This window comes from Xyrauchen texanus, chromosome 29, assembly GCF_025860055.1.
Source record: "Xyrauchen texanus isolate HMW12.3.18 chromosome 29, RBS_HiC_50CHRs, whole genome shotgun sequence".
Classification (NCBI taxonomy): Eukaryota; Metazoa; Chordata; class Actinopteri; order Cypriniformes; family Catostomidae; genus Xyrauchen; species Xyrauchen texanus.
Genome location: NC_068304.1, coordinates 31321227 through 31443122, shown reverse-complemented (window position 1 = coordinate 31443122; position 121896 = coordinate 31321227). Strand labels below are relative to the sequence as shown.

General features: G+C 38.0%; 1 protein-coding gene and 1 pseudogene across 4 annotated transcripts; one reads left to right on the top strand and one right to left on the bottom strand.

Annotated features, from left to right (window-relative positions):
* Nucleotides 1–355: 355 nt before the first annotated feature.
* Nucleotides 356–62435, bottom strand: LOC127622900 (latent-transforming growth factor beta-binding protein 4-like). 4 transcript variants are annotated; one of them, XM_052097051.1, is made up of 36 exons: nucleotides 61741–62435; nucleotides 46507–46728; nucleotides 41035–41309; nucleotides 38898–39000; nucleotides 37370–37438; nucleotides 34814–34936; nucleotides 31767–31931; nucleotides 29354–29728; nucleotides 29162–29269; nucleotides 22493–22621; nucleotides 21757–21882; nucleotides 21135–21254; nucleotides 20845–20964; nucleotides 20623–20742; nucleotides 18608–18727; nucleotides 18384–18503; nucleotides 18140–18259; nucleotides 17931–18050; nucleotides 17644–17763; nucleotides 17070–17189; nucleotides 16855–16974; nucleotides 12816–12941; nucleotides 12146–12271; nucleotides 11371–11493; nucleotides 11073–11204; nucleotides 10450–10575; nucleotides 10152–10295; nucleotides 8316–8567; nucleotides 8010–8081; nucleotides 7767–7895; nucleotides 7259–7402; nucleotides 6740–6892; nucleotides 6126–6399; nucleotides 5321–5571; nucleotides 4282–4431; nucleotides 356–998 (listed from the first exon to the last, which is right to left on the bottom strand). In XM_052097051.1, exons 1-36 carry the CDS (start codon nucleotides 62003–62005, stop codon nucleotides 862–864), a joined length of 5499 nt encoding a protein of 1832 aa, XP_051953011.1. In that variant the 5' UTR covers nucleotides 62006–62435; the 3' UTR covers nucleotides 356–861. The 4 variants fall into 4 exon arrangements, with proteins under 4 accessions (XP_051953011.1, XP_051953012.1, XP_051953014.1 ...); XM_052097052.1 differs by lacking the exon at nucleotides 34814–34936; XM_052097054.1 differs by lacking the exon at nucleotides 12816–12941 and having other exon boundaries at nucleotides 61741–62434.
* Nucleotides 62436–117970: 55535 nt separating this feature from the next.
* Nucleotides 117971–118091, top strand: LOC127623428 (uncharacterized; annotated as a pseudogene).
* The last annotated feature ends 3805 nt before the right edge of the window (nucleotides 118092–121896 follow it).

The following is a 121896-nucleotide window of genomic DNA, read 5'->3' as shown; positions in this document are numbered from 1 at the left end:
TCAGAAATTTCTTTCTGTGTCTTACCATCTTGCTTGAGGGTGTCAGTGATGGCCTTCTGGACAGCAGTCAGGTCGGCAGTCTTATCCATGATTGCGGTTTTGAGTAATGAAACAGGCTGGGAGTTTTTAAAAGCCTCAGGAATCTTTTGCAGGTGTTTAGAGTTAATTAGTTGATTCAGATGATTAGGTTAATAGCTCGTTTAGAGACCCTTTTCATGATATGCTAATTTTTTGAGATAGGAATTTTGGGTTTTCATGAGCTGTATGCCAAAATCATCAGTATTAAAACAATAAAAGACCTGAAATATTTCAGTTGGTGTGCAATGAATCTAAAATATATGAAAGTTTAATTTTTATCATTACATTATGGAAAATAATGACCTTTATCACAATATGCTAATTTTTTGAGAAGGACCTGTATATAGTATACACGGAATTGCCTTCATTGATATGGGTATATAAATATGAAATTTGAGTAAACATTATAGTATTTTTAAGAGCTTTTGGTTTATTTGGTTGCATGAGTCCAACAAACATCAAGATATTCATTCAAAGTCAGGTCATTTACATTTAACATCTAACTTCTATTGAGTACAAAAGTACTGAGCTCTCGAGTCTTTCCTGTGTGTTTCGTGTAAATCTGCACTACTAGACTTTTAGATATACACACAAATGTTGTAAATAAAGTAATAAAATAAACAATTTACAGCAATGTGGACGAAAAAGAGGGAAAAGGTAATATTATAATACTACAGACCTGATGTGAAAAAACAAACAAACTAGCATTGTCTGACAGAAGGTTCACAGTCCAGCTTTGTACGCATTGATGTCAGAGTGAATTCCATGACAGTCTGTGAGTAATTAAGCAGGAATGCAGTGGTTGGGTCTTCGGGACATGATGAACCCTCTGAGACACACACACCTGTACGAGCCTTCTGTGTTCACACACCTACCATTAATACAGTCTAGTGTGTCTTCCTCCTCACACTCATCAACATCTACAGGGATACAATAACAAATGGAAGCATACATTATAATGTTATAGCTGCATCAGCACCCCCTAGTGGCAATGCAGAATACAGCACCTAACACAGTACATACGCCCTTCGGTGAACAGCAGTCAATATTGGCTGCACTACTAAAAAAATAAAAGAACATTTAAGCTAAGTCTATTTAGAAAGGGGAAAAAAGAAGACAAGCCTGCTAATAAATAGGAAGATGGTGGGAGAGAGGCAGTTGGCCCTATTTTAGAGCATGTGAGGACAAGCACCATCTCCTATCAGGCATTATTGCATCAACTCAAATGTTAAAAACCTTCAACTATTGTTCGAATGGTAGAGCATTACATCAGCAGTGTTAAAGACCTGGGTTCAAATCTAATGTTGAAACTAGAAAGTAATCGCGTTTGCGTAATAAATGACGACTGCATTTCTGAGGTAGCATTTTTGCCTCTAACTTTACATTTTAACTTCAAAATATTAAGCCCCGTACAGCTGAAAACAACTCACAACTCGTATTTAGTGCCCATATGCCAAACAACAGTTACCGCTTTGGACACTGTTGGCAGTGTTTTACATTTCATAGAGCACAGACTGATTTTAGCTATAGAAAAGCCAATGGACTGTTTCGATTTTACTGTGAGATCGGTCTGGTCAGTGAAATTGCATACTCTCAGAGTATGGGGTTGGAATTGTTTCTAATTAACATACAAATGGAAAGAGATTCACAAATAAAAAAAATGGTTCAGAAATAAATTTAATGAGATCCACAAATAAATGTTTCGCAAATATGAAATTAATTCACAAATAAAAAGAATGAGATTTACAAGTATATGTTAGGAGACTCTCAAAAATAAAGTGAATTTGTAAATAAATAAAATTAGATTTGCAAATAAAAAAATAATTTACAAAAATATTTTTTAACTCACAAACACAACCCTGTCCAGCATTCATTTGTGGATCGCTTGCTGTGCATTTGTGGACGGCAGCTCACATTTGTGAATTCTGAAACACTTCCTGTGTGAGAGCTGTGGGCAATATACAAATTGTTGGACTCCACCCATCATCTACTCAAGCCAATCAGATAACGGCTACATTACTCGGACCAATCGTAGCACGTTCTATCTTCAACCAATCACACTTCGTTTTACTATCAGGGAAAGACCAGAGTCACAGTGCTCTCATGAGCATGGAATCAAGCACTTACAGATATGCTCCAAGGCCACAAACTTTTAAAGAAATGGACGCCATCAGAGTAATACTGTGACTTCAGGTTCGCATCATTTTCTCTCAGTTATAAACATGTGTAGTGTCTTGTTAAATGTCGACAGCTAAAAATGGCCCATTTGTAGAGTGTTCTGATCATTAACTTTATAGAAAACCTGGCTGACTGTATGAGTATGCCATTTTAATTTGAACCAAATTTACTGTATTGACTGAAACTCCTAGTTACATAATGGAAAATATATGTATGTGTCATCAAAACCTTTACTCTTAATGTTACATGGCAGATCCAAACAGATACACAACTAGACACTACAAAAGATCAGTTATACAGCCTTTATAAAACATGAAAGATATTAGATGATCTTAGGAGCACAAACCATAAATGAATACCCTAGTGTACAAGATCTGCTATGCCAATAATTTGGTTTCACATTATGTTAACATAATTGTAATTTGTAAGCAAAAAAATCATGCCTTTTAGCCAACAGAATTGCTTTAAAGTGTAAAAAGGTCTTTAAAGCCTACTAATCTCAAGGTATTTGATTTGAAGGTAACGACTGTTTTTCTTCTGTGGGAGGAACTCAAAAGCGGATGTCAGGAATAATGGTGGGGACTGACAGCCTCCAGACTTTTCTCCCCAATTTGGAATGCCCAATTCCCAATGTGCTCTAAGTCCACGTGGTAGTGACTCACCTCAGTCCGGGAGGCGGAGGATGAATCTCGGTTACCTCCGCATCTGAGAACGTCAATCCACACATCATATCACATGGCTTGTTGAGCACATTACCGTGGAGACATAGTGTGTGTGGAGGCTTCACGCTATTCACCAAGGTATCCACACACAAATCACCACGTGCCCCACTGAGAGCGAGAACCACATTATAGCGACAACAAGGACGTTACCCCATGTGACTCTACCCTCCCTAGCAACCGGGCCAATTTGGTTGCTAAGGAGACCTGGCTGGAGTCACTCAGCACGCCCTGGATTCGAACTTGTGACTCCAGGGGTGGCAGTTAGCGTCTTTACTTGCTGTTAACCTTTATTTCTAATGTCTCAAATAAAGGGGGGGTCACACTAGGGTCACGCCAATTTTATTTTGGACAATGCAACGGACCAGGATATAATGTCATGCAGGAGGGCTTCTGGTGTAAGTAAATAATAAAAAAAAAATGTATATAAAAATTACAAAACATATTGTTTACTCACATTCCTGGAACAATAAAACATGCAGCTTTAAAATATGTATTCTTTATATTGAGCCAAGATGTCAGCGTGTGACACTTCAATCTTCAATTGGTCACGCATCCTCTCGTTGTACAGCTTTGCGGTTCAAAGTTCACCAAACTTTAAACTTTTTATACGCAGCATAGTATGAAATTCTTTCGCATGAATGAGATTGCATTTCCGGTCTCCCGCGTTTGGATGTTTCAATGGTAGTGAATGGAGTGCAAAGTGTCGTGTGACCACCTCTTAAAAATAATAGTTCAGAAGAAACATGATAAGTGTGAGTGAGAAACAGATCCATCCTTGAGTCCTTTTTTACTACCAATTTCCACTTTTGCTTCTACTTTTACATTCTTCTTCTTTTGCTTTTGGCAATTCTTCATGCATGTCGCCACCTTCTGGTCAGGGAGGAGAATTGATAGTGAAAGGACTAAAATATTGATCTGTTTCTTGATAGATTTAGCTACTGGAGTTGTATGGATTACTTTTATGCTGCTTTATGTCCTTTTTGGAGCTTCAAAAGTTTGGTACCAATTCACTTGCATTGTGAGGACCTTCAGAGCTGAAATATGTTCTTCAAAACATTTGTTTGTGTTCAGCAGAAGAAAGAACGTCATACACATCTGGGAAGGCATGAGGGTGGGTAAGGATGAGAGAATTTACATTTTTGGGTGAACTATTCCTTTTTGATGTCCCAAATATCTTTGTTACATTGTACATTTAGTCTTTTTTTTTCCTTTCTTGAGGTGCAAATTCTTTGGAAATCCAAATGTACACATATCGGTTATGACAATTCATCCCATTAAAACAAAAACAATAAACAAGTCTTACCTATGCAAGTCATAGTGGTGATGTCAAGCTGATAACCATCATAACAGTCACAGGTGTAACCTTCCTCGACGCGGATACAGTGGCCATTCTCACAACCCTGTAGGATGCCACACTCCTCTGAACTCAGACTTCCATATGGTTCATACCTCCCTGAAACACACAAAATGAAACAGACATTATCACAATCAAGCTTTCATTGTCTAGACTTAAAGGGTTAGTTCACCCAAAAATAAACATTCTCTCATCATTTACTCACCCTAATGCCATCCCAGATGTGTATTTCTTTCTTCTGCACAACACAAATTATGATTTTTAGAAGAATATTTCAGCTCTGTAGGTCCATACAATGCAAGTGAATGGGTACCACAAATTTGATGCTCCAAAAAGCATATAAAGGCAGCATAAAAGTAATCCATATGACTCCAGTGTTTTAATCCATATCTTCAGGAGTGATATGATAGGTGTGGGTGAGAAACAGATCAATATTTAAGTCCTTTTTCCTACAAATTCTTCTCTCTTCCCAGTAGAGGGCGATGTGCATGAAGAATGTGAATCACCAAAAACACAAACAGAGCAGGGAGGAGAATTTATAGTAAAAAAATATTACATTTATTAAATAATTAAATTTTGATCTGTTTCTCACACACACACACGCACATGCAAGCACACACACGCGCACGCACACACACACGCGCACACACACACACGCACACACACGTGCACACCTATCATATTGCTTCAGAAGACATGGATTTAACCACTGGATTTATATGGATTACTTTTATGCTGACTTATGTGATTTTTTAAACTTCAAAATGTGGCACCCATGCACTTGCATTGTAAATTTGGCACCCATTCACTAGCATTGTATAGGCCAAAAGAGCTGAGAAATTCTTCAAAAAACCCTCATTTGAGTTCAGCAGATGAAAGAAAGTCATACACATCTGGGATGGCATGAGGGTAAGTAAATGATGAGAGAATTTTTATTTTGGGGTGAACTTTTCCTTAAATATTGTGTGTTACCCAGCTTTGAACTCACGCTCATAGACTCTCCGAGGACCCTCTCCTCTATTGGGAAATATTGGGACTGGTGCCGGGGCTCTCCATGTGTCCTCCTCCTCCTCACCTTCGCTGTAGGGGGAGTTATCAGGGAGGGGGGCCAAGCTTAGTGGGAGTCCATCTGGACGGGCTGGCAGGGGTCGTGCCTCAAATGCTCGTTCACTGCGAGGATCCGAAATACCGAAGGGAGGACCGGGGGCGGTTTCGTAATCATCCTCCTCATAATAACGACTTCAAGTGGAAACACATTTCACTGGTTAGTATGATTATTCACAGTCTGATCACAGACTAGGTAATTAATATTGTTCCAATGTGAAAATCTGACCAAAATTTTATTGGCTCAGAATTTCAAAACCTAGTGAGCCGACTACCTAGACAGCATTTAAGATATAATAGGCACATTCTTAGCAAAAAGGCTCTAAGGTGCCGTTCACGCTGAATGTGTTTTGGTCAATTCGCTCTGTTTTTTGAATGCTTTCCTCTGTAAACCTGCGCTTTGATGTCTTTTGATATACACAAAACTAACAAACTATTTTACCCAATACAGTATTTGTATGTGCAATGGTATTAGTTATTAAAGTAACGAAATAACGTAAAATTGGAAACAATTGTGAGTCGTGTCTCTTGTGTACATAGACAGCAGTCTATGTGGGCAGTACATAAGAAGGGAGCTCACTAGGTTTAGGAACAGAGCACTCTATGTTATTTTTCTGCCACTTGTCTCATAACTAACTTTAATAATGATATAAAGAATTAGTCCATTAAGCAATTGTACTTATGTGTACCCTGTGGCTGGCTGTCTGTAGGGGGAGTCTGGGAGTCCATATGAAGTGGGTGGTCTGGCTCTCAGCCCAGACCTCCGTCCACCTGCCCCCACATTGCTGTAGTCATCGTAGTCAGTAGGGGGGTACTCTGGGCGTCCAGGCAGTGGTTCGGGATACTCAGGGGGGCCGTAAGGTGGGCGGTATCCTCCTCTTCCAGGTCCAGGGCCGAAGCGCTCATAATACAGAGGGGAGTAAGGAGGAGGACCCAGCTCAATACACAGAGACTCATAGGCCTCTAATCAGGAGTAAACAACACATTAATGACATCATGACAGAGATAAAACCTGCTGGATAATCTACAGTACCTTAAGATGGTAGCGTGTTTCTAGATAGTCTAAGCACATGGCTACAGTCACCAAAAACTGTATGACCAGTTGGTATTTGTTGTGTTGCTGGTCCAAGATGGTGTATCAAACTTTACCAGCTTTTACCAGCTAATGACCAGCTAAAAACAAGCCATTGTGTCCAGTACATATACTGTACCACAGCTACAAACTTAAGATGGATTTTCCAACAGGGAAGATTGATCAGAGGAAAATAACAGATAGAATAATTGCGTATATCGTTGTGTGTACCTTCGTCTCTGCGAGGGCAGAGGGCACATTTTAAACTCCAAGCCTCTCCATACAAACAGCAGCACTCAGTGAAAGTCAACCGAGCTCCTAATAAAGGACTCTGACACACCAGACTAGCTGTGACATGTCGCCAACATAAATTTAAGTTCTCATCTGAGAAAAAGACAAAACAAAAATCAAAGATGACAAGCACATCAATAAACTACAATACACTGTTAGGAACAAAAATGTCCTGTAACCCTGCTGAAAAAACAAGGGAGCAAAGGGACATCCTATAGCTTAGGCAGACATGGGACATTTGTAATCAATACTTATATTATAATTAATAATGTTATTTTAACATGGCTGTCTGTGAATGGATGATGCTGGCCATTTCAGCTTTACAGAATATATATATAAATAAATACAAATAATGCAAAATACAGTTTCATGGCCTGTACATTTTCTCAATTTACTTGCTATTGACATGAATGGCAAAAAGTCAATTTTGGCACCTGTGTGTTTTCCTGCATCTCTTACCTTCTGTGAGGCCACTTGTGTTGATGCATTTGTGCTGTGTGTCATCCAACACTAGAGGGGGCTCACATGTGCAGTAATATGTGCCCAGTGTGTTAACACATGTACCACCAGGACAGACATTCTCATTGTCACATTCATTATTATCTACAAAAAGAGAAAAAGAGACAAAAACAAAATAACTTGCAACAGATTCCAATAATGTTAACAATTAATTCAACGATTAAATCAAAGTTAAAGATATGACACTCTAATAAGCATAAAATACATAGAAATATTGGGTGACCTAGTCTAATTTATAGTCATTTTAATTGAATTGAACTACTTATCAATATACTTGATATTTACAAATCATCATTTCAATCAACTTTAAAAAAATATATATTTATATATCAAAAATGTCTAAAACTAACTATAAGTGTTTCAACATAAGCCTTTAAATTGAACAGCTTTTTGAGCTTTAACTTGTAGTGTATATGATAATAAGTTGTATGATGTTTTGAAGACGGACCGATGCACTCCAGCAGCTCTATGTCATAGAAGAATCCGCTGGGGCAGTAACAGGCATATCCAGGAATGTTGTTGACACACACTCCACCCTTACACACCTCTGGATCAAACAGCTTACACTCATCCACATCTGTTTGGAAGTCAACCACGCTCAGATTAGAAAGAACAAACACTGAAAGAGATTTATGGGACGTTTTTATGAGCTTAAACAGTGTCAGTGTATTTGTCAAATCAAATTTTTCACCCTTGTAGCTGAATGCTCCTGTTTCTGCGGTAACATAGCCCCTTCCATTGGGACACAATGATTGGAATTCCACTAAAAAGAGAGAGTTATTGATTAAATGAGCTGATGACAATGCAAAACTCACACACATTTGACATGGTGCAAAAACATCCAAAAAAATAAAATAGCAAAAACTCTATAAGCATTTCTTATGTGTGTCAATGTGTATGTTTACACTCTTAGCTATAGTTTATGGAAAAAAAAATTTGTTTTATAAAAATGCAACAATATAAGTCTATGTCCCCGTGTGTGTGTGTTTGTTTTCACCTGTTCTGGACTCAGGGCAGATGTCATACTGGCAGAGGTGGCCCCAGCCTTGTCCAATAGTACAGCAGCATTCCTGCAGAGTGGTGTTCTGTTTCAATATCTTGCATGAGTATGGCTGAGAGATGCCGTAGTAACACTCTCTCAGTTCTCCAGGCCGAGACTGTGGCAAAGAGCTAGATCCTGACCCAGAGGACCCACTGGAACCATGTCCACCAGAGGAAGACGAGGATCCACCAGACTGAACCAGCTGACCTGTGATAAATCCATGCACATCAATCCTGAAGTACAAAATCTCACATAATAAAACTGTAACAAAGTCCACATTTCCATAAACATATCCTTTTTTTTTAATGTGGTACATAAGCATAATGTACATTTAAGAAATTAAAACCTCCTCCACAGTCTAAAAAGAACATTAATTAAAACTAAGGTGCAAAAACATGTGGTTCTTAAATCCTTGGATTTCTGTTGTCTGAAACCTTAAAAGACACATTGAAGAAATAGTTCCTCAGAAATGAAATTCATCATTTACTTACCCTCATGCCATCCCAGATGTGCATGACTTTCTTTCTTCTGCTAAATATACAGTAAATTAATATTTCTAGAAGAATATCTCGGCTCTGCAGGTCCACACAATGCAAAAGAACATGTCTAAAACTTTGAAGCTCCAAAAAGCACATAAAGTCAGCATAAAAGTAATCCAATTATTTCCTGGAGACACAGTGTGCTGGATCTTTTGCTATATATTTTCATCACATGTTTCACCTGCTTGCTTACTGGTGTTTTGAATCCAGCTTTGCAAAGAAAGCAGCCTCTCTCCACTCTTTCTCTTTCTGTCTCATCCTGTTTTAAGATCCGTGCATCTTATGTTGCTTGTTGACCGCGGAGACATAGCGAGTGTGGAGGCTTAATGCTATTCTCCGCAGCACCCACGCACAACTCACCACGCACCCCACCGAGAGCGGACCACATTATAGCGACCACAAAGAGGTTACGCACAGAGTGTTTTACTATTCATCGTGTCTTGATCGCTTTGACGTTGTGGATAAAAAGCATCTGCAATGTGAACATTTGAAAATATATTTCTTTCTCCAGAAAAGCACCTCAGCCCGGAGGGCAAAGGGGAAGTGGCTTGGGCCACTGAGCCACTCCCCTGTGCATGTTTCTGCATATGACTCCAGTGGTTAAATCCATGTCTTCAGAAGCGATATGAGAGGTTTCGGTGAGAAACAGAAACATTTCTAAGTCTTTTATATGTAATATATATATATATATATATATATATATATATATATATATATATATATATATATATATATACACTTTCAAACAGCCCTCCTAAGCGCTCTTCTTTTGCTTTTGGCGATTCGCATTATTCCTGCATATCGCCACCTACTGGGCAGGGAGGAAAATTATTGTAAAAAGCACTTAAATATTGATCTGTTTCTCACCCATAGATCAATATGAGAAGCTACCATACACTTCTCAAGACATGGATTTAACCACTGGAGTTATCTGTATAACTTTTACTATTACTTTTGCCTTTATGTGCTTTTTAAGTTTCAAAGTTTGGATCCCATTGACTTGCATTGTTTGGAGGTACAGAGCTGAGATATCCTCCTAAAATCATAATTTGTGTTCAATAGAAGAACGTCATACATAATAAGTGAGAGAATTTTCATTTTTGGGTGAACTACTGTATTCCTTAAACTGCTCCTATTCAGTTACAAAAAATAATTCTTACAAACTAACCATACAAACACTAGAGGGCAGCAGTGAAACTGATCAGACTTGTGTCTGTGTGATTGTGTGTGATTGTTTGTGTCTGTGAATTACCTGAGCTCGCTCTGTTCACACACTGCCCAGAGTGCGGCTCAAATTCCTCCTGCCCATTCTCACACTCGCACATAAAAGATCCCTCTACATTCCAGCAGCGCGCAGATCTACACACCCCCTGCATCCTCTCACACTCGTTTATGTCTTCATAGAACAAGGCCGAGAGTGACATACAAGAGAGAGATTGAAGAGAGAGATTTTTTAAATTTTTTATAAGAATACATTTTGCATGTGGGCAACTGTCCTGCAGACATTGATAGAGTTTAACAGTGTGCATGTGTGTGTTAGCGTGGCTCACCCACACACGCCTGCCCATCGCCTGTGGACTCATAGCCCTGGTCACAGATACACTGATATGTGCCAATCAGATTCTGACAGAAGGTGTGGGGTCCACACACTGTCTCATTGGCACACTCGTTGATGTCTGATAAAGAGAGAGAGAGAGAGAGAGAGAGAGAGAGAGAGAATTCATTTTCATTCTGCACATTTATACAGAGCATGTATGCATCTACACACTATATATTTACAAAGCATGAGCTGTTACCCTCTGGTAGACAGTAAAGGTTGCTTATGTGCAGGTATGACCATTTTAAGAAAAACTTGTATGCCTACTTAAATTACTTATAAAAAGACGCAGATGTAAAATAGATATATTTTGGGAGACACATCCATTTCCTGAAGGATTTTGATTTTAGGTATTTGGTGGGTCTGTATACAGTACTGTTGTAAGGCATTAAATTAGGTATATTTAATGTCTTTGTATTGAGTTGTATATTTTTCATGATTTTATTGTGAGATTGTTTTGCATGTACTATTACTTACATGTGAATTACATTTAATTTAGCACGGCTGCTTCTTGGTAAACCACAGATTAAGTATGTTCTTTCTATTGGTACTTGATTTATGCACTCAACAGCTTACCCATACACTCTCCTGTGGCAGTGATGTGGTATCCAGGCTCACAGGATGCCACACAGTGGAAAGATCCAATGGTGTTCTCACAGCGCTGGGATCCACACACTGCCCCCTCTGAGTCCTCACACTCATTCACATCTGCAGAAAAAAAGAAGAGCTTGAATTAAGTACCACCCCACACATGCACTGAACCTGCAACTGCATTTTGATTTTGTTCATTCACTGCTTCCGTTGATTTGGCACCTGATTCATTATGCTTTTTTAGCATATTTGTGATTGACAGTGGATGTGTTTAAGTTTATACCTAGACAGGCTGTTTTCTCTGGATTGGTAGTAAAGCCGGTTTGGCAGTGGCACAGGAATGAACCCTTTGTGTTGGCGCAGCGGCCACTCTGGCAAACTCCCTCGCGTGCGCACTCATCAACATCTGGTAACAAACCAGCATGACATCATCCCAAGCACAATTCATCAGTGAAACATTTGTATTCCTGACAATATGCTGTCTGCTGTAATGCTGGAGGATTCAAATCATCAGGTATGATGCAGATTGACATGAATGCAATAAAACTTGAACATGAAACATGAAACACTAATTTCTTGTATCATAGGAGACTTTTTTTCCAGTGAATAACAACTTATATTTTGGTCTGTTCATCACACAAATCTATAGTAACTGTATGCTTGCATCGTAAGGAAAAGAGCAGCATGAACATTCTTTGAAATTTGTTCGAATTTGTTCGACAGGAAACAGAAAGTCACAGGGGTTTGGAAAAACATGACTGCGCATAAATGATAGCAGACTTTTGCCTTTAACCCCATGGCTTTAAACCCTTTAAACAATGAAAATGTATACAATTCATTATTATCGTGCATCTTGATTTTTATCTAAATGGGTTTGTGACTTATTGAAAAGAAAAATGTCCAAGTTGGCTTCAGGCTTTTGAATAATTTGCTTTTGCAAATAGAATAATTTTATCCAAGAAGAAAAAAAACACTTCACATTTGAGAAATCTTTTGCAACAAAACTCCCTTTTGACTACTGAGAAATTCAGAGAAACTTTAACCATGTAGTCTCATACCTTGGCAGGACGTCCCGTTAACGCTGCTCTTGAAGCCTTGGGCGCAAACACACATATAGGAGCCGTCTGTGTTCACACACTCGCCGCTTGGAAAACAGAAATCCCCTTCCAGACACTCATTAACGTCTGAGCCAGAATGATGACAGAATGGTAAAGTGGGAGAAATTTGTTAAAAAGCAAACTCAGAGTCAGATAATGCATTCAAATAGGAAAATAACACATTATATGATACTCTAAGCAGCCTGATAAGGCTTATGTTGTAGGTTTAAACCTGGAGCAATTCAAATGTAGTAAATTAATGGTTTCTCACTTGCAGGACATTCAGAAACTCATGTACATATACAAATACATTTGAGAAATGCTGTGTATTATTACATACTGTAGATGCTGAGTACACTTAATTAGACCTCATGGATTATGGAGTCTTGTAACACAACTCTCTGGAATACTCAATTCTGATTGGTCAAAGCTAAGCAGATCATTTCAACTTAATTAAAAAAAATTTTATTTTTTTCTTGGTAAGTAGTCATGTTATAAGTGAAATAATGTATAGTAAATTAAGTCTTTATTCCAAAATAAAGCCCCTTAATGTGATACCAGTCTCCCCTGCTCTGCTTTATTTTGACATAATGGCCGACTGTAAAACATATTTGTTTTTACTGTCTCTGACCTCGGCACAGGCCACGGGCACTGACTGCCCGGTATCCTGGTAAGCAGTCACAGCGATAAGAGCCATCCGTATTCACACACACACTCTGTGACCCACATATCTGAGTGCTAAGACATTCATCAATGTCTGAAGAGAGAAGAAACAAGAAGCGCTGTGACAATGTCTTTCCATTAGAACACTGTTCAACAGAGGTAGAAAGCTCAACATTGGGAAGTAAGTGATCTAAAAGTGATAGCTCAACCAAAAATGAAAATTCTGTAATCATTGACTCACACTCATGTTGTTCCAAACCCATATGACTTTCGTTCTTCCGTGGAACACAAAAATAGATGATTTTGCTATGTTTACACCACTCCATCAAACAGACTTTCAAAAACAATCCATAACTGGATACTTTGGAAATCAATGATGTTAGGAAACTGAAAACATGACTGTCTTTCTTTTGCTAAACACAAATAAAGATCTTAGAAGAATATCTCAGCTCTGTAGGTCCATACACAGCAAGTCAACAAGGTCCAAAACTTTGAAGCTTAAAAAGCACATAAAGGCAGCATAAAAGTATTCCATATGACTCAAGTGTTTAAATCCATGTCTTCAGAAGAGATATGATAGGTGTGATTGAGAAACAGATAAATGTTCCTTTTAAGTCCATTTTTATACTTTAAATCACTCCTCCTAAGCATTATTCTATCTTGAGAGTTCTTCTTTTATATATGGTGATTCACATTCTTCACACATATCGCCACCTACTGGGCAGGGAGGATAATTCTTTTGTAAAACGTACTTAAATGTTGATATACTTCTCACCCACACCTATCATATCGCTTCTGAAGACAAGGATTTAACCACTGGAGCCGTATGGATTAATTTTATGCTGCCTTTATGTGCTTTTTGGATCTTTAAAGTTTTGGACCATGATGACTTGCATTGTATTGAGCTACAGAGCGGAGATATTCTTCTAAAAATCTTCACTTGCATTTAGCAGAAGAAATAAATTCATTCCCTTGATTGAGGGTGAGCAAACGAGAGAATTTTTATTTTTGAGTGAACTACCATACATACATACACATATAATCCCATATAGGTATTGCACTTTTTGCTTGGGAATAGCAGACATAAATTGTCCATACTATCAGACAGATATCACTGAAATAGGTGTCCGGAGAATTCACAGCCATCTCCGTTACACCTCCAATCATATAAACATTATTGTAAAATAGATATGTAACAAGAGCTTACCTATAAGTGTTTATATAACTATCGCTGTCTTTGAAAGGTTTTGAGACTCTGCACTCCCACTGACCCCTTTTATTTGCTTTCTCACTCTCTCTCATTGTCTGCGTGATGCAAACATAAACTTTAGATGGAAATATATAATTGCACCCAAATGTGGCTGAGATTTGAGCCCTGCCATCTGCAGGCCATATGCCCCCTTCACACTCCACTCTTTATTGATAGAGGGGGGAAGGAAGAGAGAGAGATGAGGAGAGATAGAGAGATAAAGAGTCTATCCCTGGAGGTATGAGGCTCCGTTGTACTGACACACATTAGATGCTTTTCATTTGCCAAAGCCAACTTTCTTCTTTATATTCTTTATTCCGTCGCAAGAGGGTCTGAGCTAGCAAAGCAGCTGTTTATACTCAAAGAACTTCAACAAGACTTGAACACCGCAAAAATCGTTTACTTAATCAGTTGATGCAAGTTTTTGTCCTGTTCTCTGGTAGAAAAGATACATCGAAATATCCTTAAAAGGATAGTTCAGCCTAATATAACAATTCTGTCATAATTTACTCACTCTCATGTTGTTCCAAACCCATATGACATTATTTCTTCTGTGGAACGCAAAAGGAGATGTTTGGCAGAATGTCTGAGCTGTTCACTTCCGTACAATGTAAGCAGATGGCAGTCAGAGGCTGACCAGCTCTGGAAAAAAAGCTCCTTAAAGCACCATAAAAGTAGTCCTTATGACTCGTGTAATATATTCTGAGACTTTTGAACCCATATACTAGTTTTGTGTGTGTAAAAGACAAACAATTAGCCTGAAAATCTTGCTTGACAGCCATTGTCACTATTCACTTCCATTGTATGGAAAATAGCAGCTTGGACATTGTACAGTAAATAATTCCTTTGTGTTCCACAGAAGAAAGTCATACAAGTTTGGAACAACATGAAGGTATATAAATGATGAAAGAATCTTCATTTTTATGGTGAACTATCCCTTTAAAACAAGATACTTTTACTTGAAAAAAGTAAACAAACAACCAAACAAAAACAAATAACAAAATTGGCAGAATATGACAATATATCTTGGATTACATGTATTTTACATTATGTTTATGTTTATCTTTCTTTGTCCTTTAACCCAAAATGCTAATTTTTATCTTGTTTTAAGTATAAACCTCCCTAAATGTTCTTAGATTTATGCTTCAAACCTGAAAAACTTGTTGCTGACAGTTATTAAAAAAATAAATAATAATAATCTGAAACAAATCTAAATCCATCCATCTATCCATCTTCAACTGCTTATACGAAGTCGGGTCGAAGGGGCAGCTGCTCCAGCAGGGGGCCCCAAACTTCCATATCCCGAGCCACATTAACCAGCTCTGACTGGGGGACTCTGAGGCGTTCCCAGGCCAGTGTGGAGATGTAATCTCTCCACCTAATCCTGGGTCTTCCCCGAGGCCTCCTCCCAGCTGGACGTGCCTGAAACACCTCCCTAGGGAGGCAGCCAGGGGGCATCCTTACCAGATGCCCAAACCACCTCAACTGACTCCTTTCAACGCAAAGGAGCAGCGGCTCTACTCCGAGCTCCTCACGGATGACTGAGCTCCTCACCCTATCTCTAAGGGAGAAGCCCGCCACCCTTCTGAGGAAACCCATTTCGGCCGCTTGTACTCGTGACCTAGTTCTTTCGGTCATGACCCAGCCTTCATGACCATAGGTGAGGGTAGGAACAAAAATTGACCGGTAGATCGAGAGCTTTGCCTTCCGGCTCAGCTCTCTTTTCGTGACAACGGTGCGATAGAGCGAGTGCAATACCGCCCCCGCTGCCCCGATTCTCCGGCCAACCTCCCGCTCCATTGTCCCCTCACTCGTGAACAAGACCCCCAGGTACTTGAACTCCTTCACTTGGGGCAATACCTCCTTCCCTACCTGGAGTACGCACTCCATCGGTTTCCTGCTGAGAACCATGGCCTCAGATTTAGAGGTGCTAATCCTCATCCCAGCCGCTTCACACTCGACTGCCAAGCGATCCAGTGAGAGCTGAAGGTCATGGACCGATGATGACATGAAGACAACATCATCTGCAAAAAGCAGCGATGAGATCCCCAGCCCACCGAACCGCACACCTTCCCCACCCCGACTACGCCTCGATATCCTGTCCATGAATATCACAAACAGGATTGGTGACAAATCTAAATATTACATGCAATTATGCCTTTCAAGTAAATATATCTTATTTTAAGGATGTTTAGACAATAATACTGATTAAGAAAATGCTTTTTTGCAATGACACTTTTGAACAATTTAATATATGGTTGCACGAAATAGTATTTAATTCAGCAATAATGTATGTATGAGAGACATGCTATATTGTATCTATAATCATGGCTGAAGAGTATTGTTAGGCACAACGCAAAGCAGAGTATATTCACAATATGGCACAGCCTCCAGTGCCTTAGTGCCTTTTATTAAATACGTACCACATAATAAAAAATCAAGAACATAAAAGCCATGCATCTGATAGAAAACTTTGTCCCTGAAAGTAAACAGTAAACAGAATGTTGCTATACTACAATAATAACAGCCAGCTATGGATGCTGCATAGTGATACAAATAGAAGCTCGGTGAAGAGGTCATACCTGTGCTTTATCGTGAATAAAACACAGCTATTGACCAATCATCATCAAAGGCTGTAACTATCCATTTTAAGTATTAAAATGTATTAAAAGTGAATCAGTGGTTTTTATGGGCTGAATCAGATGTCTGAAATGCCAGTGGTTGCGGTCTGTGTTTTGTGATTAAAGGCTCATCTAACCTGTGCAGCGTCCATTCTGCATGCTGTGGCCATCTCTGCAGGGAACACACTCGTACGAGCCCGGAGAATTCATGCACTGCTGACCGGGACACTGCAGTGGGTCCAAACATTCATCAATGTCTAATAAAGACAGATGTAAAATAAAATATGTAAAGCTTGTGTTAGTGCAGTTAAATAAGCTGAAAGACATCATAAAATAATGAGTGATCTCTTACCTGAGCAAATGCCATCCTGTAGCTGGAAGCCTGCAGCACACACGCATCTAAAACTGCCTGGCGTGTTCTTGCATTGGCCATTAGTGCACAGTGTGGGATTTTTGCTACATTCATCTTTGTCTGAAAAGTGAGACAAACCCATCTGACTCACAATTTATTTTGAGGGGTTTTGGAAGGGTTATTTGGCAGATGCTGATAACTGATAGCTTTAACGGCTTAATGTAATGTGACAACTGCAGGGACAACTGTAAGTAATTCATTTGTACATTTTTGGAGAGTATAGACAGTGGCTCTGTCACTGTTCAAGGCTCAAAACATTACTCTTTGTATTTTTATGTGCAAACCGTTACCGAGTTAGTAACATTAACTCGACCAAAAGTGAGAGTGGGGCTGGATTTTCTGTTTGACCAACCAATGAAAGATGGGGGGAGGGTTTGGGAAGCCCATTTGGAAATAATATATTTTTGAAATTCCATTTGCTGCCACTAGTAGCGCAAAAATGACACACTTCTAACAGACATAGAAAACCTAAACTCTTCTACTCAAAACCATGTAGATGAACAGGAAGTGATACCTTGACAATAGCCATTAAGAACCTCAAAGCCCGGCTGGCAGGAGACACATTTGAAGGAACCGGCCGAGTTAACGCACAGTTTTCCTGGGCACTGAAGTCCATTCTCACACTCGTTCACATCTAAAACAGAGAAAGAAACATCGTAATTGAATAAATGACACATCTTCAAATTACCTTTGAGGGCAAAATCTAAACAACGCCATTGAAATGTTGAGTTTTGTGTTGAACATTGAAATGTTGAGAAAGTTTGATGTACTACAAACAGGGTTATGTGATGCAGCACGTACCTTTGCAGATATTTCCATCCAGTTTGAATCCAGACCAACACACACAGCTGTAACTACCCAAGGTATTCTCACAGTGTCCATTAGCACACAGTGCAGGAGTCTGACGACACTCATTGATATCTAAGACAATAAAATGAGACACATTCATAATAAGTTTTCCATGCTGGAAAATACTTCTCAAAATTTCAGAACAGCAGTTTTGTAGTTACCTGAGCATGCTCCATTTTTAATGCTAAATCCAGGCCTGCAGGAAACACACCTATAAGATCCCTGAGAGTTCACACACTCCTGACCAATACACTGAGATGGATCTTCACACTCGTTCACATCTGAAACATGCGACCACACACGCAAACAAACACACATAAACATGAGTTACCTTAAAATCAGACCAGACACAGAAACACACTCTCATTACACAGATCACAACTAGTTTTGTATGAAATTCAATACCTGCGCAGGTGTTACCCTGCAGCCTGTATCCCGTTCTGCATTCACACCTAAAACTGCCAGGTGTGTTCTCACATCGACCGTTTGAACAAGGAGGAGATGTCTGGTGACATTCATCAATATCTGAACAGAAAATGCATCTTGCTATCATGTAATCTATGCATTTCAGAGTCATAATTTCTCTTGCTGATGGTTTGTAAGCTTTTAAATAGTCATTGCTTCTGTACCTGAGCATCTTCCATTGACAAGACGAAAGCCAAGTCTGCATGACTCACACCTGTACGAGCCTTGAGAGTTCACACACTCCTGAAAAGGACACTGCGATAGGTCCTGACACTCATCTACATCTGCAATATACACATCCAGCCATCAGCATACAGTTTTAAGTTTTCCAATGAAAAGTAGATATTTGTCAATATTTGGTCATGCCATTGTCATTAATTTTAGTCCATTTTAGACATATACTGTAAATGAAGGTAAAAAAAGAACAGTTATATTTACGATTATGTGCAAAAAGACAAAACATTAACCCAATATTCAAACTTAATTTTTTTTTTATTTAAGCATGTATCAAACACATAAAATATAAACAAACTTTAAAAAATATATATAATTTTTTTTTATTTTCTCCTCTTTTCTCCTCAATTTGTAATGCCCAATTCCCAATGAGCTCTAAGTCCTCAATGTGGCATGGTGACTCGCCTCAATCCGAGTGGTGGGGACGAATCTCCACCTCCACCTCTGAGACCGTCAATCAGCGCATCTTATCACGTGGCTTGTTGAGCACGTTAACGCAGAGACCTAGCACGTGTGGAGTCTTCACGCTATTCTCCACGGCATCCACGCACCCCACTGAGAGCAAGAACCACATTATAGCGACCACAAGGAGGTTAACTCAACGAGAGTCTACCCACCCCAGCAACCGGGCCAATTGGTTTCATAGGAAGCCTGACTGGAGTCACTCAGCACGTCCTGGAAACATTTCTGTTTTTAATAGGGCTGTCGATTTAACACATTAATTCAGTGCGATTCATTTGACTAAAAATAACGCGGTAAAAAAATTTGCGCCATTAATGCCCCCGGACCGTAATATGGAAGATTCCTAAGAAATGCAAGCTTGTAGTACCATCTGTTTACTCCAGAGGGCAGTAAGTGAAACTTCAGCTGCATGGCAATGCGCAGTTTATATAATGAAGAAAAACACCCTTGAGCAGCAGAACAACACAAACAGGCGTTACGTTCTTGCGTTCAAAACACTTGATGGAGCGCAAATCCGAACTAAGGGATTTCAAGATGTGTTCTAAGTATTAAACTATATTTAACTTGACACAGTGACCTAAATATTTTATGTTTATGTGCAACGCATCCAAGACGCTACACAAGTGTTCATTGACGGGTCCTTAAACAAGTCCTCATAATAAATCTCAAACTGATTGACAAATTCACTTGCGAATTGGATTGCTGTGAACTGTATGCCAATGATTGGCTTATGTTCAATAATATGGTAGTAAACAATACATTGTATTTCTTAAGCCGCTTTTTGTATTGCCTTATCAATGATTAACTCTTCTGCCACAAGAATGTAATTCATTTTAATTATCGGATATTTTATTTTTATATATATATATATATATATATATATATATATATATATATATATATATATATATATATATATATAGTATATATATATATATATATATATATATATATATATATATATATATATATATATATATAATAAGTGATTAATTAATTGGGACACCATGTAATTAATTTGATTAAAAAATTGTAGCCCTAGTTTTTAATCATTAGTTATTTTGAGAACTGGGCATCTGGGCAAGAAAAGTACAAGCGGCATAAAAGTACTGCTCCTATCTACTTGTATGGGGAAAAAGGGAAAACTCCAAAACAATAGGTCAAGATTATGATCAAAGAACATATTTCAAATAAACAATAAAATCTGATAACAATGGTATCATTAATTGTGCTTCGTTGGCTCTGATCATGCTGAAAAACTCAATGATGATGTGCATGCGCTTTCTTGAGTTGACTGACTGACAATGTCTATATCTAAAAGGAGATTGGCCCTTTTACCTGCAAGGCGGGACTTCTTTTTCTACAGGCACCATATTGGGTGTTCAAATTTCTTCCATTCTCTTCCAAATTTCAGTCTCGGGCTAAAAAGTCTCTGATAAAAGTAACCAGACAGACACACTCTTTGCAACTCTTTTCATCTTACCCACACAGGTGTTTGCCTGGAATCTGTATCCGGTTCGACACGTACATCTGTAGCTGCCTGGTGTGTTCTCACAGCTACCCTCTGAACAGGGGGATGGGGTCCGACGGCATTCATCAATATCTGAAAAAGAAAAAGACATTCTTTACTTTGGAACAGTTGCTTTTATAATACTTAAAAGAATATTTACCTTCAATCGATTGATATTGCTGTGCTGTCTATTACCTGAGCATTGTCCATTGAGTAGGTCAAAGCCAGGCTTACAGGAAACACACCTATATGACCCCTGAGAGTTCACACACTCCTGGCCCGGGCACCGAAGAGGGTCAACACACTCATCTTTGTCTAAACATAAAAAAATACCATATAAAATTAATCTGAATTAATTCTTATAAATTCAAATTTTCAAAGGAGATAGAAAACGCATTATTTTCCAAATCAGGTTCTATAATGTAATGTAAAAGGCAAAGACAAATTTAAGCAAGCATTGTGCGTGAACTTTTTTAATCAATTACCTATACAGGTGTTCTCCTCAAGCTTGAATCCAATTCTGCACACACACCTGAAGCTGCCACGTGTGTTCTCACAGCCGCCGTTAATACAGGGATTGGGCACCTGACGGCACTCATCAACATCTGTAAAACCAATTATATTGATCAACAGTGAGGCACTTACAATGGAAGTGAATGTGGCCAATTTTTAGAGGGTTTAAAGGAAGAAATATGAAGCTTATCATTTTATAAAAGCACTTCAATTAATTACACTTTTAGAACTCATGTATTATTTGAGGTTTGAAGTTTAAAATTTTATTAAATTGTAATATTTACAGTCATTTTAGGGTTTGTTGACATTACAACGTCATGGTAAAAAAGTTGTAAAATTGGCTATAACTTAAATCAGAAATGTAAGTAAGTGATTTTATCACACTAAAATCATGTTAACACAGATATTCCTTTAATTTAAAGGGAAAACAAGTACATTTTTTGTACCCCACTGGCAAATAGTTCACTATATTTTATAAAAAATGACTTAAAATCTTATGTGACTGCTTAAAAGTAAACACATCTTGTTTTAAGGATGTTTAAAAAAAAAGAAAACACACACTGGAGTGTATTGAAAGAATAGAATGTGTCTAACCAATACACTGTGTCCGCTGCAAGTTGGTCTGGTATCCTGATGGGCAAACACAGTGGAAACTGCCTGCTGTATTCTCACACTTTCCCACAGAGCACGGTCTGGGTGTTAACTGGCACTCGTTTATGTCTGAGTGTATGAGAAAGAGAGAGAGAGAGGGAGAGAGAGATGACATGGTTTGATCATTGCTTTTCACCAAACAGATATTGTGGTACTTCTAATATTGCTGTCTCCTGTTTGATACATTGCTTGTGCTTTTCCACATATGTAAGTCATTTTGAATAAAGGCATCTGCTAAATGATTAAGTGCAAATGTACTGTAAACGTAACTGAACATGAATCACTACTGTGTTGTGCACAATCACCATAACCCTCATTGGCTTTTTTATTTGCCAATGTATGTAAAGTATCTGAACTAGCTGACCTATCAGTTAAGCCTCTCCCTGACCTTTAACCTTTAAAAGCTTTGGAAGCACCAAAGAGAGAAAAATGAGTTCTTTCACAGTGGCAAATATTGGCGAGTCATGGAGAGCGGAAACACTTTGGAAAAAGGCCCTGAAACCCTTAAGCATGTTTTATGAATTTCTATATTTCTTCATGAGATATTTATAAAAGCAGCAAATTTTTATATAACTTTCAAACTTAAGTTGGAAGCATGCAATGTAGTTTAAAAAGGTCAAGACTTTAAGTTGTTTATTTCTAATGTTTGTAGTCATGGGGCAACACATGAGTGTCATACCTAGGCAGTGGCGTTGCTGAGTATTGTGTATATATCCAGTGTTGCACACACAGGTAAATCGCCCACTTAGCAGGTCAATACAGCGCCCCGGCCCACACACCTGAGGACTTGATTCACACACTCCTGCATCTGGGTGAACACACACACACACACACACACACACACACACACACACACACACACACACACACTTTAAAATAACAGCACTGATTTGTAAAATAAAGTAAATTAGTAAAAAATAGAACAATAAAAAGATGACAAAATAGTTTTTATCACATTATAATAGCTTTCATTACTTTCTTTAATATGTCATTAACAAAAAATACATAATATAATGCAGAGCAGATCATAAGTTATTCAAATAGAAATGTCTTCATAATTCATATTCATATCTGAATGTACAACCCCAATTCCGAAAAATTTTAATAAAAGCCAAAAAGTAGTGATTTGTAAATTCTATTAACCCTGTTCTATATTGAAAGCACATTTTACCTTGTAAATTTACTTTTTAAAATTAAATTTTTTAATATACACTCATTTCAAATCAGATGACTGCAACACGCTCCAAAACATTTTAACAGTCGAGTGTTAACCACTGTGTTACATTACCATTTCTTCTAAAAACACTTATTAAGCATTTGGGCACTGAAGACAAGCAAGCAGAATTCCAAGCATTCATCCATTATGGAGGTCTTCAGTTGCACCATTGTACGGAGTCTTCGTTGCCATAGTGTGCGCTTCATAATCTGCCACACATTCTCAATTGGAGATGGTCTGGACTACTGGCAGGCCAATATAGCACCCACACTCTCTGTTTACAAAGCCATGCACCTGTATTCTGGGCAGTATGTGGTTTGAATTTGTTTGAATCCTGCTGGAAAATGCAGGAACATCACTGGAAAAGATGGCGTTTGGATGGCAGTATGCATCTGTCCAAAATGTGTAAAACATTTCTTATATAGTGGTAAACACATGCAGTCATCATTACATTCACAATTATATTAAAGGTAAAACATCAAATAATGTGATGTTGTAGTGCATTTAATGTAGCACATTGAATAACATTTACAAATCACTTTGTTTTTCTAATAATTTTCCATACTGTCCCAATTCTTTCGGAATTGGGATTGTACAGGTGAAACTCGAAAAATTAGAATATCGTGCAAAAGTTCATTAATTTCAGTAATTCAACTTAAAAGGTAAAACTAATATATTATATAGACTCATTACAAGCAAAGTAAGATATTTCAAGCCTTTATTTGATATAATTTTGATGATTATGGCTTACAGCTTATGAAAACCCCAAATTCAGAATCTCAGAAAATTACAATATGTAAGGTATGGCGGAGGATCAGTGGCCTTAACAGATTCCCGAACAAACAAGAACTTACTGTTAAAAACCCCCCTAATTACTGAAATAGCGCCAACCAGCCTCCACAAGCACAATAAATGTATTGACAAAGAGACAATGAACTATTGACAGAGAACCGCATGTGACATCCGCATGCTCACCACGTGCTTATCGTGTGGACAGGAAGGGGGAAACTTTGAACGTAAAAATGTGTGTGTGTGTGTGTGTTTTTCAGTTAAACACACAACTGCATATTGCTAATGAAATACGTGTAATCCCTGTATGTTGTGTATTTCTGAGGTATATCAAACTCGTTAGAACTGTTTCGTTGTGTGTTTTAAACTCTGAGGCCTCATATTTAATAGCCTCAGTGTATATTCCCTTATTAAGTGTACCAAATATACTTTTCTTGGTATCAAATTAAACCTTACAATTTGGCCTAGCTAAATTCGAATATAAGATCTTCGTAGAATGATATTACGTTATGTTTTGCCATCTTTTGAGTCATTCAGCCCAAAATCTCTTACCGTCATAAACCCAGCCAGAAACATGCAAATGAGCCGTGACGGAACAAAGGAATCATTCTCCTGCCCAGAGTAATGGAGGCCTTTACGACCTCCAAAGGAATGTTCAGAGAAGTGCTGACCCTCCCTTCATTCTCTTACTGAGAAAGAGAAATGAACCCTGTTAATCCTATATATATATTCTATATATCCATGTGATAAATATTGACATGTATCTAATGTGCCATCTCACATTTTCCCTTAAATGTGCTTGATCTATGTTTTCTTGCAAACTAATGGGTTAATGTTTCAGACTTTGCATACTATGGTTAACCAAAATCATATGTGTGGCATATTTGGTCTCTATAACTTGGTATTTTGAAGATTGAAATGACTGTGTACATGATATGTCGATAACAACAGCATATTAGTATTACCAGTATGTTTCCTATTTTCTTTCTTGCACATGCAATGGGCAATTTTACAACAAAGAGCAATAAACCAAATTCCCGCCTAGAACTCAAACCCTTCTTATTGGTCGAGCCAATGAGAGGTGGGACCTGTTTCCCGAGGGTATAAAATTGCTGCGCCCACTTCCTCTATTCTCTCTCTTATCTCTTCGCTCTGTTATGCTCCTCCGGCTTCCTGCCTTTCTGGTCCTCTGAGCCTCGTGCTCTCTCACTCTCTCGCTGAATGATGCCAAACTAAAGGCCCCAAGGACTCCCAAGCATGTGCCAGGCTACGGCCTCGACTGCCCATTTACCAAGATCCTCTGACTCTCACTGGTTCTCTCTCATCAAGACAACATCATCAAAGATCAACTAGAGCCTCAACAAATTGCATCAGGACAGTTTAATTCAAATGGGACATGCAAGTATCAAACTTAGTCTCATTATTTGATACATTAAGTATCCTTAACCCCTTTCTAAAAAGGGCGTGTCAGAACTAATATGATGGTTTGCTCAGGCTGTTGATCTGCTGAACTTCAAACAATGCTATAACTTCTTGCCTTCCTGTATTCTGCTTCAGCCCTCTTTCCCTTGGTAAACTGTATGAATGTATGTATATGTATGTTAGAGTAGTTTAAATGTTTAGTCTAGTTAATAAAGTCTTGTTCATGTCACATGTAAAGTTGTCTGTGTCTCAAGCTCATATCTAAAGTCACTAATCATAGATTTTGACTACTTGCTCTTAATACTTAGTAAGAAAGACATTTCCCTGCCCCGGAAATGTACCTTTCTATTAATTAATTAATTAATAACCAATATTGAGTGTTCACGGGATGAACCGAGTATTTGGTTGTAATGTTAATGTAGCTACATCAAGTTAACCCGATTAACTGATCCAAATATTCATAATCGATTATAACAAGTTATGATTGATTATTAATATTTCATAGAGCTGATTCGCTACCTAATGGTGGAAGAATATAGAGCTGATTCGCTATAAATATTACATGAAATCAATTAAAAAAAAGGATTTTAAATACAGAAATGTCGGCCCTCTGAAAAGTACAATCATGCATATGTACTCAGTACTTGGTTTGGGCCCCTTTTGCATTAATTACTGCCTCAATGCGGCGTGGCATGGATGCTATCAGCCTGTGGCACTGCTGAGATGTTATGGAAGACCAAGATGCTTCAATAGCGGCCTTCAGCTCTTCTGCATTGTTTGGTCTCATGTCTCTCATCTTTCTCTTGGCAATGCCCCATAGATTCTCTATGGGGTTCAGGTCAGACGAGTTTGCTGGCCAATCAAGCACAGTAATACCATGGTCATTGAACCAGGTTTTGGTACTTTTGGCAGTGTGGGCAGGTGCCAAGTCCTGCTGGAAAATGAAGTCAGCATCTCCATAAAGCTTGTCTGCTGAAGGAAGCATGAAGTGCTCTAAAATGTCCAGGTAGACGGCTGCGTTGACTCTGGACTTAATAAAGTACAGTGGACCAACACCAGCCGATGACATGGCTCCCCAAACCAACACAGACTGTGGAAACTTCACACTGGACTTCAAGCATCTTGGATTGTGTGCCTCTCCATTCTTCCTCCAGACTCTGGGACCTTGGTTTCCAAATGAGATGCAAAATTTGCTCTCATCAGAAAAGAGGACTTTGGACCACTGAGCAACAGACCAGTTCTTTTTTTCTTTAGCCCAGTTAAGACGTTTGACATTTCCAGGACCCGTCTGTGTGTGGTGGCTCTTGATGCAGTAACTCCAGCCTCAGTCCACTCCTTGTGAAGCTCCCCCACACATTTGAATGGCCTTTTCCTGACAATCCTCTCCAGGCTACGGTCATCCCTGCTGCTTGTGCACCTTTTTCTTCCACACTTTTCCCTTCCATTTAACTTTCTATTAATGTGCTTTGATACAGCACTTTGAGAACATCCAACTTCTTTTGCAATTACCTTTTTAGGCTTTCCCTTCTTGTGGAGGGTGTCAATGATGGTTTTCTGCACAACTGTCAGGTCAGCAGTCTTCCCCATGATTGTGAATTCAACTGAACCAGACTGAGAGACCATTTAAAGGCTCAGGAACCCTTTGCAGGTGTTTTGGATTAAATAGCTGATTAGAGTGTGACACTTTGAGCCTACAATACTGAACCTTTTCACAATATTCTAATTTTCTGAGATTCTGAATTTGGGGTTTTCATAAGCTGTAAGCCATAATCATCAAAATTCAAATAAAGGCTTGAAATATCTTACTTTGCTTGTAATGAGTCTATATAATATATTAGTTTCACCTTTTAAGTTGAATTACTGAAATTAATGAACTTTTGCACGATATTCAAATTTTTCGAGTTTCACCTGTACATGAACTAATGATCAGCTAGGTTTGGCGGAGAGAAAATGTGCCCTGTCACTTTAAGGATCCGCCACCAATCCCAAACCTGAGAGTATAAAATGGCTCCTCACTTGAGTGCACAGAAGTGTGAGACATGTGTGGGTTGAACAGTGTTAGTGCTTGGAGAATGTTTGCCCAGTGTATGTGTGATATGAGGAGCACCACTGGTGTGATAAAAGAACAAAGAGGACAACAAAAAGGAACTAACTAGTGCTTAACATTGTTTGCCTGGATACAAATAATGAACCAAACCATTCAACCATTGACTCAATGTTTAAAACAAAGTGGTGTGAGTTGCTGAGGATTGCTGGCCTGCTGAGGTGCTCCATAGCAGAGTTAAGTTGGCTACAAGTGTCTGAAGTGTCAGGTGATTACCTAGGTTTGCAGACCTACTCAGTACCCTCATTTGGGACTCTCCCACTGCGTCCTAGAAGCCTCAAACTACACCAATGTACATGTGAACTCTCCTAGCCAGCACCCTCTCATTCCTATACCCCCCAAAGTCTAAAAATTCCCTCTTTGCACCCACATGCTTACACACACGCATACATTTATTTGGGGATACTTAATTATTGTTGTTTATTGTTTATTTTGATTTATTGTGTCATTCGTCCTTTTGCATTTGTGTGAGATCTGTGTAACAGGTGGCTTAGAGCTATCCAGGGTCAAATTACACTTGGTGACAGGCCTAAACCTGTCTGGCATCTGTATTTATTTGATCAATTATTATTAATTAATTGATTATTTATTTAACATTATTCTGGGGGCCGCCCCCTTTACATAGGGATTGTGCAATATCCATGACATAATATGTCCGTGACTTATCAATGACATGAACTATATGACATGTTATACAATAGGTTAAATATTTATCAAATTGTTACCAATATATACTGTATTTTTTGGGGAATCTTTTCTTTAGTAAAATTACTCAATATCAGATCAGTTTGTGGTTTATCAAATCAGATTAGCTCAACTAAATCTCAGAGGTACACTGGGTTCTTAACTTGAATGACACTTATTCATCCCTCTCCAAACCAAATTGATAGAACAATCCATCATGGAAATAATGAGAAGATTACAGTATTTCCAGCACTACATTTTTCAAGGTTGATATAAATTTGGCATCACTTCAGTTTTAGAAATCAAAGAGGTCGGTTGTGTTTATGAGCAGGCCAGTGAAGGTTCTGGGTGTGCTCACATTCTCTTGAATAATTGAGTCAGTTTTCATGATATTCCAATAAAAGACATTTACATTTACATTTATGCATTTGGCAGATGCTTTTATCCAAAGCGACTTACAGAGCAATTATTACAGGGACAATCCCCCCAGAGCAACCTGGAGTTAAGTGACTTGCTCAAGGACACAATGGTGGTGGCTGTGGGGAACAAACCTGCGACCTTCTGATTAACAGTTATGCGCTTTACCCACTACGCCACCACCACTCCGTAAAAGACAGATTAAGCAGAATAGGGAAGAGCGGCACCACAATTAAATTCCATTCTATTGCATAAATGAAACAGCTTTACAAAGAGCTGATTTATGTTGTCAAAATGTTAAAAAAAATTGAACTAACCTAAACCATTATCCCTAAACAAGAGGTTCTCAAATGTATTTGGTCACGCCCCCCTTTGAAACAACAAAAACTTTCACGCACGTATTTTTGCTGAATATGTGAAAGTGATTTGAGAACGGGTCAGCCACCCACGCGCCCACCCAGCTCCATGGGGCATGCCCCACACTTTGAGAACCACACTGAACACAATGGCACTTCCCATGTAAAAAATACATGCAAGTCAAGCATAATGCTCACATTTCCATTCAGCTGACCATGAGGAAAATGTAATGCAAAAGAACTTCACGGCTTTCCATAAAAAGTGATTGTACTTTTTTATAGTGAATAAAGCAATATTGTAACACGTTGCTGAGAAAAATAATATCCCTCAACACTGGATGTCTAGGATGAATGGCTTACCTTGCCTAGGTAGAAGTGGGCGGGGCATAGCTGGAACTGGAAGTGGTCTGGCGGGAGATATTGGCTGTCTGTTAACAAAGGGCCGGCTAGTCTGCGTCCGGACAACAGCTGTAAATAATTCGGTTAAAATGATATATAATATTTCGATAAATAAATACCTTGTTGAGTTTTGATAAAAATACTGTCACTTACGTGTTATCACTCTTGTTGGCTGGCTGGCTGCTGTAGTGGCGTTCCCAGGACGGACACTGGAAGGCTGCTGAGGTCTAGCATTAGTGGTTTGAGACCCGCTACCAGTTGACAGGTTTGGTTTCGGTTGAGTTATAAAGACTGAACCAGACAGTGAGCTTGTATTTGGTTGCTGTGGTCTTGTAGGTTGTTGGATTCTGGTTGTAGAGTGTGTTCTGGAGCTGTCAGGACCTGTGTCTAGTATTGATGTGCGGCCGTTTTCAGAGACCAGAATCGGCCAACCAGTGCCAAGTGTCTCGGCCGGTCTCTGGTTAAACTTGAGAGCCGATGCCGAGTAATGATAACCCGGTCCAGCAGGACAGATCTCTTTAAAGGCAGCTGTGGACAGAAAGTTCAGTGCAGTCAAAACCTAATAAGTACAATTACTCAATTTAACATTTTAGTCTCGAAGTCAAGCCAGAAACCTAAAGGATTAGAGTTGTCCACCCCAAAAAATGTATATGTGTCAATATTTACTCACCCTCATGTCTTTCCAAGCCTGTATGCTGCTTTTTTCTCAGTGGAACAAAAAAGCAGCCTTTTGCCTTCATTGGCAGTTCATGGTGACCACCATAAATGTAGTCCATATGAAGCATACACAATATTCCACTACATTCGGAAGGCAAAAGTTCACTTTGTGATGTTTAACAGATTGAAATTTAAGTCTTCATTCACTTTCAAATCAAATAATTCATGCAACTTGGTGTGTAGCTCTCAAATCAAGGTTGGGTTGTGACCAAATGTCATGTCAAACCAGTTCTTTATTTGATTTGAGAGCTACATTCTGATTTGCATGAATAATTTGATTTGAGAGTGAATACAGACTTGAGAATCAGTCTGTTCATCACACAAAGATATTGCATGGCTTCAGAAGACTTGGAATATAGTGCATGAGTCGCACAGTATGTAGGGAAGCACAATTCATTGAATAAATAATCAAGTTTACAATTACATCTGTTACAACAGTGGAATATTAACCAATCACTGACACCATTATTGGTTTCTGTGTATAATTGATCAAAAATGTGAATAACAGTTTTGTTTTCGTGATGCTAGAGGGCCATACATAAAGAATATGGGAACGTTCACAACAAACCCATTTTGCGTTCATCTGCACTGTTTTTCAATTGTTCTTCTATGTAAACATGCACTTAATGGACATTTTTGACCGCCGTGCCATGTCTCGTTGTGTGTTCAGCATCTCACATGAGTGTCGCAATTTTTTAGACATGGGTCAGGTTAAACAGGGTGTCTCGAGACACCCGCGTAATATTTTCTTTTTGTTGCGCTGTTTTAACTTGGTTTTGCGCAAAAATGCCCTTGGTCTGAATTGCATCCAAATAGCATGCGTTAGTGTTAGCCACCAGGAGGTCGTTCATCACTTGAGCACCAGGATTCCCTGCTCAGTTAATGGCTTAAATGAAAAAGCACATCACACTTGCTTGAACAATTTGTTCTGTCACCGAAGCGGGCTCTTGTGTTCTCTTCAACAGACTGATGAGATTCTTCTTTTACTGAAGAACTGACAAGACACCAAGCTGATCTGAACGCTTTCATCACACTCACCTGAATATCATTGCAAACACTGATTGTAATCCATAGTAATTCTGTCACAAAGCGTTTTTCCTGCACTTTTCTCCTACACTAAAAGATTAATGAAATCAGAATACGGAGGCGCAACAGTCTGTTTAAATTTAACGTAATTTCTTTACTCACTGAAATCTGCATATGGATATGCGTGTTCGGCACACCTTGAGGGGAAAGTACACAATCACACACTTTCACATGGTAAAGTTACTCCATGAATCACATTCTAATTCACTAATTCAGTTTGTAAGTTTTTCACCCCTCCACCATGCTCAATCGGTAAAATAGTCAGAATTGCCATTCCTTGACATCTCGACTAATTTTGTAGTGCTTTTATCAACTTTTTTGAGCTTGACAGACTGGGTACTAATATACTGCCATAGTATAGAAAGCAGAGAGAAAATTTCTCCTTTTGTGTTTTACAGAAAAAAATAACAGCATACATTTTTGGAACGACATGAAGGAAAGTAAAAAAATTATTTCATAAAATACAACAGACATTTTACACATCAAATTCAGACTCCTTTGATATTCCTCTAGATATTTTTTTATATTGCTGATCATTTGGGTGGGATGGGTACTTGAGCAACAGTTGGAATCCTTTTGTTAGAACCAATTCATGTTGTTTCAATATTCTGTCCTAAAACAATGTCCTCAATGCTATCATCCATCGTTACCAATTCGTTGCCTGTACATTTGCATTAAAAACGTTCATTTCAAAATACTTAAGAAAGGACATATTTATTCCTTGAATGTTGGATATGTAGATTTGTGTGAAACAGTCTCTTACCTGAGCCAAAGTAAGGACATAACTCACACTTCTTCCCCCAGGCTTTGCCAACTCGACTGCAGCAGCAGATTTGTTTGGTGATGTTTCTCAGGATGGGCAGTGAGCAGGAGCCCTGGTTGGTAATACGGAAACACTGGTCCTTCTCTTCCGAGATCACCTTCTGTGCTATGAGGGGAAAATGACAACAGAATGATATTATGGCTCACTGAGGATGATGAACACATAGGGAACAAAAATTGTGCTTTAGATTGAACTTTCATATGGAACTTTTGAAACAGACAACACAAATCTAAACATGCAAAGGAACATACATGCTGATCCAAAGACATTCAATTAACAGACAAAAAAGCCGTTTTTAATAGAGATTAGGTGTTTTAAAAATTTCTTAAAAATGTCTTTTAAAAGAATGTTCCAGATTTAATACCAGCTATATCAACAGTATTTATGGCATGCTCTCGATTACAACATAGAACATTTTTAAATTGTTATATGTGTGTGTGTGTGTGTGTGTGTGTATATATATATATATATATATATATATATATATATATATATATATATATATATATATATATATATCCAAAACAAAATAAAGTAATGCATGTTTTCAGTAATGCACTTACAATGGAAGTCTACTGTATGTGGCAAGGCATTATAGAGGGTTTAGAGTAGAAAAAACTGTTAAGCTTGAATTTGTGTAAAAGCACTTCATTTATACATTTTCATTTATCCATACCAAATGTGTTAAATTTAAATGGATCGTTCACCCAGAAATGAAAATTCTCTCATTTACTCACCCTTATGCCATCCCAGATGTGTTTGACTTTGTTTCTTTTGCAGAACACAAATTATTTTTAGAAGAATGTTTTAGCTCTATAGGTCCATGCAATGCAAGTGAATGGGTGCCAACATTTTAACACACCAAAAAGCACACAAAGGTATAATAAAAGTAATCCATATGGCTCCAGAGGTAAAATCCATATCTTCAGAAGTGATACGATAGATGTGGGTGAGAATAGATCAATGTTTAATTCCTTTTTTGCTAGAAATTCTTCTCCTTTTTCCTGTAGGGGGCAGTATGCATGAATAATGTGAATCACCAAAAACACAAGAGGAAGAATGCGAAAGTGATCTGTTTCTCATCCACACCTATTATTTTGCTTCTGAAGACGTTGAATTAACCACTGGAGTTCTATAAATTACTTTTATGCTGACTTTTGTGTTTTTTAGAGCTTAACATTATGGCACCCATTCACTTGCATTGTATGGACCAAAAGAGCAGAGAAATTCTTCTAAAAATTTGAGTTCAGCAGATGAAAGTAAGTCATACACATCTGGGATGGCATAAGGGTGAGAAAATGATGAGATAATATACATTTTTGGGTGAAATATTATCCTTGTGTGTACCGTGCTAAAGATACATGTTTGAGCGGTTTTACATAGTCCTGACATGAGTTGAAAAAATTTATATTTGCCAATGCATCTGATATTCTAGTGTGTATTTTAACATTTATCCCACTGTACTGTCTTGCCCCAATTTCTCCCAATGTAAGTCAATCACTGTAAACTGTTGTTTGTAGTACAAATTGGGGACTAGTCAAAATTACTGTTTTGTGGTATTAGACATTAATGCTGTCAATAGGGTTTAACGTGTACTTTTAACAAATAAGTACAGCCTTCTAAAAACAACAGACCCTAACTGGCAAGGTTTGTCTGTGAAACTACAACTAAAGTTGTCAATGAACAAAGTAGTATAAGAGAAATAAATATGTATGTTACTCATTCTACTTAGACATAATTCCTTACACTTTTGCCATTTTGATTGGTTTAGCAGCACAAACAAGGTTTAAAGTACAGCCAGGCATACAATAATCAGCCACACAGCCTCTAGACATGACAGATAGATCAGCTTGAGCAAATCACTGCAGTAATATGCACAAACTGATGTATATGTAGTAAATATACTGTATACAGTACACATAGGTACACTTACCTGAAGGCTGACTGACACACATATACATGCCTTCAGAGAAGCTTTAAACATTCAGACAAGGAGAAAATTGGATTAAAATAGAATCACAGAGTTTCCCTAATGCAAAAAACACAGAGATAGGCAGCCCCCAATCGTTGGAAAAACACCAGAAAACACTGTATGGCCAGTCGCCAATGACACAGAGGCAGGCTTATGCATTGAGTCAGGACAGAGGTCAAAGATCAGAGGTCAAGGCATAGATCCACCCTACAGGCATCTCTGAAGCAAAGCCAAGTGCATAGTAATGGCCACTGGAATAGACAGAACTTCAGCACTGCACAGCCAAAACCTTCAGTTCGTTCTTCTTTTTTTTTCGAAGTGGGGATCTCAAACTCAAGATATGTTTAAGTATCTGATTTTTTTGGCATGCCACTGCAAAAATGTACATTATACGGCCAAAAGTATATGAAGACCCCATTCTATTTAATGAGTTTGGCTATTTCAGCTAATTCCATTCCAAACAGGTGCATAACATCAAGCATACCGTCATACAATCTTCCTAGTCAAACATATTCAATAAAATGGGGCCATTTTTCTAGACTTACAATGGTCCTGTGCACAAAGCGAGGTCCATTAAGACATGCTATACTGCACAAAATCCGATCCTGAACCCCACTAACCAACTTTAGGATCAATTATACTGCAGACAGAGAGCTAGGCCCCATCAACCAACAGCTTCCGCTGGACCTCACTAATGCTTTTGTGTCTGAATGGGAGCAAATCACCACACCCATGTTCGAATGTCTAGTTGAAGGTATTCCCAGAAGCGTAGAAGCTGTGCAAATAGAGGCCTCATTTGCTATTAATGGCCATGATTTGGAAAATAAATGCTTAAGAAGCATATATGGGTGTGGTGTTATGGTGTCAACACACATTTGGCCATATAGTGCGTCAGATTACCACGAAGTCTGTGTGTGACTGAGGGCTGTTGCTGTGTGGCACGGCTGCCCTGCCATATTCCTGCCACCGGTCTTCTCTCAGGTGAACACTTAGCGTCCGACAGCACCATACTTACAGATGCAGATTCCATGAGAGGCGTCCAATAAGTAGCCCTCTTTGCAGATACAACTGTAGCTCCCCCGGGTGTTAACACAATTGCCATTCTCACAGAAACCCGGCTGCAAACATTCGTTAATATCTACACCAGAGGAGGAAACACGGTTGTCACAACTCGACAACACAGGAAACATATTGGTGTCTCCATGTTGGGAGGTATTTCTTTGTGAATATGTATGATAGACCATGTTAGCCATTGAACAGTTTCACTCTCATGGTGACTAAGGGGTAAGGTTATTTAAACTGTGTAACTACAAATGTAACTACAAATGAAACAAAATTCAGTTATTTCAAAAGTAAGCACAATGCAATAACATGTACAGTATGTACATAATAAGACAATTTTATCAAATGCAGTCTGAAAAATGTAAAGGATCAGGTGATGTCATTATTTGACCGTCTTAATAAATAGATTTTATAGTATGTTTATCAAACCATCTGGCGTGTAGCTGTGATCAGGATGGAGACTGGAAACAATGCTAGATTCTCCCTGGGGGAGTGGTCTCTGGACAAAGATTCCCTTTCAAAGATATTGACATATTGTAAAAGGTTGAGTTCTGCAGTCATAATTACAAACATCTGAAACTGTTTGATGTAAATAGCTTCATTATTGAATGTTTAAGAAATAGTTTTGTTCTGATGGAAATTAAGCATTGCTTGATAGAAGTTGGAAATGGTTCTCAATACTTTAGTCAAAATGAAAACTGAAGCATAACCTATCTGTTTCTCTGGTCTCAGAGAGTGGCCATTGAACCGTGATGGTTTAAAATTGTCATATGAATCTTGTATGTTGGTATATTCTACAGTACTGAATGATTGTCATATCCATGTACCAAGGAATTTACATAGTCCAAGGTGCTTCAAGTAATAATATTGTAGTATCATAGCACATTTAGAAAAACAACAATGATGTTAATATGGAACATAATTCCATGGCAATTTTGTTAGTGGGGAGAAAGACAGACTCGTGACCCCTTCTGTAAGAGCACTTTTAGGCGATATTGAACCAGCCTAAGGTGGCTTGCTTGACTTAACCTTCCTATACTGTTCGGCCATTTCTGATAAGGATTTTACTGTTGTTAAGTTCATCAATGTGATAATACATTTGCTTATTTGCATATGCAAATTAATGTTGAAAATGAGAAATGTAAAAATAAGATAACAAATAAGATCTAAAAGACATAAAATCCCAAAAGATGTGCATAATTTTATTGCTTTTACTTCAGGGATGAATTATATATATATATATATATATATATATATATATATATATATATATATATATATATATTTTTTTTTTTTTTTTTTAAGTTACACCTGTAATATTTCAGGTCAAAAATGATCACAAACAGTAAAGTGGCCTTACTAATTGGTTTAAGGTGGTCACTTTTAGCCAGTCCTTGCTTGTATTCAGCTGACAGATGCCCAAAACCGTTCTAAAACCAGACCATCCTGACCATCAGACACTAACCTGGTAGCCAGCTAAGACTGGCACACCACATTAGTCTGGCTTAAGCTGTTTTATTCAGCAGGTTAAAAACATGTAGGTTTGAACCCTGCATCTTCTAACACCACTGCTATCTTCAGGAGGATTGTCCCTATAACTGTAAGTACTGTACTGTAAGTACTGTAAGTAGTTTTTGTTCAATATAGTACTATAAGTTGCTTTTGATAAATGTGTCAGCTAAAAACTACTTACTTATCTACAAAGCAATAGGCAGCAAGAGCCCTGCATCTTTAATTCATTATTGAAGGTTACATTTATATAGCACTTTTCTGACACTACACTCAAAGGGCTTTACACAGTGAATAGGGAACTCTCCTCAACCAACACCAGTGTGCAGCATCCACCTGGATGACGTGGCGGCAGCCATAGTGCGCCAGTACGCTCACCACACCACACACCAGCTATTGGTGGAGAGTTGAGAGTGGAGTAATATAGCCAATTTATGGGTGGGGATTATTAGGAACATATGATTGATAATGGCCAATGGGGAAATTTGGCCAGGACACCAGGGTTACACACCTACACTTTACAAGAAGCGTCCTGGGATTTTAAATGACCACGTAGAGTCAGGACCTTAGTTTAATGTCTCATCTGAAGGATGGTGCCTTTTTACAGTATAGTGTCCCAATCACTTTACTGGGGCATTAGAACCCACACAGACCTTTTATGGACTCCATAATACCTCTTCCAGCAGCCACCTTAGTTTTTCCAGGAGGTCTCCCATCTGTGTACTGACCAGGCACAACCCTGCTTAGCTTCAGTTGGCAACCGGTCTTGAGCTACAGGAAAATATGGCTGCTGGCAAGGTCTTCTTGGTACAGACTCTGCATACTGTCCATTTAAACAATGCAGTCCATCTCAATACATTCAGCACCAGAGGGCAGTGCATCTGCTCCAGTACAAAATCAAACTTGTAGGTACATTTCAACCATCAAATGTGTCAAGGATGAAAGTCCCTGGATGAAAGAAGCAAGAGTGAAAAACGATCCAGGTGTAGAGGAATCTTACCCATACACTGTGTCCCATTGACCACCTCAAAGCCTTTCGGGCAGCTCTCCTGACCATTAACTGTGTTTCCTGTGAAGAGAGCGGCACACTGAGATGTAAAAATCACACGCCATGTACAAGCTATGTAAACATGACAGAAGGCCCAGCTAGCAACTACAGCGGTTGTGTATGTGAAGCAACTATTGTGGTGGTAGTTTGAAGCTGACAGCTTGAAGCAACAACACATGAGCAAAAATTGACAATGGATCATTTAAAAAAAAGAAACCGAGAAGAGTCTGGAAGCAAAAAGGCAAAGAGACCAAGCCTGTAAAAAACACAAAATATCATCGGCTTGGGATTTTCATAGGTGGTGACAACTCTGAGAAAGATTTTAAATTGACCAAGAGATGGATAAAATTAAGAGACTGGTCTTGACCGTTTTATTGGATCCTCTCTTAGCGCGGTAGTCGTTAGATAGCGTTAGCCACACAAATGGGGCATTTTATTATGATTTTGGTATTGCAGTGCTTTCAATTTCATTTGAGGAAGGACAATGGGAAAAATAAAATGACAATGGCAATCTATAAACCAGTTACTACCTTGGTCTAGTCGCCTGCTAGCTAAGTTATCATTTCCACCATTTGCACTGTTTCCACTGTTCGCCTTCATCTGATATGACTAGCAATCGTTATGTCTAATGTCATCGTTGTAATGCAGTTTATTTAAAAAAAACTGTTTTCAACAAGTCAAAACAACAGCGGTTGATGTGCTACTTACCTGCTATTAAGACAAATTGTTTTGGATATCTGTCTTTTTCTTCCTTTCGATATTTTTTATTTATTTTTTTGGTTGAGGGTAGAGGGTGAGTTTCCACTAAAACTACATTGGGACTAGTTGGTTTAAAGTAATTGCAAAATGGCTTAGAAAGTGAAGTCAGTTCTGCGAAAAGTTCTAGTATCATTCTTTGCCACTTGGTTTGAAGGTTTAATATCTAATGCTATGAATACATACATATTGAGTGCAGCTTAAGTGTCCAAATGCTTCTTGTGGCCACTGTATCGAAAGCTACATGGATAATGTCATTTTTTATCCGTTTAATAATAGATGGTAGTGTTAATACCAGAAACTAATAAAGGCATAAAAGGGGAAGTTGTAGCATTAATCAAGTTCAGGAATGAAAATATGTTGTAATGTTTAGCCAGAAGTGTGGCCGGGGGTAATGGCGGCACATTGACTTACGATAATATGGTAACAAGACTTGCAGTACATGAGTAGTCTGCCAAAGAACTATGAAAAGGCTGTATTTATCTCATGAAGTCATTGAGTGACGGCTGTATTTTCTGTTTTACAAGACAGATGCATGTTGATGTAGCCAGCTGAACTGATATCAACTGATAACTGGATTTCTGCTAGCGCTCTGTTCTGTTTACTGTGGTCTCAGATAAAACTAATCACTCAGATGATTTATTTTATGTTCCAAATATCTGAGGCCTATCTGACAGTAGTAACGACTGGCTCTGGGTTAAGACCGAGCTGAAACAGGACTGACCTGAGCCCGGTAGGCAGAGCGTGCACTCGTTGATACCCCAGGCCATTCCCACACCTCTGCAGCACGTCTCCTTACTCCGCAGACCAGGTAAAGGAGATCTGCACTGTGGAATGGAGCAGACAAAACACGTTCATTCATTCATTTAGTAATTGAGCTGGGATCACTAGGCTAAAGACAAATATTCTACAAACATTCCAACAGATTACAACTGTCAGCATAGTACTGTGAGTGGTGATAAACATTATTTTTATTCTTACAGTAAAGGGGAAACTTTTTTGAAGGGTTCTGTGTACTACTACTATACAGAGCGGTAACCTGCAATTGTTACCTTAAAAAGCTAAAGCTAACATTTCGGTAGCACTTTATTTTACAGTACTGTTCTACATTTGCATACTATACAGTAGAATTACACCAACTGCAGTAATTATTATGTACTAACCCTACACCTAACCCCAACCATAACAATAACCCATATTAAGTACATGTTGTTACCTAATATTAAGCAGTACTTTCTTGGATAAGTACACTAAGTATACTGAAAGTACACATACTGTTAAATAAAGTGCAACCAACATTTCTATCTAATCTAACCATTTAAACGTGTTTTGTTGGTGTAATCTAATGTAGTCAGGTTAATTCAGTTATGTTAAATAATATATTTGACTTGAATAAAACAAGTTAATTTAGATGTTATCACATGTAGCACATTTATTTATTTATTTTTGTGTAAATTGTACTACAAAGCCAACATAAAAACAGTATGATAGTTTCAAAGTACTGCTGTTTGCTTTGGTTTTGGTTTGGATTTGGAAATTACTGCAACTGTCACACTCTGTTTTCTCTGAATCTGAGCATAGTTTTTCCTGTCTATCATAGGACAAATCATAATCTACTAGACCCAACTTTGTTCAAACCTCCACTTTGACAAAATATATAGTTAATGCGTTTTGCCTTTGCACAACAGTATAAAGCATGTAGATATATTCTAATTTTCACAATGCAAAGCTCCCTCCCTCCAGCTGAATAAAAAGACCAATCAGACTGATTATTATATACTGTAATTTGATGTCAGAACTGTCAGCACATTAACTTATGACTGCTCACATTTACACAGCAACTAGACTGATCAAACTGTGAATTTGGCGACTAAAATGGCAAAAATTCTGCTGCTGAAATCGGTCAGGGCTAACTGAAATTCAAACCACTGCCCCCAGTGGCCGAAGCTGGAAGTGTTGTAGAGGTGAGATGTCCACAGTGGAAAGCGAGTTGTATTTTTAGTTGTAAAAATAACAATACAGTCAATAGGAATGCATATATTACAAATCCTACTCCCTAATTTGCCCCAATCCTAAACCTAACCATCAGGAGTAGAAATGTAATTTTAGAGAGTAAAAGCAACCTCCTAATCATGCTCATCATTGTTTATATTAACACAAACAAAACCAGTGTCTCAGAGGTTGCTTGTGCAAAACGCTATCAGTAGCACCACAGGGAAATGTGAAAATGCTTGAATTAATGCCAAAATGAAAGGGGATTATGCTTGTCGGCAAAAAGGGGTCGAAGTCAGGATACATGAACATTCAGTATACAGCATCTTGGTGGGGACATTGTTAGTAACGTAAGATACAAAGAGGCTAGTTAAACAGTATGCAAATGACTCTAATTAAGTTAATCTTAAGAAATGTATATATAAGGTCCCGTAGCAAAAACACCAAAAAAGGTTCAGAGAGAGGGTGGAAAATGGTCATGTAAAATTAAATTATAACATTTTAGTGAAAAAAGAAAACCTTCTTATAATGTAAGAAGACTTACACTATAAGTGGACTTTGAGAGAGGAAAGAATGAAATGCTACGTATGCTAAGTGAAGAATGTTCCCTTTAAAATGACTGATAAGGAATTTGCAGTTCAGAAAAATCACATGGCAGACTTCTAAGAGTAACAATATTATATCATAGAGTCATAGAGACATGTCATACTAAATTTCTCAAACATAATCCAGGCTTAGCCCGGGGTGGGTTCTGTTCCAGCAGAATCTGAACCTGAAGCCAGACTGCACTATTACGAAAATGAAAGCTGTAAAGGATGAAAACAAAGAATAGTGAAAAGATTGTGTGTCTAGGTGAGTTTAAAGCTAACCTGTCCATTGCGGACTTCTCTGAAACAGTATCTGAAGCTGGACGACTCAGTGTAGACAGAATCTCCACGTATGGTCTGGGCTTGTATTCGTGGGGGCGGAGCCTCTGCCCTTTCTCCTGGCAGCTGGCGAGGACGGACACCAGAAAGCCCCGCTGACCAGGTGACCATTTCGGAGTGCTCGTGCACAGTGGGGCTGTAACCCACCTTCAGCACCTGGTGGATTTTTACGCTGGCTTCAGCAGGGTGCTGGACTCTTATCTTCACCATAGGAGAACCTGAAGAACAGAGAGACTGAATCAGCACACATTAGTCTCGCCATATATTTGACTATCGGCGTGAAGTCTGGTACACATGGAAGCTTATTGTGGCCAAGAACCACCTCCTTAGACACAAAGAGGCAGATTGATTGACATGTAAAACAACCAAACACAGTTCAGTAATTTTATGTGATGCTTAGAGTTGCATATATCTGAAATCGCACAATCCCTGAAACTCAGTAAAACATCAGCAGAATCTGAGGTGTGTTTACTGAGTGATGGCTGTCGGATAGTGCTTGTAGTGTTAAATGCCACAGTTAGACGGTAAGGCGTTTATCTGTAAAACGTTATCTGTGTCTCTGGCAGGGCTCTGTGGAGACAAGCGAGGGAATGTCTCCTTAAAATAGTTTAGATAAGAAAAACATTGGCAGTATATAAATAAAGCAAAACAAATATTAAAATCAAATAGTGTGTAAACCACTATTTTTATTGAACATTGGAGACTATTATGTCACTGTCATGTTTAAATGTGTTTTGTTCATGTCTTTTATTTTTTGGTTTAGTTCCTGTTTTATAGTCATGTGTTCGTGTCATATGATTTCCTGTTCCCTCATGTGTTTTTGTCATGTGTTTCCCCAGTTCATGTGTCTTGTTTTCATTGGTTCATTGTTTGAGTATTATGTTTATTAGTCTTGTCTTTTCATTGGTTCGTGTTTTAGTAGTCTTGTTATTAGTTTAGTCTTGTTATTGGTTGCCATTGTCATGTGTTTGCTCATGTCCTTGTATTTAAGCCCATTGTCTTTTGACTTGACTTGAACAACATTACACCAAACAATACCTGACATGTCAAGTCAAGTCAAGTCCAGTCCAGTCCATGTTTTGGTTTCACGTTTGGATTTCACATACTGGAATATTGCCAGCCAACGTTACAGTCACATTAATAAAAAAACATGCAATATGATAAATCATGCACTATGACTCATGGCAATGTTGTTCCGCTTAAGCCAAAAGAAATTTAAGGGTGCCTCTCAGCCTTGGCTAAATGATGTCACCCACACTCTCAGAAAAGAGTGCAGAAAAGCATAAGTGGAAAAGAGACAAACTTCAGGTCTCGTATGATTTACTACTTGTGTGCTTAACCAAGTATCAAAGATCGGTTGAGGCAAAATCAAAGTTCCTTTCTAAAATAATTTCAGAAAAAGCAAACAGAGCCAAATTATTGTTTAATACAATTGACTCTGTATTAAACCCTACTACTCATACATTTTCTGAAGCTTAAAATGCTTTGTTCCCAAAGCAGAACAGATTAAGGGTGCTATTCATCACAATACCACGCCCTTGCCAAGCTGCCTAACTCACTTTCAACAAGTTTCTTCATCACGTTAGCTGAAGTAATATCGAAGATGAAGTGTTCCAGTTGTAACTAGTGATGGGTCGATTGTGAATGATTCATTCATTTTGAACAAATCTTTTATATGACTCAAAAGAACGAGTAGTCTCAGAGAGTGATTCATTCCTGTTGTCGTGGCAGCGCATGCACAAAATCTGTGCTCGTGTTTCATTCATTTGACGCAGGACAGCAGCATAGGTACCGTTGGATCGGTACAGGAAAAATAAATGATTAGTTCACCTCACGATTCGGTCTTCGGATCTGAGTCTTTCGTTAATTTTTCATGTGACAGCTGCACAGACTCTGTATTGGAAACAGAAATTAGTTCATACACCCAAACTTTCTTAAATACAAGCGATTCATTTGATTATATTTTTGCATTTACAGCTTCACAAAGCGTTTCTATTCTCAAATTTGAGCTTCTATATTACCGGCAATTTATACATTTGTGAATGTTTCTGTCATGATGTATCTTTTCCATAACATTGAATCTGGTAATAAAGTATTAGTTGAAGCTTTAAACTTTCTGAATGATGGGAAAAATAACATTTATAAAAGCAGGATACCTTAAATTCAAGCCCAACTTTTATCTTTTCTTCATAAAATATCATAGACTATGAAAGCTTTTAGAAAACCCCACATTATTGACTACTGAATTGATTTTGAATTGAACAGAAATTTATTTTTCCCTCATGATGCATCCTCTAGTTGTATTATTTATGTCCTAATTGTGAACCATAGACCCAAATCAAGCATGCCTTAGAGAATTTCCCTTTGAATTCACTGATAGTCATCTAAGACTATTTTACTTTAATTTTACACTTGGCTGCATTAAATACATGAAAATAGCTCATCATGACAACTCTTATGATTTTAAAATGTATTTTATTGTCACAGTACATGTATTTATCACAATCCAAACTGCAATACAATGAACTGTAAGCTGTAAAGAGAAAAATGAACATCAATTGTCTTCTATGCTGAGCCTAGTAGCGGTCATGTGACAAATGAAGGAAAGACTCAGATCCGAAGACCGATTCGGGAGGTGAACTAATCAATTCTGTTTCCTGTACAGAGCCTATGCAGCTGATGTTCATGTAATGAATGAAATGACTTGAATAAAGAGTCATTCATTTTGCTGAACGAGATTCAAAGATCCAAGTCAGTAAAATGATCCAATATTCCCATCACTAGTTGTAACCTATATATTCTTCCACGCATTTTTAAAGATCAGTCCCAGTGTGACAAACATAAGGGAACAAATACATTGTTGCCTTGCTAATGGACTTGTCCTAATAGTTTCAAACAAAAAACAATTTCTAAATTGCCCTTTATGTGCAAGCTTTTAGAGAGAGTCATCTCCACACAGCTTTACTCCTACCTGAACACTTTTAATATTTTAGATATGTTTCATTGCATCTTCAGACCTCTACGCAGAACTGAATCTGTCCTGTTGAATGAATGAATGAATGAATGTTATATTTACAGTATATAGCACTTGTGTACATCACAACTAGATTATTGTTACTCGTTGTACATTGGCCTCCCTGAATCTGCTTTATCACATTTACAGCCTGTTCAAAATGCGGCAGCCAGGCTGTTAATAGGGTCGAAAGAGAGGGATAATATATCCCCTATTTTAGCATCTCTTCACTGGCTTCCTGTAAAGTTCAGGGTTGAGTTTAAAATCCTTCTCTTTGTGTATAAGGCACTCAGACCTCAATACATCAGTGACCTTCTTCTCCTCCTAGAGCGCTCAGGTCGTCCGATCAACTTCTTTTGTATGCGCCCCGCTGTCGTTGTAAATCCAAAAGGTGATCGTGCCTTTTCTGTAGCTATGCCCAAACTTTGGAATAGTCTCTCTTTTCATGTGAGGTCTGCTCCTTCCTTAGACATTTTTAAATATTCACTTAAAACCAATTTTTATTTTCTAGCTTTTGATAATGTTGAAAAATCAAGTTTTATTTTCCTGATTGTTGTACTTTTATGTGCTTCCATTGTGTATCAGTATTGTACAGCACTTTGGGTCAACCTCTGTTGTATATAAATGTGCTTTATAAATAAATGTTGACTTGACATTAATGTAAAAAGTGTGGTGACAGCGGCTTCAAACGCAGCTCATCCAATCAGAATTTAGAGTCAGCTAACTATCTGTTTTATAATAAGTGATTTTATAATATATGGACTTATGTGTAAGAAACAGTACATAAAAACAATTGCAAATAAATGACATAGCATGTTACTAGGCAAGAAATAGGCCATAAGTAAATGATTATGATACTGAAATACAAATGCTAAAAAATTGTATCATGTACATTAGCTAGCTTACAGGTTTGGTTTTAGATTCAGAGGGCAACTAACTACCAGTTGAAACTCAATCTGAATCAACATTCTATTGTTAGTTCAAATACACTGGCCCTTGTTGGAGCTGTGGTCCAGTAGTTTCACATTCTGACATATTGAGCTCTGGTGCTCATGCGAAAGACACAGGATTGAGTTAGGCCTGTGATTTGTTCTGATCCCATTATTCCTTCTTTTTCTTTCACTCTTCCTTATTTTGGTTGTATAAAGAGAAAAAAAAAACGTAGAGGGGGCCAAGAGCCCTAGAGGGGGGTCTGATGATCTGTAATCATAGCATCAGCCAATGTTTCATGATTAAGAACATGCTCAGAGCTTTCCTCTGTGGACATGGTTCAAGCCTCAGGGCACAATGAACACATGCTTATCCTGCCTTGATGTGCGTGCATGTTTTGACAGACACATGATCTACTGAAGTACCAATGTTCGGACAGTCCAGATGTAACTGACATTTGCATGATTCTATTTTAAAAACCCTGTAGGACTCTTTGTAAACAAATAGGCTGATGCTGGCACTCTTGGGCCACATCCAAATTGTGAGCTATAGCCAAATGAAGACAGAAAACCAATTTTACCAGCCTGTGGCACCTTAATTTTTCACCATCAAAACTGTCTGGCTCTGTATGTGGTCATGATTACATGACAGTCTAAAGTGCCAAAGCACATATTTAACTTTATGAGAATTTCATAATTTTCATTTTATGTAATTGTTTGAGCTTAGTCTTATTAATATATTCATTGTCTATTTAGACAATGTTAAGTTTAGTAGAACGTCTAAGCTGCTCTTTTCCATACAGTAAAAATGAATGGAGCAGAGGCTGTTTATACGGGTTTAGCATTACATTCAAAGTCTTCTGAACACATACAATAGATTTATGTGAGGAAAAGACAGAAAATTAAGTTAAATATCTAAATATCTTCTCCCCTTCTCCATAGCTTGCAAAATCTAATTTGTTTTTGTGCACATTCAAACAAAGCCATGGGTCATGTTTGACATCAATGACGACATTCATGTGACATCACTCACGTCAAGTCTGGTGCAAAGTGTATGAGATTTTGAACAACTATAGTTTAAGGGAAGATCTTCAGGGAAAAACAACTTACATATCAATCTGTTCACCAAATACTGTTACCATATGGCTTTAGAAGACTTGCATTATTGCGCATTAGGAAATACTTCAGCAAAACTTTAATGTTTTTTTTTTTTTTCATTTTGCAAGCTTGATAGCTCCAATCCCCATTCATTTTTGTTCTGTGGAAAAAAAAAACAGCTGAGACATTCTACAAAATGTCTCCTTTTATGTTTTACGTAAGAGAGAACGTAGTAGGAAACCAGACTTGCAATATACTAGGTATAACACAATGTAGGTTGTTTTGATAACTCTCATGGTGCTTTTATGATGGCTTTAGTGCCCTTTAATTTAAATTGAATGGATAAAAACAGCTTAGGAACTCTAAATATCTCACCATTGGTGTTGCTTTGCTCAGGTGTCTGCAGAGGCAGCATGTACTCAGAAGTCATCGGCTGATTGGCTGAATCGACAGGACTCGGCAGTGGTTTCACAATGTCATTGGTGGAGGTCGTGGAGATGGGGATGTGGCAGAACTTTCCAGTAAAGTTGGGTGGACAAAGACACTGATCCTTCTGTATGCACACACCTCCATTCTTACACAACATCGGACACAAGACTGGGCATGAAAAAAAGAGAGACCACAAGAGCGAGTAAGTGATAAGAGCAGAGAAACAAATTCAAATCTATCACACCTTTAACAAAAAGGAGAAATCATGTTTGATGTGAATATGCTGCATTCACGCCATGTCAGAACTACTGCAATTACAACATGTAAGAGTCCGAGCTTTCATACATTTCTGATTTTTCAACTTGATGATGCAAAATGATGGTAACCCAACATGACGTGAATACACTGTTTACAAATTTAGTGTTTGGGATTGACAGGTTAAAAAAGGAACGTCAACTTTTTATAAACAAGTCTCGAGAAACTTGCGTTGTGTTCAAATCGTTGTGTTGTGTCTAGCTTTTTTAGAGCAAGATAAGGTTTGGTCTGAACAGCCCTCTTTCCAAACTGTGAAAAGAAACATAATTAGTACATTAAAACAGATTTTACACCTCTATTCTGAGACAATCATTATCAAAACAGCTCTACATAATGGTTTGTTGAAAGATACAGAACATAAAGTCATGAATTAAATTGTTTTTCTTTGAATGGGTGCTGTTAACTACCTAGTTGTGCGACTGGGCACCTCTCATAAGGGAAAACATTTCTATAAAAAGCATCAATGTCAAACAATTCTTTCCTAGTTGAATTACTTTCATTTCAGTGAGGGGCCACAGCATGCCTTCCATATCATATGTCTGTGATGTTTTAATACATCTGGAAAGATTGGACCAGGACCACAATGAAAACACATGTACCATGTGATCCAAAGGTTTGCAGAGAAAGCTCTCTCTCTTGTCAGCTGAACTGTGTTTTTGCAGTATTAATCTAGCGAAATCTCTAGAACGTAATGCAGAAGAGAGCATCTTAAAGCAAGAGAATAAACAAAGGAAAAGCAATGGAGAGAGGAATACAGTAAGAGAAAGAAAACAACTTTGATTTATAGGCAGATGAAGATACCAAATTGGTCAGAACCAAACCGCATGCTAATACAGAGATCAAAGCTAAATCTAACTGAGATTATAGTGAACATGAAATTTATTTTTATCCTATTTACTTTCTAAGTATGTGATCCTGATCTTATTGCGCATGACTCATCAGTTCATGTTATTCAAAATAAAAAATGTTTGTCTTTGTAATCTTCTATTAAACTACAATGACTTTCCACCTCATGAAACCACTTTCCTTTTTGGCTCTTATTTTTCAATTCCTTTCTTCTGAACACCCAGCTCCATTCTGGTTTGTAACATAAAATTTTCGCGATCCAATCAGTTCCTGGTTGATAAAATGAATATTAACCATACATTTCTTGTTTAAAATGGTTAATCCCTGATTTATTTAGAAATACTTCAGATTACGAAAGTAGTAAAATAAGTTTGAAAATAGGTTGCAAACACTGTTTCCTTTTGACTTAAAAGGTAAAGCATTAGATAGGAGTCAGGGGCGAGGAGTGAGGAGCCTAGCCCCGTGTGGGACGGGGCTCAACTGGTGGTGGTGGGGTGGTGGACGTTAGCACACTGAAACAGCAATGTGATAGATTGTGAGCAGACTTATAAAGCAACGGCTTACATGTGATTGGCTTGGAATTACCCAGCTAATGGTGCGATGATGTACAGCTGCTAGTCTTCCCGCTAGAACTACGCTGCGAATAAATTTCTTGTATTTCAACTAAATGGTGTGAGAATAACACACTGTTTGAAACGTTGTAGCTGGAACAGGGTTAAATGAAACCACAAATTTTCAATGAGACAGGAGGGCAATATATTTTTCCTTTAAGGTCTTATAGTAACATAAAAACAGCAAGAAAAGGAGAGAAGACAGTTAAGGTCAGCCTTCTTTGGCTAGCCCATTTCCTCCCAGCTGTCACAGGACAAGGGGATTTTTAATAAATTACAGTTTGTCACATTTATATTTGTGCAAAGTGTCCCATGTATTTAGATTGTTACAAATAATTGTCTCTGAATGTCCCCGAAGGAAGGTTCTGTCATATTTAGCAAATTTCACATTTCAAATTTCTCACACACACACACACACACACACACACACACACACACACACACACACACACACACACACACACACACACACACACACACACACACACACACACACCAGGGTTAAGCGAAGGCTGAACGGTTTCCAAAGTCCACACATATCCATCATTTTTACGGCAGGGTTCTGTGCCGGGTCTTCTCTGCTGTCCTCATGCATGTGTGTGATAGTGAAAAGCTTCGGACTCTCTGGAGGTCAGGAGTGATTTGCTGTCATGTGTGTTGGTTTGAATGTGTGTTTTTAAAGGCTCAAGGGAGGGATAATCTGGCATATGTATTGGAGTGTGTGTGCTTGCTTTGTGTACATTGCAATGCTCTGTTGGCTACCACAGTGCTCTCGGACACTGAGTGTGCTCACAGTCTCAAAACATACACAAATCTTCCAGAGTAAACATTCAACAGCTTCACAAAACAGCACTAACTCACTATCTGAGCTAAAAAGCTTGGATTCAGAACACAAGCATTACTTGGGCTTTAATTACCCACTGATTAGACCAGTTTAGACCAGAACCTCCACAGCTGGTTTGTTTGTTAGTGCTAGTTTGTTGCTGGTGCAGCTGGTGTTCATGTACCAGCTGATGAACCTGCTCAATCAGTATGGTTTTTCGTCTGAAGCTGGTTGACCAAGTAAGTCTAGCAGGAGGTTAAAGTAGTTGAGCACACAAGCATCCAATTCTGGGGAATTCCAGAATTCAAAACACAGGTCCTGGTGCCATCCCTTGCAAAATGTAATGCAGCAGTAGCGATGCTATAGGCTGGTACCATCCATAGTACTTTGATATACCATATTCTTATAGCATGGAATTTACATTATACTCCAAGGAACTTCAAAAAATACCACAGTACAAAGATGGCATATGGCCAAAAACATTGTTTTACCATAGTACCATATGCAAAACAAACATGGCAGTACAATGGTACAGTGATGGTATCAGATGGAAATACCATGGCATTGAATAATATTTATATATAATGGGATTTACATGTTACACCAAGCTCCTTCAAAAATACCACAGTACTATGATGAGCTGTAGTGTTATGCAACCATAGGTCAAGAGAGGTGCATACTTTGCACAGGAAGTGATTAAGGAAATGATTTTATGTTGAGTTGTTTAGACATTTTGTTCTCACCAAACGTTTTTCAAATTTTCCACCTCTGTTTTTTAGATTCAGAGTATATAAAAAAAGTATGTATTAATTGTCAAGATTCCCATTCGTCAAGGTGATCACGTGGTTTTCATAAACTGCAACTGGACTTGCTTAGTGTTATTAGAAGATGTTTTGCCACTCATCTGAATGGCTCCTTCAGTTTAAGAATTTCAGCTGAACAGCCAAAGATGTCACGTTTAAATGTGTTTTGTTCATGTATTGATTTCATGTCTTTTATGTTAATAGTTTAGATCCTGTTTAATAGTCATGTGTTCTTTTCATGTGATTTCCTGTTCCCTCATGTGATCTTGTCATGTGATCCTGTCATGTGTTTCCCCTGTTCATGTGTCTTGTTTTCATTGGTTCATTGTTTAATTATCTTGTTATCAGTCTTGTCTTTTCATTAGTCTTGTTTATTATTCTTGTTATCTTATATCTGTTTATAGCTGTCTGTTCATTGGTTGTCAAGTTGCCCATGTGCATGTATTTAAGCCCTCATGCTTGCTATTGTCTTATGTCAAGTATTGTGTGTTAATGTAACGTTGAAGTCAAGTCAAGTCAAGTCAAGTCAAGTTAAGTCAAGTTAAGTCAAGTCAGGTCAAGTAAAGTCTTCACATTGTTTGGATTTATCATTCAACTTGAAAATAAACTGCTCTTGGGTTTTTCACATCATCTTCGTCTGCTCCTGTGTCACTACTGCCAGAAACGTTACATAATACTTGACCTTCAAGATGAACACAGCAGTTCAAAACTACGTCTAAAGCCTCGTCCATCCCAGAGCCAGCATTGCAAGCCTCGTCCATCCCAGAGCCAACTTTCACTGGGCTATTAGACCTGAAGTTGGTAACCACCCTTGTGCCCACACTGAGTTCTCCTGATCAGCCGCCCCCCCCAAGTCACAGGCTCGACCATCACCCCCATCTCAGACAAGGAGAACTTCTGACCCTCTGACTCCACCTAGACCGTCCGAGCCCTGGATTCCACCTTGGCCCTTCGATCCCTCGACATAACTTTGGATCTACATTCCCTCGTCTCCAGCACGGTCCTCCAGCCAATCCGCTTTACTGGGGTTCCTCGTCCTTCAGCTCCTCCACTCTTTCTTTTACCTACCTCCGCCTTGATTCTCCAATCCTACGGCTGTGCCTAGGATTTCCGCTCCTTCGGCTCCACCAGGGCCTCATCCCTATGGCTCAACCTTGGTCCTCAGCCCCTCTGGCTCCGCCTCAGTCCTCCGATCCCCAAGCTACAATTGGTCCTCCGAACCTCTGGTGCTGCCTTGGTCCTCCATGCCTCCGGCTCCACCCTGGCCCTTTGAGCTTTTCAACTCTCCGGGCGCCAAGTTCTCCAGTTTTGCCACTCGAGCCTCTCACAGCTCCACCTTCCATTGCTCTGCCGCTCGAGCCTCTCATGGATCTATCTTCCACTGGCTCTGCCCTGGTCTGATGCTCCACACTCTGTTTCACCTGGCCATGTCAAGTCAAGTTCATGTTTATGTTTTGGTTTCGCGTTTGGTTTCACATTGTTTGGATATATCACTCATCTTGTAAATGAACTGCACATGGGTTCTTCACATCATCACCTTCTTTGTCTGCTCCTCTGTCACTACTGCCAGAAACATTACAGAAGAAGACAAAGGAGATAATACTACTCCAAAATACTCTCTGGTGCTTGAAAGGAAGCCCCACCATTCAGTTAAACGATCTAATCACTTTTTAATATACATATTCCTTCGCTTGTTTTATAAACTCTACAATGCACATTAGCAGGACCAACATGAAAGGAAACAAAATTGAAATAAAAATGTAATATATATATATATATATATATATATATATATATATATATATATATATATATATATATATATATATATATATAATATTATTATTATTTTTTATTTTTTTAATTTATCAGGTTGATCCTGCTAATGCGCATTGTACAGTATATAAAAAAAGATATAAATATATTTCAAACTCATTTGAAATATGTCGTCATTTTGACAAACCGTTTTGGAGATTTCTGTCTTTCCCAGTTTAAGTATATAGGAGCTTGTGGCAGCTGGGGCGTGGTCGAGCAGCTGCCCGGAGAGAAAGCAGTAAGGGTGCATTCACCTGATCCAGATTATGATTAACACCTGTTTCTAATTGCAGTGAGTTTGTGGAGAGGGGTATAAAAGGACCACGCCACCGACACGAAAAAGACAGAGTAAGGGACAAGAGAACTTATTGTGACGCTGATGAGGTATTGTTATGAAACTGATAAATTATTATTGTGAAGCATCTCATAGATTTCCACGTATAAATGTGTATTGTTCATGTGTAGATCTGGTTTGCTTGAAGCATTGATAAAACTCAGATAAAAGTAAACTGTTTAAGGTATTAATTGGCATTAAGTATAACCAATGAAATGGTTTTAGCATGGCTACATTGGTCAAGCTGATCTACCAGCAACAATTCCCAGTAAAACCAGCATCTGCCAGTAACACAATAGCATTGTCCATCTAAAACCAGTTAAGACCATTGTGCAATTTGTGTAAGACACACAAGCATAAGGCTTGCTGTATATCACTCAGTAATTTTGTCAATGTGCTGTATATTAAAGCTGAAGTATGGTGAAATCAACCTACAAATTGCTGACTTATAGTTGTCTATGCATATTAAGCTGGGATACAGAAAGAATTTCTACACACATCAGCTTTAATTAGCAAAACTCACTAATGCAAGCACAAATAACTTTAGATGTAAAATGCCAAAGATAGCAGAGGGACAGTTAGAGGCAGTGGTTGGGCGTTGTTTGGAGATGCTGTGGCAGAGGTTTGTATGTATGGAGATAAAGGAGGTGTGGTGGTTTTTGAACCAGGATGAGAGTTTATCCTTTGGCTCAACCAAGTAAACACAAACAGCTGGCAGCATACTTGCACTTCATAACACTAATGTTGGAAATCCCCAGTAACCATTACCCTTTGCATTTCTTAGCTTTCTACATTTAATTTGTTACTTTATGGATACAGCTGTTTTAAAACCATTGAGGGTTCAGAAAAATATTGGCTCCTTCCAGATAACAGGAAGCCCATTCTACATTTTCAGCAAAGGGGAAATATGTAAATAAAATTATTTTGAAGAAAGAGCAGAACCTCGCTGTTTGACTGGAACAACAAAATTATAAAACCATTGATAGGACACAAATGGAAGAAAGTCATTTTAATTGGAGAAAGTGCTGTTTTCCATTCATTGTATCCATAGAGAAATAGATTTTCAACTATAATGTATACACCATTCAAGATAGAACTGCCATATGCTTTAAGATTATTATACAATGATATATGCTTCTGTTGATGCCACATGTAGTGTGATTTCAACAAAATAGTGTTTAAGTGATGAATAACTACACTACCTATAATCATGAAGGGAGATCCACCAATCAGAGAAGTCGCTGTGGCTATGAAAAAAATAAAAAAAATGATATACCGGTGTATATATATATCATTTTTTTTTTTTTTTAAACTTCTAGGTTGTGATTCATCTCTGAGCTGATTTTTGGCTTTTTCTTTATTGATATGTTTTATAAAATATTTATAAATAAACTTAATGTGAAAAATATCCTGGAACAAAGAACACTAAAACACTGTTTGGTAACAGTTTCACTTTCACTTGTTGCTAATAATTAAATAATCCTATGATTGCGGTTATTTGATCTAACTGTGGTTATTTGAGATGCACTTTAAATTTCAATCACATGTTACTGTCCAAATAAGGGTGTGAAGATTAACTGTTCTGAACCTGACTTGTAGAGCTGTGACAAATGTGCCATCTGTGGAGGTTTGCGCCAAACTACCGGGAACATTTTAAAGACATTTTAGTTAATACAAACCACAACATAATATATAACATCGTCAGCCAAATTTCTTAATTACTCATAGAAACCCTCTTAGCCCAGCTAAAAAAAAAAGTGGATGGACACTGTAAAGAACTTGCCTATACAGGGCTCAACGCTAAGAATTTTTCTACTGGCCCAGTTGGGCCAGTGCTTCAAATTTTCACTGGCCCCAACACAAAAAATGACTAATAGCTGTTTTTACCATCACGGTTTTAAAAAATATGTCTGAAGATAAATATTTTGTACATATCTTATGTTTTTAATACAATGTCATAAATCTCAGTGGGGCTTGTTTTGAGTTGTGTGTGGATGCCGTGGAGAATAGCGTTGGCCTCCACATGCCCTACGTCTACGCAGTAACACACTCAACCAGCCATGTGATAAGATGCGTGGATTGATGGTCTCAGATGCGGAGGCAACTGAGATTCATCCTCCACCACCCAGATTGAGGCACTACGCCTACACAAGGACTTAGAGCGCATTGGGAATTAGGCATTCCAAATTGGGGAGAAAAAAATAAAAATACAATGTCCCCCAAAATTGAATCACATTTATAATTTGCAAGATATGATTTATGCGTTATGTAATCCCATATATGTGCTTTACAGACATAAATTCATAAATATTAACCTCAGCCGTCCTGCCATTTACACATGAGTTTTTAAGCCAAGAGTTCTGTGGAGGAGATGATGGGTTTTTGGTAACCAATTTAGTCATGCTTTCATGCAACTTTTGTGTAGTGTTTTAGTTTGTAAATCAGTTTGTAATATACATTAGGGGGATATTAGGCCTGATCTGTGAATTAACAATGTGAAATCATGAAATCAGACAACCCAAATAAGACCAATACTGACTGATATACAAAGAACAAAAACAAAAATACCTGTACGGTCCAGAAATTAGATATGTAACAGGTGTTTCATGAGGATGATATGAAGTAGACTGTTTCAAATATTCATCTTCACCCTGCAGCTGAACAGCTCTGATAACAATAGCCTAACAGCCATAGCGATCTTACTTCTTTGCATATCAAACTCCATTATCATGTCGAATTAATGTTTACATTTTGAAACAAATGTATACTTACATTTAGGTAATTTTTTTACCTATATGTGTGTCTGATTTCCAGACACACGTATAACTGGGGTTTAGCAAAGTTTATTACGTCTCATTCGGCTCTTCATCTCTAAAGGTGAATTAATGAGAGACATTTTTATTTTTTATTTTTTTATTTTTTACAGTGGGAATAAAACTAGCGCTCTGTCCCTTTACGAGAGCGCATGCATGTTAAACAGTCTACGCTGAAGGGAGAGAGATGATTACGACACATATGCACAAAGACATGGATTTTCAGTCCTATAGAAAGAAACTGTTGATTGCTTGTGTTCCAATGTGTGGATTACTAATTTTCACCAACATGTAAAAAATAAAAAATTGGGGATTTCGCTCACTGTGGAGACGGAATGTGCGGGGATGCACATTGGTAATAGCTGCTGCTAAGACACTTGGAAAATAGAGAGTGCGCACTGTGTCTGCACAATCGTGCGCGTGCACGCTACTGTGCCTTGGCGCGTCCATTATATTATGTATTTGTGCGTCTTTGCGAGATAAATATACTTGCGCTCACTCCTCGGTTAGAAGACTGTTCGCTCCGTGTAATTTGTGTGCTTTATCTCACTTGTTGTTTGCTTGCACTAATTTTATAAATGCAGTTTATCTAAAGTTCTAGCAACTTTCCGAATCTTTCTCACACTGGCCCCGGGCCATCGGGCAGTCCTTATTGTCGAGCCCTGCTATAAAAAAGTGCACTAGAAAGAAAAGCCTCGAGAGGGTTTTTTTTTTTTTATCAACACACACATCTACGTGCACATTCTGGACATACAGAATGTCTATGCATTTCACGGCTGACTGCATGTACACTCAAATTAAAGGGAGGGAAAGCATAAAGGTTGTGAAGGGAGAAATACTTAGAGGTAAATTAAAGACACATGCTGTAAAAACTTCCTCTGAGTGTGCTTTGCCGTGTTACACTGTCTGCACAATCCATGCAGAAGTATTCAAAGCTGATGTATCTCTGGTGTTCAATATTACAAATCGCTCATAAATCCATGTACAAACATGAGATTATTTAAACTTCACTTGACATGTAGGAGCAAGAGTCAGTGGAAGCAAGAAAATCTGACTTTTTGTATGATTTGTAAAATTGTAAAAATGCCACACATTTGCTTATTTTTTAGAGACCTAAAAATAGAGGAGAATCTTTTAGAATGTAGAGGAGAAACATTTTTCATACTCATTTTACGCCACTATGTTTCCTTGTTTTCAGAAATCATAAACTTTGTTTATTTCCAAGTAAAATTTGTATTTTGAATCTGATTTTCAGTGTAAACTGCACTGCATGTAAATGCATGCACAACACACATGCATGTCACACACACATGCACACTCGTTAGGGAACGCTCTTGATACTTTCTGGCTCTGTGCCATCGTCCAGCTGCTTCGGGGCCCGTGAGGTCCACTGCAGGTAAACTAATTAAACCTGAGAGATAGCGCACATGCACAGTGTGACAATATACGCAGCTTGATTTCACTTCCGACGGGAAATTTTACGATGCACACAGGAAGTAAATTTCAGCCCTTCTCCACTGATTTCAGTTAAAACAGATAAAAGATCACATGCTTTTACTCAGTACCACATGTTTTCCTTTTGTAACCCCAAAACCTACAGTATGCTATTGGAGGATTCAATTATATCTGCCATGCTGTTATACTGTACATTCGCATGCCTTGGATTGCATACAGATCCTCCATCTGCTTGCATGCATCCATCCATCCATTGTTAACTCATCTTCATTATCAAATCTGTCCCACATGACATCTATTTGGCAAAGCTAAAGTGCTTCCAGGCCAAAGAAAGCACAAACCAGTCTTAGAAGACACTGTCCCACTTGAATGCAAAGAAAAAACCATCAAGATGAATGTAGGGTGGACAGCGATATGGCTGGTGATTTATAAAGGTTATTAATGTTGCTTGATAGGAGCCTGGGTAGCTCAGTGAGTATTTACACTGACTACCACCCTTGGAGTCGCAAGTTCAAATCCAGGGTGTGCTGAGTGACACCAGCCAGGTCTCCTAAGCAACAAAATTGTCCCGGTTGCTAGTGAGAGTAGATTCACATAGGGCAACCTCCTCGTGGTTGCAATAAGTGGTTCTTGATCTCAATTGGGCACATGGCAAGTTCTGTGTGGATTGCGGAGAGTACCATGAGTCTCCACATGTTGGGAGTCTCCGTGGTGTCATGCACAATGAGCCATGTGATAAGATGCGCAGATTGACTGTCTCAGAAGCGGAGGCAACTGAGATTTATTAACTGAGACTGCACCACCCGGACTGAGGTGAGTAACCGCGCCACGAGGACTTACTAAATAGTGGGAATTGGGCAACACAAATTGAGAGAAAGAAATTGTTGCTTGCTAATTATAAGCACATAACTCATCTTGCGCTCTTTGTGCAATTGACGTGAATTATTCAGCAAACACAGCAATTATATTTACAGTATATAAAACAACAATAAAAATGGTGAAAAAAAATACTACAAAGGATGCATTTTCCAAGTATTTTTAAAGTGACATTGATATCAAAATGACTACTTATTAAGCTGTTCAGGACAACAGTAACCTTGATCTTGTGACTGTTTTTAAAATGTCAAAATTACAGAAAGCATGAATTGAAATATCAAAGCACTGAATTATCCATACATTTTTTTTTAATTCTGTAAATTATAAATGTAGAGTTGAAGGAATGTTCAGGGTTCAATACAAGTTAAGCTGAATCAACATAATGTGTGTCATAATGACGATTACAAAAAAATATTGACTCGAATAATGCAAAAAATAATAGATTAAGGCACTTACAATGGAAGTGAATGATGGCAGTCTTTAAACATACTGTGCCATTATTTGTGTTAACATGATTTTAGTGTAATAAAATTAGTTACCGGAACATTTCTTTAACACAGCCATAAGGTAACTTGGGGTGGGCTCTTTGTGACCACCTATCAACCACACAGAACATCCGAGCAACCACAAAGAAACCCCTAACAACCACACCGTACACCCTTGAAAACATCCAGAACACCATAGCAACTATATAATACACCATAGCAACCACCAAAAACACCCAAGCAACCACCCAGAACACTTTAGCAACCATACAGAACATCCTAGCAACCACCCTGAATATCCTAGTAACCATCCAGAACACCCTAGCAATCGTTAAGTTATCAACGATAACTTAAAAAACATTTAAAGACAGACCTACCTTAAGCTCCGAGGTTGTTCATCGGTGTTATATGCTTCTCTTGAAGCCATTCGTTTGCGTTTTTCAACTTCATTGTTTAAATAGCCTGTTTGATAGTGGAATTTCTGGTAAACAACTACATTACCCATGTTATAGCAGAGAACGTTTCACCAATCAGAGAACTGTGGCCAACGAAGCCTGTGAAATATGCCTTGGAGCAATGCCTACTCCCTTGACGCACTGAGTCTCCATCCCTTTACCCTTAATTGTACATATCTGAATATGTTGCAATAAACATACAATATATTGTTTCTGTACTTAGAATCAAAAACCTAAAATCAATAGTTTGATGTATTCTCATTGTTTTTTTATTCAATTACGTCATTCGCAATGCTTCATGGGACTGTAGTTGTACCCTTGAGAAAGACATCAAGTACACAGCCTTGTACCTTTGTCTTTTTGTCTGATTTTAAAATAATTGTATGCCTCAAAACAAAGTTTGTGAAGTTGTGATTCACCTCGGAGCTGGTTGGTTTGTTTCATGGATTATAAATCTTTTATGGAGGATTTTATGAAAAGCCTCTGGAAAAAAGGTATGGAAAAATACTTCCGGAACCCAGACGCTGAATAAGTGGGACGGGGCACTGTTGCGCTCTATTGTTTTACATAGCAATGCTCTGGCAGCCACCCTCAAAACTCACCACTTACATTTTCTTCAGAAAAATAAAAAAAATCTAGTTTATATACGTTGTAAATTATTATATTCATGGGGAAAATTGGGTCTGCAAAAAAATGGGCGGACATCTCTGGACATGGGCGGAGAAGAGCTTGTTGCTTTCCTCAGCTTTCACCACAGCTGTCCATTCACTTCATGTTTATAGTCACTACTATGACAGATTCAATTAATTATTTTTGTCATTATTCTGCTGTCAAATCCAGAAGTCCAAAAATTACAACCAGCACTCCAGCCTCATGTCTGCTTTCCAGGCTACTCATGAAGTAACTGAGAAAGACGTAAACCTCCAAAATACAATCGCTAAACTATAAAAGCTGCTTTGCCAGTGTGGGCAAAGTTTTAACAGACTGTTAAATAAGACTTCTTTTGTCTCATGATGCAGCACATACTTGCAGCTATCTTAGAACTAGAAGCCAACACCATTCCTTTGAAACCACTAACACAGCATGTGTGTTTATGCACATTTATCTCCAAACAGCTTGAACTTGGCACATGTTGGTGCCACACCGTTGGATAACGTCTATAAATCATCTCCCCTTTTCATGTATGGAGTGTGTGTATAGCAGAATGAAACACAAATGCTCTCTCTCTGTATAAAATCTATCAGAGGAAGCTCTGGTGCGTGAAAAGTTCATTTCATCAGCCTATAATGAGCTTCTCTTGATGGAGATTACAGGCAGCACTTGGGTAAATAGGTCATAATGTTTCTGGATCGTTGGAGCTGATTTTCTCCCGGACAAGAAGCAGAGGGCTAAATTTGAAACAGGACCTAAGTGGAAACTGAAGTCCGGAGTCTACAAACTCTGCAAAGCAATGTTGTGAGGGAACCATGGCACATCAGATGGTAATACCATGGTACTTTGATATTTAGTATAGTACTGATCCAGAATGATTACTATATTCATGTGCCATGGTATTTACACTATGTTACTCCAAGGTACTTCAAAGAAGACTGTGGCATAACCATGGTACATATCCAAAAATACATGGTATTGCATTTGCATGTCCAATTACACTGAGCATGTTTAGCATTTTTTAAATTACAACAATGTTCCAGAGCTAAATTGATCAGCTCCTAAAACCATCTCAAAAACAAATAAACAAACAAAAAGATCTCACTTTCTGAGCAACAAAATTTGGATTCAGAATACAAGAATCAACTGGGCTTGAATTCCCTGCTGAGAAGAACAGCTAAAAATAGGATTTCCATGGCTGGATTATGTTAGTTGCTGATCAACCTGGTGAACCTGCATTATCATGTTGTTTACCATCAGATAAACCAGGTCTAACAGCATGGCCTTTCTTTAGAAGCTGGTTGATCAAGTCTTGCTGGGTAAACTAGGTAGAAGACTGGTGGAGACACCAGCACACATGCATCAAAACACAACATATGCTGGTACCCACAAAGAATACTATGGCAGCACCATGGTAGATTGATGGAATCCGATGGTAATATCGTGGTACTCTGATATATACCATGGAATTAACATGATACTCCAAGGTAATGGAAACAAAATCTTATGCCATGGTAGAAGTGGTACCTAATAACCTTGTAGTACCACAGTATTTAAAACATATATCTGTCTCCCCTTACCAAAAATACTATAATACTACCATACAATTCACAGAAATACCATGGATTTTTGGACATTACTGTGAAAATGCCATAGTAATTCCATGGTATCCTTTGAAAACCTTAAAATGACATTTAGAACAGTGGTATATGGATACGATAATCAAACAGGTCCATCGTATATATAAATACCATCGTATTAACATCTACCACCATAACTTATCCATAAGAGCATCTCAGAGCAAGTCCTCAGGTCATGCTTTTCATGTGCCTTGGCAGATGAAAACAGCTCAGGAATGATGGAGAGACTGCTAAAGACCGGTGTGGGCCTCACCCCTTGTGTTTGTGGGGTGGCTGTGGCTCAGTTGATAGAGCGGGTTGGCCACTAATTGCAGGATTGGTGGTTCGAATCCCGGCCCACACGACTCCACATGCCGAAGTGTCCTTGGGCAAGACACTGAAACCCAAGTTGCTCCAAATGGCAGGCTAGCACCTTGCATGGCAGCTCTACCGCCATTGATGTGTGAATGTGTGTATGAATGGGTGAATGAGTCACAGTGTAAAGTGTTTTGAATACTGTTAAGGTTAAAAAGACGCTATAAATAAGTGCAGACCTTTGTTGTTCCCGAAGATCACAAATGCAAAAACAAACCTAAGTGGCTCGTATATACTTTCAGATAAATGTACACACCTGCAGATCTGTGCATGCATGTGATGTGTGCGTCTCCGTGTCTGAAATTACCTTTTTTATTCATGGCCAAAATTTGCCCCTGAAACAGATTTATTTTTATTTTTATTTAAGAAAAAAAAAGTCTTGATAAGAACAATTATGGCTATTACCTTTTAAATAAAATCAACCACAAATACAAAAGTAGCCGTAAATAATGCACAAGATATTATTACACAATAAACACTCTTTAGGGACACATTTTAAATAATTGGTTGGTCCCATAGTTAGATTATACAGCTCTTGACTGCCTGTCATTGTAGATTAAGATCAGTTTAAGTAATTGCAGTTTTGATGTAATACTGTTTATTTCACAAACAGTGCTTTGGATATGCTTTTAGATTTTATTTATTTTTTTCATTACCAAAAACAGTTCAAAATGGTTACATATTCAATAACACTCACCTTTGAGACATGTATATATCTGATAGCTACAGAACACTACAGTGTGTACAGAGGCAATCAACTCCAAACTGGATAAGCTTATAATAGAATTTTCTGAAATATTTCAAATGTTAGATAACAGATAAAAAAAAGAGGTATTCACTAACGGGGCAACCCTGGTTATTTTCTGACCTTGGTGTGTACGTGTGTGTTTGTACATTTACTCACACACTCTGAAGCCAGATCCAGGCATTTGTCCTCCCAGCTCACTGTTGTAGATTGTGGTGACATTTCCACGCTCGCAGTAGTTGGTGCATCGTCCCTGCGTGCAACGCAGTCTGCAGATAGTTGGGGTGAAGAGAACTTTGATTAGCTCTGTACCCCTGCGGATCACTCCGGATGAATGTTGGCTGGATGGAGGCTGAGCGTTGGCTAAACAAAAGCAGAGGGCAAAGCAAAAGCAAACCAGCAAAGTAAGCCTGTGAAGATGCATGGTGAGTCCTGCTTACAAACACATCACACACAGGCCGAGTGCCTCAAACTGAGGATGAGGAACAAACTGCCTTGCTTTCTGTCAACGTCCGCCTGTTTTCCCTGAAAAACTAGTGCCTATGATGACCAGAAAAGATGCCGAGCTCCTCTTCTTGCCCCAAAGATACAGTACGAGTGCAAACAATTGTAGGTATTCTGTTCCACACCTGTGTGTGTGTGTATATCGCACTTAGTGAGTGTGAAAAGAGGATTTTTGAGGTGCCAAGAACTTTCAAGGTGTTCGAAGGCAGTGTCGTAAGCAAACTCTTGCTGTGCTCCAAACACTATGTGCAGTTGAGATCTGATCCATCACCCACTAGTGTGTATAGTTCCCCGCCACCCCTTTCTCTCTTTCTCCGTCCTGCACTCACAAACAAACTGACAGGCTTCCCCATACACTGGCTACAGGAGAAGAACGTTCTGTCACATGAGCAGGAAAGACAAGAGTGGGCGGCAAAAAAGAGAAAACTAGTGGGGGAGAGAGAAAGACTTTGCGTCTCTGGCAATTTGCACATGGGGGTGAGGTCAGTGCTGTTTCAAATGTGTGTGTGTATGTGCGTGTATTGGGGCTTGTAGATGAAGGGAGGGTTGTATTTTTCTTTCACTCTGCATTTTCAACACTGTCATTTGGCAAGCCTTTACTGTCCCCCTGCAGTGTGTGCAGAGTATTAAAGTAGTTCACACAGAAAAATAAAATTCTGTCATTGTTTACTTACCCTTGTATGCTTGTACCTGCATGGCTTTTTTTTTAAGTGGAACGTAAAATGAGAAGTGTTGTAGAATGTTCACACAGGTCTTTTCCATAAAATGAAAGTGAGTGGTGATGGGTGCTTTTCAATTTTAATTGCTTCAAAATTACAATAAAAGCACAATTACAGTCTAATAAAAGTAATCCATGTGACTCATGCACAAAGTCTTCTGATTTAAGTCGTTATTCACTGAAACTCTTGGCCTCCGCTGTAGCTTTCAAATCAAATATGGTGCCTTAAGACCTTATAAAAAAAGGAATAGCTCACCCAAAATGTTTTATTATATCACCATTCACTCATCCTTATGCCATCCCAGATGTGTATGTCCTTCTTTCTTCTACAGCACACAAATTTAGATTTTTAGAAGAATACTTCAGCTCTGCAAGTGAATGGGTGCCAACATTTTGATGCTCAAAATAGCACATAAAGGGATCATAAAAGTAATTCATACAACTCCAGTGTTTTACTCCATATCTTCAGAAGTGACATGATAGGTGTGGGTGAGAATCAGATCAATATTTAAGTCCAATTTTGCCTGAAATTCTTCTCCCTGCCCAGTAGGGAGCAATACGTGTAAATAATGTGAATCACCAAAAACACAAGAAGAAGAATGTAAAAGTGATCTGTTTCTCACCCACACCTATCATATCGCTTCTGAAGGTACTGACTTAACTACTCATGGACTACTTTTATGCTGACTTATGTGATTTTTGGAGCTTCAAAATTTTGGGACCCATAAACTTTATAAAAAATTCTTCTAAAAATCTTAATTTGAGTTGGGGTGAACGATCCTTTTAAGCAACATTTTTGATTGGACAAAAATACCTGGAATACAGTGGGATGTATGGGACAGTTTTATGATACTTCATTGGGCGTTCTCTGTCATTTTGGAGCTTAACAGCACCCGTCACCATTCACTCTCATTATATGGCAAAAAGCAGTCAAGGAAGTCATATGGTTTTGGGGGGAAAAAGCTGCAGCTAAATCTTTGAGAAATTTGAGACAGGCTTTGAACTTATCCTTTACCTGATATAGTTGATAGACTAGATTCAGGTTGGACATTTATAGGTGTCTCTACACCAAGATAAGCCAAATAATTGTCTGGAGCCATACAATGCTAACAATAAATTGGTCCTCATAAAAAAGATGCTTTGTTCTTTACAAATATGTTTTCTCCAAATTTGCATGGTGATTGAATGGTGCTTTGACAGAAAAGTGAATAAACCCAAATTGGATAAAATCACAAATTAGATCTTATATCAGCTGTTTCTCCTGAATGTGAATAAATGGAGAGCAAATGAAAACGTTTGCTTAAATTTCTTTGTTGCTGAGAAAGATTTTTTCTGTTAAAACAAAGGCCTTTGTGAGGCAATCTCATAAATGTTTCGACAAGAGTTTCAGAAGAGATCTCGATTGGTGCTAGGGTTTGCCAAGATAAAGTCTGCAATCAAAAGTCTGAGATTTCATTATGAACTCAAGACTAAATTCTTTGAGCTATACAGTGCACATTAATATTTTATAGCTCTCTACTTTTACAGTAAAGTATTTCAACAAATGTCAAATTTTACTTTTATTTCTCCAAAGGAATTTTTGTAGAATCTAGGGCTACAACTACTGATTATTTTGATAATCTAACGATTATTCGGCTATTCGGGCGATTATTGAAATGATTAATCATTAGCTCTTAACTGACTATTCAGCTTGTACCTTGGCTTAAAAGGTTATAATAATCATCTTTTAAAAATACCTCTAAATGACATTCATTAAATTAAAGGGAAAAAGTATTTTTATTAAGTTTAAATCAGTAAAATAAATTCACTGCAAAATAATCCTATTGAAATCAAGTGTTTTGTCTTGTTTTCCATTAAAAAATCTAAACATGCTTAAAAGAATATACATTTACCTGATAAGAAGCATATAGTATATTTAGACTTGCTTTCAGAGAATGCATCTTGAATATAATATATTCAATATATTCTTTGAAAGCAGTTCTAAATATCTTATATTTTTCTTCAGGTAAATGTTTTTTTTTTTTTTGCAGTGTATAATGGACGAAGACTACCCCCTCACCTTTTTGCTCACATCGACCCAACTTGACCTCTCTTTTTTTTAATAGAGCTGATAAGCTACACAACACAACACATATGTATAGACCTTTTTCACAGACTGTGATTACGTGTTTCTACCTTATTTATCAGCGTAAATCAAATTTGTTTTTTACATTATAATTTTTATTTTTTTCATTTTGAGTGTAAATTTATAACATTATACTTTGTGTTATATTACCCTTGAATTAGTTTTAAAAAAAATGAATTACCACAGCTGTGAAGGGGTTTCAATTACAGCTGCTTTGAGAGTAAGAATAAATTAGATTTCTGCACCCATTTTACTGTCTTAATCCACCACTCTCTATTTTTGCACTCTTCTGGAAGTCATTCAAACGTAATAGTAAAACATATGCTGTAACCTCCCATTCACTGCTGTCGAAGTTTACCCTGCAAACATTGTGTGGAAAAGTCTATTATGATTCACTTCATGGTGAGCCATCACATTATAATCTAACTAGAGCAAGCATGCGTGAGGGACGAGCATGCCCACGCCAGAGTGTACATCAGCCGGGTGCAGTTTCAATCTCTCCTCCTTAGATTGGGTCACTTCACACGACTCATAGAAGCGGCACTAACTGTGCAGAGAAATGCCAGTTTCACAGTTTGTACTTATTTACATGACCTGTTTCCTTATTATTTGAACTATCATAAAGGATACATTAAAGATATATAGAGCCCCGGCTCCGCTGTATTTCACAGCACAAGTACTTCTGTATTTAGTTATTTTGTATAATACTAAATCATACTTTGCGATCTACTGTACATCACCTGAAGCTGTTTGGAAAGTTTGGAGTGTGTCTGGACTGTATACTGTGTTTTTTCCCCTCAATCAGGCACGAGATGCAGTGCTCCTCTCGCAAGCCAACATTAGTTTCATATCTGATCTCATGTTACGTTAAATGAGATCAAAGGACTATTCTACAACAAAAAATTGTGTTGACAAATTTGTAATGTCGATGTTGTTGATAACGTCGACTAATCGTTTCAGCCCTAGTAGAAACATCTAAGATTAAGATGATACTTAAATGAAACATAACTGAGAACTCAAAAAAAAAAAAAAAAATGGGTGGAATTCAGCCTGAATTGGTAGTGGGAGCCTCAGAAGGACAGAAACTTTATTTGGGAGAAGAACAAATTTCTCCCCCAAACTTGTAGTCCAGAACACTGACGTAGAGTCATGGCACTGCAACATCCTGCAGCTGACCGAATCAGGCCCGGTGGGATGATAAATTAGAAATGCTACCAGGAGGAGGATGTAACCCCGCTCGCCTCTGTGTGATCTATGGATCATTTGACCCTAACTGACCCCTGCTTTGGACATGCAGTTGTATGCAATCCAAGAATTTTATAAAAGCATTTACATACATATATACAAAACAAAAGCTTGATCCAGTGTAAGGTGCAAAATAACAACAATGCAAATCACTGTTCATGTTGTGACACTACACTTTTAAATTATTACAAATTGAATACATTAATTAAACAATGCAGACCGGATGTTATGACCGGACAGGGAAGTCACTCAGTCATGTGGGAGGGGCTGTCCAACTGTGTCATGATCTCAAGTTTTATGTTCATCACCATGGCAACGAGTGTTGTTACTCTGGCTCAAACAATAACAGGTCCAAATGTAGTGTGCTTCCAGAGAGGGGGTGGGGTAACAGTCATTTTGTTTGGAAAATGATCAGTACAGTCTGGTCATTTAATACAGGTACCCCAAAAGTATTTGGAAAATTACAGTATAATTGTCATGAATGATTTAATTGATTACAAATGATCAATCCAAGCATGCTTTACAAGCAAAACATTTTACCAAAAGTTTGTAGGTTTTAAATAACAAAACAATAGATATATAGTACAAAATTAAGACAAAAAATGATCATATCAACATGTCCATATGTAACCTCCTGCAACTCTGCGTCCTCATGGGTGGACTGCGTGTTTTGGTATCTTGGTATATGCTATGTATAATTTAATTTCATGTAAACTGACTGAACTCAGTTAAGATCACTCTGGGCTGTCAAAAATGTGTTAAACTTTTGACACACTGAGTCATGAGATAAAACAACATGGCACCTATCACTGCAGAGTTTGTCTTTGGGAGAAACGCCACCAAAACTACATCTGGTAAGAAACATTACGTTTTTAGATTGAAACCAGTTTAAGTCTTTAGTTTCAACCGATATACCATTTGAAATGTTTTATCAATTTAGCGTGAAATGGCACATAGTTAAACACAATGACCATAGACATGGACTGTAAGGATTTTTTTCAATATCCATTATCACAATGAGAATCAATGGGTTCATCCAAAAGCTGAAAAATGTTGCTTTCACAGGATTTATAAGGAGTTAGGATGAAAATAAGGTGCATTTCAAACTGTTCTGAGACCAGTCCAGACAGACAACAAACTGGAGGTTAAGATATTCACTAAATAGGGAGCAAGGGAGCCATCCTATAGCTTTCCTGTGCAGCCTAGTGCATTCACTCCAAACTTTTGGTCTAAAGTTAAGTTTCAGGCTGAAGTTGATGTTTGGAACATTCAGCATGCTTGGCAGACATGGTACAAAGGTAATCGTTCATAGATTCAGAATGCATGATGGTATTCATTTTATTTTAACAAGGTTGGCAGTAATTGAATGATGCTGGCCACTTTGAATAATAATTATTTATGCAAATATGATTGCTTAAATGCTTAAGCACTGGCTATCACTTGTTTGTTTGACTTTGCAAAGAGAGAAAATTTAGATTTTGTTGCCAAAGTAGAGAAAAAAAACTGTGTAACATAAAAGTCAAATCAAGTAAAATAATATTTATTTGTAAAGTTTTTTCATTGTGCTTTTCCCAATACCCATTGTTCCAAAGAAGCTTTACAGAAAATCAGCTGTAATGTCTTTAATGTCTTATAACTTGAAACCAACACTCCAGGAAACATAATCAACAATTTGATTAAAAAATAATAATCTGACTTTCTACAGCTTGTTATTGTTTAAAGTTTCACAAATTAGTCCCACTGTCCCCATATGAGGACATAATTGTTTTAGGGAATCTATTTGCTCTTTTTTGTCATGTTTATTAGGGGCTACAAGTTACAAATCAAAAAGGGAAACGGAAAATGCACACCACAGTCGCATTTGGGTCTCAGGAAGTTAATGTGATGAACTACACCTGTGGTTACTCTGCTAGAGCACCTGTCAACTTACGGTGAACTGACTTCATACACACTATAAAAATGACCTTGGGACCAGTTCTGGCTAGGTAAAGTAAAGTTAGTTCTGAAAAATTATCTGGCATAATTTATTTGCAGATGGCGATTGGATATATATATTTGACTACCTAATGCAATGGCATTCACATATTTTTTAATCCATTTTAAGTTATACTGGAGGAAATATACAGTTTTTCATAACCTTACCAAAATCCACTGTCAACAGTATCTTACACAAGCATTCATATTTGGCCAAACAAACTGGACAAATTTTTTTTATAAAAATAAAAACAAATTTGATTAAGAGCTTAAGGGTCAAACTGTTGTGTAACACTCCTGACACCCTCAACAAAGCTCTAATGTCTTAATCAAGTTCAACTTTAGCTGTATCGCTGCGGTTAAACTGCAATCTGTTCTCATGTTATTGACTCATATCACCAGGGGAAATATGCTAATCATTGCATGAGTGTAAATATTTATTAAGTGTGCCATTTCACTCATGATCCCTGAAAGAGGACAGTGATGAAAGTTTCCTCATCCACTGGAATTCTAAACTTCTGTGACTCCCTCACCACATTACAAACTTTCCCGTCTTGGGTGAATATTTCACCCAAAAATGAAAATTTGCTGATATTTTACTCACCCTCAGACCATCCCAGATGCTCATCCTAAAAATCTTAAATTCTGTTTTGATGAAGAAAGAAACTCAGATACATCTTGGCCTGAGGGCAAGTAAATTATCAGCAAATTTTCATTTTTGGGTGAACTATTCCTTTAAGTGTTGGATTTCCAAGGCATCTGGAGATCAGGAGCGCTCTTCTTCTTCATCTGAGATGACTTACCTAATATCAGGGTTTGCCACTTGGACAGGCCATAAGCGGTGACAATATTTGACCACAGAAGGAGTATTATTACTATTTAAAGTTAATGTGCAGGGGAAGGGAAGGCAAACCTAAGCCCAAAAGTGTTGTTTACATGTTGGCTCTGGTTTTAAAAGGCCTGTTACTGACATCAAAGAAATGTATCACCCAAAAATGAAATATCTGTAATTGTTTACCTTCCAAACAATTGCGCGGTTAATTTTTGTGATGGAACATAGACATTTTTTTGAAGAATATTCATGCAACGCTATTCCATACAATAGCTGGGATTCCCTCCACTTATTTGTATGTGTATTTTGGAATATCACATTAAAACCGCTGGATGGAAACATCAAGGTGTGAATAAAATCTTGAAAATGAACATCAAAAAATGTAATGTTTGCTTGAGGTGCGCATAAACTATTATGGAAGCACATCACAGCAAAGGATGCAAAAGAAGTGCTGCACAGGGTGTAAAATCTCAGTGCTCTTTTGGTTGCTTGGGATAATTAAGCTCAAAAACAAAAACAAAATATTCCCAGGCACTCGATTTGTATAGAAAAAAAGTTAAAAAGCCTTTATTCATGGCTTTTATCAGTAAAATTGGTGACAGATACACCTACGCATTGCGGCTTAAGCCTTCGTCAGGGTGTGTGTCTGGAAGCAAATTTACAGAATAAACTCCTATTGAGTTTATTAGAAATAAAAGTTGTGAGTCAAAAAAGTAATGTGACTGAATAGCTCCTTCATAACTGGATTAACCAGCGGACCAAGCATTGCTTCTGAAATGTTGCTGTCACGATTCCCTTGTTGTCTGCCCTGTGTTTCACTAGTCTTTGTCTCAAATTCCTATTCCCTTTGTAAAAGAACTACACTTCCCATGATTCCAGGCCCTCATCACTGCCAGCCCTGTGTCATTGTGCTCACCTGATCGTCGTTTGTCATCATCATGTCTCCTGTGTATTTAAACCCTGCTGTTTCTCCATTCCCTTGTTGATTGTCGATGTATATGGATGTTTGTTTTCGTGTTTCTTTATGTTTAGCCTGCCAGTTTAACCGTTGTATGTTTTCCGTGTTTTTGTTGTGTTTCCCCATTGCGGGTGTTTCCTTTGTTTTGTTTTGGTTTTGTTTGTTTAGTTTTCAACCTTCCAATAAAGCTAACCCTGCACTTAGATCCTCGCCCCTCGTCTGCCTTCCTGCTCATCATAACAGAAAAATCAACAAGGGAATGGAGAAACAGCAGGGTTTAAATACACAGGAGACATGATGATGACAAACGACGATCAGGTGAGCACAATGACACAGGGCTGGCAGTGATGAGGGCCGGGAATCATGGGAAGTGTAGTTCTTTTACAAAGGGAATAGGAATTTGAAACAAAGACTATTGAAACACAGGGCAGACAACAAGGGAATTGTGACAGTTGCTTTGGTCATCCTTAAATAATCGTGTCTAGAAAATCTAAAGCCTGTATAGAGTTTTGAGGGAAAAATAAGACTAATACAAACTTGACCTGTGCCGAAGAGTGTTTTTTCCCTTATATTAAATTCACAACTTAGATGGAAACATAGCTAATGGCAATTCATATTGACCAGAGTTGTCAAGCTCCAAACCCCATAAAAGCAGTAATTGAAGAACTTGCTCTCCATTGCAGCTCTCAAATCTCATTCATATTTGTGTATATTCAAATATAGCATGACAAGAAATATAATGCCAGATTTGTTAGGTTCTTGTGTATCTAGTACTCAAATTTTCAATTAGAAATTTCTGCATCATAATTTACTATCATATGAACTACTTTTATGTTGCTTTTGGCTTTACAGCCCCTGGTCACAATTCACAGTAATTGTAAGGAAAAGAGCAACCTTAACATTCCGCTACACATCTAATTTTGTGTTCCAAAGAGAAAAGAAAATCATTCAGGTTTGGAACAACATGTTTGTGAGTAAATATAGTAAAGACAGTCCTTTTAGAAGGACCTTTTAGGAATATATGTGTGGTAGAGACTATGCTTTATTAAATACAACTGCATTCAGCCAAAGTTAAATTACATAGACAAACAAACCCTAAATAAACAGATATTCCATTGAGCTTAAACCCAAACTTCTTCAAAACAAAATTATGGTTCATTTTTAGTAAACTCGATTAATTACCTGTAACAAAAATGTACAGGTCTCGACTCCCTAGAGCTTTGCTTAGCAGCTATAGATTATTATTTAAAAGATTAAAGAACATAAATCTGGAGGTGTGTGTGTGTGTGTGTGTGTGTGTGTGTGTGTGTGTGTTTGTGTGTGTTTGTGTGTGTTTGTGTGTGTTTGTGTGTGTTTGTGTGTGTTTGTGTGTGTTGTGTGTGTTGTGTGGGTGATGGGTCAATCTCCTCACACTTCCCATCACTCCCACTCCAGCATGTTTTGAGGTCATGGAGACACAGGGGTTCCCATTAGCAAAACACCACATCCATATCCTGGGTAATTACTGCACAGTCACATCTGGGCCACTTTAAACAATGGCAGGAATATGCTACAATGGTGTATCGGCGACTGTCTAAATCCAAACTAGTCCGAATCTAGAGGCAGATAAACCTTATCGCGGCCCAAAAGGTTTTAAACCAGGAAACAGGCAAAATTATTCAAACAAGATATTTTCCTCAAGCCTGCTTTTTTGCTGCTTGCTTAGTAAAGGTTAGAAAGTTGACACAGATATAACCTTAAAATATACAATGGGAATTGTTTATCAAAAACTGTTTTGTTTTTGAACTGTAAAAGTATAGAAGCTATTTCTATAGCATTAGCATTATGCTAATGCTACAGAAAATGGCTTCACCCTTTTACACTTCACAAATTTACCATGAACCTTGTAATTTCTCGAAATTATTAAGGCCTATGTGATAGGCTCTAAAGGCTAAAATATGCTTGTTTGTTGACAACAATAAAATATTTTATTGATCAGTGGTTGCTCTTTCATAGCTCATTGGAGTTCTCATTGGAGTTCTCAAAATTTTCTTTGTAAATTCCTTAGGAGTAGGGATGTCAAAAGTACTTTGTACTGGTACTTCGGTACCAAGTCAATCCTAAAATAAACTAAAAACTAAATAATAACAAATATGCCATGATACTAGTGTTTCTGCTACTCAATTTGATACCCGCACGCCATCTAACTGACACACGACTGCTTCAAAATGCTTACACATGAATCTGACATATTTGTGCAATTTATTTTTTTGCACCTTTAAGGCAATCCATAGCCAGCTCAGAAGATGATATGTAAAGAAACAAAACTGCCATACCCCCATTAGCTTAGCAGGTGTTCGGCTGCCACCAGAGATGTCTCTAAGCAACTCAATTAATAAACAATACTGCAACCTGCAATGCTAGCATTTGTGCTACATGTGTACGATTATCAAAATAGAGTATAATTTAATGTTTTGTACACATGTATGTGTACATGTAAATAGGTTTTATTATTATGTAATGTAGAAACTTTCACTCATTGATCAATCTTATTTAATAAAAGTGAATGTTTACCTCCCTGGGTGCCAACATGTTTGAGTGATGTAACACACCTGCATCTCAGTTGAAGATTTCCGCACAGGTTCCAAGTTATAATTCCAACTTCAAACAGCGTTTCATTGCACTTTACCTTGTAAGAAGTTGGAAATTCAAACCTTCCGAGTTGAATGGAATGCAGCATTAAACCACGAAAGGCTGCAATCTGCATCTGTATGAGCTGCATGCTTTAAAGTGAATGTGTTGAGCAGACTACTCATACACAGGAAACTCCACAGACTTTGAAAATCATGCGCACTGTGTGTGTTGTATGCGACAGAGCAGAGCACTCATCCACTGTAAAGCGCACAGCACATGTGGACTATACAGTATATTTATACGATGAAATCATACCATTTGTGCTTTAATAATCACACTGGGCCATTTAGTAATCTGCCTATCTGGATGTGTGAAGCTTCCGTCAATCACACATGTCAAAATAAAATATCCTTTCAAAATAAAAGCTTAATTCAAAATAAAAGCTAGATACCTGAAATTGAAGAAACTGTGACAGAAATACAGTATATTACAATTGTAATTTCTGATATTTCTGAAATTTCAGAAATGACTGAGATATTAAAGATGTCTAATTATAGAGGAATATGAGGTATAGATGTTTTGCCTGAATCACAAAAAATAAATGAATTAGTGCAACTGGTTTGAACTGACCTGCTGTGTAAATGAGTGTGTACTGGCCACGTTGAGTGTGGAACGTCTTTTTACTGGAGAGTTTTGTTGCTGAGGTCGACGAGGAAGACTCCAGTCTGCTTCGTTCTGATTCAATGTATTTCTGTATAACACTTATGATCTTTTCTCCATGGGTTCCACTGGACAGCGCTCTCTTCATCAGGACTGACTGGTCCTCCTTTAAACTGAAACGCAACAAACCTAAATGAAAACAATGTATGCTTGATCCACTGAGAAAGCCTTATAAAACACAGGAATAAAACTGCAATGCTTCAGGTGAAATAAAAGCAGCGATAGTAACATACCTAAACACTATCAATACAAATGAAAAAAATAAATAATAATAAGACTCCATATGCTATGAACAATTCTGATTCATAATTTTCAGTAGTAAATTGAAAATAGAGCCTTCTAAAATTCTTGGCATATTCAAGTAGTCTGAAATTTCTGCTCTGAATTCAAATAGTGTATGACTTGACAGCCCATTTAGCACCAACAATTTAAAACAAGCACAAATTTAATAGGAACAGATACACAAAAGACATCATTAAATAATTTTTCATGTATTAAACAGCTCAGTGCTATTGCTCACTATAACATGGGCTAATTTTCCTGAATGTTATTTTTCACTTTAAAAAAAGCAGATGAGGGGGCCTGGGTAGCTCAGCGAGTCATGAGTTTGAATCCAGGGCATGCTGAGTGACTCTAGCCAGGTCTCCTAAGCAACCAAATTGGCTTGGTTGCTAGGGAGGGTAGAGTATGGGGTAACCATACTCTACCATACATGGGGTAACCTCCTCGTGGTCGCTATAATGTGGTTTGCTCTCAGTGGGGCACGTGGTGAGTTGTGCATGGATGCTGCAGAGAATAGCGTGAAGCCTCCATGCGCGCTCTGTCTCCGTGGTAACGTGCTCAACAAGCCACATGATAAGATGCGCAGATTGACGCTCTCAGATGTGGAGGAAACTGAGATTCGTCCTTTGCCACCCGGAGTGAGTCACTACGCCACCACGAGGGGAATTGGGCATTCCAAATTGGGGTGAAAAAAAAAGCTGGTGAGAGATTTGGTCCATTGCAAACAGCCTGTAAAACACGCACATGGCCATTCCTATTGCACACGCAACCTTGCTACCACAGCCAGTGTCACACACACACACACACCTCATAGACGGTTTGAGGGAGGCCCCATTCACTGAAAATTATGACATAATACAAGGTCTCCAAGATTTGTGCAGAGCTTTAGCAAAATGAAATATAATGACAGTAAATCCTCAGTTTTTCACAAATAATGTAGACCACGAATCTCACCTCTGTGAATCAAATGGGAGAAAAAATTATCTTAGCATTTTGAATCTCCTTCAGGACCATACACTGCTCAAAATATTAGATCATGTGTGCTCTGAAACCCAAGAAGAGTTCTTCCAAGTGCAACATTCCTTTTGGATTGTCAAAAACAGAGCCATGTCAAATTTCTGTCTTTGGGGTAAACTAATATTCCCCTTCTTATATGGCGTGACCAGAAGCATGTTGCATCACCAGCGTGTGAAACCTGTGTTTGTGTCCTGCGCTGAAACTATAAAGTAGTCACGTTCACATAAACAGTGACAAGCAAGATTCCCCCTAACATTACATTTTTACTCCACTGATAGTTCGTTTTAGGTTTGATGTTTGGGTTGGGGGGTACAGTATATAAAAAATGCATTTCACCTGTAAAGCTGAAAACAACTCCCTTCACAACTCGCTATTGGCACCCCTTGGTGGAAAATGGTGGAGCTCACATGAGCCAATTTGACCAACAACTCTAACCACTTTGGCCACTGGGGGCAGTGTATCAAATGTTGGTTAGCGCACCAAACATCAAACTATTCTTTTACTCTGAGATCAGTCTGTATATACTTTACATAGACAAAAAATGTAAGCATTTATATCTTGCTAAACAAGCCATGGAAATAAGACTGGAACATTAAAAAAAAAAAAAAGAAAGAAAAACTTATAATCTTGTTCACACATTGAATGTGATGTGAAAAAAACCCAGCTGTCAGCACGGGGCGAGTAAGCAACATTGGCCCGTCAGGTAGATCACTGAAGCGGACCCATAAATGGAGCCTTTCGATAGTCTATTGTGTGAGAACTTTTTCCTCAAGGCCAGGCACTTCCTTCCCAAGTATAAATCAATAAAGGACTCGCTCAACAGTCTGAGCCCATGGCGGAGTCTGAATAGGTGTGATCTACCTCAAAACAGCCAGTAAATCTCTCAAAATGGTACACAAACCTAAAGTTTTAGTTTTAGTAGGGGATACCAGGGATAGTTGTCACACAGGGACGTTAACACAGGGGCTATCTCTCAGTAACTCTAAGGTTTTAAGTAAAAAGTCCAATTACACAAAAGCATGTTTTCTCTAGCATTGGTTTTGTATGTTGGTTTGTAACACCTAGTTTAAAACCATCTTTAATTAGATGCATTTTTGCATGCAATGGACATTATAATTTTTTTGTCTTTGCAACAGTGGTAATGTTCAATATACTTCTGAGGCATAAGACTTTTTCGGAATTTGGATATTGAGAAAATGACTTTCAAAATAAACCCTGTGAAAACTTCACTTGATTTAAAAGTGTGGGACTAAACTTTTGGACTAAAAGTGTGGGACTAAACTTTTACGGACTAAACTAGTTGATTACACTTATCAACAGTTGATACCTAGCATCATCTAGTGCTCTGTGCATGCATCAAGCACTAGGAAGTGCAATTAAACTTGAAATTATGATAGCCAAGGAGACTGCAGATGCCAAGATTTAAAGTGAAAAATGTGTTATATTTTGGTCTGTTCTCATCCAAAACCAATTGGATAGCTTTAGAAGACATGGATTAAACCACTGAAGTTTCATGACTGACTTTTATGCTGCCTTTATGTGCTTTTTGGAGCTTTAGAGTCACCATTCTCTTGTGTGGACCTACAGAGCTGAGATTTTCTTCTAAAAATGTTGTGTTCCGCAGAAGAAAGTCATACACATCTGGGGTGGCATGAGGGTGAGTAAATGATGAGAGCATTTTCATTTTTTGAGTGAACTATCCCTTTAATGTGTTCTTTTTAAGCTGCATCGAATCCACCTGGACAATTCTTATCCATGAGCCCAATACGCTTTCAATCTTAATTTCTACCTAATTTTGAGAGAGAGACATTCCATCTTGTATATCAAAACTCTGATCAGAGGCCTCCAAGGAACAAGACTCTCACTTTATGGTAATAATTGCCCCATCAATCTGAGCTCAGATGAGTGGCTCTCCAATCATAATACTTCTCTACACAATCTTTGAAGAGATGATCTAATATTTTATTCTGTTGCATCTGAATAATTTCAAAGCAGCATCTGCCTGTGTGGCATGCCAATCACAATAAATATGTTGGTTTCAAGGTGAGCAGTCCAAATTAGCCTGCCTTGGCTAAACATAAAGTGAGATTAGTGATACAGTTCTATTTTTCATTTCAGGGTGGAGCGTGGACTGAGAAGATAAAGGTTACTTAAGGACTCTGTTTAAAGAGACAAAATGTATTCACCATCACTGGATACAATTGTACAGTTGGAATGGAATTATAATCCTAAACGTAAACATTAGAGTGCTTTAAAGAGCACACATGAAAGTATTTCCCACCTAGCAGATCAAAAGAGGAAGCGTGGGGGTGGGGGTGGGGGAGGGTTATGCGGGAAGAGCATATGAGTGCTTATAATTATTTGTTTCAGCAATTTACCCACAATTCTTCTGCTGCTGTACACTGGCAGTGGGCTGCATTAGTACATACAGTTCATATGTATTTGAAGTATGAGAACGCCCTCTGTAGGAAACTCCTTTTCATAATCACATTATGTCACGTCTAGTGAGCATGGGCCATCTGGCTTTACCAAAACTTCATGAAGACAACCTCTGCTACTTCAAATATGCTTTTCTCCAGCAAATTAAAAGCACATAATGTATTTACAAAAAAAAATTTACTATGTAAAGATGTGGTCTGAAATAGACAGATGGACAATTGTTTTTGGTGATTTGGTTTCAGTGGCAGTACCCATATTTTTGACAATAATATATAATGGTGATTTTATCTTGTGTATTTTTATGCAGACCCAGGAAAAAGTACAGAACAAAGAATAAAGAGTGAAGAATAAACAGTAAAGAATATAAAGCATTATTCAGTAAAAGTAAAGAACAAAGAGTAAATAATAAACAGTAGAGAATAAACAGCAAACGTAGAGTAGAGCGAGTAAATAATGTAACAGAATACAGTACAGAATTTATGAGGTAATCACCCACCTGAGTGGTTGCCAGCGTAATGAGTATGTCTTTCTGACATCTGCATTAGCAGCATCTCGAGGAGCTCGGTCTGAGTCAGACATGGAGAGATTCTTGTGTGGATTGGCGGACTCCGAGGTGGTGGTGGTTGTGGTTGCTACCGTGACTGCTAACGTGATGGCAGTTGAGGATGTGGTGACACCAGGCTGTGCTTGGATTGAGGTGACACTAGCATGCTCACAGCGATGGCCGTGGAAGCCTGGACGACACCGACAGATGTTCGGCCGGCGACATACTGCTTTATTATGACATCGAGGATGACACCTTGCTAGTGAGAGAGTAAGAAACAGGGAGTCAGATGGGCTTTTCACACTTGAAACTGGTCATAATTAACACGGGGTAAACTTAATCATGGGTTATCTTGTTCCATGTTTGTTTCAATCCTGAGTAGTCAGGGTTCAAGAATTAACACTGTGAGTTAATAACATTGGTTAGATTGTTACCTCAACTGCTTTATTTGTGGAAATGTTGGCATTTAAATCTATTCTGGTTATCTTAAGTCTTCTGAAACGTACTACAAAAACAATACTGTCTCTTTATCATTGAAGTAAATGAGTTTGCCATCATTGCTTAATAATATCAAGTTACAACAGTTTCCCCCAGACGCTGAAACTAAATATGTGAAAGCTTCTCCAACAGTTTATGGTTGTCTGTTGCTAAACAATTTGCTAAAACATTTTAGCATGTATTGTTTCACATTATATACCTATGACATTGCAATTCAAAGGTTAACCCCACAAAATCAGATGCGTTCTGTTAGTGTTCTTTCCTTTGCAAAACATATTGTTTTCAAGCAACATTATTTCCTAGACCGTATCCCATCACACATATGCTTGTTGGTTTATGTCCTTTGATCTAATTTCTTACTATTCTATTTGAATTGAACATACACTCTGTTAATATTTTGAGTTGTACTGGCCTTTTAAAGGTACATGGGTCAAGGGGTTAGTTATTAGTTGGTAAATCTAGATACATTAGGATTAGGAATCTGTGGATTATGATGAGAAAGCTAAGGGACTGGATTAATTCTGGTATAAAGCTCTGCCTACTGGAAGCAACCTCAACATGGTATTCAAAGGTTTGGCCTACTTGCAAGGTTATAATGCATTCAGGTGGAAAGATTTCAAGTACATGTTAACAGAACTGAAGTGAATGGCAAATAATGTACACACAAACCTTTTAAATATTATATAAACCACATAGGCCTAATAAAATCAATCAATAAACAAAGAAAGAAACAATGAAGTCCATTGAAACCAAATTAAGCCCAAATGAATTATTATTACAAATAGAATATGGAATCAATTAAGCAACATATGTTTTTTTTTAATTAATTTTTTTATTAAGCATTATTTGTACATTAGAGGGCATCTATAAAGTAAGGAACAAACTGATCGCACTGTGAATTAGGCGACAGAAGGATGAAAGTTCAAACCACTGCCCCCAGTGGCCAAAGTTGGAAGATTTGTTGAACGTATGGGCATGTAAGCTCCAGTTTCTGGGTGATAATTCCATCAGAGTAGCTCCAAAAGTGAGTCAATAATTTGTAAAAAATAGGGTTGATTTCAGGCTACATGAACATTCATAAGCAACATGTCGATTTCCTGTGTGCTCATGTTGGTAAAAAAAAAAGTCAACAGTCCTAGTCATTTACTCAAGCCAGGACCCGATACATGACATTAAAACACCTGAGAATGCCAACAGCACTCTCCATTAGGACAATTCCAAGGCTGTTACAGATTTCATGTGACCTACATCTTAACACTTGCATACAACTCTACTATTAAGCACTTTTGGCCCGATCAGGGGCGAAATGCCATCTGGAGGACTGAGCAGGCCAGTGGTTTGGCCGCGAAACATCCCGAATGGGCTGCAATAAGCAACAATGAGCAACAATTATGCAGAAAGGACCACAAAACGGTGCCGTGATATGCCCCCCAACATTTTAAAAATGCACTATCAACCTATTTATCAACACAATATTTTACAATAAAGGCTTTTATGTGTCAACGTAATGTATATTTCTGCACTGAAACACTCTCTTATAGACCGTAACAGGCATGCGATACTTCCATCATGTGAACTAGATTTAATGACAGTTTAGTTTATAATAGAGTTCAATTACCCACTATCGATAAACATCTTATTTTTTATATCTATCATCCCAGGAAAAATTGGAAGTAGTAATTAGTGTTGTCACTATACCAATATTTCAATAGTCGGTACCAATACCAGTGAAATTTCACGGTACTTGATACCATTTTTGGTACCAAAGCAAAACACAAAAACAGGTTACTGAACAACACTCTTTTATTAACAAAGTTAACAAATTAACAGCTGAACAAAGAACACAAATATACCATTGAGCAACACTTCCAGTTAACTATATATTTTTTGAATTATAACAAAACTGTACAATGTATGCTTAAAGTATTTTTGAACACTTATATAAGATTTGCTTCAACTTTTACTTTAAGTTTTTACCAAGTACTAAAAAAAACCTGATATAAACAAGTATACAATAGAATGAATAAAAAACAATTTCCAAACTAATGCGCAAAGTGCTCTCATATTAATAAAGCTGCATATTGCCAATTTTCTTTACGATAAGAAATGCACAGTGACATATATTATGATTAAATAAGTTGCGAGCCATCACGTTCTAATCTAGCTGAATTAAGCATCCGCACTCGAGGGATGCGCGTCCCCGAGGCAGTGTCTCTCTCAGCCGGGTGCAGTTTCAATCTCTCCCCTTAGATAGGGACATTTGCGCAACTCATAGAAGAATCACACAGAGCAATGCCAGTTTCTGAGTATGTAGTTATTAACATGAGCTGCTTCTAACTTTATTTTAACTTTTAATAAAGCTATAACACATTAAAATAACTGCATTTTAGATGTAATGCATGTTTCCTTTAAAGAGCTCCGGCTCCGCTTATCCCACAACGAGAGTGCCTCTGAATTAATATATATATATATATTTTTTTTAATAATTCCCTAATACTTTGGGATCTACATAAGATGAAGCTGTGAAAGTTTAGAGTGCATCTGGACTGTGATCTGTGTAATTTTTCTCCTCTGCAGTGCTGCTCTCACGCTTCATCATTAAAGATTAATGTGATTTCATGTTACGTTAAATGAGATCAAACGACTATAGACAATGAAACATTTTCTCGACAATATTTTATTTTTGACATTGTCGATAATGTCGACTAAAGGTTTCAGCCGTAATGCAAATGATAATATGCTTTTAAACTAACCTGCTTTATTTGCTTGAATAAATCTGGGTGTCTGTCTTTCAGGTGCTTTTTTAAGTTTGATGTGTTTCCTCCTTTCGTCAGAAAATTGTGAAAGCAGCGTTTACAAATAGGGTTTTGCTGATCTGTGATGTTTCCCTTTTCATCAGCCTCAGATCCAAAGAATTTCCAAACCTGGCTTTTTCCACATTTCTTTTTGACAAGATTCAGTTGAGACTCCGCAGCAGCAGCTACTTTTCTTGTCGTCATCTTTTGCTTGTTGTGAGCGTTCGAAAGTTCCCGACTCTGATTGGGAACCGGGTAGACCCGGTACTTTGTACTCCGGTACCTTCAGAAATTCTGGTATCATAAAAAATGTTTTGTTTGAGTACCGACTTGGTACCGGAATACCGGTATTTTTGACAACACTAGTAGTAATCTAGAAATCACTTTATTTTCTGTATATTCACACAGTACAACTGGTACAGATGTGATGAAAACTCAAAGTGTGTCACCCAATGAAGTCACACATGAACACATACTGTATGTCAAATGACTTATCCTTTTTGGATGCTTTGTTGATTTTATTTTATTTCTTTTAAGCGAATTGTAAAATTAGCGCAGTCCCCTGAGTAGAAGGCTAGCAGCTAGTTTGTTTACAAATGGCAGCTGTGGACTCCTCCCCTTTCTCAATTATTTGTGTATCATAGGTTTTTGGCCAATCACAGCCAAAAGTACCTGCCCCGGAGTAGAAGCTAAAAATGTCCCCTAAAATGGCTTTGAGGAACTATATATACTTCCTCAGGTGCGAAAACGATAAAAAGTACTAGTCCCAGGGGAAAGTTCCTCAAAACAGGCTTAAGTACCTGCAATGGGAAAGGGCCTGATGTCAATGCACCTGAATGCTTTAAAGAGTGTCTAATTCCCATGATAAACGCTTCCAAATAAGGATTATTCGTTTGGAAGTCTTAAAACTACTTTTGCATGTTTTGTGAATTCATTCATCCCGTTCAACTGAAAGCACCTTCTTTGCACATTTTTTCATTTCTGTTAACAGACATATTAAGATCATTTGAGCTAGATGAAATACTGGCAGCTGTGTTTATGTATTTTAGTAAAAAACATTCATCAGAATGGGTAACAAAAGCCCAGAGAAGATACTCACGTTTTGTGCATTGTCTGGTCTTGGGGTTGACTACCCATGAAAGGCAGCACCTGGTCCCACAAACGTTGGGCCTGAAGAAGATAAAGAGAGAGAGAGAGAGTGTGAGAGAGAGTGTGAGAGAGAGTGTGAGAGAGAGTGTGAGAGAGAGTGTGAGAGAGAGTGTGAGAGAGAGCGAGCGAGAGCGAGAGCGAGCGAGAGAGCGAGAGAATGAATCTCCAGGGCCACAGCTGGAAAATTCCATTGTTTTGGAAAATGGTAACTGTTTTCATCTGGTCTGAAGCTTGTTTAAGCTGGTCATTAACTGTTTCAATTTGGTCATTAACTGGTTCAAGTTGATCATTAGCTGGTCCAAGCTGGTCATTAACTGGTCCAAGCAGGTCAACGGCTGGTCCAAGCTAGTCAATAACTGGTCATTATCTGGTCCAAGCTGGTTATTAGCTGGTCCAAACTAGTCATTAACTGGTCATTAGCTGGTACAAGCTGGTCATTAACAGGCTCAAGCTGGTATTAGATGGTCCAAGCTAGTCAGTAATCACTTTCACACATACAGTCTTTTCCAGAAAGATCAACTTTTTTCAGTTTAGAGGTTATGTGTGAACACAGCCCATTCAAAAATACCAGTAATTATTTTACTAGCTATTTACCTGAATGAGAAGTTATAACGTTACCTGAAAATTTCAGTTTTGATGCTGTGTGAAAAAAGTTGTAAGATCAATGGTTTGAGCACGGTCAGGACATGTTGACGTAAGGCGATTCAGTTACTTTGGAGTCCAAAATATTTCTTACAATTTGATAGATATTGAAATGATTCCAATTCAGGAAATAAAAATTATTTGATATTTGAGTTTACTACAAAGGAGATTTCATAGGGTATGATGCTCCACGACTCAAATCTTAAATCTTATGGTGAGCAGCCAATGGAAATTGACTGCATGCGGACACAACACTGGACCACAAAGAAATAGATATGGCGAACAAGTGCTCAAAATGGAGAAAACCTTTAACGCCACTTACATCACAGTCTCCAGCTTCCCACCCAAGATTGCACCTAAATGCAAGGCAAAGGCAAGGCAAGTTTATTTATATAGCTTATTTCATACACAATGGTAATTCAAAGTGCTTTACATAGAAGAGATTAAAATAAGAATAAAAAAAATAAGAATAATTGAAACAGTTTAGAATATAAAATAAAATAAAATAAAATAAAATACAGTACAACAGTCGGACACACAGTGGCACAGTGCTCATTCAGTAAATGCACAGCTAAACAGATGTGTTTTGAGTCTGGATTTGAATGTGACTACTGTAGGAGCACATCTGATCTCTTCTGGAAGCTGGTTCCAGCTGCGACTGGCATAATAGCTAAAAGCAGACTCTCCTTGCTTAGAGTGAACCCTTGGTATTTCTAGCTGATGTGATCCTAATGATCTGAGTGATCTGTTGGGTTTATATTCAGTGAGCATATCTACAATATATTGAGGTCCTAGCCCATTGAGTGATTTATATCACTCAATGGGCTAGCCCTCCATCTGGCCCTCACCATCTGGCCCTCACCCACCTAGACAATAAGGACTCATACGTTCGAATGCTGTTCATAGATTTCAGCTCAGCATTCAACACAATCATTCCCCAGCACCTGATTGGAAAGCTGAACCTGCTGGGCCTGGACACCTCCCTCTGCAACTGGATCCTGGACTTCCTGACTGGGAGACCTCAGTCAGTCCGGATCGGGAACAGCATCTCCACCACCACCACACTGAGCACTGGGGCCCCCCAGGGCTGTGTGCTCAGTCCACTACGGTTCACTCTACTGACTCATGACTGTGCAGCAATGCACAGCTCGAACCACATCATTAAGTTCGCCGATGACACGACCGTGGGTCTCATCAGCAAGAACGACGAGTCAGCATACAGAGAGGAGGTGCAGCGGCTGACGAACTGGTGTAGAGCCAACAACCTGTCCCTGAATGTCGACAAAACAAAAGAGATGGTTGTTGACTTTAGGAGAGCACAAGGTGAACACACTCCGCTGAACATCGACGGCTCCTCTGTGGAGATCGTCAAAAGCACCAAATTCCTTGGTGTTCACTTGGCGGAGAACCTCACCTGGTCCCTCAACACCAGCTCTATCACCAAGAAAGCCCAGCAGCGTCTCTACTTTCTTCGAAGGCTGAGGAAAGCAGATCTCCCAACCCCCATCCTCACTACATTCTATAGAGGGACTATTGAGAGCATCCTGAGCAGCTGCATCACTGCCTGGTTTGGGACTTGCACCGTTTCGGACCGCAAAGCCCTGCAGAGGATAGTGAGGACAGCTGAGAAGATCATTGGGGTCTCTCTTCCCTCCATCAAAGACATTTACAAAAAACACTGTATCCATAAAGCAACCAGCATTGTGGACGACCCCACACACCCCTCACACAAACTCTTTACCCTCCTCCCGTCTGGCAAGAGGTACCGAAGCATTCGGGCCCTCACGGCCAGACTGTGTAACAACTTCTTCCCCAAGCCATCAGACTCCTCAATACTCAGAGACTGGTTTGACACACACGTGTCCTGAGTTGCACTTTAATTACTGTCACTTTATAACTGTCTGCTACCTCAATAACTGCTATGTGCATAGAACACTATCTCATAGTATGTTATGTTTACATTTTTAGAAACTGTCATCTTTTTGCACTACTGAGTACTGGTCGGTGCTGCACTGTCTATTGTCCTGTTCATTGTCAGAAATTTGTTGTACTGTCCCGTACTTTTTGCACATGTTTGCACGTGCACTTTATATAGGTATACATAGGTTTTTTATATAGGTTTTTTATTTTGTTGTGTTGTCTCATGTGGTCCTGTGTTGGTCCTTTGTTGTTTTTATGTAGCACCATGGTCCTGGAGGAACGTTGTCTCGTTTTGCTGTGTACTGTACTAACTGTATATGGTTGAAACGACAATAAAAACCACTTGACTTGACTATATACCAGTCATAATACTTTAAAATCAATCCTAAATGTAACTGGGAGCCAGTGTAAAGACCTGAGGACTGGTGTGATATGTTCATATTTTCTGGTTATGCTCAGAATCCTGGCAGCAGTGTTCTGTGGATGCATTAACATCCACTGTAAATACTCTTTACAAGAAGTGTCCAAGAATTTTTAATGACCACAGAGAGTCAGGACCACAGTTTGACATCTCATCTGATGGACAGTGCTTTTTTACATGATTGTGTTCCCATCACTATACTGGAGCATTAGGACCTACACAGTGCCCATGGTGACCACCCCCTGCTGCACAAATCCTCTTCCAGCAGCAACCTTTGTTTTCCCAGGAGGTCTCCCATCCAGTTACTGACCAGGCTCAGCCTTGCTTAGCTTCATTAGGCAAGCAGTCTTGAACTATAGGGTGATATGGCTGCTGGCCTGCTGGAAAAGTGACGTTTGTTCTGTTCCTGAGTTTTAGTTTTGTTCCTGTGTTTTCCAAGTTTTGTATCTGGACTAATTTTCTTATTAGATCAAAGCAGCGCTTAGATCCTGCTGTCTTGACTTGACTTCCTGCATTTGCAACACTAATGCAAGCTTATAAACAATCTTAGAACATTAACAAACAAAATGCCAGTTTTTCATACCAGCTTATGGTGGTCAAGCTGGTTTTTGGTACATTGTTGCTGGTCAACCAGCTATTAATCTGCTTGAACCAGCTAATGACCATCTTAGACCAGATACAATAGATACCACCACATTCCCAAACACAGCTAATAGCTTAAGATGGATTTTCTAGTAGAGTGATGACACTTTAAAAAAAAGATAAGCAACCAGTCAGTCTACCATTTATGTTCCAACGCAACAGCTGAGATGAGTCTGCTGCCACTCTTATTGCAAGCAACACTTTCAACTAGTTTCACTTTTTATATCTCCTTTCCAGACTCCATGCCACATCAATCTGTCCAGCATATTCTAAATTAAAACACCTCTGAAAAGACAGCTTTAAAAGACTTACAAACCGTGGCCCTGGGCCCCTTAAAAAGCATTGGACTGAGTGAAGAGCCTTGGGTATAAGCTGACCCTTCACCCCACGTTTTATTCAGCTTGGACAAATAGCAGCGATGAATAAAAATGAGAGGGGTTGCGAGTTTGTTATGGACGCCCCCCTCATTGGGCCTCTGCCCTCCCTGTGCCCATGCACATGAGAATTATTATTTTTCCCACAGTGGCATAGGCAGCATCATCTGCGGCATTTCTCAGATGTGTAAACATTAGTGTATTACGAGTCTTCTTTTTTGGATGCCGGGCCAGTTTCTGATTGTCTAGCAGCTTCTGGGAGAAAAAGACTATTAGCACACTAACACAAGCCCCAATCCTGACCACTTGTTTAAAAAGCAACAACTTGCATAAGTCTGACCCTTCTATAGCGTCAGGAGGGATTTGCTAATTAGTTACAGTTTTGTGCCTTTATTGTGTGGCTTCTAAAGCAAGACTATTGGAACTTCCCAGTATGAGTGATGAGGCAGAGAGAAATCTGCTCAGGGAAAGCCGATTGAAACACAGCTGGCATTGGTGATCCAGGCTGTAAAGAGATCAGATTGAACTATAACCTTCCAAGACTGCTCAAAGCCAATTCATCACACACAGATCTGTAGATTTATCTACAATCACATAATAAAAACACAGATACCAATGTGAGAGCTTTAAAATGTGATTTTTCTGTTGAATTTATGCTCTGTGTGTTTAGTTATTAAGGTATAATTGTAAAATAGACGGCAAAGTTAATTTATGAAACATTTCAATACACTCAGACCCTTTTAATTTTTAATTAAAGTCTGGGATTCAGATCTAATTTAAACCTGGAAATAAACACAAAGTTGTAGGATTTCAAAAATGTATCATATTTAAGTTATTACATACAATATGGAAGAAATATATAAGATTCAGCACTATTTAAAGATCACTAAGCAAATAATTTGTGACACTGACAATATTAGCACTCCAATTATTGAAATATTAGAAATGACACTTTTGTAATTTGGGTCAAAAATATAGAAAACTGTTAAAAAATGCATAAATTCTTGATTACTGTACAGCGCCACTAAAGAACCCCCTTAATGACAATCTGTTTTGCTGTGGTCCCAAAGTGTAGAATGTTTGGGAAAAAAGGGCTACTACATTCTGAATATTATTGTATAAACATAATTTTAAAATAATTATATACCTTGACAAACATTGGCAAATTATTTCTCAATTTATGTTTATTTCAATCACTTTATTTTATCTCAACTATATTACAAAAATGTCTGATTTATTCTGATTGTAGAAAATCAACTTTGTATATTTAACCCCACAGCACCCTCTCATAACAAAATCAAGTTAGTAAACATACTTACTACATATTACCTGTTCAAAGCTGTTAAAAATACTGTGTGTGTGCATGTGAGCACCAACCTCATTTTAGAGAAAATAATGCAATTTGTGGGAAAGATGCAGTACCCAGTGATGCAGGAGGGGAAGCAGAAGAACAGAATGGAGCTAGGGGCTATATTTGAGAAAATGTGAAATACGTTTAGGTCCAATTTGATGAATATATGTACAAACAACTATTTAAAGCTGCATAACATCCAGAAAGTCAAAAGGTGAAAGGTCACAACTGTTTTTTCCTATGCTGGTCAAAATTGACCCATTAAGCCAACAGAAGGAACAATTGGTTTTAAATCGTTTTTGTATTTTGTTTGTTTTGATGGTCTTGATAAAGTAACAACATTTGGGTTCGGTACCCAAAAATATGGGGTATTTATTTTATCATATTCTTTTTTTTCTGATTAACATTTTTTATTGAATCATAGATATAACAAAGAAAAACACAACATATATTCACTGAATCAACATTTAACCCCAACTACCCCCCAAAAGAAAATTAGTCTCCCAAAAATGGTAAATAACTGCCTCATTTCCCATCAAGCAGATCGCCAGCCTTCTACATGACTCCTCTTCGAAAGCTTATACCCCCTCCATCTCCGCACACCACTCCAAATGAGGAAGATCTAGCCAACTTCCATCCCCTTAAAATAAGTTGTCTGCCTATAATAAAACTGGTCAGAACCAAATTAGTTATGTGTTTATCCCACATATTGATGATCTCCCTTTCGCCCAAAATTCAGAGTCTGGGGCAAAATGAAATTTTAGTGTCCAATACGTCACACATAACTCTCTGAACCTTCAACCAAAATTCTTGGATCTTAACATACCAAACAGAAGCATGGGTTGTGTCTTCATCTTCTGATCACCAGCAGGTGGGTATGTATTTAAGACCAAGCCTATACAATCTAGAGGGGATCCAATAGAATATATGTAAAATCTTGAATTGCATAAGATTCTAGACATTGCATGGATCTCTAGATACAGACTTGAATATTTTTTAATCCTAGCCCACACGCACTCCTCCAATACAGTTTAAATCTTTCTCATAATCTCTTGATAGAAGTTAAAGCTCCATCCCCCAGACTCTGAATTAGCAGAAAGTAATACACTGATGCCTCATGACCTTTTCCAAAAAAGTAATCACCTCTCCCAGAGTATCTGCCAATTTAGGTGGGTGTATACTACTCCCCCAAAAAAATACAGAGCAGGTGGCGCAGCTAGAATTACCTAAAGAACTGAGATCTGGGAATCCCAAAATGTTGAATCAAATTTTTAAAGGATCTCAACACTCCACTCTCATATAGGTCACAAACCATATTAACCTCCCTCACAATCCACTCTGACTAGCAGAAAGGGGACCTTTGTCAATCAGCCTATGTAACTTATTGAAATGTAATCTAGGACGCTTACCATGCCAAATGAAGGGCTTCGCTATGCTATCAAATTGCTTGAAGTAAGAGAGGGGGACATCTACAGGGAGAGATTATGGCAGGTAGTTACATTTTGGAATACAATTAATTTTAATTACATTAACCTTCCCAATCATAGATAAATGAAATAAAGTACACCTGCCCACATCTATCGAAAACCTTTTTATTAAGGGGTCAACATTAACTCTAACTAAATCACACAAATTTACAGAGAATAAAATGCCCACATACTTAATGCCCTTTTGGGCCACTGAAAGATGGCAAGCTGAAAAGCCGTCATTGGGCAGTATGCTGTCAAAGCTTTGGATTTAGACTCAATTGAATTTAGAAAATAAATTAATAATTCTGTGGAGGCAAGGCATAGATGTAGTGGGGTTGGAAACTTATATTAAAATATCATCTGCGTAAAGTAAAAGCTTATGTGCCACACCTCCCGCCATCACCCCTGGAAAATCATCTTTCTTTCTTATCGCGGCTGCTAATGGTTCCAAGGCAAGACAGAACAATAATGGGGAAAGAGGGCAACCCTGCTGGGTGCCCCTATCCACACTAAAATAATCTGAAATTAATCAATTTGTTTGTACTGCTGCTACTTGGTGTCTATAAATTAACTTAATCCATCTGATAAAAGTATTCCCAAACCCATATATTTCCAAAATCTTAAAGATAATCCCATTCCACCATATCAAACATCTTTTCGGCATCAAGTGAGATGGCAGCGAACAGAGTCTGATCATTGGCCACTGTCACGAACCCCGCTCCCTCGCTCCGCCCTCTTGAGCTCGTACGCTCTTTTTTCCTCCCTCGGGCATCCACGCCCGTTTTGCTCGTTCGAGCTTGCACGGTCGTTTTTGCTCCTACGAGCTCACATGCTCGTAGACTATCTCCCCCCCTGGGCACACATGCACTCCGCGAGCGTACTCGCTCGCTTCCCGCTCTCATCCAGAACGTTATGACCACCTGCACTCGTCCCAATCACCACGTCATTGTTTACACCTGCACTCGCGTCATCTTCACTCCTGTTCATTGTTTACACCTGCACTCGTCACTATATATTCCACACGCATTCGTTTCTCCAGGGTTGGTTATTGTATTTAGTTTCCCGTGTCCTTGCCCCCGCTAGTCTCGCCTAGTTCTGATACTCCTCTTGTTTACCTCTTAGCTTGCCAGCTCCCCTTGTTCCCCTGTCGTTGATCCCGCTTGTCCCGTCTTGTTCTACGCCATAGTTGTTAACTGTTTTCCCGGCTTCGACCTCCCGCTCTCGTTGACCACTCTCTCCCAGAATTTCCCCTTCCTTCCTCTTGATTCCCCGGCTCCGACATCACGCTCCCCTTTGACGCCTCTTCACTGGATTTGCCCCTGTTTGTACTTTTGCCTGCACTGCTACTAAAATAAAAGCAGTTTCCTCCGACATTGTGACTGTCTCATCTTGTGTGTGTGTGTGTGGGTGACAGCCACTGACCACATGATATTGATGAAACGTCTAATGTTATCAGAAGAGCTGCAGCCCTGAATAAACCCCACCTGAGCTATATGTATAAGAGGTGTCATAACTTTATTTTATCGATTAGCCAGAATTTTTGACAATATTTTTATATCTATCTGGATCAGGGAAATTGGACAGTAACTCTTACACTCACTTGGATCATTGTCATTTTTAAGAATCAGACAGCTTGCCATTCTTAAATGATTCCATATAAACTTCTATCTAAAGTGGAGCCAGTTCTGTAGGATAAATCAAAACAATTCAGCGGCAAAGCCATCTGGCCCCGGTGCCTTGCCTGTAGGCAAGGACTTAATTACATCTCCAAGCTCCTCCAGGTTTATCTCAGGATCAAGATCATTTTTTTGCTCAGTCATCAGTTTAGGGTGCTCTAATAGTTCCACAAAATTTCTAATATTTTCAACAGTAGATGAAAATTTGGAACTATAGAAATCAAGATAGAATTATTTAAAAGCATTACTAATATCAATGGCCAAGGTGAATATTTTACTACCAGCATATTTCACTGAGGGACTGGTAGAAAAAGGCTTTATATATCTAGCCAAAAGCTTCCCTGCTTTGTCTCCTGTCTTGCCCTGAAATGCCAAAACTCAATTTTTATCGTATTCTTTACCTATACCTGGTCAAAAATTACCCTAAGACAATAGAAGGTTTAACTCAGATTTCCTTGTTTCCATTGAAGAACACAAAATATTTGGAACATTCTTAAATCATGTTGCGATCGCATGGATTATCTGGTTTTGTGCAAAATTTTAGAAATCCTAAAATGTATGTAAATTTCTCAATTAATCTTTTAATTATAATTGATATGCTGATAATATAACATGTAAACAACTGTAATAAATCAGAACGTCTGGATCCCACTTTATTAGAATGCCTTTATGCATCCTTAAATTTAAACAGTGCGGAGATGTTGCTGTAACACTGGGCTCTTTAACCAACAGCCTATCTGTCTGATCTCATAAATAAAGGCCTTGACCCTTCATTTCGGCCTCTACTAGACCCAAATAGGGAAATGCCTACACTGGCAGAATGGAAAGTTACGGTCATCTTTAATACTCAGTTTGGGTTTTAATGTGGAGTTGACACCTAAACGATACATTCCAAATCAGACATGAGTGTTGTTTACATAGCTGAGAGGGTAGTGACCTCACATCCCATTAAATTTAAATCAGTCAAGAACATTTTCCATGTATAATAAGTATATTGGTTTCATGGTATGGACAAAAGAAGCAATAAAAGTAGGCATGCGACTAGGGTTGCAGCGGTTTACCGGTTTCACGGTATACCACGGTATGAAAATTGATGGTTATCATACTATGTACATTTGCTTATCTACGGTATTGAGAAAAACCAGGACAGAGAATCTCACCTGCACCTGTACATCTCCTTTCCACCTCGTGTGCCTGTCAGAATTGTCAACATGTGCCACACACACACATGCAGTGGAGAAAATGTCAGAGAAGTGAGGCGAGGGGGTCTGACATAAGTGAGTGTGTGTGGGAGTTAAATCAGTGCTTCTCAACTGGTGGGTTGCAGGTCTATTCAGACTGGGCCGCGGACAGCAGGGAAAGAACAATGCCATGGTTCGGCGGCCGCCCAAGTGATAGTCTATTTAGGACTACAGAGGCAGGTTTAATGATAATCTTGTATTCAGCTAAAGGCTTCTCATCTGCACTTTCGCACGAGTGTAAAGGAACCAGCTCGCTCTAATGATCAATTCTAGTGAGACTTTTCTATTTTAAAGTGTTATGGAGGAAGTCAAGTCGTACCTCTCAAACAGTAGGCAGCCCTGTCATGCCAAAAAGCACAACACTGTGCTATGCGCTAATATTTTTTTCATTATACATCATCACCTTTACAAAATTGTTTCATGATTTTACATGAGTAAAAGTAACTGTTATATTTTGACAAAATGTTATAGTTTCATATGAAATAATCTAAAGGCAGAATCTATTAGACCTCATTTTATATCAACAGTGGCAGTTGTAGTTAAAGTTTCAAGATGTGTTTCAGCTAGAATACATTTTTTCATAAATACTATAATTTGTTATTATTATTACTATTATTTATGACTAGCTACACTGAACTAACCATAGTAATGAGGAGCCTTTCCTCCTGTGTAATATGTATGTTTTGTTTGAATTATGTTTGAAATTAGAAAACAAACGGGATAATAATGGGCTCATTTAAGTAAATATGCTCTTTAATTTTTAAAAGGGGGGAGCGAAAACTTCAGATTGTTTTGTTGTTGATGTCAACAACAGCACCTCTTCTACGTGTCACGTGAAGTGACCCGATCTAAGGGGCAGAGATTTAAACTCCATCCGGCTGATACACACTCTAGCGTGGGGACGGACACTGGGAATAAACATAAAAGGCTCACGACAATTAATCAAAATATGTACGTCTTGCAGTGTGTATCTTATCATGAATAAAATCGGTTGCAACATATTGAATCATAATATTTATGTTGCTGTGTGTATTTTATCATGAAAAAGTTTTCTTTTGTGAGTTAAAGATGGATCGAAGTTAACTAAAGAGAGGGTCTTCGCCATAATATAGTGCAACAAAATAAGTTTTTGATATGTTGTTGTTTTTTTATATTTTCCAATATAAATATATAAAACTCCTTTAAAACAACATACATTTATAGTACTGTAGGAGCTATACGGCAGAAGAAAACTTTGTTATCTGAGAATGTTGAATATACTATAAAATATTTCAATATTCAATATAATGCTGAAAGCAAATCTAAAAGCAAGTTAATAAAGTATATGATGTTTCTCAAGTAAATATATCAGATTTCTAGATATTTTTTAACTGAAAACAAGACAAAACACTTGATAACAAGAAGATTTTTTTGCATTGATATTATTTTACTGAATTAAACTTAATAAAAAGCCTTTTTCCTTTAATTCAGTGAATGTCATTTAGAGGGTTTTTTTTAAAGATGATTTTATCCTCTTTATTGTTATAGTAAGTATGTATAATTCAACCTTTTAAGTCAAGGCACAAGCTGAATACTCGGTTAAGAGCTAATGAATAATCATTGCAATAATCGCCTGAATAGTCGAATAATCGTTCTAATAATCTTTAGATTAGTCGATTATCAAAATAATCGTTAGTTGTAGCACTATTTAACATGAAGGATATTGTTTTCGTGGGCACTTCAAAATACTGTAAATTATTCTAGACAACCTTTCAGCCAAATTGTTCAGATTTTTCTGCCTAGCTATATATTAGCAACTGGCATGCTATCCAGAAAAAAAAACAATCATAGTATTGTTGTAGACTAGTAGCTGGCTCAATCAAATTAGTCAAGGCTTACTTTAACATTAGCCTCAACAAGACAAGGTACTGATCTGTAATGACCAGTGGCCCCATCGTACTTAATTTATATTTGGCTATGTACGTATCTATGGTGTTGATGATGTTTAAATGATGATTAAATGTTCAGGGTTCTTTTCAAAGTTCTTTGTTATATTTGCATTTTAAAAGACCAGTTTGGTTTTGAAAAAGTAAGTAAACGCTTTATTAAGAGAACAACAATAAAGTTTGTTTATCAATTGTAATGTAATACTCTAATGTAATACCGTGATAATACAATATACAGTGATAATAGCTTCAGCAATTATCGTGATGTGCAAATTTGATTCCCATCAAATGCCTAAATTAAAGTAAATGATGATTGAGACCAACATTCTGCATATTTTCTTTTCCACAGAAGAAAAAAGGTCATATGGGCACTGAACAACATGACAATATTTTCGCTTTAAGCAGGTTTTATAGGATACAGCTGTTTTTATATAAAGTGCACAAAAAAATGTTAAGGACTATTACGTTAGCTTTTGGGTATCAACTAAAGGATAAAACATCTGATCTTTACCAGCTGCGTTTGCACCGACATGTATCTCATTCTGTCTGCCTAAAGGCAGACCTTTAATTTCTCTCTGTGTGAGCAGAATGCAAAGAAAGGAGGAAGTATTTTTGCATCCAAAGCCATGGAGCAATAAGCACAACTCCAACACGTTATTGGTGCAGAGTCAGTAAAATAAAGATTCTAAATGAGCCTTTCTTGGATTAAAAATATGTTTGCATCAATTTGTGTACAATACAACAAAGATGAAAAACAAGGGTTTATGGTTTTCTTTTTGGGCCTGAATCTTTGTTTCCATCACCTCATAAAAGAGGGCCATGAAGAGATTTCAATAAAACTTTGACGGCAGTCCTTGAGGTCAAATATGTGGGTTAACGGCTGGATTATCACAAAGCTCCCACTTGCTTGGCAAAGCTATGATGAGCTATGAAGCCAGTTTCTGAGGTTTGCCTTCTGAGCTATAAACTGTTGAACCTGCATTTGGCCTGTTAGCATTACTCTACAGCACCCTCCTCCTCCATTCAAGGGCTGTGAAAATGCTACCATATTCCCCCTACTGCCAAACCCCATTGCCCCAGGACAAACATGTTTGGCCACAGTCAATGTCCTTGGTTGACCTGAAAGCACAATTAAGTTCAGAGGAGGTGGAATTGTTATAGCAGAGCTGTGGTGCACCCATGATGAACTCTTGCAATGGCTCAACGGCATCTTAGCTGCCTCAAAATGAATATGAAAAGCAGCACATGTAATTTCCTGCTTTGTAATGGCTTTAAAACACCAGCCACAATGCCTTTGTCTTTTCAGGATAATCACTAATTCCTTTCATGGCTTGAAGGATCAACACAACTCAACGCAAGTCTAGAGAAATATCTGAGTTTTGAATGATGGGCTATTTGGTAGGCTACTGTTGTGGTGTTAAGTGAAGTAAAAAAAAATATCTCACTGAGCTTATAAACAATAGGAATTCCTTTATCGATCCTGCACATTCCTATAGGATAATAAGCCCAAGAAGATTATTTTATTTCATAAAAAAAAAAGTCATTTTAGTGCCAGTAGTAACACTTTTTCAAGATCACTAATTAATATATATTCAATAGTTTCCACATTAACTAAACAGAAGTCGTCAATCACTTTATTTGTACACAACAAATATGAATATAAAAATGTGCTTAATTTGGTAACATTTAAATTAACTGGTTTGAATCAATTCAATACTATTATATCATCACCGAATCTACCTGAATATATTAGGCTACGACAACAAACGTAATTTCATGGGTTAGATCATGTAGAAATAGCTCTTTAGGTAACAAGACCACTTTTTAGTGTACATTAGCTTAACTAAATTCAAAATTGAATTTTAAGATGACTTCAAATAACACACTTACCCTTTTAAATCTATCTGTATCCGTGATGAGTTGGTCTGATATCTGTGTATCTGAGATTTGCTCATGAGTTGAACAGGATGACTGTGATCATGAGAGGTGTGATGGGGCCGATGAGAGGATATCTGATCTCTGACTGATGATGAGTTTACGATCACGAATGAAAGAATGCTTATTAACAGACTTCCGGACTTGCAAAATGACAACCTCCGTAGCTCTGACATCCTTATTCCGAATCGTTCCCGTAGTGAATTAAACCCGATAAGTTGTCCAAGTCGTTTTGCGCTGGAAGATAAAAATCACTGATCCGTCAATGTAGATGGCCGTCATTCATTGTATCGGTGTCTTCATCATCTCAACTCTGATTTTGACTGTGTTGACGCGCTGCTGTTGATTCGGGACCGCGAGGACTGAGTGACATGAATGAAAGAAGTGAGTGAAAAATGTTGAGCCAATCAGAAAAAGTTCTTTCTTGCAACCTGTAGACAGCCAATCAAAGCTCATACTGGATGAGCGTGCGTACATAATTAGCATACAGGCTAAGAAACATTTGTGGTAAGAGTAAATATAACCACTGTTTTATTTCTACCTTTATAATTATCTTTATTTTATTTATATCACTCGCCTCCCTTTTTTGTTTCATTTTATTTATTTATGCCTTTTTTGTGTGCCTTTATTATTTTCTTTATTTTTTTATAAAATAGCCCATAAAATGGCAAGGCATTTATATTTATATATATATATATGCAATATCACATGAGCAAGAATGTGATATGGCCCTTCATCAGCACTATTGTGATTCGGCCACAGGTCATCACAGCAGTGAAGATTTAGGGCCATAGCACGATTGCGAGTGTGATGTTGCCTATATATATATATATATATATTAGCATACACGCTAAAAAGTTAAATGAACAAAAGTTAAATTTAAAAATGAGGAAAACTGAGTACAGTCATAAAAATGCATTTGTGCATGGAACTGCTTTCTTACACGACAGACCAGAATCTGCCGTTGCTGATTCAAACCAAATACGTCCAAGCCTCCATTAGTATTTTAAAAATTTCACTTCAAAAATAGTACTGGCTATTACACACAAAAAATATATTTTGCCACCACCTGCTTGCTAACATCAGAAATAGAATCACGGCTTGTGCTGTTTCTAACAAGATATTGGATAAACAAGGATGGATTGATGGGTGTGTGTGCATGTCTTTGTGTCTTTGTCTGTGTGTGTGTGTGTGAGAGAGAGAGAGAGAGAGGGACGGAGCATGTGCGAACACCTGTTGCCACTCCCAAGCAGAGATGCTGTCAGCTTTCTAAAGATCAGGTTTCTCAGTGGAAAAAATAGCGTCCAAGCGGGGGTATTTCTTCCTATTTCGTGGTAGCCACACAAGAGGCATTCACTATAGAAACAGCGATGTCCTCTGCCATTTTAAACAGTGTGTATCCAATGTGGAAACTCGGTAAGTGCCTCGAGTTCTGTAATCAAACAGTCTGTTGTGTATCTCAGCTGCGATAAGCCTTAATCCTGAAATTGTTAATTTAAAGCCATTTAAAACAATGTTTAAGTAATGTAGTACGAGCAATCACGGAGTGCTGTTCTTTGTAAACGATTCACTTTACATCACAATCTGGCTCATATTACACACAAAAATTATCTTTTGCCACCACCTGCTGGTTAACATATGTAATTTCAAAAATAAAGACAGTAACTCCTAACAGATATGCACTGCTTTACATTTTAGTTTAGAACAGCATGAACACAAGCAGATTGATACACACACACACACACAGTGAAGCGTCCGAGTGCTGATGCTGTTAGACCGACCATCAGTGCTCATGGAACGTCTCTCGTCCAATCAGATTTGAGGACTGGAGCTAACTGTTGTGTGTGTGTGTATGTATATATATATATATATATATATATATATATATATATATATATATATATATATATATATCACCCTCTGACTATTGAGAACCTGTAAATATGATAATATTAATAAATTATAATAAATAGCCATGTTATATGAGATGCACAATTGCCAATGCTAATGTACTGTAATAGATGAAGATGAGCTAAAATCATAATGATTATCAGTTCAGTTGTCATTTAGATTTTTTATAATATATTGTGCAAAATTAACATTTTAATTCTTCCAAAATCATAATATATATACACTTATCAGCCACAACATTAAAACCACTGACAGGTGGAGTGGATGACATTTATTATCTTGTTACAACTGGACCATGGAGCAATTTAAGAAGGTGGCCTGGTCTGATGAATCACATTTTCTTTTAGATTATGGCCGGGTGCGTGTGCGTCATTTACCTGGGGAAGAGATGGCAGCAAGATGCACTATGGGAAGAAGGCAGGCCGGTGGATGCAGTGTTATGCTCTGGGCAATGTTCTGCTGGGACACCTTGGGTCCTGGCATTTATGTGGCTGTTACTTGACACATACCACCTACCTATAGATTGTTGCAGACCACATACACCCCTTCATGACAGCAGTATTCCCTGATGGCAGTGGCCTCTTTCAGTAGGATAATGCACCCTGCCACACTGCAAAAATTGTTCAGGAATGGTTTGAGGAACATGATAAAGATCTCAATCCGACAGAGCGTCTGTGGGATGTGCTGGACCAACAAGACCGATCAATGGAGCCCCCACCTCGCAACTTACTGGACTTAAAGGATCTGCTGATAACATCTTGGTGCCAGATACCACAAGACACCTTCAGATGTCTTGTGTTCTCGACGGGTCAGAGCTGTTTTGGCGGCACGAGGGAGACCTACATGATATTAGGCAGGTGGTTTTAATGTTATGGATGATCGGTGTGTATATATATATATATATATATTATCCAAAGCGACTTACAGTGCAATGATTACAGGGACAATCCCCCTGGAGCAACCTGGAGTTAAGTGTCTTGCTCAAGGGCCTTCTGATTAACAGCCCTGTGCTTTAGCCACTATGCCACCACCACTCCAATCATATATATATATATATATATATATGATTTTGGAAGAATTTTAAACTGTATATATTATTTATGTTTACTGATATTTACGTATGGATTTACCATGCGTCACCTATTTTTTTTCTTTTGAGACCCCTTGTGATGTTGCATCATATTCACTAGATGGCACTAACAATCAGAGTACGTTTCACTTCACAGAACAGGAATCTTCTAGACTGTAAAAAGTGGAAAACTGCAATTGTTCACTTAAAGAGCTATTTCTACATGACCTAACCCTGCACATTGTTTTTAGTGTAACCCAATGTATTCAGGTTGATTCAGTGATGTTAAATAAATAATACCATTAAATTATGATGGTACCACACTAAACCCATTTTAGTTTACTACCATTCTTTTCAGTGTACGCTCTTTCTGTAAAAAAAACAAAACAAATACAAACAAGGGGTTATTCAATTCATTAAAGAAAATGTCTTTTTCTGAATTAGGTTCTTAAGGTTAGCTAAATGGTTCTTTGTTGATTACTGTAAAAACCTGTTACATTATTATATAGGTCTATCAAATTAGTGTATTGCTTACTGGTTTCTTGAAAGCATCAACACATAGATGGTTTTCTAAAGATCTAGAGAATAAAATAACATCTAAGAGCGCAAAACATGATCTCTCCAAATTCCACATGCCACCTTAGATCTTTAAATGTGCTGTGACTTCTGAAGGTGAAGTTAATACTTGCTTTCAGTGTAGAAATCATAAAGCCATTAGACCAGGCTGCACATTAACAGCAGAGACTTTCCACTGATAAAGACTGACACAAACGTAATTACACAAGGCCTCAGAGAGTGGGGAAGAGAGGGGATAAGTTTTAAAAATGGTTTGAAACTTTATAATGGGCAATTACAGAATTCTGGCCACTTTGCACTTACCTGGACACTTTTTTTAATGAGGACTTGGGATATAATTAGAGGTCTGAGGTCAGTATTATGTAGGAGTCAGCAGAGAAGACAATGACTGTGAGATGACAAGAAAACACAGACTTAAATGCTGCTACTAATGGCAAATTACAAATACAAACATCCAAACAAACATATACTTGATATGCAATTAGTGATTTCAGTTTTAAATTAGATAAAAATAAGAGCTGTCAATTAACATTTTTAATTCAATTAAATACATGATGTGCTGATTAATTGATCAAATGTATTGTAATGTACAGAGAAAGGCCCCCACATTATATGATCACTAAAATAATTGTAAATACAAAATAATATATAATGAATATTCAAATTCAGATAATTTAAATATGTTACATCATATACATGCATGATATTGCGGAAAGAGATAAGCATTTAGACAAAACAACAAGGCTTTCAAAGTCAAAATTTTGTTTGTTTTATTTCCAAATTATTCAGTATAACCCTATTTTTGGCTTGCTTCCCTCTGCAATGCTTTTTAAAATTGTTGGTCAAGGTACATATGCATCAGATGGATGCTTTTGGAGTTCCCTGTCTGTCACACATATTGCCCCTTGCCACACGTTGTGTCGATGAGTTGACACTAGGGGTCACTCCTGCGGAGCCCAGACATCTCTGATTTTTAGAAAAGGCCAATGAGAAGTGGGTGTGGAATTTGCGTGCCACTCCCCCGGACATACCGGTATAAAAACAGTGACGCTGCAAATACACATCAGATATCTTCTTCGGAACCGAGAGAGCAGTCACAGAGCTGAACTGAGCACACACCCCTGAGTGTATATATATATATGTATATATATATATATATATATATATCTCCCCGAACCCTCACGGCTTGACGATTGGTTCCTGGGGCCAGATCGCCGCTCACGGCCACACTCCGCAACCGTTCCTTTCTTCCCGAAGGTGCATGAGGAGCTCACGCTTGTGGCAGGGACCTTTTACTGCCCGCACGCGAGCCGTGAGCTCCTCCGCTCTCACTACCCTCAACGGCGGGGCGGCAAGGGGCTACGCTGCGATTCCCAGGTGGACCAAGTGGTGGCGGTGCACTTATGCCCGCAAAACGCCTCCACCTGGCGGAACCGGCCGAGGCTCCCATCCAGGGCCTGTAGACCGACGTAGTCTCTGACGGATAAAGCCTACAGCGCCATGGCACTCCTGGAGGTTCACCAAGCCAAGGCACTTAGAGAAATACACGAGGGTAGTCCTGACCTGGGTCTAATGCAGGAGCTGCGCTCGGCGACCGACTTCGCCCTCCAGGCTACGAAGGGCGAACTCCTTTTATACCTGTATGTCCCGGGGAGTGGCATGCAAATTCCACACGGCAATTCTCATTGGCCTTTTCTCAAAATCAGAGATGTCTGGGCATCCGCAGGAGCGACCCCTAGTGTCAACTCATCTACACAAAATCTCGTTCCCTCCATCAGGGAATGGAGGTTACATCAGTAACCGAGACATTTTCAGGGTCTCTAGTCAGCACTATGTTTTTATATTTTTGGGTGAACTATTCCTTTTAGAAATTATGATGGATTAATATTCTATCTCTAACACACACATGGCAGTTTTTTAAAATTGCTCTCTCACTCTGTGTCCTACATCAGCTGTTGTAATGTGAGCTGACTGCGAGCTCTCTGCTCTTCTGGGGTAGTTCATTGGTAGGCAGCTCTCTAAGCACACTAGCCTTAGGCTAAAAGAATGTGCTGATGAAGCCAATAACAGAGATAAAGACAGGGAGAGGAAGCACAGCTCATGCTTTAGATGGACTTCAGATGTCAGAGATAACTTATTTATTTATGCAATATTTGACCGTCATGCTATGTAGATTAATGTATTAATGCAATACCAGTGTGGCTTAGTGATATCCAATGATGTTGCTGCTATTATGCTGTATTATGTAATTGCATTATCTCACTTAGAAACAAAGAGTTTTATACTTTCTGGAGAAAATGTATGTGTAGTGCTTGTCTGTCAAAACTCACTGGCACAAACTTTAAATTGGCTTTACTAAGTCACTGCTTAGGTGGCTGTATTCTTTGTCAATGCTAGGGTTTCTGGGTAATTTCTAGAATGTTGCTATAGTTCTAATGGTACTGTGGTTGCTTGTGCATTTGCTAGATGGTTGCTCTATAAAGTGTATATCAGTGGTTCTCAACTGGTTTTGCTTTGGAACCCAGATTTTACTATGGAAATGAAGTGGTGAGGTATTTAATGTATCCTGGGTCACATTTCCTTTTATCTTGCATAATTTGTTCATGGTTTTCAAGAATAAGGGCATGCATAAGATGACATTATTTTTATTGTTGATTTCAACAACAAAATCTACAGGAAGTTTTCTCTCCCCCCTTTTAAAAATTGAAGAGCATATATTTTTACGAGCCCATTATTATCCCATTTGTTTCCTAATTTCAACCATAATTCAAACAGAATAATTATTACACAGGAGGAAAGGCTCCTCAATATCATTGTTAGGTCAATGAAGTTGGTCTAATAGTAATAATAAATTATAGTATTTATGAAACAAATACTAGCCGAAACACATCTTGAATCTTTAACTATAACTGCCACTGTTGAAAGAAAAATGAGGTCTAATAGATTTTACATATAGATAATTTCATATGAAACTATAACATTTTGTCAAAATATAACAGTTAATTTTACACAGGTAAAATCATGAAGTAATTTGGTAAAGGTGATGATGTGTGATGTGTAATAATTTATACCTAACCCTGCATTTTACCATATGTCTGCACACTCATTCAATATGTCTGATGTGAATGAATGTTTGTTTATTCTCCCTCCTCCTCTTTTCTGAATGTGCTTTTCATAGCTCAGTCACAAAGGAATCAGCCTGCTGTCACATTTAGCTCCAGGGAACCTCTTGGTTCAGCAAGAAAGGAAAAGGCCTTCATGGCTATTTAAGGCAGTGCATGATGCATGTGCTTCTATACATGTGTGACTGGTTTGATTACCCATGTGTTATGTAGGGGTTTCATTTAGGTGAAAGTTAAAAAGTATAGTTCACTCAAAAATTACAATTCTGTCATCATTTACTTGCCTACATACTACCCTTATGCTGTTTGAAACCCCTTTGACTTTCTTTCAGGAAACACAAATGGAGATGTTAGGCAGAATGTTATGGGCTGACAGCCTCAGTGTTAAAGAGAAAGACAAACAGAGGAAAACTGACAATTATATAAAAGTGAAAAAGCCTTTTTGTTAATGCGGGCAAGTCATGCAACCTGTCCATGTTGACATCTGAGTCACTGAATCAATGATTCAGCTGATTTGTTAAAGTTGTTCACGGCCGAAACAATAAAAGTGAATGGTAAGTATTTTATAGTGTTTTTGGAATATACTAAAGTGAAGTGAAAATTATTGGAGTAAACAACGAAAGCATGGTGACCAGTATTTAAAATACATAAATAAACGTACTGTAAAATGTTAGCATGATAATAGTACATTATGTTGTTTGTTAAGTCAAGACTCTATTCTGATGTGCTTTTACCACAAGTTAGTATAAAGTATTCATTCTAGATTGATGTATTATGTGAAGAGAAAAGCTTGTGACTCTTTTGTATATTCAAAACCTAGAGCTCTTATGTGGAAGGAAGTGTATCTTGTACAGGTATGTGTATGCATACATAAAAATCCTTTAAAAGAAGAGAACAGAGAAGCAGTGTCAATAATTTACAGTTTTTGCCAAGAGTGCTGTAAACACGACCCTTCTGTACCTGGTTGTGTAATGACAAGTAGTGCCAAGGACTCTCTCCAAGACTGTCATGAGGGGTTGGGTTGATATAGTGGCAAGATGTTCAGTTTAGACCAATAAACACAAGTTTATGCATCCCATGGATCCACTGTTTTTACAGAACGAAACTGTTTCTAACTACAGTCATGTTTTCTTGGATGTTCAGGAAAAGGGCAAATCAAACTAACAGTTCCCCTGCTGAAGTATTTACAAGTGCCTTTATATTTGAAAGAAATTGGTCACTGGCTGACAGTCTTACACAGCTCTAACAGATAAGGGGCTATGAGAATACGAGACCATCTTGTTCCAATCCTCATACATTCACAGCTTGAATTCAGTAATACCCCAAAACTATTGCTGATTGTGAAACAGAAGTGTTTTGTGAGTTAAGCCTTTATGAATAAGCCTTTAATTCAACAGTGTGAACAATCGGAGAGCACATCATTTAAAATTTCTCATTTTGAGTTTCACAGAAGAAAGAAAGTCATACAGGTTTTAAAATTACATGAGAAGTCAATAATAACAGAATGTTAGTGTGAAGAACAATGCATTTAAAATAACCCTTTTTAACATAAAATAATACCATTACTGGTATAATAAAATATAATATAATATAATATAATATAATAATGTTAAACACAACATTATAGAAAAATACATATCTGAAAACAGTAACTCCTACAATCAAATATTGTGTTTTGGGAAATGCAACTGTCCGTGAGGAGAGCAGATGGCTTTATGTTTGCTGCAGGCATGGGAAAATCTCTTTTTTAGACCTTCAGACATGATGTCGGGGATCCAGTATTTCATTTACTTCTGCTGTGGTTCCAAAGAAACAAAATATATCCGGGTGCTCAACTCAGAGAATAAAAACAGATCACTTTTACCAACTGCTTCAATTCCAAGGGAATTCCCTTTATATGATTCCATTGCCATCATCTTAATATTTAAGCAGCTATGTTTGAAAATTCAATTTAAGGATGACATGTTTAATTTCTGTACCACTATCATCAACAAACAAAGTTGCAAAAATAATGATTGAATTCAAACACTTTGGGATGCTCAAACAAATGGAGCACAGATCCACAGTGTTTACAATTTTCAAAGGAATCAACCACTCTGCATATTATAATGGAAATTGAGAAAGTGTTTATATACACTACTTTTAAAATAATAAAAAACACAATACATAAATAAGATATGGGAAGTTGTTTTATTGAAATACAGTCAATGTAAGCAAAACATACTTATTACAAACATTGGCTACATATTCTTAAACTGTTATCTTTCAAAACTTTGCAGAGGCTAGGAGCCCATTTTAAACAGTCTAAAATATTTATTATGATGTTATAAAAGCATGTTTGTAACTCTGTCTTATTTCATATAATTCCAGCTGACACCTCTCATCCTTTACACAATGTCAACAAATTCGTTTTTTTATAAAACTATTACAGCATTATGTTTCCTCAGTTTAAAATCTGTTAGTTGCAAATAATAGCACATTGAGTAAAAAGTGTACATAGAGATCATACTCATTATGAGTGTGACAGCAACAAAAGAGTCCACCAATTGTCAATGTGCCTTAACTTTTAAAGTAAACATTCCCACTCTTTCTTTGCCTGAGAACCTGAGAACAAGTCACCAAAGGTACAGTCAGCAACGCGTCATATCCAAGGGCGTGATTTAGCCTGGGGGAAAGCGAAGCCTTGTTACCATAGTTACTCATACATTCCTATGAGGCAAAAGGGGAGAAATATCCAACACATTTGGCTATTTTAACAATGACAAATCTGATGAAAAGCTGTTGTATTTTGCACTCCAAACAATGCCAAAAAACCCAAAAGTTTTTTTTATTGCCCGCCAACTGACAGAAATAGAAGCCCAAAGAAGGGCACTGTGGCTGCAGTTGACCATATGTTAGACACATGCTTTAATGTATTGGGAAACATCCGAGCGGAATATCATATTATCACAACACTCCAGCTCCAGAAGAGAGATAATGATGAATAGAAAACAAGACAAGATACATGAGAAAACTTGACATGATTGAAATTGAGTCTCATGCTTTAATCAATCAACCATTTCTAAGGGGATGTATTTCTCGGTAAGTTCGTTTTGGCGAAGTGTTTAGTAAATGGGGTTTCTGGTAAAGTTGTTGTGAAATTTGACTTATATTATGTGCACAGTAATTTCATTAATCATCAATCAAAAGGTATAAATACAAATGTTTTAAGATATTAACGTTACAGTAAACTTCTGTCTTGGGGTGGCCTGGAGCTGCCAAGGTACTACTTTATGGCTCAACAGCTTGCAGCCACTGTGCTCTTCTTTGGGCTTATATACAGTTTCAGGTTTTTTGCCATTTTTTGAAGTACAGAGAAATGACACAATGGCTTTTCATAATGTTAGTCATTGCTAAAATAACCAAATCTATTGGATATTTCTCCCCGTTTTCCTCATGGGAGTGTATGAGTAACTATGGCAACAGCGCTTTGCTTTCCCCCATGAGTGGAAGGGGGCTCCTTGCCGACTGTCTATTGTTGCATTCTGCTCTGTTGTGCTTTGTTTAGAATTCAGAATAAAGCAATAATAAATAAATACAATACATTTCTCTCTATTATCTATGCATGCTCTAAAAGCTGATTTCAGTGCCTTCACATCTGGAACTTTATGTTGCTTTGTTCTTGACCCAGAACTGGGCTGTGCCCACATTACAGGTCAGCTGTAAGTGAAATTCACACACATCTGAAATAGCATATAATACTCACATACAAAATCAGAGAACATGCAATTATGTTTAAGACTAAACAATATGAACAGATAAATATTTTAATTACATAAAACATGTTATGTCGATAAACAAATGATTTATAATGGTGTTACCCTTTGTACTAAACTGAACATAGAAGGTCTCAGCATAGTTTTTTTGTTATTTGGTTGTTGGTTGCATTTTCTAGATGGGTTGAATAGGCCAGGCACTGTTTGATGTGTTATTATTTTTATTTATTGGGAAAATAAAAGTGATGCCATCTTTTTGCACATCTGATTTTCTCTGTATTATTGCCACTTCTTCAGTGCATCAGGAAGTCCTGTAATTTACCATCTTAAAAAGTGGTATAGATGTAGACGAAGATGACTACCAGTAGGTTGAGCACGGTGCCAATAATCCCTAGTATTGCAAGAATCCTTTCCTCACGATCATTCTCTGGCTCCTCCACGATGGCTCGGCACCTGTGATGATGGCCATGGGGGAGCATGTTTAATATCACTGATCCCGCACCATCAGGTGGTGCTACACCTTCTAGAGAGAGAGAGAGAGAGAGAGCACTGATTGAAGTAAACAAAGACATGTTAAAATAATTCAAGATTTTTACATTATCTGAAGAAAAGTCGTTGCAGTGCAAGGGTGTTTGCCTGTTGGTGGTTCCCATACTGTGGCTATGCTTGCAAAGGTGTTATGAGTGGTTAACTGCATTCTGATTTACCAGGTCCCCATGCAATGTTCATTGCTTCCTACTCAGTGAGCACTTGATATATGTTGAAGTTATTTTCACTTGACAAATTTTGTTTATTTGGAATATACTGCAACGTCATCAAACACAGATCATTTGCGGTGTCCTTCAGTTTGGAATCTCACTTAAGATGGCTGAAAACTGTGTTTTCACAGGGCATAATGGTCGATTTGAACGTAACATTTCTTAGCATGTTGAGGTTAATAGGGTGTTCTGGGTGGTTGTAAGTATATATGCATGTATACCAGTGCTACGGTAGTATCGTGATACTAAAGCTTCGATTATGTGTGTGTCAACGTCACAATTCCTTTATTTTTATGTTACCAACATTCAAATAATCACAGAAATAATGGAATACAATTTTAAAGCCGTTGACATTTGAACTAGAAGTTTTTTTTTTTTTTTTTTTTACATCAAACTAAGAATGTATTAGGTAACAAGTTAGTCAATTTGACCCTTCTCCCAGTTCATCCATCAGTTATTTTTACCACTTCTGGAGCAACAAGTGGAATGGCTAGTTTCTAAGGACCACCTTTTCTATGACAAACTGTGTTAAGAATGAACACACTATCATGTGGTATCGTGATTCTACTTGGTATTGTGATACTTCAGCTGGTATAGTTTCATAAGATATGATTATGGTATCATGACAACACTAGTTGCAAGGTAGCTGCGACTGGACAGAGTTAAAAGAAGACATCTTCCTTAAGTCTTTATGATATTCTTGTCCCTATGGCTTAGGCCCATCCATCAATGTAAGTCTAAATCATTTTTTGCCCGTCTTATTGTACAACAGATGAAAATTGCAAATCTGATCCCTTGGAAAAGTAATAGCACACTGTTCTGGAAACGTGCATTGTAGCATTAACGTGCAGGACAAGTTATGCAGTTTAATACTCAGGTTTAGGGGTTTGTTCAAATTAGCATAAAATTGAAAATATCAGCCCATAAAGTTGGAATCCAATTCCTGTAAAGACCTTATTCACAGCAGCATCATCTTTGGCAAGCATGGAAAAAAGCTGTATAAAGCTCCAAGATCACATATGATTTTTCACAACTCATTTTGTCATGTACATTTTTTATAACTGAATGTTGTTGTAAATATATTTTTTCAAATGTTTTTTCAGCAGGGAATGATTAAAAAACACTTTAAATTACACTGCAGAATTTATCTAAATTTATCACTCAGCCTCATTGTCATTCCTGTCAAAAATCAAAGATAGCACTGCTGTGAATAAGGTCTATTGAGCAATTATCACAAAAAAGGTGTAAAACACACACGTAAAATTGTGCATTTATAAGATGCTAAAAGGTCGTGACATTCTTTGAGATTTACACATACATGAGTCCTAGTGTTTGATTTACGAGCTGAGAAATGTAACGAGTAAATTAAGTCATACAAAGCACATTACAATTAGCCAAAGAACAACTGAAGGGCATGTTATAAATCTCTGGGTTGTCATTTCTGTCTAGTTTCAAGAATCTGCTCTCCCTTCTAATCTGATGTAATCCACATGTCAAAGTGAATGTTTTACAATCCGTGTTCACCCTAATCATGGGCAGCCAATTTTACCTCCATATGATTAAATGGCTTATCGTTTGGATATAAACAGAACAGATGCCCAAGCTTTGAGGGGTTTCCAGAAAATATGCCAACTAAAGATGGCTTTACATCTTCTTAGGTGTTTGTTGACTGCTTTTTCGTCACAGAAGATGGCTGGGGGTAAACAGCACAGAGGCAAGCAGCTGTTGCAGCAGCACAAGGACCCACGAGAGCCTGTGAGACAAGGCTGTCACCCTCTCTTCACTCTGCTGTGGTTTAGCCATTCAGTGGTGAAATGCGATTATTTCCAACCCAATTAAGGGGAAATACAAGCGGCACATCCTTGATCTAGGCCCAGATAGAGAGGCACTTGCACATGGCCCGAATCCATTGCAAGGCTCAGAGGGATATTCAACAACACTGCTCAACAGCCAAATGTCTGCTAGAAATTAGGCAGCGAGAAAGAAACAGAACGAAAGATAGAGACAACTGTTTTGGATATTCTAAAGTCAGAGAAGATTTGGAAGGGTGCAAAAAACGAATTGTGAAATGTTGCGATTGGACAGTTCTGTAATACAATCCACCACCAGAGGTTAAACTGGGATGGAATGGTGCAGAGCGGCCTTCCGGCACCTTCTTATAAAAAAATTAAAAAATAAGCGTGTGTATTTGCTCAATATATCTTTCAAGTTCATTATGTCATATTCTCGCCTACAATGCCAGAATTACCATGTGACTTTAGGGCTCCCCACATCCAAAATTCCAGTTTAAACACTGTCCACCATTAAGTAAACAGATGAATCTTTAAAGGGATTGTTCCGCCAAAATAAAAATTGATCATTCACTCCTCATTTTGTTCTAAACCTGTACAGTATGACTTTCTTCCACAACAATGGTTTAGTGGGTGTTTGCCAGGGCAGGACTTTGCAGATACTAGGATGTTCTGGGTCATTTCTAGGTGGTTGCTAATGTGTTCTTGGTTGTTGCTTACTAGCCCAAATCAAATGAGCCCTCCCCCAGGTCTCTATTATTTGAGATATCATTCATGTTTGTAGCACAAACACAGCGGGACAAGTTAGAGAAATTGTCCAAATCTTAAGTATGAGCAATAGTTGTAGAGATGCATTCCCCACTAATCAGAAGTTAAAATGCATCCTGCCCACCTACCGTGCCACAGAGGTCTTTTTTCTATCTCTTAGCCCTGCATACTACAATACTCACTTTAGAAGCATGTTTACAGCCCAACAACATGTGAGGCTCCTGTATGTATGAGGCTCCTGTATGTCAGTGCAGTGAGCCATGTGAAGACTGGAGTAACCCCATGTTCTGTGAGTCAGAATTGGGAGAAAATTAGGTGGGGTTGGAATGGAGGAATGAAAATAACAGGATGGTTTGACTCAGACTATGCAAACCCAACAACTTAAAACCACTGGCAGAAAAATAAGCATCATCTGATGAACTCAGTGACTCAACCATCTTGTTCTATCCATTGTACTAAGGACCTATTTAAATTAATTGAATGCTAGTACAAGAAAAAAAACAACATTATTGCTTAAAGCCAGAATGGAGTAGATTTAAGAGTTTAATTATGCTTCTTGCCACATAGCACCCCTCATCTTTGATTCTGAGATGGTGCTGCGCTCTATACTGATATTTGTGTTAGCATAATAAACTGTTTTGTGAATTATTATGCTGTAACAACAATGGATTGGTTGTCCAAAAGTTTTTGATCTTGGAAGGCTGTATTCAAGATGTTTTATCAATCAATCAATCAATCAATCAATCAATCAATCAATCAATCAATCAATCAATCAATCAATCAATCAATCAATCAATCAGTCGACTTGCATGTATGTCTATCTATCATCAAACTTTGTCCTGACCTAAATATTTTATGGCCACTGAAAGTGAAGAAAAAAAATTATCAGGTTACCAAACAACTGTGCTTGATGTGGTAACATCTAAATATGTTTTTTTCTTTATCTATGGTCATTTTCAGATATAGAGGCTATAGGCTATAGAGTTTGTTTGCAATGGGACTGAGACTACCTTGTCCAGGTAGTCTTAGACTGATTGTTATGGTGCGGATCAGTGTATGATTATTATGTTTATATCTTCCTAAACTAACCAAACTAAGGGAAAAATGAACCAGGTTCTAAGACAAATGCTCCAAGCGAGCCAGGTGTGAAAATGTCCTAAATCAAAGTTATACTGATTACTTAGAATTAATTTTATACAAGCAAAATAAAAGGGAGAAATAGATTTTTAAGGTAATTTTTTTTTACTTTGTACAAGGTCCTGACATTATGAGAGATTGAAAATAATTAAGTTCAGTTAGTAAACTCTATTCGGTGCAAGCTTAGCCTACACCCTCTTGCTAAAAACAGGTACTTACCCCATGTAATACACCAGTAACTGGTAACAGCAGTGCTGTACCATATGGCATTCACCCTTCACCTCCCAAGCACTACCAGGCCAGATCTGCTTTCCTTGGGGCTTTTTTTTTCATATACTATAGCAGTAGCATATCTCCTCAGTCTCAGCAGCAGCAAGTTTCCATGCCAGTGTCAGCAGTATATTAACTTACGTCAAGCAGCAACAGCAACAGCAGCAGCAGTGTGCGTAATACAGACCTAGTCCACCAAGACCAAACTTACTCCATAACCATCAATAAAACATCTTTAATCTACTCCAAGAGTTGCCCTAACTGAAATAAAACAAATCAACAGTGATTTTGTTTCACCTTCGAAGCATTTTAAAGACACCACAGTACATATGTACACAATGGAGAAATAAACAAAGTCATCTCTGAAAACGAAATACTTGCAGTCCACAAAGCATGCATTAGTGATAGCCTTTTAGACATACCCACATTACAAGAGCCTACACTGCATATGAATATTATAAGGGATCTCAAAGTGCATGTGTGTATGTTTAATGTGGTTAAATTTAACCCTTATCTGAGAATAAATATGATACATAGGCCCTTATCATTTCACTTAGCTGAGGGTTCTATATCTTTTATTCTATATCTTTCATACTGTCAAGACATTGATCATGTTTACATGCATTTAAAAAAACAAAAGGCTTATTCAGGGTTTTGCAGAAAGCTGCGTTCTGAAACATCATGCAAATGTAAATGCAGTCGCCCTTAAAGCCCTTAATTCGTTGTTATATTCTTCAGCACAAACACACCACCTCATCAATGTAAATTAGTCTTATTCACAAAACTCAGCGCTACTTACCAGGTGAAATTAATATTGCATTATTACCGCTCATAGAAAGTATGTGGTAAACTGAATTAATTTTAAACCAGAAATGCTTGTACATTTTTTAATGACCATGGCAGATCATTGTAGTCTGCATCTTTTTTCCCCCCTACAAACTAGCACTCAGAACTGACTAGCAAGATCAGGATTTGCATTGCGCAAATTGCATTTAGCACTCATTTTGCTTGCCCAGTTATAAATTTGCTTAATTCCTAAAATTTTGCAGACAGCACATTAAAATAACTGCAGCTTTTATTAGCAAGTGTAATCCATTCTTCGTGAGTTCCTCCCTCAAACTCTTCAGAATTGATTACTGATCCAAAAATAATAAGCCTGAATCAAAATAAGCAAGAATAAAAAAATAATAAGTACAGATAAAAAAAATAAAAGCAAAAATAAATTAAAAGTGCCCTGCCACAATCATGTTTTCCTTGGTTGTATTACAGATCAAGTTGGGTTCTGAATGCGTGACTACATTTGTACAGCAAATATGAAAAAAGACTGAACAAACAACAGGGCTTAAATACACAGGGATAATGATTAACAGGTGAGAACAATCAAGCTGGCAGTGATGAGCGCAGGGAATTGTGGGAAGTGTAGTCCGGGAGAAATGGCAAGGGAGAAACACAGGGCAGACAACAGGGAATCATGACGTGATTTTGTTTGCAATTCTGATGACTTTGCTTAAATTGTACTGTTGGGTTTTTTGCAGCATATTTTAAATGTGTTCATATATTTTTGATTCATGCTTGTTATTTTTTGATCTGCGCTTTCTATTTATTTTTGCACTTATTATTTTTTTATCTGAGTTTATTATTTTTTGATTCACACATATTATTTTGATTCATGCTTATTATTTTTGGATCAGTGACCGCAACACTTTTGAGGGGATTTTGATCCCATATTAGTTCTTTTACCATCAGGCTTAAAAGTGTACTCCGTATCTTTTTGTTTCAAAATTTGCACTTGTTTGTGCAGAAATTACATACTTCAGATTGAATTTTTGCATGTCAGATTTGATAGATTTTTATGTTAATTTTCCTAAAGAGTCTCAGCTACACCACTAGTCTGGCATGGAGATCTCTTAGGATGAAAGAACCAGAATAGCAGAGCCCCCTTCCTAATGGGCCATCTATGGCCCAGTTCTGTCTTCATTCAAAGTCACTGTGCTGGTCTACTCCCTCTGACCAGCATGTTACGATAAGCTGGGGACATTTCAGGTCTACACCTAGCAGATATCCAGGGTTGGGAGGGTTACTTTTGAAATGTCCACTACAGATTACAGAATACATGCTGTAAAATGTAATTTGTGATGTATTCAGTTAGATTACTCAAGGTCAGTAACAAATTCCAAATACTTTGGATTACTTCTTCAGCACTGGTAGATTTTTCACTTGTTTTGACTATAAAAACTCTGCCAGTACATTGATACAAAATACACATGTTAAAAATACATTCTCTGACAAACCCAACTATCTTATGCAGTGTTGTTTCTAAAACAAGATAAATCGTATTAATCTTGTTTTAAAGATTTTTAGACATTTTTACAGGAAAACAATACAAATCAAAACAATAGGATGGGCTCAGATGTGTACGATCAAATGGTGTGATCTGCATTCATGCTGCTGTTTACCAGCAAAAGAGGGACTGAAACGGTTATAATAATGAGCCAGCTGCTCAAAAAGTCTTTTCAACATAACAATAGTGTATCTCTATTTTTATTTTTAAAACATTCACACAGTTATTAAATAAAAGTTTAAAGCCATTGGAGCGCACTGTTTTGATGCAGTGATGCGGCCATGCTTTCCAATGTCATACAAGAATATACAAAGAAGTCAGTTCACTCCACCCTTCTCCCATTCTGTCCATCACTCCTTCTAACCACTTCCGGTGCTGGGAAAGTGGAAGGGCTGGGCTTTTTGAAACTAACTCAGAATCCCATGTAAACAATATGACGACGCAAATAGCTGGCAAGTGCATTCACGATCACGTCTTATCTATCATAAGCAGCACTTATAAACATCTAAACACAACATTATATGTTTGATAATATATAATCTGACCTTCAGTGCACCTGCTGTGATATAATCTGTCCTTCAGTGCATCTGCTGTGAAGTATAAGGTAAGATTTTTAATTAATTAATTAATTTATTTTATTACAGTGTGCATTAAAGAACTCATGCTGGGGGGTCCGTCAGTACAGGAGAAACTGTTAAATGTTAAAGCCTGGTTAAGAATGCATAAAATGCTTTGAGTGATTTAAGCATGTGTTAAATGCATAATATATTGTGAGTGATTTGAGCAAGTGCTTGAGTGCATAAAATGCTGTGAATGATTTAAGCATGTATTAAGGTGATGTATGCTGAAGCATATGGGTAAGCTAATACGGTTTGTGTTGTCTTTTGACATTAGCCTGAACCTTATTTCATTGCCATTTTTTCATTCTTCTGTGCTTCATTTTGCTAAATGTATCATTATTCTTTTTTTTTTAATACAATTCGTTTTAATACATCGATCATCATTTTTGTAATTTTATTTAAACAGCTGTCAGAATAAAACCCCATTTTAAAATTGAGTTGTGCATCCAAAGTTCAGCTACTAGAGAAGATTGACTAAAATAACAAGCATTCCACTTGAAATGTGGCATATACTGTGAGATACAAATGTAGAACTATATTTTAAAAATGTTTTGCATTTTATAAACATCAGCAGTAACAGTGATGTATGTAATCAGAGATCAGAGATGATTATTATTATTTTACATGCAAAATTAAGAGAAGATTTGCAAGGAAGACATGGTTTAATGAGTGGAAGAGAGAAGGTAAGGATGGAGAGTGGTGGTAGAAATGACAACTAACAGAATGGGAGATGATCAAGAAGCCCACATAGATGGTGTAACAGATGAAATTACAAGATTGCTATTGGTCACTGAAGCGAGTCCATGCCGAAAACCTTCAGGCACACCGAATGTGAAAGAATTTCACAATAAGAGTGTCCGAAGAAGAGTACCCATGAACAGCACACTCTGAATAACATGACACAACAAGATTGCCTTGGTTTCTAAGCTTTTAGCAAGAGAACAGCCTTCCTGATTTGCCAAAAAGGAACTGAAAATACGTGTTAATGTTAGTGTTATGATAGACACATTCACTAATGTGACTATACTCCCCACCTACAAGCCTCACAAACACATATGTGTACACAAACAGACACTGTGACTTTCTCTCTGTCCCTTTCTCGTCAATACACCCACACACAGAGTTGATGATTCATGCTGCTATGGTAGAGTGAATAGAGACTTGAGCAGAAGATTTGGATTCACCCCCTCCACTATTTATTACAACTTATTTTAAAAGATCTTTCTGTCATGTTTCATTTTATAGCTAAATGTATGGCCACATGTAGGTTAAGATCTATGGAGGCATCTAGGTATTCAAAAACTATTTACTAGCAATCACAGGGACACGGTTACAGCATACCTGCCAACATTGGATTGTGTAAAATAGGGAGATAGGCAGCCGATGGAGTTTCTGGTGCCCCCCTTAGGTGCAATATGCACATAAGGAGTGGCAATACTGGTCAGTAATACTACATTGAAGATGAATAATACCAAGGAATTGACCATGTATCCAGATGATCCCTTACCACATCCTTCTCAGTTTAAGCAATATATGCTTTTTGAGTTATTAATAATAAAAAATGTAGATCCTTTCTTATATGATGAGAACTTTCCCTACCCATGACTTATAAAAAATATATATCTTTTTTTTTTCTTTGATTATTTATCTTTATTTGATGTACTGTTTGAATACATCTGTGATTTGTGTTGGTTTATATGCAGTATAGTTTTATGTTTTTGTTATTTACGTTTTTATATTATTTATTTTTTTCCTTCACCTATACTTGTTGTCTTTATGACTCAGTAATAGTATTCATACATTGTTGGATATTGGTAATTTTGTACATCGCATTGAACATTTATATTGAACTTTTTTTTTTTCTTCATTAATAATTCACAGTTTAAACACAAAGTGGGGTCTTTTCAGATGGTCCCTTACTGCACCCGCCACAGTATTAGCACATTTCAGCACAATGCTGAACCCCTTACCTAGCATATGAAAAATGTTAAATGTATGATTTCACTGTGATGCCATCTGACCAGTTTATGGGACAAATCACGTCCAATATTGATTCTATATGGGACACATTGTTGGGCCTCATGTATTCAGATACAAGACAAAGGCAGGCCTAATACAGTTGTAAAGCCTGACTGAGGCCCACAAACATAAAGACATAAATCTTACTGATAAAAACCACCAAAATCAAACAAAGGGTACAAAAACAAAAGTACAATGAAAAGTACAAAACAGACTACAAATTTACAAAGTACAAAACAGACTACAAACTTTACAACTGTGTGCAATTCCAAAGGATCGAACTCTCAACTCTTATTGGATGAGGCGCTCAAGAGAACGCCCCTCAAACATGATGTCATCGGGAGTGGAAATACCTCAAAGATCCTTCTGAGCATCACTTCCAGTGACTTTGCTTGCCATGCATAGACTCAGCTCATCCATGCTCTCAGGTGTAGCCTCTTTGCACAAGGAAGTAACGTACGACTTGAAACTGCGGCCATACAATCTCTCTCTCACGGGACATGTTGAGATAACACGGATCCGAAGGAGACCGCCGAGCAGTCCGCATCTTCATCCTTTTGCCTGCAGATTTCTCTTCCCACTACAACCAAGTCGACATCGCTGATTTCTTGGCCAGCCTGCCGAGAATCAGCAGCCGTACCGACAGAGCCGACAAAGCGAGGAAACTGCTTCCCGTTATCACCCGAGCCTTAAGGAACCGAATCGGAGTTAAAGGACGGATGGAGACACATTCTACATGCATCCTCATGTGATCCATGTAAGAGGTTAACGTCTGGGCAGAGATAGAATATTTAGGTGTGTTATTCTTGTGAATCAAGGTTATTGCTTATACAGTTTACGGACCGCAGAGTCTGCTCATTGTTGCTAATAATACTCAAGGTATTAATGTAACATACTGCTATCACAAATAAGATTTTGCTGTGTTGTAATTCAACCACGTTGGACTGTTGTGTATTTACGCCATCGCAGATTAGACCGGCAGAATTTATCCATTAGCGAATCAAACACTGCAGGACGGGTTATGAGCCATTCACTCTCTGAGTGATAAACTAGGCTTTGGCGCCGCCACTTTATTCTCTCTCTCTCTGTCGTACTAACCGCACACACACGTGACCCCTCACAAACATTTGGCTAGTGGATAACTTTGTGATACAGCTCAGCTTTGTCCCCAAGTTATCGTACAAGCGGAGACATGCGGTAAATGGGCAGACACCATGAGAGTCACGTCCGCCATTTTGTGCAAGTCACTCCTCACACACTCACACACACACACACACACACACACACACACACACACACACACACCTTCCTCATGTGTTATATACTTATTTTGGTTACTGTATCTAATCATGTCACTGTTTAGTTTGTAGTTGATGTCGGAAGTTAATCAACTGCATTGTATTGATTATTAATTTATATTATTGCATCAATAAACTTTGTTATATTTCATAGAGAAGTGTTTAGGCTTGGTTTGCATACACCTGTGTCAAAGGCTGGCAGGGGATGCCAGTGCTCAGATTCAAGCCTTTGTTGTTTCCTTTTGAATATTGATGCTCTCCAGACATTGAGAAGAGAACAATCTAATATTGAGACTGTTATACTGTCTGGTTTTTAGTCCCTGATTCCAGGGTGGTGCCCCGGCGATATTAATCCTTATTAATATTCTATTGATTTTGATAATTGACAATTAACTTTGATGATTGTTGAATTTGAAGGATCAGTAAGATAGTGTTAATTCTAATCAACGTTCCATTAATTTGAATAATTAATGATTATCTTTGACAATAATTAATATTCTATTGAATTTGATAATTGATGTTTTATTGTTTGTTTTTTGTTTTCAAATCCGCTAGTAATGCAAAAATTACACACTTCACATAATTTAATATAATTCTACAGCAGTAACACTGTAGTGAATAGTACTTTGGCTGGAACTAGGGTTTACGTGGTATATTTTAAAGGGAGTGTATAGTTTTTTAAGAGCCATGGAGTCTTTAAATGGAAAAAAGAGAATTTGTCCACAGAGATCAATGGCTGATCATTTCTTTCAGAGTAATCCATATGTTTTCATGTCACGCTTTAAAATGGCAGCTTTAATAACACCCAAGGGGCTGTTAAGAGGCATCAGTAACAGAGTAGAGACTGCTTAAGGGTCAGTACCCCACTCCCTGCCCTTTCCACCTCACACCAGCAAGAAGCCAGAATAAAGATATCCTAAATATGTTGCATGATGATGATACTATCATACTTACCTGGTAGGGGAGACACTTAGAAGGTGGTTTATCCAGGGCGAGGCTCGGCCATTGCAATTCGGCTGTGCTGACCCTTTCGAATTCCCCAAATGTGGGAATCTCGACTGCTTAGCGGTTAAGGCTCTGGGCTATTGACCGAAAGGTCGGGAGTTCAAGCCCCAGCACTGCCAAAATACCACCGTTGGGCCCTTGAGCAAGGCCCTTGACCCTATCTGCTCCAGGGGTGCTGTTTCATGGCTGACCCTGCGTTCTGACCCCAGCTTAGTTGGGATATGCAAAAACAACTGCATTTCATTGGCTCTGTACCTGTACTATGCATAATGACAATAAAGTTGAATCTGAATTAATCTAACATTTTTTGCCCATTGCACAGTAAAATCACTGTAAGATGCATATTTAGGATACAATTTAACATCAATGACTTGAATTAACTAATATTGCAGAATTGATAGCTATTGTATCAAAAATGTTGCTAGGTCCACATGATATGGTTGAACAGTGTTTTTCGCTGCTGTATCATTCAAATTGTCTTTTGACTTAAGTCTGAGATATTTTGATCTTTGGGCAAATAAATCCAAATGTCTAGTCTTATATTGGACTTCAGAATGTCTATTACTTTATCTCTTACAGTAACAGTAATCATAACAGAATCAGAAAATCACAGTCTCAGTTTAAACTTTTAAGAGCCATTATCAACAAATTGAAATTTCATGCCTTTCTGCTGCTTTCCTTCTGTTACCAGACTCATGTGTGTAAGAGTAGACCAAATTAATTTCGCACCCATCATAGCAACCACAATCAGAAGTGGAATATGAGGCTAAACAACAAATTAACACAACTGTAATTGTTTAAACCAAGTTTTTTCAAAAAACATTCACATTTGTGTTACATTCTATCTATGGAAACTGTAATGATCCGACTGAGAATTCCTACTAAATCAATCACTGTTATTCAGTGACCACAGTAAACCCCCTTACCCTATTGACATCTGTGCCAACCCCACAGGGCTAGAGTTATCATTGATGTTTGGAAAGAGAGTAATATAATTAATTAATTAACTGCCATCTAAGGCCAGAATCAAAACTTAAAAGACACATTATTTGGGGCCTGGGTAGCTCAGCGTGTATTGATGCTGACTACCACCCCTGGAGTTTGAATCCAGGGTGTGCTGTGTGACTCCAGCTCAGTGACTTCCAACTCATTGTGAAACTCATTAACACATACTCACCACACACTGTACCAATGGGAAAGCAGAAACTTCCCATCCTGATTTTTATTCCGATGCCTCCAGAACCTGAGAGAACTCCTGGAAGCCCCACACGGCCCTGGTCCTCTCCACCTGCAACTTTTTGTCTGCCTGGTCCAGGTCTCTCACCCTTGCCACCTCCCTCTGGTTCCTAAACAATCCCTCACCATTAAGAAGCTTCCTTAGACTGCTCTTTAACTGCCTAGCTTCGGTTCCTACAGTGTGAACCTTAAAAATGTTGTCTAGAATCATAAAAAATCAGTTAGCATTCAAATATTTTTGTACAAAGTGGGTGAGTTTGTTGCCTGTGATGTGTGATGAAGCTCATTTATTGTTGCATTACATTGCTGCGAAGAGGGAGAGGACAAGTAGCATGCCTGTGTTCATTAATCTTTCACTGCAACAGCACAAAGTGAGTTTGAAGGTCCCACTATCCTTGCCCAATGATTTTGTACTGTTAAAGTACAAATAAAATGGTGTCCTCATCTTTTTCTTGGGCTCCTTCAAGTGTTATCATCTTACCGAAATTACCCCTGGCTCTTTCAGAGTCTGTCTCTGCTGTCTCACTCTCTCTGTCTTCCTCTTCTACTGTATCTTCCAGCACAAGTGGCAGAGATAAATCTGAAGTAACTTATATGTCCACTGTATTGGAACAAGAAACTGGAAGTTCTTTAAGATGGGAAGACTGGTTCTCCTTCGACTGGAAGACAGCTAAAGTCTGTTTGCTTAGGGTTTTTCAGGATTTCCCTTCTGAAAGGATGCAAAAATAGAATGAAGATCAAGTGAAAGGAAGAACAGATGTTGAGGGCAAGGCCAGAGGTCAGAGAGACCATGCAGTATGTTCCAGAAGAGAGCAGGACGGGACGTGGTGGGAGGAAGAGGCATCAGGGTCCATCTTGCTCAGGCTTTGAATATTGTCATCCCATCTGACAAATGTCCATCACAATTCAAGCCAGGTTCAAAGCACTGTTTCCATCAAAGCCCAAAACAACCCGAATTTGCATCCAAAGTCTTGACTTTATTGCCTCTATCAGCTTTGTATTTCATCTTAGTCTGCAGCCTTTTGTTTCCAAATTGGTGTTTGATTTAGTCCATGTGTGAGAAATCAATCCGATCTTCTTTTGTATCTCTTTCTGCCCCCTCTTTCTTACTTAATATTTTGTCTTGCATCTTCCGAGCTCTGCTTCTTAGTGAAGCTCAGAGCTGCTTGCTCCATCTCTCTCTCTTTCTCTCTCTCTCTTTTTGTCTCTCTCTCTCCATCAGTTACTTTTCACCCTCCTCCCTCCTTGTCTCCTCTGTGTTGCTCTCCAACTCTCTCTATGTTCCTTTTCCTCCCTCCGTCCCTCCCTCCCTACCCCCTCCCTCCTCTCTTGGTCCACATGGAAGCTCTCAGATTTAAAGGCAATAACAGACTGAATTAATTCATATCACTAGCTACAATATCACACACACAGAGCATGGAAATTAATAACATTTGAATATGATTTCAGATGTCCAGACCATGAATTACAACTGAAAAAGTTTCCAAAATGTCTATTTTTATTTAACAGCACCCATATTGGTATAATTTGACCTAAAATGGCTATATGAGACCAAATCTATTTTGCCTATATGACTATTAATTAGGTCCATGCATATAAGAGTGTGGTAGAGTATTAGGACTCTATCAGACCTTAATCTGTCTGCCCGGAGGAGTGGTTGATATTGACACACTCCAGTACCACTACATGATCCAACATTATCACATGGGATCTCAACATGCTGCTACTGAATGTTTTTGTATCCGAACATCGACCTCATTCTGCAGAGTTACATCCCATGAAATTGTTGTATCAAATATGTTTAGCTTTTCCTGCAGCGATGGAAAGGTTTAGGATTGGGGGTTGGGGGTACTTTTAATAAAATATAAAACTAATAAATACTTTACAACAAATTTTTTGTGCCACTTTTCACCTGGAAACTGGTGATTATACAAACACATCTGTTCAACAACACTTCCAGCTTCTGCCACTGGAGGCAGTGGTTAGTATTTCAGTAAGCACAGACTGATTTCAGCTGAACATTCAACCTGCTGTTGCTGAATTCACAGTAAGATCAGTATGGTGTTCCACAGAAGAAATAAAGTCATACAGATTTAAAACTTTTCTGGGTGAACTAACTTTTTAATGCCTAATTGAGCCCATTTCTATGTTAATTATATGAATATTGCTACTGGTACTTTAAGTCCATGCAGAGGGTGTTAAAGGTGGTAGACAGATCTAATTCTGAATTGGATTTTGCTATCTTTAATATTATTTTGACCTTCTGTTGAAGTTCTCTTTCTCTATCTCATCCATGTACCCATCTGTTCTCAAAATTACTGTACCCTTATTAAAATTTTTGATAGCACAGATGAGGACATTATCAAACACCAACAATCTGGACACATTACCAGGAGAGAGATGGAGAGATAGGGAAACAGGTAGGGAGGTTGTTGGTAGGGGTGCTGAGAATTCAGAGAGCTCTAAATTACCTCCATTTGCTGTCATTACACAGTGTGTAAGGGTATGTGGTCTGCCTCTACCAAGTTTGGATGGCCTTATTCAGCCTACACACACACACACACACACACAAACAGATCATCTCCCATGGTTGCATTTTCTTGCTTCTGATTTAACCCATAATCCAACAGT

Bases quoted from the DNA above. Each gene is read 5' to 3' on its own strand.
- LOC127622900 (XM_052097051.1), bottom strand. From the start codon at position 62,005: ATGCATCTTCACAGGCTTACTTTGCTGGTTTGCTTTTGCTTTGCCCTC. The intron at 18,728-20,622 runs GTAAGATGAAAA...TGTATATTGCAG, and splicing joins CCAGGCAAACACCTGTGTGG to ATGTAGATGAGTGTCAGGAC. The intron at 8,082-8,315 runs GTGAAAACAAAC...CTCTCTTTTTAG, and splicing joins CTGCCCTGAGTCCAGAACAG to TGGAATTCCAATCATTGTGT.